This window comes from Chamaea fasciata, unplaced genomic scaffold, assembly GCF_029207755.1.
Source record: "Chamaea fasciata isolate MVZ Bird 193981 ecotype frontalis unplaced genomic scaffold, bChaFas1.0.hap1 SCAF_27, whole genome shotgun sequence".
Lineage (NCBI taxonomy): Eukaryota > Metazoa > Chordata > Aves > Passeriformes > Sylviidae > Chamaea > Chamaea fasciata.
Window position 1 is genome coordinate 3998074 of NW_027094112.1, and position 121772 is coordinate 4119845.

The 121772-nt window shown below is 48.6% G+C and overlaps 10 protein-coding genes and 1 pseudogene across 24 annotated transcripts; 2 read left to right on the forward strand and 9 right to left on the reverse strand.

Annotated features, from left to right (window-relative positions):
- Positions 1 to 518: 518 nt before the first annotated feature.
- LOC136302053 (gasdermin-A3-like) lies at positions 519 to 7073 on the reverse strand. 5 transcript variants are annotated; one of them, XM_066205363.1, is made up of 11 exons: positions 5452 to 6023; positions 5248 to 5346; positions 4102 to 4366; positions 3746 to 3941; positions 3338 to 3503; positions 3172 to 3265; positions 2723 to 2776; positions 2323 to 2477; positions 1982 to 2129; positions 1192 to 1265; positions 519 to 1050 (listed from the first exon to the last, which is right to left on the reverse strand). In XM_066205363.1, the coding sequence occupies exons 3-11, from the start codon at positions 4319 to 4321 to the stop codon at positions 814 to 816; spliced, it is 1344 nt and encodes a 447-aa protein (XP_066061460.1). In that variant the 5' UTR covers positions 4322 to 4366; positions 5248 to 5346; positions 5452 to 6023; the 3' UTR covers positions 519 to 813. The 5 variants fall into 5 exon arrangements, with proteins under 5 accessions (XP_066061460.1, XP_066061459.1, XP_066061461.1 ...); XM_066205362.1 differs by having other exon boundaries at positions 5248 to 5370; XM_066205364.1 differs by lacking the exons at positions 5248 to 5346; positions 5452 to 6023 and adding an exon at positions 6994 to 7073.
- On the reverse strand, positions 6396 to 13786 carry LOC136302054 (gasdermin-A-like). Its single transcript, XM_066205365.1, has 10 exons — positions 12917 to 13786; positions 11369 to 11633; positions 11010 to 11205; positions 9518 to 9683; positions 9352 to 9445; positions 8891 to 8938; positions 8494 to 8642; positions 8151 to 8301; positions 7375 to 7448; positions 6396 to 7233 (listed from the first exon to the last, which is right to left on the reverse strand). The coding sequence occupies exons 2-10, from the start codon at positions 11586 to 11588 to the stop codon at positions 6997 to 6999; spliced, it is 1335 nt and encodes a 444-aa protein (XP_066061462.1). The 5' UTR covers positions 11589 to 11633; positions 12917 to 13786; the 3' UTR covers positions 6396 to 6996.
- A 90-nt stretch (positions 13787 to 13876) lies between these two features.
- LOC136302055 (gasdermin-A3-like) lies at positions 13877 to 20524 on the reverse strand. The gene is made up of 10 exons (XM_066205366.1): positions 20368 to 20524; positions 18824 to 19088; positions 18465 to 18660; positions 16950 to 17115; positions 16784 to 16877; positions 16321 to 16368; positions 15927 to 16075; positions 15583 to 15733; positions 14904 to 14977; positions 13877 to 14769 (listed from the first exon to the last, which is right to left on the reverse strand). Exons 2-10 carry the CDS (start codon positions 19041 to 19043, stop codon positions 14533 to 14535), a joined length of 1335 nt encoding a protein of 444 aa, XP_066061463.1. The 5' UTR covers positions 19044 to 19088; positions 20368 to 20524; the 3' UTR covers positions 13877 to 14532.
- A 527-nt stretch (positions 20525 to 21051) lies between these two features.
- On the reverse strand, positions 21052 to 27830 carry LOC136301818 (gasdermin-A3-like). 2 transcript variants are annotated; one of them, XM_066205037.1, is made up of 10 exons: positions 27760 to 27830; positions 26425 to 26689; positions 26068 to 26263; positions 24503 to 24668; positions 24331 to 24424; positions 23875 to 23922; positions 23478 to 23629; positions 23134 to 23284; positions 22359 to 22432; positions 21052 to 22223 (listed from the first exon to the last, which is right to left on the reverse strand). In XM_066205037.1, exons 2-10 carry the CDS (start codon positions 26642 to 26644, stop codon positions 21987 to 21989), a joined length of 1338 nt encoding a protein of 445 aa, XP_066061134.1. In that variant the 5' UTR covers positions 26645 to 26689; positions 27760 to 27830; the 3' UTR covers positions 21052 to 21986. The 2 variants fall into 2 exon arrangements, with proteins under 2 accessions (XP_066061134.1, XP_066061133.1); XM_066205036.1 differs by having other exon boundaries at positions 23478 to 23632.
- An 839-nt stretch (positions 27831 to 28669) lies between these two features.
- LOC136301817 (gasdermin-A-like) lies at positions 28670 to 36131 on the reverse strand. Of its 3 annotated transcripts, XM_066205034.1 has the most exons (11): positions 35815 to 36131; positions 34264 to 34528; positions 33905 to 34100; positions 32096 to 32261; positions 31918 to 32011; positions 31451 to 31504; positions 31057 to 31205; positions 30714 to 30864; positions 29938 to 30011; positions 29563 to 29802; positions 28670 to 28846 (listed from the first exon to the last, which is right to left on the reverse strand). In XM_066205034.1, the coding sequence occupies exons 2-10, from the start codon at positions 34481 to 34483 to the stop codon at positions 29566 to 29568; spliced, it is 1341 nt and encodes a 446-aa protein (XP_066061131.1). In that variant the 5' UTR covers positions 34484 to 34528; positions 35815 to 36131; the 3' UTR covers positions 28670 to 28846; positions 29563 to 29565. The 3 variants fall into 3 exon arrangements, with proteins under 3 accessions (XP_066061131.1, XP_066061132.1, XP_066061130.1); XM_066205035.1 differs by having other exon boundaries at positions 28670 to 29802; positions 31457 to 31504; positions 35815 to 36128; XM_066205033.1 differs by having other exon boundaries at positions 28670 to 29802; positions 35815 to 36128.
- A 481-nt stretch (positions 36132 to 36612) lies between these two features.
- LOC136301846 (gasdermin-A-like) lies at positions 36613 to 43714 on the reverse strand. 3 transcript variants are annotated; one of them, XM_066205069.1, is made up of 12 exons: positions 43042 to 43714; positions 42695 to 42937; positions 41883 to 42140; positions 41524 to 41719; positions 39993 to 40158; positions 39815 to 39908; positions 39361 to 39405; positions 38954 to 39111; positions 38613 to 38760; positions 37837 to 37910; positions 37457 to 37696; positions 36613 to 36969 (listed from the first exon to the last, which is right to left on the reverse strand). In XM_066205069.1, exons 3-11 carry the CDS (start codon positions 42094 to 42096, stop codon positions 37460 to 37462), a joined length of 1332 nt encoding a protein of 443 aa, XP_066061166.1. In that variant the 5' UTR covers positions 42097 to 42140; positions 42695 to 42937; positions 43042 to 43714; the 3' UTR covers positions 36613 to 36969; positions 37457 to 37459. The 3 variants fall into 3 exon arrangements, with proteins under 3 accessions (XP_066061166.1, XP_066061164.1, XP_066061165.1); XM_066205067.1 differs by having other exon boundaries at positions 36613 to 37696; XM_066205068.1 differs by lacking the exon at positions 42695 to 42937 and having other exon boundaries at positions 36613 to 37696.
- Positions 43715 to 43778: 64 nt separating this feature from the next.
- LOC136301845 (gasdermin-A3-like) lies at positions 43779 to 50228 on the reverse strand (annotated as a pseudogene).
- Positions 50229 to 53876: 3648 nt separating this feature from the next.
- Positions 53877 to 61833, reverse strand: ORMDL3 (ORMDL sphingolipid biosynthesis regulator 3). The gene is made up of 4 exons (XM_066205031.1): positions 61743 to 61833; positions 57601 to 57801; positions 56222 to 56373; positions 53877 to 56093 (listed from the first exon to the last, which is right to left on the reverse strand). The coding sequence occupies exons 2-4, from the start codon at positions 57772 to 57774 to the stop codon at positions 55958 to 55960; spliced, it is 462 nt and encodes a 153-aa protein (XP_066061128.1). The 5' UTR covers positions 57775 to 57801; positions 61743 to 61833; the 3' UTR covers positions 53877 to 55957.
- Positions 61834 to 66969: 5136 nt separating this feature from the next.
- LRRC3C (leucine rich repeat containing 3C) lies at positions 66970 to 69602 on the forward strand. Its single transcript, XM_066204958.1, has one exon. It carries the CDS (start codon positions 67055 to 67057, stop codon positions 67811 to 67813), a length of 759 nt encoding a protein of 252 aa, XP_066061055.1. The 5' UTR covers positions 66970 to 67054; the 3' UTR covers positions 67814 to 69602.
- Positions 69603 to 75208: 5606 nt separating this feature from the next.
- ZPBP2 (zona pellucida binding protein 2) lies at positions 75209 to 80881 on the reverse strand. The gene is given in 10 exon segments (XM_066204800.1): positions 75209 to 75309; positions 75847 to 76024; positions 76617 to 76702; positions 77689 to 77715; positions 77718 to 77906; positions 78676 to 78837; positions 79124 to 79249; positions 79722 to 79799; positions 80730 to 80817; positions 80876 to 80881. Coding segments are annotated over 10 exon segments (1041 nt in total).
- Positions 80882 to 84457: 3576 nt separating this feature from the next.
- IKZF3 (IKAROS family zinc finger 3) lies at positions 84458 to 118746 on the forward strand. 6 transcript variants are annotated; one of them, XM_066205052.1, is made up of 8 exons: positions 84458 to 84531; positions 89151 to 89204; positions 90441 to 90551; positions 103809 to 104069; positions 104716 to 104883; positions 105850 to 105966; positions 112683 to 112799; positions 116181 to 118746. In XM_066205052.1, the coding sequence occupies exons 1-8, from the start codon at positions 84525 to 84527 to the stop codon at positions 116882 to 116884; spliced, it is 1539 nt and encodes a 512-aa protein (XP_066061149.1). In that variant the 5' UTR covers positions 84458 to 84524; the 3' UTR covers positions 116885 to 118746. The 6 variants fall into 6 exon arrangements, with proteins under 6 accessions (XP_066061149.1, XP_066061153.1, XP_066061151.1 ...); XM_066205056.1 differs by lacking the exon at positions 84458 to 84531 and adding an exon at positions 86726 to 86820; XM_066205053.1 differs by lacking the exon at positions 84458 to 84531 and adding an exon at positions 88890 to 88908.
- Positions 118747 to 121772: the final 3026 nt, after the last annotated feature.

Consider the following 121772-nt stretch of genomic DNA (forward strand, 5'->3'; position numbering starts at 1 on the left):
GTGAGTGCCTGGGCTGGGATCGGGGATCTCGTGAAGGGTCCCTTGTGGGCTTGGGAATCCTGTGAGTGCCTGGGCTGGGATCGGGAATCCCGTGAGTGGTCCGGTGAGGAGGCGGGCTGGGGGCTGGGAGGGGGGTCTCATGAGGGGGCAGGTTGAAGCTGGGGGTTCTGTGAGGGGTCTGGTCTGGGACTGGGGCCAAAGGGTCCCATGACGGTTCCAGGTTGGGGCCGGGCTCCCCTTGCAGCTGTTGCAAGGCAGTCTGGCCCCTGGTGCTGGAGGTCCTCTCAGAGCCGTCGGTGCCCACACAGGTGAGCAGTGCTGCCCCGTGCTGCAGGCAGCCCTGGCCTGCAGGGACCCTCCCAGGGCTGCACAGCCTGAGGGAACCCCGACGTCCCCCCAGGGTTAAATGCCTGTATTTTTCGTACGGCATCCCGAACTTGTCAGATGTGCTGTGCGACCAAAAGCATACAGAATTAGGAAAGTGACTTTGAGAACACGCAGTTGCAAAGCAAGAAGGTTGTCTTTATTTATAAAAGGGCAATCAGAGTATGGTTGTTTTAAACTGCTGCCTGTGTCTCTCAATCATCTCAGGGATGATGGAAGTGTTGGGACCAGGGAGGTGTCAGTGAAACAAATCCATTTTGATATCGAACCTTTAATATCCATAATGAGTTTTCCTGCCTTAAATTTGCTTTTGCCAGCCAAAGCACCCTTGAGTATCAACAAGGATGATATTGGGAGAGAAAACTCTCTCATCAGCAGAGATTTCCCAAGATCTTGCGTGGGGCTTCCCTGGGCAGGGCCAGGTACCTCCTACTTGGAGCCACTCAGGAGGTTGAGGGCGTACAGGGCCACAAACAGGGCTGCCACGGCCTCGAAGGGTTGATCCCTAGGGACAGCTGATCCATCTTCCTGGAGCTGCACTCCACTCAGCTCCACCAGGGCGATGGTTAACATCTGTTCCTCCTCGTGTGGGAAGGAGAGCAGCTCAGAATCCACAAGGAAACTCTCCTGCCCCTTATCCAGGCCATGTTTCAGGAGGATTTCAACCTTCACAGCAACAACAACAAAAAAGCAAAATCAAGAATTTCCATCAGTTGTCAACTTGTGACATCACAGTGGAAATGTTGTTATAATTAACATAGCCCCTGCCTCCCCTTGAAAGGAGCCCAGTGTGATGTGTGTTCTCACCAGCTTCAGCTGTTGGGACACAATCTTCCTTTCCAAGGATTCCAGCAGCAGCAGCAGCTGATCCTCCATTAACTCTGCAGAAATAAACTGGGTTTGGATCCAAAGCCTCCCACCAAGGTTAGTGGTGGGATGGGAATGGAGAGCAGGATGGGAAAGAGCGAAGAGGGTGGGAAAAGTGATCATTCCTTGTAGGAAATGTTCCTTTGGTCAAAGGTGTTTTGGATGTTTTAATGGAAATGATTTGTGCAGGCTCAGTGTGAGAGTGATCTGGCTGTTACTCACAGAATGATGGAATAGTGGGTTGGAAGGGATCTACAAGGATAATTGATGTCCAACTGCCATCCCTGCACAGGACAATCTCAGCAATGTGAGCATGTGCTGAGAGCGTTGTCCAAAACTCCCAGAGCTCTGTGAGCCTTGCGGCTGTGACCAATCCCTGGGGAGTGTGTTCAGTGCCTGAGCACCCTCTGGGATAAGAACCTGTCCCTGATATCAACCTAAGTGTCCCAGACACAGCTCCATCCATTTGCTTGGGTCCTGTCGCTGGTCACCAGAGCAGAGATCTGGGCTGCCCCTTGGGAGGAAGCTGTGACCACACTTTGAGGGAGCTGCGAGCCCTGGATGGGTGCAGAGGGAGTTCCCCTCCTCTCCCCTCCATGGGACTCGGATGGGGATTCCACTTGAGGAGGAGGAGGAGGAGGAGGAGGAGGATGAGAAGAAGGCAGGAGGGAATGGCAGGACTGGGAGTCATCCCTGCCTTGATTTCGCTCTTAAAGACCCAAAGGCTCACCATGCAAAGCGTCAAGGACGTAGGTGATTCCCTCTGCCAGCAGGACACGATCTCTTGGAGAATGCTGTAAGGTGCTGAACAGGCCCTGTAAGTCTGGGCTCTCAGTTTTCAGCTCATAACCATCATTTTGCTCAGGAACTTCTTCCATCTGGGGGAACAAGGAACAGAAATGTCAGGATCTGAGGGCAGAGGCTGCTGCTTGTCCAAATCAGAGAGATGTGCTGAGTAGGGAATTTTGGATGGACATTTGTGGCACAGGGCAGGTGACTTGTGGGGCAAGAGGTGTGGTCCTGGATGTGTCTGTATTTCTAAATGGTGGCAGTAAGAAGAGCTTCACTTACTTTCTGGCTGAGCTCTTCAAGGAGGTTCTTGTCTGTCATCACAGCTTTGATGGTGTTTAAGACTATGAGCAGCAGGTCAGAAGACAACTCGAGGAAAATTCGGCAGGAGTAATTAATTTCTGTCACCACTACTCCTAATTTTCCTAGTGAGGGACCTGCAAACCCGAATGAGACCAAATGTGTCACTTGCGTTTTAGGAGTTCACAGGCAGCTCTAAACTCACATTATGAAATACTCGTATGTGTGTTTTTGAAGCAATAAGGCATTTGGGCAGTTGTAATGTGTCAGGGAAGAGACAAATGCAAATCGCTCCTGTTGATTTGTTTTATGCTGGGAGATTCCATCTTACCCAGTGCATCTAGAAGTTGTGCATATGGAAGCAGTAAGATACATTACTTACCATCAGCTACGTAAGCTTGCATTCTCACAGGTTCTGCCGGGAAATAATCTAGATCTGAAAGAGGACAAAAAGGACAGTTTTCTGTACCAGCCTTCCTAGTGGTGGTCACACAGCCAGTTTCCTCCCTGAGTCCTCTCTTCTGACTAGGAAAGGAAAAGAAACACCAAAACTCTGCTCTCTGCCATTTATCAACAGGAGCTCTGCGGCTCCTGAAATGTAGATCAGAGACTTCCTTTTTTCCGTTCTTTACTGATTCCTCCCCAAAGAGCATCTTTGACCTTGCATGGGCTGTGTGGTCTCCCCCAGGTGATTTCTGTCCCTCACACTGCCTCCCTCTTCTTGCAAACAAGTTAGGGTGTGCTGGGGCCAGGTGATTCTTCATGAAATCTTCTTCCTCTTTTGCACTGTTCCTGGAATGCAGGATTTTGTCATTTCTGGAAGTTACTTACCCCATGCTCCATCTCTAATGTGTATCTGGATGGTCCTGAAGGCCAGGGTGCAGCCCTTGGGTATGACTATGCTTTGTTTGTCATCCCTGGTGCTCTGGACAAAGAAAACAACCTGTTAGAACACCTGGGTGCAGGTTTTGGGGAAGGAAGGAAAGAGAAGCCAAACCTGTGCACAGAGTGTGGCATAAAGTTTGGTCTTGAAACCCCTGTCTGCCTTGGTGGATTCCTTGTAGATGGCCTCCTCTGAGGCTTCAAGGATTTCAGTGACCAAGTATAGACTGATGTCTCTTCTCTGTAGTTGTTGGATGAAGGAATGATCCATGTTGATTTCCCTAAAAGAGGAAAAATGTTAGGAAGGGTCTGGAGCACCAGGAGCAGCTGAGGCAGCTGGGGGGGATGAGCCTATTGAAGAGAAGGCTCAGGGGGGACCTTGTCACTCCATTCGCTGTCTCACCTGGCCTAGTTAGAGGGAATTCAGGCCTTAAGGTTTTAAGCTGTTGAAAATCCCTTGTTGATCTGATGTGTGCTGGAGGGGGATGACTGGAGCATGTGTGCTCCCTTTCTCATTCCTTACCTTTCTCTTCTCAATTCCTCCAGTGATTCCAGTGATACACTCTTCTTCTGTGGCGTAATGGAAAACTCTTTGGACAATGAGGCAGCTCCTTTCAGCTCTACGCTTGCAGGGTCAAATGAAATGCTGAGACCTCCATCAGCTTGGTCAGCACAGGTTTTTGTGAGAGTAAATTGGCTGGAATCTTGATGGATGGACTCTGAAATAATTCCATGAGTTATGTTAAGCAGGACTATACAGGCTCAGGGCTGTATTATCATACACAAGAAAGGTGGAACTCTACCGAGTTCAGCCACAAATGGTTCAAAAACATTATCTATGGTATTTGATAAATTCATAGTGATAAATTTTGTCTTTACCTATGCTTTTACCCTCTTTTCCAGGCAGCAGCACATCATGCAGTGTGAACCCTGTCCGCTGGTAGTAGGGAGCTCGGTGAAATATGGTTTTTGGTTTGGTTTTTTTTTTCAGAAGATAGAGAGGCCTGAAGTGCTCATTGCCTGCGATGCTCTCGACAGGGACCAGTTCTTTGCATGGATCCATTTGATTTACGATGAACTTGGTGAGTTTTTTAAACATTCTGCTGTGTTTGAGGTTTTGAAGCAAAGCCAAGGGGATATGTGCCTTGGGAAAGAGGAAACACAAGCTAACCTGAATTACTTGACATAATAAGAGAACATTGAAACAAAGTGTTACTTTAATGATTAAGAAGATTTTAAAATAATGACTCAAAATCCCCCTCATTGTACAAGGACACAAGTTTCACAGGGTTTTTACAGGGAGTGTTTGGAGAGGAAGCAGCATGAGCTGTGGGTTGTTTGGCGCTGTCTGCCTTTGCAGGTGAACCCCAGTGATTGTGCAGAGAGAACAGAGCTGGCAGACACTAAGGGTGCTGATTCTGGGGACAAATGTCCCAGGAAACAGAGAGAAATCAGCCCAGCCAGCTAAGCCTCATTTTGCAGACCCCGTTGATCTGCAGGGGAGAGCTGCTGTTCAAGGAGCAGAAAGAAATCCCGGTTTCTTTTCTGAGACAGCTTTATCAAAAAGTTTCAGTTTCACTTTTCTGGTTTTACGGGATGGAGCTGGGGAGGGGAAATTGAGCAATCCAGAATTGTTTTGGTTGGAAGGGACCTTAGGGCTTATCCCATTCCTCTCCTTGCCATGGTCAGAGACACCTTCCAGTTTCCCATGTTGCTCCAAGCCCCATCAACCCTGGTTATAGACACTTCCAGGAATGGGGCAGGCACAGCTTCTCTGGGCAACCTGTTCTGGGGCCTCAGCACTCTCACAGGGAGGATTTCTTGCCAGTATCCCATCTAAGCATGTCCTCTTTGAGTTTAAACCATTCCAAGACAAATAGCTTTGAGTGCTCAAGGCTAGTAGCCCTTGCAGGACTCATTCCCTTGAAAGTGTCCAAGAAGAAAAGAGAAACTAAACAGGAGCACTTAGAAGAGAACTCCCACCAGTCCTTTCCCCGGTGCAAAGCTCTGGGATAATGCACTTGCCTGTTTGTAGGGTGGTAGGTGTGCAGAGCAGACCGTGGGGCTGCCGAGGTGATGTGGCCTCTGGAGAGCAGCTGGACTGGGGAGAAGTCCTCTGGCTGTCTGCCGGAGGTGTGGAAGCGTTTGCTTAAGTAAAGGAAATGTCACTTGCACAGGAGGCTTGCACTTCCCCAAACCCAGAGCAAAGAGTAAATTGATTTCTCTTACCTTGCTAATGGAGGGCTCAATGAAACAACTCCTGGGAAGGGACAATGTTAGACCCAATATGTGCTGGAGGACCCCTGGCTGTTCCCAGCAGCTTATCAGGAGTTGTTCCCAGCTGTGAGGTCACTTCAGCAATTTTACACCCTCAGCACCAGTGTTCCACTTCCACAAACCATCTCTTGCTTGCGTAACACTTCCTTTTAAGTCATCAAGAAGTGTGTTAAAGGGGCTGTGGGTAACTCAAACTTGTACAGATGCAGGAGATGTAAGTCCATTGCTGGAAGTGTCCCAGACCAGACTGGACAGGAAGATGTCTCTGCCCCTGGCAGCAGGAGGGACTGGATTGGCTTTAAGGTCCCTTCCAGCCAAACCATCCCCTCATTGCATGATTCAACTTTATAGAGCCATGTAACAGTGCTGTTCTTTGCTAGATGGAGAAATGGACTCAGGAGGGGATATTGGCAGGAAATTCTTTTCTGTGAGGGTGGTGGGGCCCTGGCACAGGTTTTCAGAGAAGCTGTGGCTGCCCCATCCCTGGGAGTGTCCAAAGCCTGGTTGGATGTGGCTTAGAGCAACCTGGGCTAGTGGACGGTGTCCCTGCCCATGGCTGGGGCTGGGAACGTCCCTGGAGCCTTAATGTGCCTTCCAACCCAAGCCTTGTTTCCATGATTCCTGGACACATTGCCATGCTTGTTTGACAGCAAAAGCCATCCAGGTGAAGATTCCAGGACTCAAGTGCTGGAATCAAGTTTTTACCTGAATACTTCACTTTTATTAGTCCTCTTGGAATACTGTACAAAGGAGTAATCAAAATATTCATGCTTTACTTTAGAAAGTTCTCTACCTGAGATGGCTGTATTCATAGCAAGGGCCCTTATTTGTGGTACAGCCTCAGTCCTGAGGTTGTCAGATGTGCCATGGGACCAAAAAGAGACAAAAGTAAGAAATTGCCTTTGAGAACACCCAATAGCTTAGCAAGAAGCTGCTCTTTATTTATAAAGTGATAATGAGAGTATTTATAGTGTTTCTCTGAAGTGCTGCTTGTGATTCTTGAGGATCTCGAGGAGATGGGACCAGGGAGGTGTCAGTGAAACCTTTGGGATCCCGTCATGTTCCTACAGCCAGCAGTTAATGGAACTTACTGCTGAACCAGAGGGGGACCAGGGTGAATCACTGCTGATGTTTTCCCTTGGCTTTTGTTTCCTTTTCATTTCATCCCTTTTCCTCTGCATTTCACTTTTGCCTTTCTGTGTCCTTTCCCTTTTTCCTTGCATCTCCCCTTTCCCTCTGCATTTCCTTTCCCTGTGATTATTTGAGCTTGTGGATTTTCCTGATGTCCTTCAGTATTCTTGGGGAGGCAAACTGACATATCCACTTTGATATTCAGACTTTAGCACTCATAATTGACTTTCTAGCCTTAAATATGCTTTTGCCAGCCAAGGAAGCCTTGAGCATCAGTAATAATGATACTGGGAGAGAAAACTCTCTCATCAGCAGAGATTTCCCAAGATCTTGCGTGGGGCTTCCCTGGGCAGGGCCAGGTACCTCCTACTTGGAGCCACTCAGGAGGTTGAGGGCGTACAGGGCCACAAACAGGGCTGCCACGGCCTCGAAGGGTCGATCCCTAGGGACAGCTGATCCATCTTCCTGGAGCTGCACTCCACTCAGCTCCACCAGGGCAATGGTTAACATCTGTTCGTCCTCGTGTGGGAAGGAGAGGAGCTCGGCCTCCACGTGCAATCCCTTCTTCCCCTTATCCAGGCCATGTTCTAAGAGGTATGAAACCTTCACAGCAAAAACAACAAAAAAGCAAAATCAAGAATTTCCATCAGTTGTCAACTTGTGACATCACAGTGGAAATGTTGTTATAATTAACATAGCCCCTGCCTCCCCTTGAAAGGAGCCCAGTGTGATGTGTGTTCTCACCAGCTTCAGCTGTTGGGACACAATCTTCCTTTCCAAGGATTCCAGCAGCAGCAGCAGCTGACCCTCCATTAACTCTGCAGAAAAAAAATGGGTTTGGATCCAAAGCCTCCCACCAAGGTTAGTGGTGGGATGTGAATAGAGAGCAGGATGGGAAAGAGTGAAGAGGATGGGAATATTGATCACTCCATGTAGGAAATGTTCCTTTGGTCAAAGGTGTTTTGGATGTTTTAATGGAAATGATTTGTGCAGGCTCAGTGTGAGAGTGATCTGGCTGTTACTCACAGAATCATGGAATAGTGGGTTGGAAGGGATCTACAAGGATAATTGATGTCCAACTGCCATCCCTGCACAGGACAATCTCAGCAATGTGAGCATGTGCTGAGAGCGTTGTCCAAACCTTCCTGGAGCTCTGTGAGCCTTGGGGCTGTGACCAATCCCTGGGGAGTGTGTTCAGTGCCTGAGCACCCTCTGGGACAAGAACCTGTTCCTGATATCAACCTAACTGTCCCAGACACAGCTCCATCCATTTGCTTGGGTCCTGTCGCTGGTCACCAGAGCAGAGATCTGGGCTGCCCCTTGGGAGGAAGCTGTGACCACACTTTGAGGGAGCTGGGAGCCCTGGATGGGTGCAGAGGGAGTTCCCCTCCTCTCCCCTCCATGGGACTCGGATGGGGATTCCACTTGAGGAGGAGGAGGATGAGAAGAAGGCAGGAGGGAATGGCAGGACTGGGAGTCATCCCTGCCTTGATTTCGCTCTTTAAGACCCAAAGGCTCACCATGCAAAGCGTCAAGGACGTAGGTGATTCCCTCAGCCAGCAGAAGGACACGATCTCTTGGAGAATGCTGTAAGGTGCTGAACAGGCCCTGTAAGTCTGGGCTCTCAGTTTTCAGCTCATAACCATCGTTTTGCTCAGGAACTTCTTCCATCTGGGGGAACAAGGAACAGAAATGTCAGGATCTGAGGGCAGAGGCTGCTGCTTGTCCAAATCAGAGAGATGTGCTGAGTGGGGAATTTTGGATGGACAGTTTTGGCACAGGGCAGGTGACCTGTGGGCAAGAGGTGTGGTCCTGGATGTGTCTGTATTTCTAAATGGTGGCAGTAAGAAGAGCTTCACTTACTTTCTGGCTGAGCTCTTCAAGGAGGTTCTTGTCTGTCATCACAGCTTTGATGGTGTTTAAGACTATGAGCAGCAGGTCAGAAGAGAACTTCAAGAAAATTTGACAGTTCTTTTCAACTTCACTCTCCACTATTTTTTTTCCTGAGAGAGCTGCAAACCAGAATGAAACCAAATGTGTCACTTGTGTTCTAGGATACAGGCATTTCTAAACTCAGAGTTTGAAACACTCATATGACTTTTTTTGAAGCAATAAGGCATTTGGGCAGTTGTGATGTGTCAGGGAAGAGGCAAATGCTAATCACTCCTGTTGATTTGTTTTATGCTGGGAGATTCCATGTTACCCAAAGCAGGTAAAAGCTGTCCAAGTGAAAGCTTTGAAGTACATTACTTATGCTCACCTTGTAAACTTCGGATTACCATTACTTCCATTGGGATATGACCCAGATCTGAAAGAGAAAAAAAGGACGTTTACTGTGTTTGATACCAGCTTTTCCACTGCTGGTCACCCACCCTGTTTTCACCTTGATTCTTTTCTTCTGATTAGAAAATAAACTAATTCAAACTGTGCTCTCTGCCATTTATCAGCAGGAGCTTTGCAGCTCCTGAAAAGTATATCTGAGACTTCCTTCTTTCATTTTCTTACTGACTCCTCCCCAAACAGCATCTTGCTTGTGTTGCTCTTTGAACTTGCATGGGCTGTGTGGCCTCCCCCAGGTGATTTCTGTCCCTCACACTGCCTCCCTCTCCTTGCAAACAAGTTCAGGGTGTATCTGCGGCTAGGTGATTCTTCACAAAATATTCTTCCTCTTCTGCACCTTTTCTAGAATGGAGGAATTGGTCATTTCTGGAAGTTACTTACCCCATGCTCCATCTTTAATGTGTATCTGGATGATCCTGAAGGCCAGGGTGCAGCCCTTGGGTATGACTATGCTTTGGGTGTTCTCTCTGGTGCCCTGGTCAAAGAAAACATCCTGTTAGAACACCTGGGTGCAGGTTTTGGGGAAGGAAGGAGACAGAAGCCAAACCTTTGCAAACAATGTGGCATAAAATTTGGCCCAGAAGCCCCCGTCTGCCTTGGTGGATTCCTTGTACACAGCCTCCTCGGAGGCTTCGAGGATTTCAGTGACCACATAGAGCTCAATATCTGTTCTCTGTAGCTGTCGGATGAATGAATGGTCCATGTTGATTTCCCTGAAAGAGAAGGATGGGGTGGGTCTGGAGCACCAGGAGCAGCTGACACAGCTGGGGGGATGTGTTGGTTTTCCATGGCCTGTTTGTGGTAGCAGGGGTTCACAGAAGTGGCTTCTGTGAGAAGCTGCCAGAAGCTTCCACCATGTCCACCAGAGCCAGTCCCTGATGGCGCTGAAGATGGACATGCTGCTGGCCAAGGCTGGGCCAATGAGAGGGGTTGGTAACACCTCTGTGATAACATACTTGAGGAGAAAATCAGAACAAATTGGGACACAGATTTTTCCTAGCCAGAGAGGAGGAGGAGGTGAGAACATGCGAGGAGAACACCCTGCAGATACCAAGGTCATTGGAGAAGGAGAGGCAGGAGGTGCTGCAGGTGCCAGAGCCATGATTCCTCTGCAGGCTGTGATGAGACCATGGTGAAGCAGCTGTGCCCCTGCAGCACATGGGGATCCACAGGGATGCGGAGATCCACAAACAGCCCATGGGGACACGCTCATGCTGGAGCAGGTGGATGCCTGGAGGAGGCTGTGATCCAGTGTGAGACCCAGAGGAGAGAGGGGGCCCTGCTCCCAGGCTGGAGCAGCCTGTCCCTGGAGGACTGCACCTGTGGAAGAGTGACCCACACCACAGCAGTTCTGAGGACTGTTGCCCATGGGAAGGACGGCACTTGCAGCAGTTTTGGCAGGACTGCTGCTGGTGAGATTTGGAACCATGCTGGAGAAGTTCATGGAAAACTGTCTCCCATGGGAAAGGACCCCACAGTGTAGCAGGGGAAGGACTCCTCTTCCTGAGCAGCAGCAGCAGAAAACCTTGGGTGATGAGCTGACCAAAACCCCCATGGCCTTTCCCTGGCACTGTGAGTGGGAAGGAGGGAGGGGCTGGGGGACAAAAAGGTGTTTTTAAGGTCTTCGTTCATTTGTCATTATCTTCCTCTGATTTTGCTGGCAATAAACTCATTTTGTCCCTCTAAGTTGAACCTGTTTTGCCCTTTGAGTATATTCTCTCGGTCCTCATCTCAACTCATGAAGCATTTGTTTAATATTTTCTCTCTCCTCTGCCCAGCTGTAGCAGGGAAGAGCGAGTGACTTTTGTCAGTGCCTGGCATTTGGCCAGTGTCAAACAACAACAGGGGTATAAGTCTGTAGAAGAGGAGGGTCAGTGGGGACCTTGTCACTCCATTCACTGTCTAACCTGGCCTAGTTAGGGGAAATTCATGCCCTAAGGTCTTATTGTTGCTTTTAGTCTGTTGAAAACATATTTTTGGTCTGATGTGTGCTTGAGGGGAATGAATGGAGCGTGTGTGCTCCCTTTGTCATTCCTTACCTTTCTCTTCTCAATTCCTCCAGTGATTCCTGTGATATGCTTTTCTTCTGTACCGTGATAGAAAACTCATTGGACAAGGAGGCAGCTCCTTTCAGCCCTACACTTGCAGGATCAACTGAAATGCTGAGATCTCCATCAGCTTGGTCAGCTCTGGTTTGTGTGAGAGTAAATTGGCTGGAATCTTGATGGATGGGCTCTGAAATAATTCCATGAGTTATGTTAAGCAAGACTACACAGACTCAGCACAGTAAGTATATCACAAAAAGGAAAGCTGGAACTTGGTAGAGTTCAGCCACAAATGGTTCAAAAACATTATCTATGGTATTTGATAAATTCATAGTGATAAATTTGGGCTTTACCTCTGTGATTACCATCTTCTCCAGGCAGCAGCACATCATGTAGTGTGAACCCTGTCCGCTGGTAGTAGGGATCTGGGTGGAATATGCGTTTTGATTTTCTTTTCTTTATCAGCAGACAGAGGGGCCTGAAGTGCTCATTGTGTGCGATGCTCTCGACAGGGACCAATTCCTCTCTTGGATCTGTTTGATTTACGATGAATTTGGTGACTTTTTTAAACATTCTGCTGTGATTGAGGTTTTGAGGCAAAGCCAAGGAGAATTGTGCCTTGGGAAAGAGGGAACACAAACCAAATTACTTGTAATATTAGCACAGGATCACAGAATGATCTAGGTGAGAAAAGACCTTTGAGATCATCTAGTCCAAGCTATGATGAAACCTTTCCTCATCAACTAAATCACGGTGCTGAGTGCCACGTCCAGTCTTTCTTTAAGCATGCCCGGGATGATTACGGTGTCACCTCTCTGGGCAGACAATTCCAGTGACCATTCACACTTTCAGTGAAGATTTTTCTGATGTCTAAGCTAAACTTCCCCTGGCACAGCTTAAGCAGGACATTGTAACAAGGTCTTAATTTATTTCTTAAGAAGTTTTCAGAAGAATGACTGATATTACCCACGGACACAAGTTTCACAGGGTTGTTACAGGGAGTGTTTGGAGAGGAAGCAGCAGGAGGTGTGGGTTGTTTGGCCTCATCTGCCTTTGCAGGTGAACACCATTGATTGTGCAGAGAGAACAGAGCTGGCAGACTCTGAGGATGCTGATTTTAGGGACAAATGTCCACCAAAAGAGAGAGAAATCAGCCCACTCCAGCTCCTTGGGCAGACCCTGTTGTTCAGCAGGGGAGAGCTGGTGTTTGAGGGGCAGAAAGAAATCCCTGTTTGTTTTCTGAGACAGCTTGTTTTTATCAGAAAGTTTCAGCTTCACTTTTCTGGTGTTTTATGGGATGGAGCTGGAGAGGGGAAATTCAGCAATCCTGAATGGTTTGGCTGGGAAGGCTCATCCTATTCCTCTCCTTGCCATGCTCAGGGACACCTTCCACTATCACAGGTTGCTCCAAGCCCCGTCCAACCTGGCCTTGGACACTGCCAGGGATGTGGGCCAGTTGGTGCCAGTGCCGGACCACCGACACACAGAGGAATTTCTTCCCTGTGTCCCTGTATCTAACCCTCTTTCAGTGTGAACGATGCCAACAACAAATAGCTTTGTGTGCTCAGTGTTAGTAGCGCTTCTGGGCTCTTTCCCTTCGGAGTGTCCAAGAAGAAAACAGAAACTAAACAAGAGCACGTAAAGAGAGAGGTCCCGCCAATCCTCTCCCCTGCCCAAAGCTCTGGGATAATGCACTTCCGTGTTCGTGGGGGCGGGGAGCGCAGAGCTGACCGCGGGGCTGCCGAGGTGATGTGGCCTCTGGAGAGCAGCTGGACTGGGGAGAAGTCCTCTGGCTGTCTGCCGGAGGTGTGGAAGTGTTTGCTAAGTACAGGAACTGTGATTCCTAAAGGAAGCTTGCACTTCCCCAAACCCAGAGCAAAGAGTAAATTGATTTCTCTTACCTTGCTAACGGGGGAGATCCCTGAAGCACCACCTGGGCAGGGGCAGTGTTCGACCCGATCCGTGCTGGAGGACCCCTGGCTGTTCCCAGCAGCTTATCAGGAGTTGTTCCCAGCTGTGAGATCACTTCAGCAATTTCACACCCTCAGCACCAGTGTTCCGTTTTCAGGAATCAGCCCTTGCTTGCGTAACACTTCCTTTTAAGTCATCAAGCAGTCTGTTAAAGGGGCTGTGGGTAACTCAAAAACTTGTACAGATGCAGGAGATGTAAGTCCATTGCTGGAAGTGTCCCAGACCAGACTGGACAGGAAGATGTCTCTGCCCCTGGCAGCAGGAGGGACTGGATTGGCTTTAAGGTCCCTTCCAGCCAAACCATCCCATCATTGCACGATTCAACTTTATAGAGCCATGTAACAGTGCTGTTCTTTGCCAGATGGAGAAATGGACTCAGGAGGGCATATTGGCAAGAAATTTTATTCTGTGAAGTAGGGTAGTGTGGTCCTGGCACAAGTTTTCAGAGAAGCTGTGACTGCCCCATCCCTGGGAGTGTCCAAAGCCAGGTTGGATGTGGCTTGGAGCAACCTGGGCTAGTGGAAGGTGTCCCTGCCCATGGCAGGAGGCAGTAATGGATGAGCCTTCAGGTACCTTCCAACCTGAGCCATTCCATGTTTCCTGTAGTCATTGCCATGCTTGTTTGACAGCAAAAGCCATCCAGGTGAAGATTCCAGGACTCAAGTGCACGTTTTTATATGAATGCTTCACTTCTATTAGTCCTCTTGGAATACTGTACAAAGGAGTAATCAAAATATTCATGCTTTACTTTAGGAAGTTCTCTATCTGAGATGGCTGTATCCATAGCAAGGGCCCTTATTTGTGGTACAGCCTCAGTCCTGAGGTTGTCAGATGTGCCATGGGACTGAAAAGATGCATGAAATTAAAAAACTGCATTTGAGAACACCCAATTGCTTAGCAGGAATCTGCTCTTTATTTATAAATGATAATGAGAGTATTTGCTGTGCTTTTCTGTAGTGCTGCCCATATCTCTTGACCATTCTGGGGAGATGGGACCAGGGAGGTGTCAGTGAAACCTCTGGGATCCCGTCACGTTCCTACAGCTAGCAGTTAATGGAATGTCCTGCTGAACCAGGGGGGGACCAGGGTGAATCACTGCTGATGTTTTCCTTTGGCTTTTGTTTCCTTTTCATTTGCTCCCTTTTCCTCTGCATTTCATTTTTGCCTTTGTGTGTCCTTTCCCTTTTCCCTCTGCATTCCCTTTCCATTCCCTTTTCCCCCTCCCTTTCCCAGTTACTGATTGCAGAAGCAGCAGCAGCATTTTGAGGGAAGCAGGATTACGTGAGGCACTTGTGCCAGGCCTGTGATTATTTGAGCTTGGTGATTTTCCTATTGTCCCTCAGTATTCTTGGGGAGACAGACAGACATATCCACTTTGAAATTCAGCCATTAGCATCCATAATTGACTTTCCTGCCTTAAACATGCTTTTGCCAGCCAAAGCAGCCTTGAGCATCAACATGGATGATATTGGGAGAGAAAACTCTCTTGCAGCAGAGATTTCCCAAGATCTTGTGTGGGGCTTCCCTGGGCAGGGCCAGGTACCTCCTACTTGGAGCCACTCAGGAGGTTGAGGGCGTACAGGGCCACAAACAGGGCTGCCACGGCCTCGAAGGGTTGATCCCTAGGGACGGCTGATCCATCTTCCTGGAGCTGCACTCCACTCAGCTCCACCAGGGCAATGGTTAACCTCTGTTCCTCCTCGTGTGGGAAGGAGAGGAGCCTGGCATCCAAAAAGAAAGGCCACATCCCATTCTTCAGGTCATGTTTCAGTAGATTTTCAACCTTTAAACAATTAAAAAAGGAAAAGAAGGATTTTAAACAGAAGAGAAGTTGTGACATCACTATGGAAATGTTGTTATAATTAACATAGATCCTGCCTCCCCTTGAAAGGAGCCCAGTGTGATGTGTTTTCTCACCAGCTTCAGCTGTTGGGACACAATCTTCCTTTCCAAGGATTCCAGCAGCAGCAGCAGCTGATCCTCCATTAACTCTGCAGAAATAAACTGGGTTTGGATCCAAAGCCTCCCACCAAGGTTAGTGGTGGGATGGGAATTGACAGCAGGATGGGGAAGAGCGAAGAAGGTGGGAAAAGTGATCATTCCTTGTAAGAAATGTTCCTTTGGTCAAACCTGTTTTGGATGTTTTAATGGAAATGATTTGTGCAGGCTCAGTGTGAGAGTGATCTGGCTGTTACTCACAGAATCATGGAATAGTGGGTTGGAAGGGATCTACAAGGATAATTGATGTCCAACTGCCATCCCTGCACAGGACAATCTCAGCAATGTGAGCATGTGCTGAGAGCGTTGTCCAAACCCTCCTGGAGCTCTGTGAGCCTTGCGGCTGTGACCAATCCCTGGGGAGTGTGTTCAGTGCCTGAGCACCCTCTGGGATAAGAACCTGTCCCTGATATCACTTTGAGGCAGCAGGGAGCCCTGGATGGGTTCAGAGGGAGTTTCTTTCCTCTCTTCTCCCCTCCATTGGACTGGGATGGGGATTCCACTTGAGGAGGAGGAGGATGAGAAGAAGGCAGGAGGGAATGGCAGGACTGGGAGTCATCCCTGCCTTGATTTCCCTCTTAAAGACCCAAAGGCTCACCACGCAAAGCGTCAAGGACGTAGGTGATTCCCTCAGCCAGCAGAAGGACACTATCTCTTGGAGAATGCTGTAAGGTGCTGAACAGGCCCTGTAAGTCTGGGCTCTCAGTTTTCAGCTCATAACCATCATTTTGCTCAGGAACTTCTTCCATCTGGGGGAACAAGGAAAAGAAATGTCAGGATTTGAAGGCAGAGGCTGCTGCTTGTCCAGATCAGAGAGATGTGCTGAGTGGGGAATTTTGGATGGACATTTGTGGCACAGGGCAGGTGACTTGTGGGGCAAGAGGTGTGGTCCTGGATGTGTCTGTATTTCTAAATGGTGGCAGTAAGAAGAGCTTCACTTACTTTCTGGCTGAGCTCTTCAAGGAGGTTCTTGTCTCTCATCACAGCTTTGATGGTGTTTAAGATGATGGACAGCAGGTCAGAAGACAACTCGAGGAAAATTCGGCAGGAGTATTTAACTTCTTTCTCTGCTATTTTTTTTCCTGAGAGAGCTGCAAACCAGAATGAAACCAAATGTGTCACTTGAGTTCTAGGAGTTCACAGGCAGCTCTAAACTTATATTATGAAATACTTGTATGTGTGTTTTTATGGAGAAAAGTATTTTAGCAGTTGTGATGTGTCAGGGAAGAGGCAAATGCTAATCACTCCTGCTGATTTGTTTTATGCTGGATGATTCCATTTTACCCGAAGTAAGAAAGTGCAAGTGGAACCTCTGAAATACATTACTTATGCTCACCTTGTAAACTTCGGATTACCATTACTTCCATTGGGATATGACCCAGATCTGGAAGAGAAAAAAAAGGACGTTTACTCTGTTTTGAAGCAGCCTTCCCACTGCTGGTCACCCACCCTGTTTTCACCTTGATTCTTTTCTTCTGATTAGAAAATAAACTAATCCAAACTGTGCTCTCTGCCATTTATCAGCAGGAGCTTTGCAGCTCCTGAAAAGTATATCTGAGACTTCCTTCTTTCATTTTCTTACTGACTCCTCCCCAAACAGCATCTTGGTTGTGTTGCTCTTTGACCTTGCATGGGCTTGTGTGGCCTCCCCCAGGTGATTTCTGTCCCTCACACTGCCTCCCTCTCCTTGCAAACAAGTTCAGGGTGTATCTGCGGCTAGGTGATTCTTCATAAAATATTTTTTCTTTTGTGCATCTTTTCTGGAAGAGAGAAACTGGTCCTTTCTGGAAGTTACTTACACCATGCTCCATCTTTAATGTGTAGTTGGGTAGTCCTGAAGGCCAGGGTGCAGCCCTTGGGTATGACTATGCCTTGGTTGTTCTCTCTGGTGGTCTGGACAAGGAAGACAACCTGTTAGAACACCTGGGTGCAGGTGTTGGGGAAGGAAGGAGACAGAAGCCAAACCTTTGCAAACAATGTGGCATAAAATTTGGCCATGAATCCCCCGCTGGCCTTGGTGGATTCCTTGTACACAGCCTCCTCGGAGGCTTCGAGGGTTTCAGTGACCACGTAAAGATTGGTGTCCGTTCTCCGTAGTTGTAGGATGAAGGAATGGTCCATGTTGACTTGCCTAAAAGAGTACAAGGATGGGATGGGTCTGGAGTACCAGGAGCAGCTGACGCAGTTTGGGGGGATGTGTTGGTTTTCCATGGCCTGGTTTGTGGTAGCAGGGGTTCACAGAAGTGGCTTCTGTGAGAAGCTGCCAGAAGCTTCCACCACGTCCACCAGAGCCAGTCCCTGATGGCGCTGAAGATGGACATGCTGCTGGCCAAGGCTGGGCCAATGAGAGGGGTTGGTAACACCTCTGTGATAAAACATACTTAAGGAGAAAATCAGAACAAATTGGGACACAGATTTTTCCTAGCCAGAGAAGAGGAGGAGGTGAGAACATGTGAGGAGAACACCCTGCAGATACCAAGGTCATTGGAGAAGGAGAGGCAGGAGGTGCTGCAGGTGCCAGAGCCATGATTCCTCTGCAGGCTGTGATGAGACCATGGTGAAGCAGCTGTGCCCCTGCAGCACATGGGGATCCACAGGGATGCAGAGATCCACCTGCAGCCCATGGGGATCCACAGGGATGCAGAGATCCACCCACAGCCCATGGGGATCCACAGGGATGCAGAGATCCACCCACAGCCCATGGGGATCCACAGGGATGCGGAGATCCACCCACAGCCCATGGGGGACACGCTCATGCTGGAGCAGGTGGATGCCTGGAGGAGGCTGTGATCCAGTGGGAGACCCAGTGGAGAGAGGGGGCCCTGCTCCCAGGCTGGAGCAGCCTGTCCCTGGAGGACTGCACCTGTGGAAGAGTGACCCACACCACAGCAGTTCTGAGGACTGTTGCCCATGGGAAGGGACCCCACAGTGTAGCAAGGGAAGGACTCCTCTCCCTGAGCAGCAGAAGAAAACCCTGGGTGATGAGCTGACCAAAATCCCCATGGCCTTTCCCTGGCACTGTCAGTGGGAAGGAGGGAGGGGCTGGGGGACAAAAAGGTGTTGTTAAGGTCTTAGTTCATTTGTCATTATCTTCTTCTGATTTTATTGGTAATAAACTCATTCTGTACCTCTGAGTTGAGCCTGTTTTTCTTTTTGAGTGTTTCCTTACGGTCCTTAACTCATGAGCCCTTCATTTAATTTTTTCTCTCTCCTCTGCCCAGCTGCAGCAGGGAAGAGCGAGTGACTTTTGTCAGTGCCTGGTATTTGTCCAGTGTCAAACAACAACATGGGAATAAGCCTGTAGAAGAGGAGGGTCAGGGGGACCTTGTCACTCCATTCACTGTCTAACCTGGCCTAGTTAGGGGAAATTCATGCCCTAAGGTCTTAATCTTGGTTTTTTGCTGTTGAAAACCCATTGTTGACCTGGTGTGTGCATGAGGGGAGGACTGGAGCGTGTGTGCCCCCTTTGTCATTCCTTACCTTTCTCTTCTCAATTCCTCCAGTGATTGCAGTGATACGCTCTTCTTTTCTGGCTTGATAGAAAACTCGTTGGACAAGGAGGCAGCTCCTTTCAGCCCTACACTTGCAGGATCAACTGAAATTCTGAGATCTCCATCAGCTTGGTCAGCTCTGGTTTGTGTGAGAGTAAATTGGCTGGAATCTTGATGGATGGACTCTGAAATAATTCCATGAGTTATGTTAAGCAAGACTACACAGACTCAGCACTGTAAGTATATCACACAAAGGAAAGGTGGAACTTGGTAGAGTTCAGCCACAAATGGTTCAAAAACATTATCTATGGTATTTGATAAATTCATGTTGATAAATTTTGTGTTTACCTATGCTTTTACCCTCTTTTCCAGGCAGTAGCACATCATGCAGTGTGAACCGAGTATGCTGGTAGTAGGGATCTGGGTGGAATACGCGTTTTGATTTTCTTTTTTTTATCAGCAGACAGAGGGGCCTGAAGTGCTCATTGTGTGCGATGCTCTCGACAGGGACCAGTTCTTTGCTTGGATCCATTTCATTGACGATGAATTTGGTGATTTTTTTAAACATTCTGCTGTGATTGAGGTTTTGAAGCAAAGCTGAGGGGATTTGTGCCTTGGGAAAGTGACAACACAAATTAATCCAAATTACTTGAAATAATAGCACAGAATCACAAAATGAATTAGGTTGGAAAAGACCTTTGAGATCATCTAGGTCCAAACTATGACCAACAGTTCCTCATCCTGGCACTGAGTGCCACGTCCAGTCTTTTTTTAAACACTCACAGGGATGATTACTCTGCCGCCTCTCTGTGCAGACAATTCCAGTGACCATTCACACTTTCAGTGAAGATTTTCCTGATGTCTAAGCTAAACTTCCCCTGGCACAGCTTAAGCAGGACATTGTAACAAGTTCTCAATTTAATTATTAAGAAGTTTTCAGAAGAATGACTGATATTACCCACGGACACAAGTTTCACAGGGTTGTTACAGGGAGTGTTTGGAGAGGAAGCAGCAGGAGGTGTGGGTTGTTTGGCCTCATCTGCCTTTGCAGGTGAACACCAGTGATTGTGCAGAGAGAACAGAGCTGGCAGACTCTGAGGATGCTGATTTTAGGGACAAATGTCCACCAAAAGAGAGAGAAATCAGCCCACTCCAGCTCCTTGGGCAGACCCTGTTGTTCAGCAGGGGAGAGCTGGTGTTTGAGGGGCAGAAAGAAATCCCTGTTTGTTTTCTGAGACAGCTTGCTTTTATCAGAAAGTTTCAGCTTCACTTTTCTGGTGTTTTATGGGATGGAGCTGGAGAGAGAAAAACAGCAATCGTGAATGGTTTGGCTGGGAAGGCTCATCCTATTCCTCTCCTTGCCATGCTCAGGGACACCTTCCACTATCACAGGTTGCTCCAAGCCCCGTCCAACCTGGCCTTGGACACTGCCAGGGATGTGGGCCAGTTGGTGCCAGTGCCGGACCACCGACACACAGAGGAATTTCTTCCCTGTGTCCCTGTATCTAACCCTCTTTCAGTGTGAACGATGCCAACAACAAATAGCTTTGTGTGCTCAGTGTTAGTAGCGCTTCTGGGCTCTTTCCCTTCGGAGTGTCCAAGAAGAAAACAGAAACTAAACAAGAGCACATAAAGAGAGAGGTCCTGCCAATCCTCTCCCCTGCCCAAAGCTCTGGGATAATGCACTTCCGTGTTCGTGGGGGCGGGGAGCGCAGAGCTGACCGCGGGGCTGCCGAGGTGATGTGGCCTCTGGAGAGCAGCTGGACTGGGGAGAAGTCCTCTGGCTGTCTGCCGGAGGTGTGGAAGTGTTTGCTAAGTACAGGAACTGTGATTCCTAAAGGAAGCTTGCACTTCCCCAAACCCAGAGCAAAGAGTAAATTGATTTCTCTTACCTTGCTAACGGGGGAGATCCCTGAAGCACCACCTGGGCAGGGGCAGTGTTCGACCCGATCCGTGCTGGAGGACCCCTGGCTGTTCCCAGCAGCTTATCAGGAGTTGTTCCCAGCTGTGAGATCACTTCAGCAATTTCACACCCTCAGCACTAGTGTTCCGTCCCGACAAAGCAGCTCTTGCTTGCGTAACGCTTCCTTTTAAGTCATCAAGCTGAGTCTCTTAAAGGGGCTGTGGGTAACTCAAACGTGTACAGATGCAGGAGATGTAAGTCCATTGCTGGAAGTGTCCCAGACCAGACTGGACAGGAAGATGTCTCTGCCCCTGGCAGCAGGAGGGACTGGATTGGCTTTAAGGTCCCTTCCAACCAAACCATCCCATCATTGCACGATTCAACTTTATAGAGCCATGTAACAGTGCTGTTCTTTGCCAGATGGAGAAATGGACTCAGGAGGGGATATTGGCAGGAAATTCTTTTCTGTGAGGGTGGTGTGGCCCTGGCACAGGTTTTCAGAGAAGCTGTGGCTGCCCCATCCCTGGGAGTGTCCAAAGCCAGGTTGGATGTGGCTTGGAGCAACCTGGACTAGTGGAAGGTGTCCCTGCCCATGGCAGGGGGTGGGAATGTCCCTGGAGCCTTAAGGTACCTTCCAACCTGAGCCATTCCATGTTTCCTGTAGTCATTGCCATGCTTGTATGACAGCAAAAGCCATCCAGGTGAAGATTCCAGGACTCAAGTGCACATTTTTACATGAATGCTTCACTTTTATTAGTCCCCTTGGAATACTGTACAAAGGAGTAATCAAAATATTCATGCTTTACTTTAGGAAGTTCTCTACCTGAGATGGCTGTATCCATAGCAAGGGCCCTTATTTGTGGTACAGCCTCAGTCCTGAGGTTGTCAGATGTGCCATGGGACTGAAAAGACACATGAAATTAAAAAATTGCATTTGAGAACACCCAATTGCTTAGCAAGAAGCTGCTCTTCATTTATAAAGTGATAATGAGAGTGTTTATAGTGTTTCTTTAAGTGCTGCCGATGTCAATTGAGCATCCTGGGGAGATGGGGCCAAGGAGGTGTCAGTGAAACCTTTGGGATCCCGTCATGTTCCTACAGCCAGCAGTTAATGGAACTTACTGCTGAACCAGAGGGGGACCAGGGTGAATCACTGCTGATGTTTTCCCTTGGCTTTTGTTTCCTTTTCATTTGCTCCCGTTTCCTCTGCATTTCATTTTTGCCTTTGTGTGTCCTTTCCCTTTTCCCTCTGCATTCCCTTCCCTTTCCATTCCCTTTCCCCCTCCCTTTCCCAGTTACTGATTGCAGAAGCAGCAGCAGCATTTTGAGGGAAGCAGGATTACGTGAGGCACTTGTGCCAGGCCTGTGATTATTTGAGCTTGGTGATTTTCCTATTGTCCCTCAGTATTCTTGGGGAGACAGACAGACATATCCCCTTTGAAATTCAGCCATTAGCATCCATAATTGACTTTCCAGCCTTAAATATGCTTTTGCCAGCCAAAGCAGCCTTGAGCATCAACAAGGATGATATTGGGAGAGAAATCTCGCTTGCAGGAGAGATTTCCCAAGATCTTGCGTGGGGCTTCCCTGGGCAGGGCCAGGTACCTCCTACTTGGAGCCACTCAGGAGGTTGAGGGCGTACAGGGCCACAAACAGGGCTGCCACGGCCTCGAAGGGTTGATCCCTAGGGACGGCTGATCCATCTTCCTGGAGCTGCACTCCACTCAGCTCCACCAGGGCAATGGTTAACCTCTGTTCCTCCACATGTGGGAAGGAGAGCAGCTCAGCATCCACGTGGAAAGGCCACATCCTATACTTCAGGTGAGGCGTCAGTAGGTTTTCAACCTTTATACAACAATTTAAAAAACAAAATAAGGATTTTAACCAGTAGAGAAGTTGTGACATCACTATGGAGATGTTGCGAGAATTAAAATAATCTGTGCCCCCTTGAAAGGAGTCCAGTGTGATGTGTGTTCTCACCAGCTTCAGCTGTTGGGACACAATCTTCCTTTCCAAGGATTCCAGCAGCAGCAGCAGCTGATCCTCCATTAACTCTGCAGAAATAAACTGGGTTTGGATCCAAAGCCTCCCACCAAGGTTAGTGGTGGGATGGGAATGGAGAGCAGGATGGGAAAGAGTGAAGAGGATGGGAATATTGATCACTCCTTGTAGGAAATGCTCATTTGGTCAAAGGTGTTTTGGATGTTTTAATGGAAATGATTTGTGCAGGCTCAGTGTGAGAGTGATCTGGCTGTTACTCACAGAATGATGGAATAGTGGGTTGGAAGGGATCTACAAGGATAATTGATGTCCAACTGCCATCCCTGCACAGGACAATCTCAGCAATGTGAGCATGTGCTGAGAGCGTTGTCCAAACCCTCCTGGAGCTCTGTGAGCCTTGGGGCTGTGACCAATCCCTGGGGAGTGTGTTCAGTGCCTGAGCACCCTCTGGGACATAACCTGTTCCTGATATCAACCTAAGTGTCCCAGACACAGCTCCAGCCATTTGCTTGGGTCCTGTCGCTGGTCACCAGAGCAGAGATCTGGGCTGCCCCTTGGGAGGAAGCTGTGACCACACTTTGAGGGAGCTGGGAGCCCTGGATGGGTGCAGAGGGAGTTCCCCTCCTCTCCCCTCCATGGGACTCGGATGGGGATTCCACTTGAGGAGGAGGAGGATGAGAAGAAGGCAGGAGGGAATGGCAGGACTGGGAGTCATCCCTGCCTTGATTTCGCTCTTTAAGACCCAAAGGCTCACCATGCAAAGCGTCAAGGACGTAGGTGATTCCCTCAGCCAGCAGAAGGACACGATCTCTTGGAGAATGCTGTAAGGTGCTGAACAGGCCCTGTAAGTCTGGGCTCTCAGTTTTCAGCTCATAACCATCATTTTTCTCAGGAACTTCTTCCATCTGGGGGAACAAGGAACAGAAATGTCAGGATCTGAGGGCAGAGGCTGCTGCTTGTCCAGAGCAGAGAGATGTGCTGAGTGAGGGAATTTTGGATGGACATTTGTGGCACAGGGCAGGTGACTTGTGGGCAAGAGGTGTGGTCCTGGATGTGTCTGTATTTCTAAATGGTGGCAGTAAGAAGAGCTTCACTTACTTTCTGGCTGAGCTCTTGAAGGAGGTTCTTGTCTCTCATCACAGCTTTGATGGTGTTTAAGATGATCGGCAGCAGGTCAGGAGACAACTCGGAAAAAATTCGGCAGGAGTATTCAACTTCTGTCACGTCTACTCTTAATTCAACTGAGCTACCTGCTAACCAGAAGGAGACCAAATGTGTCACTTGAGTTCTAGGAGTTCACAGGCAGCTCTAAACACAGAGTTTGAAACACTTGTGTGAGTGTTATTGAAGCGAAATGCATTTGGGCAGTTGTGATATCTCAGGGAAGAGACAAATGCAAATCACTCCTGTTAATTTGTTTTATGCTGGGAGATTCCATCTTACCCAAAGCAGGTAAAAGTTGTGCAAGTGGAAGCTCTAAATTACATTTGCTCACCTTGTTGAGTTGGCTTTCCATGGTTTTCCAGTTTGAAATAACCCAGATCTGAAAGAGGATATAATGGGCATTTATGGTATTCTAAACCTGCCTTCCTGCTGTTTTAACCTTGATTCGTTTCACCTTGATTCTTCTGAGTGGAAAATAAATGAACCCAAACTGTGCTCTCTGCCATTTATCAGCAGGAACTTTGCAGCTCCTGAAAAGTAAATCTGAGACTTCCTTCTTTCATTTTCTTACTGACTCCTCCCCGAACAGCATCTTGCTTGTGTTGCTCTTTGACCTTGCATGGGCTGTGTGGCCTCCCCCAGGTGATTTCTGTCCCTCACACTGCCTCCCTCTCCTTGCAAACAAGTTCAGGGTGTATCTGCGGCTAGGTGATTCTTCATAAAATATTCTTCCTCTTCTGCATCTTTACTGGAATGGAGGGATTGCTAATTTCTAGAAGTTACTTACTCCATGCTCCATCTTTAATGTGTATCTGGATGGTCCTGAAGGCCAGGGTGCAGCCCATGGGTATGACTATGCTTTGGGTGTTCTCTCTGGTGCCCTGGTCAAGGAATACAACCTCTTAAAACAGCTGGATGCAAGTGGAAGGAAGGGTAAGGACGGGAAAAGGAAACAACACCTTTGCAAAGACTGTGGCATAACACTTGGCCTTGAAGCCCCCGCCTGCCTTGGTGGATTCCTTGTACACAGCCTCCTCGGAGGCTTCGAGGATTTCAGTGACCACATATAGCTCGATGTCTGTTCTCTGTAGTTGTTGGATGAAGGAATGATCCATGTCGATTTCCCTGAAAGAGAAAAATGGTAGGAAGGGTCTGGAGCACCAGGAGCAGCTGACACAGCTGGGGGGATGTGTTGGTTTTCCATGGCCTGGTTTGTGGTAGCAGGGGTTCACAGAAGTGGCTTCTGTGAGAAGCTGCCAGAAGCTTCCACCATGTCCACCAGAGCCAGTCCCTGATGGCGCTGAAGATGGACATGCTGCTGGCCAAGGCTGGGCCAATGAGAGGGGTTGGTAAAGCCTCTGTGATAACATACTTAAGGAGAAAATCAGAACAAATTGGGACACAGATTTTTCCTAGCCAGAGAGGAGGAGGAGGTGAGAACATGCGAGGAGAACACCCTGCAGATACCAAGGTCATTGGAAAAGGAGAGGCAGGGGGTGCTGCAGGTGCCAGAGCCATGATTCCTCTGCAGGCTGTGATGAGACCATGGTGAAGCAGCTGTGCCCCTGCAGCCCATGGGGATCCACAGGGATGCAGAGATCCACCCAGAGCCCATGGGCATCCACAAGGGATGCAGAGATCCACCCACAGCCCATGGGGATCCACAGGGATGCAGAGATCCACCCACAGCCCATGGGGATCCACAGGGATGCAGAGATCCACCCGCAGCCCATGGGGATCCACAGGGATGCGGAGATCCATAAACAGCCCATGGGGGACACGCTCATGCTGGAGCAGGTGGATGCCTGGAGGAGGCTGTGATCCAGTGGGAGACCCAGTGGAGAGAGGGGGCCCTGCTCCCAGGCTGGAGCAGCCTGTCCCTGGAGGACTGCACCTGTGGAAGAGTGACCCACACCACAGCAGTTCCGAGGTGACTGTTGCCCATGGGAAGGGACCCAACAGTGTAGCAGGGGAAGGACTCCTCTCCCTGAGCAGCAGCAGAAAACCTTGGGTGATGAGCTGACCAAAACCCCCATGGCCTTTCCCTGGCACTGTCAGTGGGAAGGTGGGAGAGGCTGGGGGATAAAAAGGTGTTTTTAAGGTCTTAGTTCATTTGTCATTATCCTCCTCTGATTTTGTTGGTAATAAACTCATTTTGTAGCTCTAAGTTGAGCCTGTTTTGCCCTTTGAGTGTTTTGTTTAGGTCCTTATCTCAACTCATGAGCCCTTCATTTAATTTTTTCTCTCTGCTTCGCCCAGATGCAGCCGGGAGGAGAGAGTGAAGAAAGTTCCTCAGTGCCTGGACTTTGTCCAGTGTCAAACAACAACATGGGAATAAGCCTGTAGAAGAGGAGGCTCAGGGGGGACCTTGTCACTCCATTCCCTGTCTAACCTGGCCTTGTTAGGCGAAATTCATGCCTTAAGGTTTTAATCTTGATTTTTAGCTGTTGAAAATCTATTGTTGACCTGGTGTGTACTGGAGGGAGAAGATAAGAGTGAGTGTGCCGCCTTTGTCATTCCTTACCTTTCTCTGCTCAGTGCCTCCAGTGATCCCAGTGATACGCTCTTCTTCTGTGGTTTGATAGAAAACCCCTTGTAGAAGAAGGCAGCTCCTTGCAGCCCTACAGTTGCAGGGTCAACAGAAATGCTGAGATCTCCATCAACTTTGTCAGCACTGACATTTGAGAGAGTAAATTGGCTGGAATCTGGATGGATGGACTCTGAAATAGTTCCGTGCATTATCATTAGCAGGACTACACAGACTCAGCACAGTAAGTGTATCACACAGGAAAGGTAGAACGTGGTACAGCTTAGCCACAAAAGGTTCAGAAGTATTATCTATGATATTTGATCAATTTATATTGACAAATCTGCGTTTTACCTATGTGTTTACCATCTTCTCCAGGCAGCAGAACATCATCCAGTGTGAACCCTGTTTGCTGATAGTAGGGATCTGGGTGGAATATGCGTTTTGATTTTCTTTTTTTTTTCAGTAGACAGAGGGGCCTGTAGTGCTCATGGTGTGCGATGCTCTCGACAGGATTCAATTCTTTGAATGGATCCATTTGGTTTAGAATGAATTTGGTGATTTTTTTAAACATTCTGCTGTGGCTGAGGTTTTGAAGCAAAGCCAAGGAGATTGGTGCCTTGGGAAAGAGGGAACACAAACCAAATTACTTGTAATATTAGCACCGGATCACAGAATGACCTAGTTTGGAAAAGACCTTTGAGATCATCTAGTCCAAGCTATGACCAAAGACTTCCTCATCATGACACTAAGTGCCACATCCAGTCTTTTTTTAAACACATCCACGGATGATTACTCTGCCGCCTCTCTGGGCAGCTGATTCAAGTGACCATTCAGTCTTTCAGTGAAGAATATTTTCCTGAGGTCTATGCTATATTTCCCCTGGTGCAGCTTAAACAGGACATAGTAACAAGGTCTTAATTTTATAATTAAGAAGTTTTTAAAAGAATGACTGATATTACCCACAGACACAAGTTTCACAGGCTTGTCAGGGAGTGTTTGGAGAGGAGGCAGCAGGAGGTGTGGGTTGTTTGGCCTCATCTGCCTTTGCAGGTGAACACCAGTGATTGTGCAGAGAGAACAGAGCTGGCAGACTCTGAGGATGCTGATTTTAGGGACAAATGTCCACCAAAAGAGAGAGAAATCAGCCCACTCCAGCTCCTTGGGCAGACCCTGTTGTTCAGCAGGGGAGAGCTGGTGTTTGAGGGGCAGAAAGAAATCCCTGTTTGTTTTCTGAGACAGCTTGTTTTTATCAGAAAGTTTCAGTTTCACTTTTCTGGTGTTTTATGGATGGAGCTGGAGAGGGGAAATTCAGCAATCGTGAATGGTTTGGCTGGGAAGGCTCATCCTATTCCTCTCCTTGCCATGCTCAGGGACACCTTCCACTATCACAGGTTGCTCCAAGCCCCGTCCAACCTGGCCTTGGACACTGCCAGGGATGTGGGCCAGTTGGTGCCAGTGCCGGACCACTGTCACACAGAGGAATTTCTTCCCTGTGTCCCTGTATCTAACCCTCTTTTCTTTCAGTTTGCACCATTCCAGAGAGAAGTACCTTTGTGTGCTCAGTGTTACTAGCGCTTCCAGGCTCTTTCCCTTTGGGGTATCCAAGAAGAGAGGAAAACTAAACAAGAGCACGTAAAGAGAGAGCTCCCATCAACCCTGCCCAAAGCTCTGGGACAACACACTTACCTGTTTGTGGGGTGGTGGGTGTGCAGAGCTGACTGCGGGGCTGCCGAGGTGATGTGGCCTCTGGAGAGCAGCTGGACTGGGGAGAAGTCCTCTGGCTGTCTGCTGAAGGTGTGGAAGCGTTTGCTAACTATGGGAGCTGTGAACCTTGCACCTCCACAAACAGAGAGCAAAGAGTAAATTGATTTCCCTTACCTTACTAACAGTAGGCTCCCTAAAGCACCACCTGGGCAGGAGGAGCATAAGATCTGATCTGTGCTGGCAGATACCTGGCTGTTCACACCAGAGTTATTATTGCCCAGAGTTCCTCCCAGCTGGAGCAATTTTATCCTTCTCCCCAGTGTTCCATTTCCTCAAAATGGCCGTAACTCTTACCTAACCCTTCCTTGAGCACTGTGTCTTATAGGGGCAGTGGATAACTTAAATTTCTACAGATGTAGGAGATGTAAACTGATCCCTGGAATTGTCCAACATCAGACTGGACAAGAAGGTGGGTGGCAGTGGGTGGGACTGGACTGGCTTTAAGGTCCCTTCCAGCCAAACCATCCCATCATTGCATGATTCAACTTTATAGAGCCATGTAACACTGCTGTTCTTTGCCAGAGGGAGAAATGGACTCAGGAGGGGATATTGGCAGGAAATTCTTCCCTGTGAAGTAGGGTGGTGTGGCCCTGGCACAGGTTTTCAGAGAAGCTGTGGCTGCCCCATGCCTGGGAGTGTCCAAAGCCTGGTTGGATGTGGCTTGGAGCAACCTGGACTAGTGGAAGGTGTCCCTGCCCATGGCAGGGGGTGGGAATGTCCCTGGAGCCTTAAGGTACCTTCCAACCTGAGCCATTCCATGTTTCCTGTAGTCATTGCCATGCTTGTATGACAGCAAAAGCCATCCAGGTGAAGATTCCATGACTCAAGTGCACGTTTTTACATGAATGCTTCACTTTTATTAGTGTCTGTTGGAATACTGTACAAAGGAGTAATCAAAATATTCATGCTTTACTTTAGGAAGTTCTCTACCTGAGATGGCTGTATCCATAGCAAGGGCCCTTATTTGTGGTACAGCCTCAGTCCTGAGGTTGTCAGATGTGCCATGGGACTGAAAAGACACATGAAATTAAAAAATTGCATTTGAGAACACCCAATTGCTTAGCAAGAAGCTGCTCTTTATTTATAAAGTGATAATGAGAGTGTTTATAGTGTTTCTTTAAGTGCTGTCGATGTCTATTGACCATTCTGGGGAGATGGGGCCAGGGAGGTGTCAGTGAAACCTCTGGGATTCCCCTCACTTCCTCCAGGCAGCAGTTAATGGAACTTATTGCTGAACCAGGGGGGGACAAGGGTGAATCACGGCTGATGTTTTCCCTTGGCTTTTGTTTCCTTTTTATTTCCTCCCTTTTCCTCTGCATTTCATTTTTGCCTTTGTGTGACCTTTCCCTTTTCCCTTGCATTTGCCCTTTCCCTCTGCATTCCCTTTCCATTCCCTTTCCCCCTCCCTTTCCCAGTTACTGATTGCAGAAGCAGCAGCAGCATTTTGAGGGAAGCAGGATTACATGAGGCACCTGTGCCAGGCCTGTGATTATTTGAGCTTGGTGATTTTCCTATTGTCCCTCAGTATTCTTGGGGAGACGGACAGACATATCCACTTTGAAATTCAGCCATTAGCATCCATAATTGACTTTCCAGCCTTAAATATGCTTTTGCCAGCCAAAGCAGCCTTGAGCATCAACATGGATGATATTGGGAGAGAAAACTCTCTTGCAGCAGAGATTTCCCAAGATCTTGCGTGGGGCTTCCCTGGGCAGGGCCAGGTACCTCCTACTTGGAGCCACTCAGGAGGTTGAGGGCGTACAGGGCCACAAACAGGGCTGCCACGGCCTCGAAGGGTTGATCCCTAGGGACAGCTGATCCATCTTCCTGGAGCTGCACTCCACTCAGCTCCACCAGGGCGATGGTTAACATCTGTTCCTCCACATGTGGGAAGGAGAGCAGCTCAGCATCCACGTGGAAAGGCTGCATCCCGTACTTCAGGTGAGGTGTCAGTAGGTTTTCAACCTTTATACAACAATTTAAAAAGCAAAATAAGGATTTTAACCAGTAGAGAAGTTGTGACATTACTATGGAGATGTTGCTAGAATTAAAATAATCTGTGCCCCCTTGAGAGGAGCCCAGTGTGATGTGTGTTCTCACCAGCTTCAGCTGTTGGGACACAATCTTCCTTTCCAAGGATTCCAGCAGCAGCAGCAGCTGATCCTCCATTAACTCTGCAGAAATAAACTGGGTTTGGATCCAAAGCCTCCCACCAAGGTTAGTGGTGGGATGGGAATGGAGAGCAGGATGGGAAAGAGGGAAGAGTGTGGGAAAAGTGATCATTCCTTGTAGGAAATGTTCCTTTGGTCAAAGGTGTTTTGGATGTTTTAATGGAAATGATTTGTGCAGGCTCAGTGTGAGAGTGATCTGGCTGTTACTCACAGAATGATGGAATAGTGGGTTGGAAGGGATCTACAAGGATAATTGATGTCCAACTGCCATCCCTGCACAGGACAATCTCAGCAATGTGAGCATGTGCTGAGAGCGTTGTCCAAACCCTCCTGGAGCTCTGTGAGCCTTGGGGCTGTGACCAATCCCTGGGGAGTGTGTTCAGTGCCTGAGCACCCTGTGGGACAAGAACCTGTTCCTGATATCAACCTAAGTGTCCCAGACACAGCTCCATCCATTTGCTTGGGTCCTGTCGCTGGTCACCAGAACAGAGATCTGGGCTGCCCCTTGGGAGGAAGCTGTGACCACACTTTGAGGGAGCTGGGAGCCCTGGATGGGTGCAGAGGGAGTTCCCCTCCTCTCCCCTCCATGGGACTCGGATGGGGATTCCACTTGAGGAGGAGGAGGATGAGAAGAAGGCAGGAGGGAATGGCAGGACTGGGAGTCATCCCTGCCTTGATTTCGCTCTTTAAGACCCAAAGGCTCACCATGCAAAGCGTCAAGGATGTAGGTGATTCCCTCAGCCAGCAGAAGGACACGATCTCTTGGAGAATGCTGTAAGGTGCTGAACAGGCCCTGTAAGTCTGGGCTCTCAGTTTTCAGCTCATAACCATCATTTTGCTCAGGAACTTCTTCCATCTGGGGGAACAAGGAACAGAAATGTCAGGATTTGAGGGCAGAGGCTGCTGCTTGTCCAGAGCAGAGAGATGTGCTGAGTGGGGAATTTTGGATGGACATTTGTGGCACAGGGCAGGTGACTTGTGGGCAAGAGGTGTGGTCCTGGATGTGTCTGTATTTCTAAATGGTGGCAGTAAGAAGAGCTTCACTTACTTTCTGGCTGAGCTCTTCAAGGAGGTTCTTGTCTGTCATCACAGCTTTGATGGTGTTTAAGACTATGAGCAGCAGGTCAGAAGAGAACTTCAAGAAAATTTGACAGTTCTTTTCAACTTCACTCTCCACTATTCCTTTTCCTGAGAGAGCTGCAAACCAGAATGAAACCAAATCTGTCACTTGAGTTCTAGGAGTTCACAGGCATTTCTAAACTCAGAGTTTGAAACACTCATATGACTTTTTTTGAAGCAATAAGGCATTTGGGCAGTTGTAATATGTCAGGGAAGAGACAAATGCAAATCACTTCTGTTGATTTGTTTTATACTGGGAGATTAAATCTTACCCAAAGCAGGTAGAAGTTGTGCAAGTGGAAGCTCTGAAATACATTACTTACGCTCACCTTGTAAACTTCGGATTACCTTTACTTTCTTTGGGATATGACCCAGACCTGAAAGAGAAAAAAAGGACATTTACCATGTTTTATGCCAGCCTTCCCACTGCTGGTCACCCACCCTGTTTTCACCTTGATTCTTTTATTCTGATTAGAAAATAAACTAACCCAAATTGTGCTCTCTGCCATTTATCAGCAGGAGCTTTGCAGCTCCTGAAAAGTAAATCTGAGACTTCCTTCTTTCATTTTCTTACTGACTCCTCCCCAAACAGCATCTTGCTTGTGTTTCTCTTTGACATTGCATGGGCTGTGTGGCCTCCCCCAGGTGATTTCTGTCCCTCACACTGCCTCCCTCTCCTTGCAAACAAGTTTAGGATGTATCTAGGGCCAGGTGATTCTTCATGAAATGTTATTCCTTTTGTACATCACTTCTGGAATGGAGGAATTGGTAATTTCTAGAAGTTACTTACTCCATGCTCCATCTTTAATGTGTATCTGGATGAGCCTGAAGGCCAGGGTGCAGCCCTTGGGTACGACTATGCTTTGGGTGTTCTCTCTGGTGCCCTGGTCAAAGAAAACAACCTGTTAGAACACCTGGGTGCAGGTGTTGGGTAAGGAAGGAAAGAAGGAAGGAAAGAGAAGTCAAACCTGTGCAGAGGCTCTGGCATAACACTTGGCGTTGAAGCCCCCGCCTGCCTTGGTGGATTCCTTGTACACAGCCTCCTCGGAGGCTTCGAGGATTTCAGTGACCACATAGAGCTCAATATCTGTTCTCTGTAGTTGTTGGATAAAGGAATGATCCATGTCGATTTCCCTGAAAGAGAAAAATGTTAGGAAGGGTCTGGAGCACCAGGAGCAGCTGACACAGCTGGGGGGATGTGTTGGTTTTCCATGGCCTGGTTTGTGGTAGCAGGGGTTCACAGAAGTGGCTTCTGTGAGAAGCTGCCAGAAGCTTCCACCATGTCCACCAGAGCCAGTCCCTGATGGCGCTGAAGATGGACATGCTGCTGGCCAAGGCTGGGCCAATGAGAGGGGTTGGTAACACCTCTGTGATAACATACTTGAGGAGAAAATCAGAACAAATTGGGACACAGATTTTTCCTAGCCAGAGAGGAGGAGGAGGTGACAACATGCGAGGAGAACACCCTGCAGATACCAAGGTCATTGGAGAAGGAGAGGCAGGAGGTGCTGCAGGTGCCAGAGCCATGATTCCTCTGCAGGCTGTGATGAGACCATGGTGAAGCAGCTGTGCCCCTGCAGCCCATGGGGATCCACAGGGATGCAGAGATCCACCCAGAGCCCATGGGCATCCACAAGGGATGCAGAGATCCACCCACAGCCCATGGGGATCCACAGGGATGTGGAGATCCACTCACAGCCCATGGGGATCCACAGGGATGCAGAGATCCATCCATGGCCCATGGGGATCCACAGGGATGCGGAGATCCACCCACAGCCTATGGGGATCCACAGGGATGCGGAGATCCACCCAGAGCCCACGGGGATCCACAGGGGATGCAGAGATCCACCCACAGCCCACGGGGATCCACAGGGATGCGGAGATCCACCCACAGCCCATGGGGATCCACAGGGATGCAGAGATCCACCCACAGCCCACGGGGAGGTGCCCATACAGGAGCAGGTGGATGCCTGGAGGAGGCTGTGATCCAGTGGGAGACCCAGAGGAGAGAGGGGGCCCTGCTCCCAGGCTGGAGCAGCCTGTCCCTGGAGGACTGCACCTGTGGAAGAGTGACCCACACCACAGCAGTTCTGAGGACTGTTGCCCATGGGAAGGACGGCACTTGCAGCAGTTTTGGCGGGACTGCTGCTGGTGAGATTTGGAACCATGCTGGAGAAGTTCATGGAGAACTGTCTCCCATGGGAAAGGACCCCACAGTGTAGCAGGGGAAGGACTCCTCTTCCTGAGCAGCAGCAGCAGAAAACCTTGGGTGATGAGCTGACCAAAACCCCCATGGCCTTTCCCTGGCATTGTCAGTGGGAAGGAGGGAGGGGCTGGGGATCAAAAAGGTGTTTTTAAAGTCTTAGTTCATTTGTCATTATCCTCCTCTGATTTTGCTGGCAATAAATTCATTTTGGACCTCTAAGGTGAGCCTGTTTTGCCCTTTGAGTATATTCTCTCGGTCCTCATCTCAACTCATGAAGCATTTGTTTAATATTTTCTCTCTCCTCTGCCCAGCTATAGCAGGGAAGAGCGAGTGACTTTTCTCAGTGCCTGGCATTTGGCCAGTGTCAAACAACAACAGGGGGATAAGTCTGTAGAAGAGGAGGGTCAGTGGGGACCTTGTTACTCCATTCACTGTCTACCCTGGCCTAGTTAGAGGGAATTCATGCCCTAAAGTCTCAATCTTGGTTTTGGCTGTTGAAAACCCATTGTTCACCTGGTATGGGCTGGAGAGGAATGGATGAAACGCATGTGCTCCCTTTGTCATTCCTTACCTTTCTGTTCTCAGTGCCTCCAGTGATTCCTGTGATATGCTTTTCTTCTGTACCGTGATAGAAAACTCATTGGACAAGGAGGCAGCTCCTTGCAGCCCTGCACTTGCAGGATCAAATGAAATGCTGAGACCTCCACCAGCTTGGTCCACACTGGTTTGTGTGAGAGTAAACTGGCTGGAAACTTGATAGATGGGCTCTGAAATAATTCCATGTGTTAGATGAAGCATGACTAGAGAGACTCAGCACTGTAAGTATATCGTACACAAGAAAGCTGGAACTTGGTAAAGTTGAGCCACAAATGATTAAAAAATATTATCTATGGTATTTGATAAATTCATAGTGATAAATTTGGGCTTTACCTCTGTGATTACCATCTTCTCCAGGCAGCAGCACATCATCCAGTGTGAACCGTGTATGCTGGTAGTAGGGATCTGGGTGGAATATGCGTTTTGATTTTCTTTTCTTTATCAGTAGATAGAGAGGCCTGAAGTGCTCATTGTGTGCGATGCTCTCGACAGGGACCAATTCATCTCTGGGATCCATTTGTTTTAGAATCAATTTGGTGAGTTTTTTAAACATTCTGCTGTGATTGAGGTTTTGAAGCAAAGCCAAGGAGATTTGTGCCTTGGGAAAGAGGGAACACAAACCAAATTACTTGAAATATTAGCACAGGATCACAGAATGAACTAGTTTGGAAAAGACCTTTGAGATCCTCTAGTCCAAGCTATGACCAAAGACTTCCTCATCAACTAAATCACGGTGCTGAGTGCCACGTCCAGACTTTCTTTAAGCATGTCCAGGGATAATTACTGTGCCATCTCTCTGGGCAGACAGTTCCAGTGGCCGTTCACTCTTTCAGTGAAGAAGATTTTCCAGAGGTCTAAGCTACATTTCCCCTGGCACAGCTTAAGCAGGACATTGTAACAAGCTCTTAATTTAATTTTTATGTAGTTTTCAAAAGAATGACTGGTATTACCCAGGAGCACAATTTTCACTTGGTTTTCACATGCAGTGTTTGGAGAGGAGGCAGCAGGAGGTGTGGGTTGTTTGGCCTCATCTGCCTTTGCAGGTGAACACCAGTGATTGTGCAGAGAGAACAGAGCTGGCAGACTCTGAGGATGCTGATTTTAGGGACAAATGTCCACCAAAAGAGAGAGAAATCAGCCCACTCCAGCTCCTTGGGCAGACCCTGTTGTTCAGCAGGGGAGAGCTGGTGTTTGAGGGGCAGAAAGAAATCCCTGTTTGTTTTCTGAGACAGCTTGTTTTTATCAGAAAGTTTCAGCTTCACTTTTCTGGTGTTTTACGGGATGGAGCTGGAGAGAGAAAAACAGCAATCCTGAATGGTTTGGCTGGGAAGGCTCATCCTATTCCTCTCCTTGCCATGCTCAGGGACACCTTCCACTATCACAGGTTGCTCCAAGCCCCGTCCAGCCTGGCCTTGGACACTGCCAGGGATGTGGGCCAGTTGGTGCCAGTGCCGGACCACTGTCACACAGAGGAATTTCTTCCCTGTGTCCCTGTATCTAACCCTCTTTCAGTGTGAACGATGCCAACAACAAATAGCTTTGTGTGCTCAGTGTTAGTAGCGCTTCTGGGCTCTTTCCCTTCGGAGTCTCCAAGAAGAAAACAGAAACTAAACAAGAGCACGTAAAGAGAGAGGTCCTGCCAATCCTCTCCCCTGCCCAAAGCTCTGGGATAATGCACTTCCGTGTTCGTGGGGGCGGGGAGCGCAGAGCTGACCGCGGGGCTGCCGAGGTGATGTGGCCTCTGGAGAGCAGCTGGACTGGGGAGAAGTCCTCTGGCTGTCTGCCGGAGGTGTGGAAGTGTTTGCTAAGTACAGGAACTGTGATTCCTAAAGGAAGCTTGCACTTCCCCAAACCCAGAGCAAAGAGTAAATTGATTTCTCTTACCTTGCTAACGGGGAAGATCCCTGATGCACCACCTGGGCAGGGGCAGTGTTCGACCCGATCCGTGCTGGAGGACCCCTGGCTGTTCCCAGCAGCTTATCAGGAGTTGTTCCCAGCTGTGAGATCACTTCAGCAATTTCACACCCTCAGCACCAGTGTTCCGTCCCGACAAAGCAGCTCTTGCTTGCGTAACACTTCCTTTTAAGTCATCAAGCTGAGTCTGTGAAAGGGGCTGTGGGTAACTCAAACGTGTACAGATGCAGGAGATGTAAGTCCATTGCTGGAAGTGTCCCAGACCAGACTGGACAGGAAGATGTCTCTGCCCCTGGCAGCAGGAGGGACTGGATTGGCTTTAAGGTCCCTTCCAGCCAAACCATCCCATCATTGCATGATTCAACTTTACAGAGCCATGTAACAGTGCTGTTCTTTGCCAGTTGGAGAAATGGACTCAGGAGGGCATATTGGCAAGAAATTTTATTCTGTGAAGTAGGGTAGTGTGGTCCTGGCACAGGTTTTCAGAGAAGCTATGGCTGCCCCATCTCTGGGAGTGTCCAAAGCCAGGTTGGATGTGGCTTGGAGCAACCTGGGCTAGTGGAAGGTGTCCCTGCCCACAGCAGGAGGCAGTAATGGATGAGCCTTCAGGTGCCTTCCAACCTGAGCCATTCCATGTTTCCTGTAGTCACTGCCATGCTTGTATGACAGCAAAAGCCATCAAGGTGAAGATTCCATGACTCAAGTGCACGTTTTTACATGAATACTTCACCTCTGTTTGTCTCTTAGAATACTATAAAAAAGGATTAATCAAAATATTCATGGTTTATTTTATACATTTCTCTACATGAAACTCCTGTATCCACAGCAAGTAAATAAAATTAGATTCAGCAAGGGCCCTTATCTCTGGTACAGCCTCAGTCCTGAGGTTGTCAGATTTGTAATGGGACCAAAAAGACACAAAATAAAGAAAATGCCTTTGAGAACACCCAATAGCTTAGCAAGAAGCTGCTCTTTATTTATAAAGTGATAATGAGAGTGTTTATAGTGTTTCTCTGAAGTGCTGCATGTCATTCTTGAGGATCTCGGGGAGATGGGACCAGGGAGGTGTCAGTGAAATCTTTGGAATCCCACCACGTTCCTACAGCCAGACGTCAATGGACCGTCCTGCTGAACCAGAGGGGGACCAGGGTGAATCACTGCTGATGGTTTCCCTTGGCTTTTGTTTCCTTTTCATATCCTCCCTTTTCCTCTGCATTTCACTTTTGCCTTTCTGTGTCCTTTCCCTTTTCCCTCTGCATTCCCTTTTCCCCTTCCCATTCCCTTTTCCCCTCCCTTTCCCAGTTACTGATTGCAGAAGCAGCAGCAGCATTTTGAGGAAAGCAGGATTACATGAGGCACCTGTGCCAGGCCTGTGATTATTTGAGCTTGGTGATTTTCCTATTGTCCCTCAGTATTCTTGGGGAGACGGACAGACATATCCACTTTGAAATTCAGCCATTAGCATCCATAATTGACTTTCCAGCCTTAAATATGCTTTTGCCAGCCAAAGCAGCCTTGAGCATCAACATGGATGATATTGGGAGAGAAAACTCTCTTGCAGCAGAGATTTCCCAAGATCTTGCGTGGGGCTTCCCTGGGCAGGGCCAGGTACCTCCTACTTGGAGCCACTCAGGAGGTTGAGGGTGTACAGGGCCACAAACAGGGCTGCCATGGCCTCGAAGGGTTGATCCCTAGGGACAGCTGATCCATCTTCCTGGAGCTGCACTCCACTCAGCTCCACCAGGGCAATGGTTAACCTCTGTTCGTCCTTGTGAGAGAAGGAGAGCAGCTCAGCCTCCACGTGCAATCCCTTCTTCCCCTTATCCAGGCCATGTTCTAAGAGGTATGAAACCTTCACAGCAACAACAACAAAAAAGCAAAATCAGAATTTCCATCAGTTGTTAACTTGTGACATCACAGTGGAAATGTTGTTATAATTAACATAGCCCCTGCCTCCCCTTGAAAGGAGCCCAGTGTGATGTGTGTTCTCACCAGCTTCAGCTGTTGGGACACAATCTTCCTTTCCAAGGATTCCAGCAGCAGCAGCAGCTGATCCTCCATTAACTCTGCAGAAATAAACTGGGTTTGGATCCAAAGCCTCCCACCAAGGTTAGTGGTGGGATGGGAATGGAGAGCAGGATGGGAAAGAGCGAAGAGGGTGGGAAAAGTGATCATTCCTTGTAGGAAATGTTCCTTTGGTCAAAGGTGTTTTGGATGTTTTAATGGAAATGATTTGTGCAGGCTCAGTGTGAGAGTGATCTGGCTGTTACTCACAGAATCATGGAATAGTGGGTTGGAAGGGATCTACAAGGATAATTGATGTCCAACTGCCATCCCTGCACAGGACAATCTCAGCAATGTGAGCATGTGCTAAGAGCGTTGTCCAAACCCTCCTGGAGCTCTGTGAGCCTTGGGGCTGTGACCATTCCCTGGGGAGTGTGTTCAGTGCCTGAGCACCCTCTGGGACAAGAACCTGTTCCTGATATCAACCTAAGTGTCCCAGACACAGCTCCAGCCATTTGCTTGGGTTCTGTCGCTGGTCACCAGAGCAGAGATCTGGGCTGCCCCTTGGGAGGAAGCTGTGACCACACTTTGAGGGAGCTGGGAGCCCTGGATGGGTGCAGAGGGAGTTCCCCTCCTCTCCCCTCCATGGGACTCGGATGGAGATTCCACTTGAGGAGGAGGAGGATGAGAAGAAGGCAGGAGGGAATGGCAGGACTGGGAGTCATCCCTGCCTTGATTTTGCTCTTAAAGACCCAAAGGCTCACCATGCAAAGCGTCAAGGACGTAGGTGATTCCCTCTGCCAGCAGGACACGATCTCTTGGAGAATGCTGTAAGGTGCTGAACAGGCCCTGTAAGTCTGGGCTCTCAGTTTTCAGCTCATAACCATCATTTTGCTCAGGAACTTCTTCCATCTGGGGGAACAAGGAAAAGAAATGTCAGGATTTGAAGGCAGAGGCTGCTGCTTGTCCAGATCAGAGAGATGTGCTGAGTGGGGAATTTTGGATGGACAGTTGTGGCACAGGGCAGGTGACTTGTGGGGCAAGAGGTGTGGTCCTGGATGTGTCTGTATTTCTAAATGGTGGCAGTAAGAAGAGCTTCACTTACTTTCTGGCTGAGCTCTTCAAGGAGGTTCATGTCTCTCATCACAGCTTTGATGGTGTTTAAGATGATGGGCAGCAAGTCAGTAGACAACTCAGAGAAAATTTTGCAGTGGTTTTCAAATTCTTCCTTAACATTTTCCACTATTCCTTTTCCTGAGAGAGCTGCAAACCAGAATGAAACCAAATCTGTCATGAGTTCTAGGAGTTTACGGGCATTTCTAAACCCAGAGCTTGAAATATTCATATTAGTGTTTTTGAAGGAGTAAAGAATTTGGGCAGTTGTGATATCACAGGCAAGAGGCAAATGCAAATCACTCCTGTTGATTTGTTTTATGCTGGGAGATTCCATGTTATCCAAAGCAGGTAAAAGTTGTGCAAGTGAAAGCTCTGAAATACATTACGTTTGCTCACATTGTATATATGCGATTACATTTTCCTCTGAGGTAGAACCCAGTTCTGAAAGAGAAAAAAAGGACATTTACCATGTTTTATACCAGCCTTCCCACTGCTGGTCACCCACCCTGTTTTCACCCTGATACTTTCCTTCTGACTAGAAAATACACCCAAACTGTGCTCTCTGCCATTTATCAGCAGGAGCTTTGCAGCTCCTGAAAAGTAAATCTGAGACTTCCTTCTTTCATTTTCTTACTGACTCCTCCCCAAACAGCATCTTGCTTGTGTTGCTCTTTGACCTTGCATGGGCTGTGTGGTCTCCCCCAGGTGATTTCTGTCCCTCACACTGCCTCCCTCTCCTTGCAAACAAGTTCAGGGTGTATCTGGGGCCAGGTGATTCTTCATAAAATATTCTTCCTCTTCTGCACCTTATCTGGAATGGAGGAATTGGTCATTTCTGGAAGTTACTTACCCCATGCTCCATCTTTAATGTGTATCTGGATGGTCCCAAAGGCCACGGTACAGCCCTTGGGTATGACTATGCTTTGGGTGTTCTCTCTGGTGCCCTGGTCAAAGAAAACAACCTGTTAGAACACCTGGGTGCAGGTGTAGGGGAAGGAAGGAAAGAAGGAAGGAAAGAGAAGCCAAACCTTTGCAAACAATGTGGCATAAAATTTGACCATGAAGCCCCCATCTGCCTTGGTAGATTTCTTGTACACAGCCTCCTCGGAGGCTTCGAGGATTTCAGTGACCACATATAGCATACTTTGTGTTTTCCCTAGTTGTTTGATCAAGGAGTGAGTCATGTCGATTTCCCTAGAAGAGAAAAATGTTAGGAAGGGCTTGGAGTGCCAGGAACACCTGACACAGCTGGGGGGATGTGTTGGTTTTTCATGGCCTGGTTTGTGGTAGCAGGGGTTCACAGAAGTGGCTTCTGTGAGAAGCTGCCAGAAGCTTCCACCACGTCCACCAGAGCCAGTCCCTGATGGCACTGAAGATGGACATGCTGCTGGCCAAGGCTGGGCCAATGAGAGGGGTTGGTAACACCTCTGTGATAACATACTTGAGGAGAAAATCAAAACAAATTGGGACACAGATTTTTCCTAGCCAGAGAGGAGGAGGAGGTGAGAACATGTGAGGAGAACACCCTGCAGATACCAAGGTCATTGGAGAAGGAGAGGCAGGAGGTGCTGCAGGTGCCAGAGCCATGATTCCTCTGCAGGCTGTGATGAGACCATGGTGAAGCAGCTGTGCCCCTGCAGCCCATGGGAATCCACAGGGATGCAGAGATCCACCTGCAGCCCATGGGGATCCACAGGGATGCAGAGATCCACCCACAGCCCATGGGGAGGTGCCCATACGGGAGCAGGTGGATGCCTGGAGGAGGCTGTGATCCAGTGGGAGATCCAGAGGAGAGAGGGGGCCCTGCTCCCAGGCTGGAGCAGCCTGTCCCTGGAGGACTGCACCTGTGGAAGAGTGACCCACACCACAGCAGTTCTGAGGACTGTTGCCCATGGGAAGGACGGCACTTGCAGCAGTTTTGGCAGGACTGCTGCTGGTGAGATTTAGAACCATGCTGGAGAAGTTCATGGAGAACTGTCTCCCATGGGAAAGGACCCCACAGTGTAGCAGGGGAAGGACTCCTCTCCCTGAGCAGCAGCAGCAGAAAACCTTGGGTGATGAGCTGACCAAAACCCCCATGGCCTTTCCCTGGCACTGTGAGTGGGAAGGAGGGAGGGGCTGGGGGACAAAAAGGTGTTTTTAAGGTCTTAGTTCATTTGTCATTATCTTCCTCTGATTTTGCTGGCAATAAATTCATTTTGGACCTCTAAGTTGAGCCTGTTTCGAATGTTTTCTCAAGGTCCTCATCTCAACTCATGAAGCATTTGTTTCAGTTTTTGTCTCCTCCACCCAGCTGTAGCAGGGGAGAGAGAGTGAGTGACTTTTGTCAGTGCCTGGCATTTGGCCAGTGTCAAACAACAACAGGGGGATAAGTCTGTAGAAGAGGAGGGTCAGTGGGGACCTTGTCACTTCATTCCCTGTCTAACCTGGCCTAGTTAGGGGAAATTCATGCCTTAAGGTCTTAATCTTGGTTTTAGGCTGTTGAAAACCCATTGTTGACCTGGTGTGTGCATGAGTGGGAGGACTGGAGCATGTGTGCCCCCTTTTGTCATTCCTTACCTTTCTCTGCTCAGTGCCTCCAGTGATCCCTGTGTTACACTCTTCTTCTGTACCGTGATAGAAAACTCATTGGACATGTAGGCAGCTCCTTTCAGCTCTACACTCGCAGGGTCAAACGGAACGCTGACACCCCCATCAGCTTTGTTCTTGCTGGTGTTTGTGACAGTATATTTCGGGTGAACTTTATGGATGGGCTCTGAAATATTTCCATGTGTTATATTAAGCAGGACTACAGCAACTCAGCACTGTAAGTATATCACACAAAGGAAAGCTGGAACTTGGTAGAGTTCAGCCACAAATGGTTCAAAAACATTATCTATGGTATTTGATAAATTCATAGTGAAAAATTTGGGATTTACCTATTTTTTTACCATCTTTTCCAGGCTTCAGCACATCATCCAGTGTGAACCGTGTATGCCGGTAGTAGGGATCTGGGCGGAACATGCGTTTTGATTTTCTTATCAGTAGAGAGAGGGGCCTGAAGTGCTCATTGTGTGCAATGCTCTCAACAGGGACCAGTTCTTTGCTGGAATCCGACTGATTTACGATGAATTTGGTGGCTTTTTTAAACATTCTGCTGTGATTGAGGTTTTGAAGCAAAGCCAAGGAGATTTGTGCTTTGGGAAAGAGGGAACACAAGCCAAATTACTTGAAATATTAGCACCGGATCACAGAATGAACTAGTTTGGAAAAGACCTTTGGGATCCTCTAGTCCAAGCTATGACCAAACACTTTCCTCACCATGGCACTGAGTGCCATGTCCCATTTTTTTTTAAACACATCCAGGGATGATTACTCTGCTGCCTCTCAGGGCAGAGGATTCCAGTGACCATTCAGTTTTTCAGTGAAGAATATTTTCCTGAGGTCTAAGCTACATTTCCCCAGGTGCAGCTTAAGCAAGACATTGTAACAACATAATAATTAATTTTTAAGAAGTTTTCAGAAGAATGACTGATATTACCCACGGACACAAGTTTCACAGGGTTGTTACAGGGAGTGTTTGGAGAAGAGGCAGCAGGAGGTGTGGGTTGTTTGGCCTCGTCTGCCTCTGCAGGTGAACACCAGTGATTGTGCAGAGAGAACAGAGCTGGCAGACTCTGACGATGCTGATTTTAGGGACAAATGTCTAACCCTACTTTATTTCATTTACAACCATTCCAAAGAGAAGTACCTTTGTGTGCTCAGTGTTAGTAGCGCTTCTGGGCTCTTTCCCTTCGGAGTCTCCACGAAGAAAACAGAAACTAAACAAGAGCACGTAAAGAGAGAGGTCCTGCCAATCCTCTCCCCTGCCCAAAGCTCTGGGATAATGCACTTCCGTGTTCGTGGGGGCGGGGAGCGCAGAGCTGACCGCGGGGCTGCCGAGGTGATGTGGCCTCTGGAGAGCAGCTGGACTGGGGAGAAGTCCTCTGGCTGTCTGCCGGAGGTGTGGAAGTGTTTGCTAAGTACAGGAACTGTGATTCCTAAAGGAAGCTTGCACTTCCCCAAACCCAGAGCAAAGAGTAAATTGATTTCTCTTACCTTGCTAACGGGGGAGATCCCTGAAGCACCACCTGGGCAGGGGCAGTGTTCGACCCGATCCGTGCTGGAGGACCCCTGGCTGTTCCCAGCAGCTTATCAGGAGTTGTTCCCAGCTGTGAGATCACTTCAGCAATTTCACACCCTCAGCACCAGTGTTCCGTCCCGACAAAGCAGCTCTTGCTTGCGTAACATTTCCTTTTAAGTCATCAAGCTGAGTCTGTGAAAGGGGCTGTGGGTAACTCAAACGTGTACAGATGCAGGAGATGTAAGTCCATTGCTGGAAGTGTCCCAGACCAGACTGGACAGGAAGATGTCTCTGCCCCTGGCAGCAGGAGGGACTGGATTGGCTTTAAGGTCCCTTCCAGCCAAACCATACCCTCATTGCATGATTCAACTTTACAGAGCCATGTAACAGTGCTGTTCTTTGCCAGATGGAGAAATGGACTCAGGAAGGGATATTGGCAGGAAATTCTTTTCTGTGAGGGTGGTGTGGCCCTGGCACAGGTTTTCAGAGAAGCTGTGGCTGTCCCATCCCTGGGAGTGTCCAAAGCCCGGTTGGATGTGGCTTGGAGCAACCTGGGCTAGTGAACGGTGTCCCTGCCTATGGCAGGGGGTGGGAATGTCCCTGGAGCCTTCAGGTGCCTTCCAACCTGAGCCATTCCATGTTTCCTGTAGTCATTGCCATGCTTGTTTGACAGCAAAAGCCATCCAGGTGAAGATTCCAGGACTCAAGTGCACGTTTTTACATGAATGCTTCACTTTTATTAGTGTCTGTTGGAATACTGTACAAAGGAGTAATCAAAATATTCATGCTTTACTTTAGGAAGTTCTCTACCTGAGATGGCTGTATCCATAGCAAGGGCCCTTATTTGTGGTACAGCCTCCGTCCTGAGGTTGTCAGATGTGCCATGGGACCGAAAAGACACATAACTTAAGAAATTGCATTTGAGAACACCCAGTTGCTTATCAGGAATCTGCTCTTTATTTATTAATGATAATGAGAGTATTTGCTGTGCTTTTCTTTAGTGCTGCACATATCTCTTGACCATTCTGGGGAGATGGGACCAGGGAGGTGTCAGTGAAAACTTTGGGATCCCGTCATGCTCCTCCAGCCAGCATTTAATGGAACTTATTGCTGGACCAGGGGGGGAGCAGGATGAATCACTGCTGATGTTTTCCTTTGGCTTTTGTTTCCTTTTCATTTCATCCCTTTTCCTCTGCATTTCATTTTTCATTTGTGTGTCCCTTCCCTTTCCCCTTGAATCTCCCTTTTCCCTCTGCATTCCCTTCCCATTTCCATTCCCTTTTCCTCTCCCTTTCCCAGTTACTGATTGCAGAAGCAGCAGCAGCATTTTGAGGAAAGCAGGATTACATGAGGCACCTGTGCCAGGCCTGTGATTATTTGAGCTTGGTGATTTTCCTATTGTCCCTCAGTATTCTTGGGGAGACGGACAGACATATCCCCTTTGAAATTCAGCCATTAGCATCCATAATTGATATTTTTCAGCCTTAAATATGCTTTTGCCAGCCAAAGCAGCCTTGAGCATCAACATGGATGATATTGGGAGAGAAAACTCTCTTGTCAGCAGAGATTTCCCAAGATCTTGCGTGGGGCTTCCCTCGGCAGGGCCAGGTACCTCCTACTTGGAGCCACTCAGGAGGTTGAGGGCGTACAGGGCCACAAACAGGGCTGCCATGGCCTCGAAGGGTTGATCCCTAGGGACAGCTGATCCATCTTCCTGGAGCTGCACTCCACTCAGCTCCACCAGGTCAATGGTTAACCTCTGTTCGTCCTCGTGTGGGAAGGAGAGGAGCTCGGCATCTACGTGCAATCCCTTCTTCCACTTATCCAGGCCATGTTCTAGGAGGTATGAAACCTTCACAGCAACAAAAACAAAAAAGCAAAATCAGAATTTCTATCAGTTGTCAACTTGTGACATCACAGTGGAAATGTTGTTATAATTAACATAGCCCCTGCCTCCCCTTGAAAGGAGCCCAGTGTGATGTGTGTTCTCACCAGCTTCAGCTGTTGGGACACAATCTTCCTTTCCAAGGATTTCAGCAGCAGCAGCAGCTGATCCTCCATTAACTCTGCAGAAATAAACTGGGTTTGGATCCAAAGCCTCCCACCAAGGTTAGTGGTGGGATGGGAATGGAGAGCAGGATGGGAAAGAGCGAAGAGGGTGGGAAAAGTGATCATTCCTTGTAGGAAATGTTCCTTTGGTCAAAGGTGTTTTGGATGTTTTAATGGAAATGATTTGTGCAGGCTCAGTGTGAGAGTGATCTGGCTGTTACTCACAGAATCATGGAATAGTGGGTTGGAAGGGATCTACAAGGATAATCGATGTCCAACTGCCATCCCTGCACAGGACAATCTCAGCAATGTGAGCATGTGCTAAGAGCGTTGTCCAAACCCTCCTGGAGCTCTGTGAGCCTTGGGGCTGTGACCATTCCCTGGGGAGTGTGTTCAGTGCCTGAGCACCCTCTGGGACAAGAACCTGTTCCTGATATCAACCTAAGTGTCCCAGACACAGCTCCAGCCATTTGCTTGGGTCCTGTCGCTGGTCACCAGAGCAGAGATCTGGGCTGCCCCTTGGGAGGAAGCTGTGACCACACTTTGAGGGAGCTGGGAGCCCTGGATGGGTGCAGAGGGAGTTCCCCTCCTCTCCCCTCCATGGGACTTGGATGGGGATTCCACTTGAGGAGGAGGAGGATGAGAAGAAGGCAGGAGGGAATGGCAGGACTGGGAGTCATCCCTGCCTTGATTTCGCTCTTAAAGACCCAAAGGCTCACCATGGAAAGCGTCAAGGACGTAGGTGATTCCCTCAGCCAGCAGAAGGACACGATCTCTTGGAGAATGCTGTAAGATGCTGAACAGGTCCTGTAAGTCTGGGCTCTCAGTTTTCAGCTCATAACCATCATTTTGCTCAGGAACTTCTTCCATCTGGGGGAACAAGGAACAGAAATGTCAGGATCTGAGGGCAGAGGCTGCTGCTTGTCCAGATCAGAGAGATGTGCTGAGTGGGGAATTTTGGATGGACAGTTGTGGCACAGGGCAGGTGACTTGTGGGCAAGAGGTGTGGTCCTGGATGTGTCTGTATTTCTAAATGGTGGCAGTAAGAAGAGCTTCACTTACTTTCTGGCTGAGCTCTTCAAGGAGGTTCTTGTCTGTCATCACAGCTTTGATGGTGTTTAAGATGGTGGGCAGCAAGTCAGAAGAGAGCTTGTAGAAAATTTTGCAGTGGTTTTCAAATTGTTCCTCAACATTTTCCACTATTCCTTTTCCTGAGAAAACTGCAAACCAGATAAGATTATACAGCAGTTTTCCACTTTTGTCATGTCTACTGCTAATTTTCCTTTTGAGGTATCTGCCAACCAGAATGAGACCAAAAGTGTCACTTCAGTTCTAGGTGTCCCAGGCAGCTCTAAACCCAGAGTTTGAAATAGTCATATGTAGAGGTTTAAGGCAGATTTGAGAGGAAACCTCCTAAGGGGGCCCTCCCTTCCCCTCCCCTCCCCTCCCCCAACCGGTTTCGGGAAAGAAAAAAATCCTCCTCCGAGAGAAGTGGAAAGAACCCTGTTTATTAAACAGGCAAAGCACTCCCCAGCACAATAAATTCGATAATACCAGATGATAAGAACTTTGTGCCGCTCTGGAGAGATGACTGATTTAGAAAAGAAGTCCTTCCTGGAGGTGGTTGCTCTGTCTCAGTCTTTCTGGTGCTGGGAAACGTTGATGCGCAGGATGGATCTTGGTGGGTTCCAGGTGCGAGCCCGCATGGCGCTCCCCCGAGTCCTCAGTGCAGAGAGATTTTAACAGTTCCAAGGGAAGGCAAAAAAAAAACCACAAAAAAAACAAACAAACAAACAAACAAAAAAACAGAGAGAAAAGAAAAAAAAAAAACAGGAAAGAAAAAAGGGAAAAAAAACCCCAGGAGTAGTGGGAGAAAAGTGAAGCTTCTCCTCCTCTGCTATCTACTCACTAACTAGCTAACTAACTACTGAAGAAAAAAAATCTCTCCATCCCTCACCGTGTGTTGCTGAATCCGACTCTCAAGGCCAGCCAGGGGAGGAAAGTTTCTGAAAATAAACTGCGCGCCTCTCCCTTCCCCCTGCTCCCAGACCCAACAGCAAGAGCACACAGGGCAATATCCAACAGAGACCCAACAGACAATTGGGGATACAAACTCCACAACGTCACCCCAGGACATCATATGAGTGTTTTTCAAGCAACAAGGAATTTGGGCAGTTGTGATGTCTCATGGAAGAGGCAAATGCATCTCTCCTGGTGATTTGTTTTGTGCTGGGAGATTCCATCTTACTCAAAGTAGGTAAAAGTTTTGCAAGTGAAAGTTCTGAAATACATTACTTATCCTCGCCTGCATAAGATCCCTTTATAAAGTTTTCTCTTGGTAAATAACCCAGATGTGAAAGAAGATAAAAAGGACATATACAGTGTTCTACATCCGCCTTCACACTGATGATCACCCACCCTGTTTTCACCTTGATTCTTTTCTTCTGAGTAGAAAATAAACAAACCTAAACTCTACTCTCTGTGCCATTTATCAGCTCCTGAAAAGTAGATCTGAGGCTTCCTTCTTTCCCTTTTTTCATGACCCCTCCCCAAATAGCATCTTCCTTGTGTAGCTCATGGGCTGTGTGGCCTCCCCCAGGTGATTTCTGTCCCTCACACTGCCTCCCTCTCCTTGCAAACAAGTTCAGGGTTTATCTGGGGTGCAGTGATTCTTCTTAAAATGTTCTTCCTCTTTTTCACATTTTCTGTGAGACACTGCTCATTTCGGCAAGTTACTTACCCCATGCTCCATTTCTAATGTGTAGCTGGGTGGTCCTGAAGGCCAGGATGCAGCCCTTGGGTATGACTATGGCTTGCGTTTTCTCTCTGATGCCCTGGCAAGGAAAACAACCTGTTAGAACACCTGGGTGAAGGTGTTGGGGAAGAAAAGAGGAGGAACCCAAACCTTTGCTGTGGATTTGGCATGAAACTTGGCCTTGAAGCGCCCGCCTGCCTTGGTGGATTCCTTGTACACAGCCTCCTCTGAGGCTTCAAGGCTTTCAGTGACCACATATAGCTCGATGTCTGTTCTCTGTAGTTGTTGGATGAAGGAATGATCCATGTCGATTTCCCTGAAAGAGAAAAATGGTAGGAAGGGTCTGGAGCGCCAGGAGCAGCTGATGCAGTTTGGGGGGATGTGTTGGTTTTCCATGGCCTGGTTTGTGGTAGCAGGGGTTCACAGAAGTGGCTTCTGTGAGAAGCTGCCAGAAGCTTCCACCACGTCCACCAGAGCCAGTCCCTGATGGCGCTGAAGATGGACATGCTGCTGGCCAAGGCTGGGCCAATGAGAGGGGTTGGTAACACCTCTGTGATAACATACTTAAGGAGAAAATCAGAACAAATTGGGACACAGATTTTTCCTAGCCAGAGAGGAGGAGGAGGTGACAACATGTGAGGGAAAGAACATGGAGACACCAAGGTTATTGGAGAAGGAGAGGCAGGAGGTGCTGCAGGTGCCAGAGCCATGATTCCTCTGCAGGCTGTGATGAGACCATGGTGAAGCAGCTGTGCCCCTGCAGCCCATGGGGATCCACAGGGATGCAGAGATCCACCCAGAGCCCATGGGGATCCACAGGGATGCAGAGATCCACCCACAGCCCACGGGGATCCACAGGGATGCAGAGATCCACCCACAGCCCACGGGGATCCACAGGGATGCAGAGATCCACCCACAGCCCACGGGGAGGTGCCCATACGGGAGCAGGTGGATGCCTGGAGGAGGCTGTGATCCAGTGGGAGACCCAGAGGAGAGAGGGGGCCCTGCTCCCAGGCTGGAGCAGCCTGTCCCTGGAGGACTGCACCTGTGGAAGAGTGACCCACACCACAGCAGTTCTGAGGACTGTTGCCCATGGGAAGGACGGCACTTGCAGCAGTTTTGGCAGGACTGCTGCTGGTGAGATTTGGAACCATGCTGGAGAAGTTCATGGAGAACTGTCTCCCATGGGAAAGGACCCCACAGTGTAGCAGGGGAAGGACTCCTCTCCCTGAGCAGCAGCAGCAGAAAACCTTGGGTGATGAGCTGACCAAAACCCCCATGGCCTTTCCCTGGCATTGTCAGTGGGAAGGAGGGAGGGGCTGGGGGACAAAAAGGTGTTTTTAAGGTCTTAGTTCATTTGTCATTATCTTCCTCTGATTTTGCTGGCAATAAATTCATTTTGGACCTCTAAGTTGAGCCTGTTTCGAATGTTTTCTCAAGGTCCTCATCTCAACTCATGAAGCATTTGTTTCAGTTTTTGTCTCCTCCACCCAGCTGTAGCAGGGGAGAGAGAGTGAGTGACTTTTGTCAGTGCCTGGCATTTGGCCAGTGTCAAACAACAACAGGGGGATAAGTCTGTAGAAGAGGAGGGTCAGGGGTGACCTTGTCACTCCATTCCCTGTCTAACCTGGCCTAGTTAGAGGGAATTCATGCCTTAAGGTCTTAATCTTGGTTTTAGGCTGTTGAAAACCCATTGTTGACCTGGTGTGTGCATGAGTGGGAGGACTGGAGCATGTGTGCCCCCTTTGTCATTCCTTACGTTTCTCTGCTCAGTGCCTCCAGTGATCCCAGTGTTACACTCTTCTTCTGTACCGTGATAGAAAACCCCTTGGAGAAGCCGGCAGCTCCTTTCACCCCTACAGTTGCAGGGTCAATTGAAATGTGGAGATTTCCATCAGCTTCCTCTGCTCTAGTTTTTCTGAGAGTAAATTGACTGGAATCTTGATGGATGGACTCTGAAATAATTCCAAGAGTTTTGTTAAGCAGGCCTAGAGAGACTCAGCACTGTAAGTATATCACACACAGGAAAGCTGGAACTTGGTAAAGTTCAGCCAGAAATGGTTCAAAAACATTATCTATGGTATTTGATAAATTCATGTTGATAAATTTTGTCTTTACCTATGTGATTACCATCTTCCCCAGGCAGCAGCACATCAACCAGTGTGAACCCTGTTCGCTCATAGTAGGGAACTCGGTGAAATATGGTTTTTCATTTGGTTTTTTTTTTCAGAAGATAGAGAGTCCTGAAGTGCTCATTGCCTGAGATGCTCTCGACAGGGACCAATTCTTTGCTGGCATCCATTTGATTTAGGATGAATTTGATGAGTTTTTTAATCATTCTGCTGTGGCTGAGGTTTTGAAGGAAAGCTGAGTGGACTTGTGCCTTGGAAAAGAGGCAATACAAATTAAGACAAATTACTTGAAATAATAGCCGAACATTGTAACAATGCATTCCTTTAATCATTAAGAGGTTTTCAAAAGAATGACCCACATTATCCAAGGACACAGTTTTCACAGGATTGTCACCAGGCATCTTTGGAGAAGGAGCAGCAGGAGCCAGGGGTTCTTTGGACTTGTCCTGGTTTACTGGTGAACCCCAGTGATTGCGCAGAGAGAACGCAGTTGGCAGACTCAGGGTGCTGATTTTGGGGACTAACGTGCCCCAAAACAGAGAAAAAATCAGCCCTTCCCAGCCCAGCCTCGTTGGGCAGGCCCTGGTGATCTGCAGGGAAGAGCCGGTGTTGACAGCCAGAAAGAAATCTGTTTGTTGTCTGAGACAGCTTGTTTTTATCGGAAAGTTTCAGTTTCACTTTTCAGGTGTTTTACAGGATGGACCTGGGGAGGGGAAGTTGGGTAATCCAGAGGGGTTTTGGTTGGAGGGGACATTTAACGTTCATCCCATTCCTCTCCCTGCCATGGTCAGGGACACTGTCCCAGGTTGTCCCAAGCCCCATCCTACCTGGCTTTGGACGCTTCCATGGATGGGGCAGCCACGGCTTCTCTGGGCAACCTATGCCAGGGCCTGATCAGCCTCACAGGGAGGAATTTTTTCCCAATATCCCATCCAATTGCTATCCTGTTTCAGTATAAACCACTCCAAAGACAAACAGCCTTGTGTGCTCCATGTTAGTAGCATTTCCTTGACACATTGTTTTTGAAGTCCCCAAGAAAAGAGGAAAACTAAACAAGAGCACTTAAAAGAAAGCTCTCACAACCCCTCCCCCCTACCCAAAGCCCTGGGATAATGCACTTGCCTGTTTGTGGGGTGGATGCCTCTGGCTGGGGGGTGTCTGGAGCAGACAGCAGAACTGTTGTGTTCTCTGGTGATGCTGAAATCATCCAGAATAAACTTGCTAACACAATCTGAAGTGTTAGAAAGCAGGCATTCTTCATCTGCACAGGACACACATCTCTCCTTAAACTGTGTGTGCGCTGAGACTGTAAAACCAGGTATTTACCTGCCACAGTTATACATATTCATTACGATGAGCTGCTTATCTAAGACATAAACATCACTTTCCGAAGAACTAATTTGCCTTCATCCGCCTCTTACTGGAAATCCTTTTATGGTCTTGGAGTTTCAACAAAAGGGTTCTCTGGTATTCATGTTCACTCAATGTTTGATATTAAAGGTGACCTTTTCTTGAGCTTTCTCTTACCTGATTAACGGGGGGCTCCCCAAAGCAACTCCTGGGCAGGGCCAGTGTTTGACCTGATCCATGCTGGAGGATCCCTGGCTGTTCACAGCAGCTTATCCTGAGTCAGTTAGAGGGGTTGTGGAGAACTCAAACTTCTACAGATGCAGGAGATATAAGTTCATCTCTGGCAGTGTCCCAGACCAACCTGGAGAGAAACATGTTCCTGCCCCTGGCAGCAGGTGGTACTGGATTGGCTTTAAGTCTCTTCAACTCAAATAATTCCATCACTGCATGATTCAAATTTATCGAGACAGATAACGTTGCTCCTCTTTTACAGATGGAAAAATGGACTTGGGTGGATATTGACAAGAAATCCCTCTCTGTGAGGGTGATCAGACCCTGGCATTGGTTTCCCAGAGAAGCTGTGGCTGCCCCATCCCTGGGAGTGTCCAAAGCCAGGTTGGACGGGGCTTGGAGCAACCCGGGCTAGTGGAAGGTGTCCCTGCCCACGGCAGGAATGGATGAGCCTTAAGGTACCTTCCAACCCGGGCCATTCCATGTTTCCCGTAGTCACTGCCATGCTTGTATGACAGCAAAAGTCATCCAGGTGAAGATTCCAGGACTCAAGTGCACGTTTTTACCTGAATACTTCACTTTTATTAGTCTCTCTTAGAATACTGTACAAAGGAGTAATAAAAATATTCACACTTTATTTTAGAAAGTTCTCTACATGAGACTCCTGTATCCACAGCAAAAAGAAGGCTATGGGGGAAAAAACCCTAAAACTTTGTACAGAACATTCCTTTAAAAAAACCCTCCCAACTAATTCAGCTGATTTAACTGATCCAAGGAGGGTATGGACACACCAACACTCGCATGCTTAAAAGATATTTTCTAGGCAATGATAAAGGAACATAAGTCACAAGGAAGAATATTAATGTGTTAACCCATTGCTGTCCCCTCCATGAGGGCCAGTACCGAGCTTCTAAAAACAACCCAAAATTGAACAGTGATTCAAACATAAAAGTACTTGAGAATAAGTAGCCCTCCATTTAGTTTAGAGGCTTTTTCCTGCAAAGGTTTGGACTGTTTGCCAGCCTGGTAGCTCTGTGTAATGACTCCCAGTTCAGGATCCCTGATTCAGAAACGTCAGGCTGGGAGGACTTGCTGGTTTTCTGTCCTGGAGCAGGGGCTGTGGAAACGTGCGTGGTGCTGACAGTGGCTGAGGAGGCTTTGCCAAGTACAAGACGGGACAGGCTGCTGCCAGTTCCTGAGAAGGCTTCCAGCCTTTCAAAAGCTTTTCTCTTACATTCCAGAGCAAAACAGAAAAGCTTAAAATACCTTCTTATCAGGAATTGTTTCTCCATCACAGGAGATGTGATCTCTCCAGGTAGGGACTTGCCCTGATCATGATACAGGACAAGTGTGAGAGAAAATCTGTCCAGTGTGATGTGATCAGAATCCCATTTAAAATCAGTAACAAATAGTTATCTCCTCCATGCAGGCACCTGGGAAAAACTCCACTCTCAGAGGAGTTCTGCTCACGTTTGTTTCTCCTCCCATAATGTGGCTTCACCCCTCATCTGTCCCCTGCCAGGACACGTCTGACCACCCCTCAGCCTGCTCATGCTGCCCTTTCACTTCAGACTGTCCAAGGTACACCCAAGAATGGTGGTTTAATTACAATTAACTTCCTGCTTTTTATTTTTGATTGATCCTAATACCTACCCTTAAGCTGGAATCTTAAGGAAGATGCAACCCAATATGTAATTGTTCGAATACTTATTAATCATATATAGATACTTCACTCACCACAACAGAACATGAAATATTTCTTCAACTTGCTTCTTTCCATATTTATTCTGTTTCCCTTTATGTTTCTCTTGACTGGATTAATTGAGTGCAGGTTGGGTATTCCCGTGGTTATTCCATGGGAAAATGCCACACCTGTATTGTAGTGTCATGTGACTCTGGTATCTGCTGTTTTGATCATTTGTGGGAAGGAGAGAAATCAAAAAATATTTACTTTTGTTGCTAGGCAGAGTCTTAATTAAAAGTCTGGGGCTTTAGGCTTTAAAACCTGCTTGTTTGAGAAGTTTATAATCCCGTTCTGCATCCCAGTTGATCTTTAATTTAATGAAACAGGGTCAGATGTCCATAGTGTCAGTGAGCACACAAGTGTTCAAACTCACAGCTGTGTTGATGCCTTCAAGGAATTGCTGTATCTCATTTAAAAAAAGCCCATCCTTTCAATTGATAATTATTCTAAATTTACAAATCTGTGATGTCCATATGCATAGAAATACCCAGCATATGTCTGTTTGTGAGAAGTCATGTTTGAAAGCATCTAGAGGCTGTTTCTGTGGCAAAAAAAAAAAAAAAAAAAGTTTTTTCCCATGTTTTCTATGACAATAATTGGTTTTCTTTCATTTCCCCTGGAGACAGAAGTGGTGTCTGGGCAGACACTCAGGATTTCAGGCCCAGCCTCAGCCACCCTGCCAGGACCTGCCCCTCCTTGGACCGGCCCCTCCCACAGGAATACTGCTCATGTCTGTGTCATTTCTCAGCTGATTATGAAATACCTCTATTTTGCTCACAATTATCATTGTCTAGTAGCTTAAAGAGCTGATTAGGGTATAGAGTACCTCAGCTAAAGCAGCAGCTCTCCTATCCTAGGTTTGAAGGTTTAAACTGCCCATCAAGGAAATTGCGTATCTGTCAATACCCTGGCGTCCCCAGCCAGACTCTCTTCTCCTTCTACCTGCTTCAACCTGAAACTTCCTTTTCACTTGGATTTCCACTTTTTAAACACATTAGGAAATGATTCTCCCTGCATTCCAGCAGCCCTTTGAGGTACACTCCATATTCTCCCTTCCCTGTAGCAGTCCCACAGGAAGTCAGAGAGAGAGTAGTGAAGCAACTTGCCTAAAATTATGCATGGAGTAGTAACAAATCTGAAATTCCCCCTTCCATGTCCTACGCTCAGACCATCCAAAACCTCAACACTCTCCACCACGGCCTCTAAAGCTGGATTTGCTACTGCAGGGACAAAAAAAGAGCAGATTTAAAAGATTTATACCATTGTCAAAAAAGGTGAGCCAATATAAGCACTAAGACAACAAAAATACAGGTTTTTGTGGGGTTACAGGGGAAGAGTGAGGGAAAATCCATTCCATCTGGGACACAACCCAAAGGAAAATCAGGTAATTCTGATTTTCAGGAAAACAGTAAAAGCTGTTTTAGCCAGAAAAGCTAAGTCTGCTTTATTTCGGTGGTAATTTTGGAGGAAAAAGGCTTGATTTTGTTCCTCTATGAAAGGATCTATTATCAGTGACCAACTGACTCCTTCTGCTGGTCAATTCATCTGCTGCTGGTGCTGCTGCTCACACAGCCCCTGGGCATGGAGCTGAGGGACAGATTTCCAGGTAAGCCAGAAATCCAACCCTTGAGTCCATGGAGAACTGGCAAATCCCAGTCACGTGCATTTAAGCAACCAAGGAGCTGAAGGGAAAAGAAAAATTCCGAGTCAAGGATGGCTGCATGCTTGATTAGAGCAATCAGCCCTCCTCCTGTACCTGCCCATGGGCAGCCTCTCCCACACCTCTCCATGTTCCAAGGAGCTCCATGGCATTTGTTGTCAGTCATTAAATCACCTGCCCCCAGCCCTTGATCCAAATGCCCACTGAGCCCCTGTGCACTTAAAAACAGCAGTTTGGGGTGGGGAGAGGAGTTACCTGGGCAGATTTGGGTACAAACTGAAAATAATAAGCATGATTTAGGATCTAGCCACCTTTTCCCTCGACCACACGGATGGTGCTGTAGGAAACCAAAAGCTTTGTCAAACTGCAGGTCATTCCTTCCTGTGCTGTTTTTAGGAAAAGAATTTCCCTTCTCAGTGGTGTCAACGATTGCAAAATAAAAATCTGTCATTCACTTTCCCCTCCCACTTCCCACCTAGAACTGGAAATCAGACCCCAAAACAATCCAGTCCTGGGAAAGTCTGCCTGTATCCCTTTGGATTTCCCTCACGTTCTGCTCAAAGCACCCAGCTTCAGGAAGGGAAATGTATTTTAAAGTGCATTTACCACAGCAATAGTACCAGCACTAAAAGCTTTTCCCCTCATCCCTACCCTCGTCATTCCATGTCTGGAATAGATGAGACTCTTCCCAGAATTCATCCTTGCTGTACCTCAAAGTCTCAGTGGTTTTGCATGACCCTGGGATAAGAGAAATCCGGTGTTGCACATCCTGCTCCGCACTAAACTCTACTCTGGAGCTGGTTTGGATTAATTGGGCACGAGGATCCAGCATGCGGAATGTGTCTGTTGGGATCTGCGCTTAAACAGCCACTGTGAAGCCACACCCCAGTCTGCGTGGGAAGAGACGGGGCTGGAGAGGAGGAATTCCCCCTTCACCCCACTCCTCCGCCATCCGCTCCGGCCACGCCGCTCAGTACTTGTTGATCCCAAAGATCCGGACTCCGTGGAACTGAGGCAGTTTGGGGATCAGGACGCTCATGAGGGAGATGGTGTTGATGATGAAGTGTATCCGGTCGTACTTGGTGTAAAAGCTGGTTAGAAAATACCTGGAAAGGGAGGGTGGGAACAGAGGGAGAGGCAAACTGAGCTGCGGCATTCCGTGTGTTTGTCTCCCAGGACAGAATATTGATGGGTACTGGGACACGAGGCAGCTCAGCCGCCCCAGAATACTCACAGGACGATGGGCATGATGGTGAGGAACTTGCGGGAAGCCGTGAACTGGACTCCATAATCCATCTGCTCCCAGTGCGTGAGCAGCCGGGCCTTGCCCTGGTCCGGGGTCTCGAAGGGGGTTCCCTTCACGGTGTGCAGGAAGATGTACATGCTCTGCGGGACACACAGCGTGAGGCACGCGGGGCCCTGCATCCCGAAAACCCCCGAGCCGGGGCAGCGGATCGGCCAGCTTGCACCCCCGCGCCGTTCCACTAGAGGGATGTGGCGCTGCTGGAAAACCCGGAGCGCCCCGGGAAGCAGGGAAAAAGGAGAGTTGGGAAAGGCCGGGGCAGCTCGGCTGCTCCACGTCAGGCCTCTCGCTCGGCTCCTGGGTGTGAGCCAAGGAGGCGGTGGCAAGATTACAGCCCTGGGATCTCTGCGATCGGGAGATTAGCGCCTGCCCGCTGCAGCACGGGGGAAGGCTCCCCGAAAACGTGCCGGGAGAACGTCTGTCACCCCCTGATTACCAGGGGAACACAAGTCACGGACAAACATTCCAGCTACACAACAGCTCCAAAGTACAGCTACTCCTGGCATTTAAATTCCTTTTTGTCCCCGGAACCTAAAACTGCCTGGGGAGATGGATGAGAAGCCAGCAGCTCGTGTGCTGAGCGCTGAGCAGCTCCAGTTTAGGGGTTTGTGGTTGTTTTTATCTCCTGAGCAGCTCCAGTTTGAGGGTTTGTGGAGGTTTTTATCTCCTGAGCAGCTCTGGTTTGGGCGTTTGTGGAGGTTTTTATCTCTCACTAGTAATAATTTATCATGAGGGTCTTCAATCCCTGTCATTTTTGTCTCTGGAATATTCCCAGGCTGAGATATTATTTAAAATAAAAGATACACAATCAGTTGCTCCATCCCTGAAGTTTTTTGTCCCCTGTGCCCAAGGGGACCTATGTGGGGACTTGATCTTCAGAGGGAGGAATCAGTTCCTGGACTAATCTTTTATTTTAAGCAGAACAAAATCTGGGGGTTAATCTTGTTTTTTCTTAACTCTTACAAGGCCAATTCAGGTTTTACCAACCCCGGTGATGTCTTTCCAGTGTCTCGGGCCTGCCACAGACCCCTTTGGGAAGGGGACACAACAAAGGACTTGCCCTACAGGAAATGAATCCACGTGCCCTCTGAGCAGCCTCACCAGGTGTTTCTGCCTCACCTATACCTGGGCTGGATTTAAATCCATGACCCAGAGGCACCAGTACAGGCTGAGGGCTGGAGCTTGAGCAACACACCCGGCATCTTTGGAAACACAAACAAATTGTTTCAACAGGGATCTCAGCAGACTGCTCAGAGGAACAGCTGTGCCAAGGTTCCCTGTACATGCCCTGGGACACGCCGCTCCCTTACCAGGTTGTGGATGATGTTGGTGAGAGTCCAGACCACGGGGACGCTGAAGAAGGGGATGCTCAGCAGCACGACGTGCAGCAGCCCGATGCCCAGCACGTAGGACAGCCAGATGCCGCGGCTGTTCATCACCCGGGTGTTGGGGTTCACCTCGCTGTGTGCCGTCCCCACGTTCATCCTGCCTCTCGTGGCTGCAGGGAGCCCCTGGAACAGAAACACCGAGGTCAGAGCGCAGATCCAAACTGCTCAGCGGGGCTGAGCACCAGCTAGTTGTCCAAGCAAACCCAAAATTTGCTGTTTGCTATAAAAATCCCGAGTCAGTTCCCTCCTCTGCCCCTCGTTATTGCCATTCTTAGAGCTGACGTCGCTAACTCCGGGAGTGGTTGAGATTTGGGAATTATGTGTGGGAAGCTTGTCTGTGACAGAAGCTTCTTGTGATTTGAGATGTTTTCCTGGAGCCGAGGTGTCGAGGTTCAATCCCACGATTTGCCTGACAAAACTCAAACCGATACTTTTAAGCACTTTTAAATCCTCATCACAGTGTTAATCATGGAAACACACAGCACAGGAAGCTTCCTGCATGTTTATGGAGTCAGCATGCCTTAAACTTGGGAAGGGAACAGAGTATTTGCAGAGGAAAGGCTCTGTATCAACAGATCGCCTAATTAATTTAATTAAATTACCAGAGTTCTGCACAGCTTGGGAGGTTTGCTGGTCTCCTACTCTGCCTCACATGTTTTGCCTTCAGATTTAAGACTTACAGATGGAAAAAAAGAGGAACAAAAAAAAATTGCCCCCCAGGGAAGGAATGAGATTCCTCTTCAGGAACGTAAAAAGGGAGAGATAACAGCACAAAGTGCCTCGGGGATGTTTCAGAAGGAAGAGCTGTGGAGGAGGTAGCCCTTCCCCTACCTGGAAAGAACAACTGCCACGTAGGAGGAGCACAAAGATGGTTTTCTGGACAATGCCAGGAAGGAGAGGAAGCAAGAGAGTGTCACCCTCTCAGAGCAAGTCCTTGGAGTGGTGCCCCTGAGCCAGTGAAGGTATCAAGTGGCTTTCTGGACTGACACAGCGCCAGTGGCAGCAGGAGAGCTCTGGCTCACTGCTATCCAGGGATTACAGAAAACAGCACAAACTAAACCCACTGTAAAGCTGAACGTCTTCACACCAAGATCGGGGAAATTCTTACGTAAAATCATCTTTGTGTGTCACAGAAGAGGAGCTTGATGAGATGATCCTGTTCATCCTCCTTGGCTACAGCACCCCACAGTGAAGGCTGTTTCCTGATGTCTGGCCTCATGGCTTTGCTGCAGCTTCCCACAGCTGGAAGCCGTGTTGCTGTTCCCTCCAGCTCTCCGGAGGCGAGCCCGAGCCAGATCCAACATCACACTCTCCTCACTGCCAGCTGTTCCCAGCTCCCTCGTGGAGTGCTGGGCCTGCCTTGTCTCAGGAGCTGGCACGGTCCCCACTCCTGCCCAGGGCTGGGATTCACAGCCAGCCTCCACTCCACAGCTCTTGGAATGCTCCAAGTAACTCCCAAACCTCTTCCATGCACACAGACAGCTGTTGGTGCAGATCCTCACCTCACTCTATCAGGGGGCTCATACTTGGAGAAGGATTTTGCTTCCAGGAAATGGGCTGTAGGTCTGCGGGGTGCTCAGTCCCTTGTTGTCCACCTCCCAGCTCACCAGCTTATGGATGTTCCAGAGAAAAGCCCAGAGTTTGATTTCGAAACAGGACTCAGAGCCAGAGTTCAGCACTTCACCCCTGGCAGTGGGAGCAGCTCTGTGCTAAACCTGCTGCAATTCCCAAGAGTTCTCAGAAGGAAAACTGGGGGTTGGGGTGAAGCTTAAATGAGTCAAAAACAGTCAGATTGCTACAACAACAAAAAGCAAAACACCCTATGGAATGTGTAAACAGGAATGCTGAGTGCCAGACATGGGAAACAGTTCTCCTGGATGTTGGGTGAACACTGTCCAGTCCTGGGAGGAGCTGGAGAAAATGAGCAGAGGTGTAGGAAAAACATGACCTGCAAGGACAGCTGGAAGGAAACAGGCTTGTTTAGTCTGGAGGATGCTGGAGACAGGCGTGAGGAACAGTCGGATGCTCCACAGAGAGCTGTGTCTGTGGGATTCCAGCTGTGCAGCAGGAGGAACCACACGGCTGGGTCTTGGAACGATGCAGGGGTGCAGGAGAAGGGATGTGGGAAGGGACTGCCCACAGAAAGGGATCCGTGCTCTCACTGGAGGCCTTCAAATCTAGTTTCATCAACAGTTAACAACCTTCTCTCCAGGAGGCTTCCCTGAGTCTTTCCTGATACCGTTATCCAAGGGCTGCGGAAGCTCCCTGCAGCCAGAGGTGCACAAGGCTGGTGCTGTGGAATTTCCAACCATGAGTGTAACTTCCAAAAACTAAGGAACAGCTTGGACTTGTTCTCCTCTGCAAGGGAGGGCAGTTGCAGACCCACAGCTGGATGGGAAAGGGCCCAACTTGGAAGCTGTGCGTGAAGCAATTCTCCTTCCTGTGCCTCAGTTTCCCTTCCTTGTAAAATTAAGGATTTAGAGGGGTGGGATGCTGGAACATATGAGAGGTTAATTCATTCTTGCAGGAGATACTGACACATCAAGCACTCAGTGCTACAATGAGGGTGATTCCATGTCTCCAACTCTGTCCTTCCCCACCTGAAATATTTCACCAGCTCTGCCCTGAGCTCTGCAGCCCTTGGCCCAGCTCTCCCAAATTTCAGATTGCACAAGCCTGGCTGAGGGCACACGAGCTCCCAGAGCTCTGTCCCTACCCCCACATCCAATGTTTGCTTTCTAAATCCACACCAGGATTTGTTCACTTGCAGCACAACGAGGCACAGCCCACCACGGGAAGGATTCCCAGAGCAGCTGCTGCCAGGCTTTGCTTTCCCACTCTTTTTTGGGACAGAAAAGCCTGAATGTTGCACCAGGCTCACGGTGAAGGTCAGGGCTGTGCTGACATTGGACAGTGGCCATCCAAGGAGGGGAAAAGTCAGAGCTGTGGCCAGTGACAAAGGGCACAACGTGATGGTGGAGCTAAGCCCTCCCGCTGCCTCATGCTGTCTGTCCTGCTCCCTATCCAGGGGCAGCTCCTTCCTCACCTTTGTCCCCAGAGGAGTGCGACCACCATCTGTTCCTGTTCCCTTGCTTAATGCATGGACTTGATGATCTTAAAGGCCTTTTCCATCCTAAATAAATGATCCTATGACTTGCCAGTGCTGTCACCCTTCCCCAGGGATTTCGGGATCATGCTCTGATCCTGGCACCCTGCTGCAGGATCTTCACTGGGCTGGTGAGGGAAGGAGGGCTCAGGTGCTTATCTTGATCTTCAGTGTTTCCAGACTGCAAGGTGATGATGATCCCACGGGTCACGGATCCCAATCGCTAGCAGCAACAGCTGCCAACTCCCAAACAAATCCTTTAAACCCTTCTTTGCCGCCGGGAACGGATGAACGGGAGCAGGGAGGACATAGGGGACGCTGGCGAACTGGGCTGTGCTGGGAGGCGGGTGCTGGGTGAGAGGTGAGACTGGGAACACAACGCTCCGTGTCCCTCCAGCCCGGGGCCGTGTTGGACTTGTCTGAGCCCCAGCGCTGCCCGGCTCCTCCTCGGGGGGCCCGGGGCTGCCGGAGCCCCGCAGGGGACACGGCGACCACGGGGACGAGGACACGTGTGAACCGCCCCGGCTGAGGGCGGGGATCCTGCCTCCTCGGCCTTTCCTAGTGGACTTAACGGGAGAACTCGGGCACGAAGAGCAGGCCGAGGCTGGGCTCCTCCGGGCTCACGTGGGGTCCCGGAGCCCACTTTCCTCCCCGTTTCCCCGGGACGGGACGGTGCCACGGCAGGCCGGGGCAGGACCCGCTCCCGGCCGGGCTCTGCACGGCGCGACCCCACCGTGGGGACCCGCACTGCCCACCTGAGACCCCCCCCCGCCCCATTCCCACCCCGCCGCTTCCCAGCTCCATCCCAGCACCCGCTTCTCTCTTCTGGAGTGTTTTCCTTTGGGGCCGGGCCCACGCGAGGCACCTTCCCCCGGCCCCGCCGCGGGGCTGGGCCGCCGCCGCCCCCGGGGAGGGCTGAGCCCCCCGGTCCCTCCCCGCGCCCCCGGCCCGCACTCACCGCTCCCGCCCGCTCCGGCCCGGCTCGGCTCGGCGGGGCCGGCGCTCGCTCCGCCGCGCTCCCGGTGCTCTCCCGGTGCGCTCCCGGCGGCCCCTCGGCCCGCCCCGCCGCGGCACGCCGGGAGCTGTAGTCCGGCAGCGCCGGGAGAGGCGGAGCCGCCATGGGAACCGGCGGGAGCGGCTCCTGGGAGCGGATCGGGGGCTGCACCGACCTCCCTCCGCTCACAGCGGGTCCCAGACACGGCTGGCTGCGTCCAACCTGCCCGGGGAGGGTGGGCTGCCCCGGCCGCTACCCTTCCCACGGGAAATCCCAGGTTGCGGGATCACTGGGGCGGTTTCCCGAAGGAGCTCTGCCTGACCCATTCCTAGAAGTCTTCGAGGCCAGGTTGAGCGGGGTTTGGAGCGACCTGGGATATTGGAATGTGGTTTTTAAAGTCCCTTCCCACCCAAACCACTCCGATTCCATGATACCATGAAAATCCCAGCGGCAGCATTGAGCAGACAGCCCGGGCAGGCTGTCAGCGCTGCAAGACACCCGGCCAAGGTCGGGGCTGGGAGCGAGCGCAGGATTCCAGCGCTGGAGCGCGGGGGAGACCATCTGGCTCCGCTTTTGTTTGCACAACCATCAAAGCTCATCGCGTGGGGCTGGCACGGCCCACGGGTGCCGCAGCCATCTGTGCAGGGCTCTGTGTGTGCCTGCTGCCGGTTCTTCCAGCAGCGGAGGGGCAGCGCCGGAGCCGCTCTGGGCTGCAAACCCCCTGCCCGGAGCCGAGCGGAGCCCCTGTAGGTGTGCGGAGCCCGAGCGAGGCGCTCCCGGCTGCCCGCGGCGCGTATGTGGCTCTGCCGGTGCCACTCCGCAGCCCCCGGAGCTGGCACAGACAATTCCCTCGGCACAGCCCACCGGGGGTTTTGGTGTTGGCCCAGGCGGAGTCACAGCGATGTCGAGGTTCCCTGAGTGCCCCTGTGCCTCCTGAGCTGTGTGTCCCGACCGTGTCTGCATCCATCCGGCCTCGGCTCCAGCCGCACGTCCTCACAGGGCACGGCGAGAGCACGGAGAGACCCCGCGGGCTGCCAGGCCCGGGGCTGTCTGGGTGTCACACGCCGGCACCGTGCTGCTGGCAGGGCACGGGGTCACTTGCCGGAGCCAGAGCTCAGCAATGTCTGCCTCCAGACGGCTTTGGGCGCGGAGAGACGCACGTGTGGGATAAAGCAGATAAGAGGCCACTGATTGCCACCCGGCAGAACCGCGGTGTCCCTGCCCGGCTCCTCTGCGGTGCCTTCTTGGCAGGGCGCGATGCGGGGATGCCGGCGTGCGGAGGCGGGGGATCCCACGGGATCCGGTCCTGCTTTGCAGGAGATCCACGCACGCACAGCAGGCTCTATTTTTATCCTGCTCCTGCCTGACTGAGCAGCTCTCTGCGCGGTGACATCTAATTTAGCAGCTTCCCCGCACCCCGCTGGCTCCGCACGTGAGGGGGAAGCACAATGCAGCAGCTATTTTTAAACGCCCATAAATATTCATCGCTCTCTGTGATGCAGCAGCCGCCGCTGCCGGTGGAGCGCGGGGGGGGGGGGACCCGACCCGCTCCCTGGGCTCCCCACACCGCGTTCACCCGCCCAGGGAACCCCTGCACTGGGGGCGGGAAGTTCCCTGGGGGGGATCCGGCGCCATCCGCTCACCGGCAGCTGCACCCGCGTTCCCCCCGTGCTCAGGGAGGCTGTTCCCGTGTGGATTCCTAGGCCTCGTTCGCTCCCAGCCGCTGCCGGTGCCGGGCCGTGCTCGGCTCCCGCTCTGCCGGCTGCCGGTCCCTCTGCCCGGTCGATGCCGGTTATATTTAGCTCCGTGGTGGCAGAGAGAAGCCGGTGGCAGCTATTTTTAGCCATCCTGCGGTGGGAAGGGTCCTCGTGGGTCGTGCTGCACTGCAGGTTTTGTGCTGGTGGCTGCCGTGCCCTCCACGTGGGACCCCCGTAGGGTGCAGCCCTGGGGATCACCCGTCGCCTCTCGGGGTCTCAGCTCAGTCCCCCCCATGCACCTGCCGGTCACCTTGGCCCCTCGGCCCCGTCCCGCGGCGGGTGGCTGTGTCACCGGAGCTGTCACATCCCAACATGCCCATCCCTGCTCCCGGCGGCACTGCGAATGGTGATGGGCAGCACGGGGCTACTCCGCTCCCCGGCTGAATGGGGAGATGCCAGAGAAGTGCTCAAGAGCACCAACTGTGGCTGTCGGCTGCTGCCTGCCGGGCTCCCGGCAGCGTCCCGGGACAACCGTGCCCGGTGAGCCCGGCAGCGGTCCGGCGTCGGGTTTGGCTACGGGCATAGAAACATCAGAAACCTCCAAGATCATCGACTCCAACCAATAACAAAACACTGTCACCTTCACCACTAAACCACATCCCCAAGTACCACATCCACACGTTTTTTGAACACTTCCAGAGTGCCCGACCCAGCAATGGCCTGGCGCCGGCGGAGCGCGAGGGGCTCAGGGCAGTGCGGGGTCTCTGGGGAAGTTCTGTCCGCCGCCGTGTCTCCCTGCCGTCAGGTTCCCTCCTCCTAATTGAGGCGAGATCCAGACCAGACACCTTTTAAACGGTTTATCCTCCCGCAACAGCGGGAGAAAGTCAGTGCCCGGGGCCGGGCTGTCCCGCCGCGGAGATCCGGGACCGGGGCAGCGAGAGCCGCGTCCCTCCCGGCGGCCCCGGGGCCCGGTAACGGCGGCCGCTCTCCATGGTCCTGAGCCAGCCTCGCCGGTGCCCCGGGGCGGCGGGACCCGAGCCGCAGCCCAGCCCGGCGGTCCCTGGCCCGGAAAGCTGGAGGCTGGGCTGGGGACCCACTCCGGTTCCCCTGGATCTCACCCGCCCGGTGCCGCCGCCGCGGGTCGGGTTTCCCCGGGTAAGCGATGCCGGTGCAGGGCGGGGAGGGCACCGTCACCCCGCCAGAGCGGGAGTAGGGACGTCCTGTTCCCCCCGAAGAGCCGGGGAGGGGATGAGAGGATTCCTGGGGGGTTGCGGGGACAGCACCGGGGGGCGCCGAGGTCCCGGCAGGCCGGGCGGATCCAGGCGGGCTCGCACTGGAGCTCGGCGAGGACGCGGCGGGGCGGAGGCCATGGAGTGCCCCGGGACGCGCCGGCACCAGCTGCCCCTGTTTCAGGGGTCTCGGCAGCTCCTCACTGGGTCTCTCCGGTGTCTTCCCGAGCCTCCCTGTCTGAGGACCCGGGGCAGCGCTTCTCCCGTGGGGCGAGGAGCTGGGAAGGCTTCGGGCGCGAGGCTTCGGGTGCTCAGCGCTGCACGGCCCCCCCGGCGGGGCGGGCCGGGGGCGGGGAGCCCCGGGGAGGCCCGGGCGGAGGATCCCGCCCACCGGCCCCGCCGCCGCCGCCGGCTCCGGGGCCGCCGCGCTGCGCGGGGCGCGGCCGCTCCGGCCCGGGGCGCGGGGCCGCTCCGCCGCCGGGGGCTGCACAGGCAGGTGAGTCCGCAACGGGACCTCCGGCGGGGCGGGAGGCGGGGAGGGGAGGGCCGGCAGCGCCGCGCAGAGCGCAGCTCCCCCCGGGGAAGCACCAGGGCTTCCCTCGCCTGCGACGCCCCCGGTGCCGAGCGGGTCCGGAGGGATTCCCGGGCATCCCCGGGCTCACGGAGAATCCTGGAGTCCGCACTGCCCCCGGCTCCTCAACTGCATTTCCTGGGGCTGACGGCGACTCCCGGGGTTGGGTTGGGGATTCCCGCGCCCTGCTGCGGGCTGGGAAACCCGAGGTGGGGCAAGGGCTGCCTGGCTGTGGTCGCTGCCGTGCCCGGTCCGCATCCCACCCGCTGGGGTGTCCCGGTTCCGTGGACGAAGCCGCCCCCTCCCGAGACGCTGGATCCCGGCTCATTCCGGTGGTTTCCCGGGCAGTGGGAAGAGGGTGCCGAGGGGCTGTGTTTGTCCCAGGTTACCTCTGGAAGACTTAGGGGGCTGGTGCAGTGTGGAGCCCCGGGATCCCAGTGCCCTTGGTGTGCCCTGAGCTCTGGTTCCCTCTCAGGACCCTCCTGGATCCCGGGGCTCCGACAGTGCAGGGGTCAGCTCTGCACAGGTGTGACCTTGGGGTGTGTCGGCGTGGCAGGGCTGTGACAGTGCCCAGCACTCGGGGCGCTCACCTGCCTGTGCTGTGGGGACCACCCTTGGGTGGCCACCTCTGCACCACACCGAGGAGCCCCGGTCAGCACCCCGAGGCGGGCTTGCCGGTGTTGGGGTGCCCCGGGGAGCAGTGGGACCAGTGGGCAGCTGTGCTGGTGGCATAGCTCGGGGCTCCCTCAGCACTGAGCTCTGCCTGACACAGGCGCCTGTTAGCGCCAGTGGCTGTGATTGTGGGATGGTGGGAGAGCACCTGGATCCTGCCTCCAGAGCTCCGCTGCCACGGCGGGCACAGGGACAGGCTGGGACCCCCGGACGTGGTGTGACCCAGGGCTGGGGGACCGGGTAGCGCTCGGAGTGCTCAGACACTGCCCTTATCTGCTGCCACCACCCTGGGAACTCGTAGCACGCTCAGCTCCAGTGAATTTCCTTTTTCTGTTTTTGTTTCTTTCCTGCTGACGCTTTTCCCCTCCGGAATCAAGGGCTGGATGGGGCCCATGGTTACGGGGTGGTGTGAGCAGCCCGACCCCACGGTGGGGTGGTAGTGGGCAGAGCACAGCAGCACCCAGCACCCACCTGTACCGGTCCCCTCGGAAGGAGAAAACCCGCTGCGTGTCCGCGTGTGCCCCGGGCGCTCCCGGAGAGTGGAGCCGGGAGCAGGAACCTGCTGAGCTTCTCTGCCTGTACATATTTTCCGTGGCACTCCCCGGGGGCCGCCTGCAGCGGCCGCTCGCCCGGAGCCGGGGCTCGCTCTGGTGCGTCCTCCGGCCGCCGCAGGATGCATCGGCCTCCTGCGAGCAGCGATCGCGGCGCCGTGACCTTGGCAGGGCGGGAGCTCACCCCGCCTCTGGCTCAGCCCGAGCGTCTCCGGTTGTTACAACCCAGCTGCCGGCGCAGGAGACGTGCCCAGCCCCTGGGGCCTGATCCTGCCACGCAGGAGCCTAGAGCGAGGTGATGGCCGGGCACGGGGGAAAGCGTGAGCCATGACGGCTGTCCTGGTCCCCATCCTTGTCCCCGCTTCGTGGCTAGGGTCGGATGTGGTGCTCACAGCCAGTGCAGAGACAGTTCTGCCCCTGTCTCCCCTAGCCTGACACTGTCCCCTTGTTGTCCCTGTCTCAGATGTGCCAAGTCCAGCTGAAGCCACTGTGGGTGTGAGGAAGGCAGTGCAGCACCCTGTCTGCGGCACGGGAGGTTCTCCTCTGCCCCATCACCATGGGACTGCTCCTGCAGAGCCTCTTCTTCCTCCTCCTCCTCCTCCTGGGCTCTTGCCTTCACCCAGCCGCTGCCTTCCCCAAGGGCTGTTACCCCTCAGAAGAGGAGGGGCTGAAGACCTTTCGCTGCAGCAATGCTCAGCTGACTGAGGTCCCCAGAGACATCCCCAATGACACCAACAAGCTGTACCTGGACTCCAACCAAATCCCCTTCCTGCCTCGCGATGCCTTCCGGGACCTGCCGCTCCTACTGGAGCTGGATCTGTCGCACAATGCCATCGCCAGAATCGAAAGCGGAGCTTTCCAGGGCCTGGCAGAGCACCTGCACTCTCTGGACTTGTCTTCCAACAGGCTGGTGTCAGTCAGCAAAGACACCTTTAGCAACCTGAAGGCCAAGGTGAACCTGTCCAACAACCCGTGGCTGTGTGACTGTCGTCTGCAGGAGCTGATCCGAGCAGTGGAGCTGGCAGCCGACTCCTCGGGGGGCATCGTGTGCGAGTCCTCCGTGCAGGAGGAGCACATTGGCAAAGCTTTCCTGCAGGTCATTGCCGACACGGACTTGTGCAACGTGTACAAGAAGACCACAGACATCGCCATGCTGGTCACCATGTTCGGCTGGTTCGCCATGGTCATTTCCTACCTGGTCTACTACGTGCGGCAGAACCAGGAGGACGCCCGGCGGCACCTGGAGTATCTCAAGTCACTGCCCAGCAAACAGCGGCGATCGGAGGAGTCGTCCACCATCAGCACCGTGGTGTGAGAACCAGGATCCTGCAGGACATGGGGACGTGTGGAGCTGGGGACCGGCCACTCCAGGGACTCGCCACGGTTGCAGAAGCTGTCACCAGCCACTGGCATTGCACAGAGATACCCATGGATTTGTTCCGTCCTCCCCCTGGCAGCAGCAGCCACAGCTGATGAGTTCCTGGCTCTGGTGGCTGAGGTCGGGGATGGATATCAGCCATGAGCATGGAGGATCTGCAGCATCCTCCCAAGTTATGGAGGACTGGAGCAACCCAGCAATGGCATGCGGCCATTGCTCTGACTGGCCTGGACATTTGGACATCATCTAAAACATTTTATATTTCCTTTGCAGAGATCCCTCGGGGCATTAATGGAATTGGTGTTTTCATCTCTCCCCGGCTCCGCCTTGGCTGCCCAAGGGATGGTCCAGCAGCCCAGGGCAGCCGGGGCCTGGCTGCCTGCTGGGAGGGCAGTGGGGAGGAGCAGCACAGGTGCAGGGTCAGTGCCCTGCCAGGTCACTGACCCTGGAGCGTCACGGCTGCGACCGCAGCCAGCGGGACCAAGAGGTGGGGCAGGGGGTGGGGACACACCGGTTGGATGCCCCATCTCCCGTTTCATCTCCCTGCCCCCTTCCCAGCACTCTCAGGCCAGGAGGGGCAAGGGGTATGGGGGTCCCCACTCAGACATGGGGTAGCTGATGGGCAAACCCAGGGCCTTTTCTCTCGGACTGTGGGGAACGACAACCAAACAGGGAATGAACTCCTTGGGGTAGAGTCCTTTGGGGCTGCCAAGGGATGGGGGTGCTGATGGAGGGGCAGCTAGGCGTCCTGGCAGTGGGTCCAGCCCCTGCCGGGGTGCTGGGGGAGCGGTTTTTCCCTCGGTGCTCTCGGGGACCATGTGGGAGGGTGTTTGCAGCACCTTTGGCCATCTGCTCGTGTCACTGCCGGAGGGGAGCTCCCACCTCACAAGCTGCTGACCGGTCACTGTGATGGGAAGCAGGATGGAGGGAGCTGCCACAGCTCCTCCGTCCTCTCCCCACTCCCACACAGCTGTCAGGAGTCTGAATCTCCCCTAAAATATCCCAAAGTCCCTTCTTGACACTTCCAGTACTGGGCTGCAGGTTCCTGGTGGCAGTGGTGGAGGTGATGCTGAGCGTGGGGCTGGCACAGGCAGGGGTCAGTGCCCACTTTTGGGCATGCCAGGTCCTAGTGGCAACTCAGAGCAAAGCCAGAGCGGGCCCAGACTCTTCCACGTGCCTGTCTGGCCTCTGGGACATGTGGTTTTCCTGGTTTTGGCCTTTTTTAAAACCAACCAGTGCTAAATTGCCTTAATTCACCAAGAGCACCAACCAAAGCTGCTGGAGCCTCCTCTGTACCGGGCCAGACCTGCCTTGTTGCCAGGCCCCGCCTCAGCCCCTGGTGTGGGCAGCGTATTTTGGCGCAGGCAGGGCTCCTCGTGCCCCGGTGCCGGTGGGAGCCGTGGGACTGAGCCAGCAGGAGCAGGGCCCGCGCCCTTCCACAAGTGCCTAATTCCAGCGCAGAGCAGGAGCTCCGCAACGCACAAACACCTCGGCCCCAGCTCCCATCCGGGCGTCCCCGCAGCCCCACGGCAGCTCCTTCCCGTTCTACAACCGGCTGAGGAGAAAAGGGGCTGGGGGGGCACCCGACTGAGCCCTCCCCAGGCTGCTCCCCCCAGGCCACCTCTTGTGCCCGCAGCATGGGGGATGCCGGGACCACCCGGCCCATCCGTGTTTGGGTTAAGGCACATTTTAGTTCTTACTTTATACGACAATAAATTTGGCTTTTACTTTGGAGCCGGTGGCTAGTGTGTGCCGGTGTGTGTGTCTGTGGGTCACGGGGCCCTGGTGACGTTGTGGCTGCAAAGGAAGGACGGAGGTGCCCGCGACAGCCGATGTCTTTGTGGGCAGGCGCCTGCAGAAACAGGATACCCGTCCCTCCGGTAACCCTGCCCCAGCCTTCGGTAATGAACACCCGCGGCTCGGCTCAGCTCGCTGGCACGGTGCCGGTCCCCGCGACACCCAGGACCCCGCCGAGTGGCTTCCCAGGGCTCTGCTCCACTCCCTGCGCTCCCGTCCCCACCGGAGCAGCCCCTGGCACGGCGTGGCACACGGGCAGGATCATGACGGCCGGGAGGGACGAGCCCTTCCAACGCCACGGTCCCACCGGTCCCCACAGGAGGCCTCTCCGGTCACAGCCCCGTCCCGGTTTGCCGGCGCCTCTCCCCGCGTGATCCGCGCAGGAGTCTTGTGCCATGGAAGGTGAAACCCGGGCCCTAACGCAGAGTGACAGTTCCCGCTCGTGGGACATTAACCTTGTTTGTCACTCGGCTGTCTCCAGACGCAGACCCCGGGCTCTGGAGCAGATGGCTGCCGTCCCCCGCTCTGGTCACTCCCTGGGGATCCTCCTCCCGCGGCTGCCGGAGCAGCTGGGGAGGGCTGGGGGACACGCAGGACACGTGGCCCCAGCTGCCACCCTGTCCGTGGGGCCGTGGCTCCCTGGAGTCCTGCCGGTGTCCCCTGTCATGGGGCTGGATGATGCTGAGTCCCCCGGGGTCAGCCCTGCTCTGGATCTTGTCTACGGAATTACTTGGATGGAAACCATCAGGCTCATTACAGCCCACACTGATGAGCACGGGGGAAAGGAAATGGATTCCAGGGTTTTGTCTGGATGTGGAACAGCCACTGGCCTGTGTGGGTGTACAGGGGGATAAAAAACATAAGAAGTCAAACAAAAATCTGCAGTAAGATTTGGGAAGGTAACTTGGTGTGGGATGGATGGGATTGTGCTGGGCTTAGGCTGTCAGTACTGTCAGATATTCAATAAGGTGTGACAGGGAATTAAGAAGAACAGAAAAATGGGTTTGTGGGGATATTTCCTGGGGTTGCTATGGCCAGCCTAGAGTCTTGGGAGGAGGGGGACACAGCCTGCAGGTGGCTTAAATCTCAAGGAGGGATTTTTCTCATCCTGCTCTTTCCAGTTGCGAGGTGCTATGGGTCAGATCCTGCTGAGAGCAGGAGCAGGTGCTCAACATGGTGGGTACGAGGGGCTCAGTGTTAAAGGCAACACTTCTCCAGCAAGGAATTAAAATCATCCCTTTCAATAACCCTCTATGGGTAATTCGTTTCCTGATGTAGATTTATCTGTAGGGATCAGCAGCGGGAGAATTAACAGCGTGACCTCCTTCTGTGTGTTCCAGCACGCCGGTAAATCTCTGTTATTAACTTCCAAGGAGCTCTGCCCGCCTGGTCATTAACCAGTCTCTTCTCCTCTCCAGGATGGAGGAAAACTTATCACTGGGGCAAGATCTATGGACTGAATCCTCTTGGCAGGGACGGCTCTTTGCCTGCTTGGCCCTGAAATCCCTTGGGAGCACAGGGGTGGAGGAGAGCTCCTGGGAAACCGCAGGATATCCAATGCCAGGGGACACCCTGCCCATGGGTCCATGCTCCCAGCAGCAGGGCTGCTGGCAGGGAGGGCTTTGGGGGCATTTTGGGAGAAAGTTTTGGGGGAAAGTTTTGGTAGAAAGTTTTGGGGGAAGGCCTGCTTTCCCTAGCTCACAAGTGCAGCGTGTTCCGCAGTGGCAGCCCCAGACTGCATCCTGAACTTTGAACTGATTAGATTTCCAAGAGGGAAGGAAGGATGTCTAATTGTTTAATTTCCACAATTAGAAAAATATTTATCAATAATTAGGAGTGATGGCAGCAATTACACTGGGATTAAAGCCAGGCTACACTTCATCACCCGCCTTTCACTCAGGGACCTTATTTATTTCTTTTCACCCCCCAAAAATTCCATGTACAGCTGCGTTGCTGCCAATAATGAATCATCCCTGTTCACTGCCTGCACAGGACTCATCTGATGATGCCAGTGGTTCTACGAAGGCTGCTGGGCACATTGTGTGGTCACTTGGGCAGGAGAAAATTTCATTTCAGTGGGTAGGAAAGTGAAGCAGATCTAAAAATCACAATAGCACTTCCTGTGTCTGTGGTAGAGAGCTCAGCAGTTCAGCTGGTCACGCACTCCTCTCCAGATTCCCTGGTGATTTTCCCTCTCATCACTCGTCCAAGGCAGGCATGGCTGAGTCCAGGGATCAGCTGCGCAACAGCTGTTCTTTTCAGATGAAGTTGTACCAATTGATAAAATTGCGTGACCCTCAAAGTTTTCCCTCTCAGAGGGAAATGTCATAGTGTCAGGTATTTTTCCTGTCTCAGGAGACCCAGGGCCATCAGCCTCCATGGTCTGGGGCTCAGGTTCATCCTCCTGTGGAAGCACCTGGGGCCTGTGGCTGTGACACCTTCAGTGTCACCTGGGCACTCTTGGAACACCCTTGACTCTTGGTCAAGCTTTGTTTTCAAGCAACTTTCCACGAAAACAGCTCCTGGATGTGTCCTTGGAGGAATTGCTGGGGGCTGGATTAGCCAGGGCTGCACTACAACCATCCTAGGTGTGATGAGTACCTGGGATGTGCCAATCCTAGGACACCTGCTCTGCCTGCTTCCCACAGCCTGTCCTTATCACCTGTGAGCAAGGGCCATGAGTTTTGTCCTGGACAGGCCTGTGGCTCCTTCAACTCCTCTTGGCTTAAATTTAGGGGGAAATCTCAGTTGTGGGTTAATGAAGCTGCTGCTGGGAGTTACAAGACAACTTTCCCACCAGAGCAGAAGTGTCACTGTCCCCCGATGGATGAGTCCCGTCACCACTTCCAGCTCTGCAGTGAATGTTTGAACACGTGTTCTTTAAGTGTTTCTCAAGTGGGTTGTTCCAAACAGCTCTGATGGGAAAACAATGGGATGCAGCTTCCAGCTGGCAGATTATTCCTGTGATTTTTGCCATTTGTGGATGTTTCAAAGCTCTCGTGTGCTGTCAGTACGTGCTGAGATCCAGGAGGTCTGTGTGGAGGATAGGAAGTTTGAAGTTCTACATTTATTATTTGTGAGGACTCCTCAGTGTTCCCAAGGTGTTGTGTTGTTTCTTGGCACAGAGTGAGGTCGGAGCTGTGGGACCAGGGCAGGTTAAAGTGGGGGTTCAAAGGGCTCATGGAGTGATGGAATTTTCCCACCTCACCAAGAGCATCGGGCACAGCCCAGGTTTCCATGATTCCTCCTGTAAAGCCAGAGCCAAGCAGAAGAGGAGAATTTGTGGAGGTTTAAAGCAGTGAGGAGGGATCTCACAGTTCCTCATGAACTGTTGCAGCTGTGGGGGGTAGAGGGGGACGGGAAGAGTTGAGGTGAGAGGTGATCACAGGGATTTGTGTAACCCGAGGTGTGACAGGGAAGAGAGAGGTGTGAGGGAAGGTGTCAGTAATGAAAGGCTCAGCTGCTGCCCCAGGCGCCCAGCTCAGGCCGGATGCAGAGGACTTTCACACAGGAAAGGTCAGAGAGAAGTCACTTCCTGTCAGGTTTTTATGAGTCTCCACAGAATTTCTGACACAAACTCCTTTGCAATGTGATACTTAAATATTTGAGCTATTTTTCTGCTTTTAGAGTCATAGAATTCCAGGGTGGTTTGGGTTGGAAGGGACATTAAAACTCATCAGCTGCACCCCCTGTCAGAGCAGGGACACCTTCCGCTATCCCAGGTTGCTCCAAGCTCCACCCAACCCGGCCTTGGACACTTCCAGGGATTCAGGGGCAGCCAGAGCTTCTCTGGGCAACCTCTGCCAGGGCCTCCCCACCTCACAAGGAAGGATTTCCTCTGTGTATCCAACTTAAATTTTCCCAGTTTGAGGCCCACTGAAGAAATGGAGGTGCTCTAAGAGCTTTCAGGAGGGAGTACAGTTCATTTGTGACTCTCCACAGCGCTCAGTACGTACTTGCAGCTTTTTCCCCCTCATAATTGATGCATGTGGCATTTCCTCCTGCTGAAATAGGCCAAGAGAACCAGGCAGCACCGCCGAGCCCGGCTGCTTCATCTGTCTCAGCCTGAGCCGTGCGCGGTGTCCAGTTGGCAGCAAGGGTAATCAGCCCAAGGGCAGTGGAAATGCTCATTACAGCACACTTTATTCCTCAGTATTTAATAAGTAATGACTCTGAAAAGCTCGGAGCGGGGTCTGTGCCCGTGCCATCTCCTGCTGTGTTCCTGTCACTATGGATAAGTTAAACTGGGTTGAATCGGGTCGATTTTTGGATGAATACCCACGAAGGAATTTCGAGATGTTGTAAGAAGTTGGGTACGTTGAGTGGGAGATGCTTCTTTTGCTTGACTTAGTTTTCCTTTGTGAAAAAAAGGAGGAAAGCTGGGCACTGCTTTCCACAGCTCAGTGTGTGCACAGAAATGGAGTCCTCTGATGCCTCAGCAAAGTGAGTCTGGACTCCCACAGGGAACAGCTTAGAAAGAAGCTCTGAAAGCCCATGTTCCAGGAGCAGTGCCATGGGAGGCTCAGCTGGGCCTGGGGAATAGTTGGAGTTACACACAAAGTTCTTGGTAGTGGTCAAATAATCTTTACTCATTCTGCGAGCAGGGTGATGGATCACTGCAGATCCAGCAGCTAACCTTCCAAAGCGGCTTGGGGTGAGGTTTCTCTGGGAAGAAAACGTTCCCATTAGCTCAGTGCTTTGGCAATTTGTGTCATCCGGTGAACTCGTCAGGAATTCACAGCTGGTGTAAGAGGATCGTCTGTTCCTACAGCACCTGGGGCCAGCCGGGCCCTGCACGAGGGTTTGGTGCAGCTGAAGGGGAAGATGCAGCAGGAGGAGGTGGAAGAGGTTCTGCAGATTCTCTGCTTCCCTCTGGAATGTTCCCTCTTTATTGTGGGGACAAGGAGAGAACCATAACCTGGGTCCTTAATCCTCCTGAATGCTGGGCTGTGTAATTTGTTACTCGCCCTCTCTTTTGTCTTGGAGACCTGATTTTCCTTTCTCCTCATGTCCAGGCTGGAACATTTCAGAAACAGTGAAAGAAATGTGGGAAAAAAAAATAAAGAAGAAGAGGGGAATGTAATGCTTTTAAATCTCAAAGATCAAATACTTCTGTTAATATCTGCTAGAAATTCCTCACAGAGATTTTGGCATATGCCAGTCTGGCACATAACTCCACCACAGCCACCTGCCGTCCTGCCTGGAATTGTTTGTAGCTCCTTTGTGTTCTCTGAGCAGCACAAAGCTGTGGCGTGTCTGGTGTCACCACCAAGAAACAGACTCTGCACTAAGCCACGTGACAAACTTCCTTTTTTTCCCATTTAATTACTTTTCCTTGCACGAACACTGTGTTTTAAGCAGTGCTTTTTCCAGTCTAAGGGATCCCTGAACACGAGAAAACCTAGGGGTGTATGAATGAGGATGTTTTGTTCCAAAGGGAACGGAGGATTCCAGGATTGGCAGCTAAAATGAAAAGAACACCATGGCACCAAGAATTCTTTCACAGCTGCTCTTTGGTTTTCCAGTCTCTGCCAGTTAATAGCAGGATTTTGCTCTGTATATTCTGGCTCCAGGACAGGTACAGGTCTGACACGTCACCTCATTGTTGGGACTGTAAGTTCCAGGACCACAAACTACTGTGAAGAGAACAGAGTTGGGGTTCCAGCCAGTTTCCCTCATCACAGGGGAGGCCATCAGACATCCCCATGAGCCTTCCCAGGGCCCTGTGGGAGCTTCTGCCCTTCCAGAGCTCCCTGAGCCTCTGGCTAAATCCCCCCCCAACTCCACAACCTGCAGCAGGTGCTGCAAAAGAATTTGAAAAATCAGCAGAGAATTTTCTAGCAGGACTTCCATGAAGGGAATTGCTTCTTGTGGGCTCTGGACCCTGAGGATTGTCACTCACCAGTGACCTGGAAGGAAAAAAACCCCACTGCGCTGCTTCTACTTCGCTTGGAAATGCAGCTACACCTGTGAGTGCACTGACACGCTCCACTGCCTCATTTCCTATCATTACTTCAAATCTCCAATGCGAATGTCTTCCCAAAGGATGAACAGAAATATCCCTGCTTTTGACCCCAATATTTCCCTAATCCTCCCCAGAGCTCTGTGCCTGGTGCTAATCAGCTATATTTAAATCAATGAGCTATATTTAAATGAATGGATTTTATATTTACCGCAGCAGCTGGCGCAGTTCTGGTGGGTGTGGTGGTTTTTCCCAAAACCTGGCCGGCAGCTGTCGATAGGAGTCATGGAGAAACTGTTTTCCATGTACTGTATTGTAGGAACAGCGTGAAACTCATTTTTCAAAACGTACCTCAGCTGATGGAAAAACTTTCCAATGCACTCTGCTGCCTAAAATTCAGAAGTATTGGGAAAATAAAAACATAATCAGTTGATTTTTGTTGATTTAAAAATGTCAGGAAATGTTTTCTAATCCTGATTCCAACACACCATCTTGTCACCTTAACTGGGAGTCTTCCTTGGCTTCAAGGGGCCTGGAATCAGACCTAGGATGTGAGCTGATCCCAGGATTTAATATTTAGAAGGCAGAGAGAACAGATTTTAGAAATTGGCTACAGTAGACTTACTTCAAATTGCATTCCATTGACCAAATCATAAATTAAAAATTTCATTTCTAGGACTGGAAGTTCAATATAAATAATAATGTTTATCTTTCTTTATTATTAGAAGCAAGTACAAAGCAAGTAATGAGCCTGATTTTTTACTGTTCATTTTAAAGCTATTTGTATTAATTTGACTTCTAAACCCATTTTTCTTCCTGAATGGAATTATTTTAAATCCATGAATCATCATTTACAGCATTAATCCCACAAAATCTGGGTAAAGATGGATTACTACCAGTCATATCTGCAGGAGCTAAGGCAGAGGCGGGTGCTAGAGAGGTAGGAAAGACACGAGCAAGAGGCAGAGACTGACACAGAACCTGTCAGACTCTCCTGTTTGTCACGTCTTCACAGTCGTAAGGAATCCTGTGGCAAACTTCTTCCCATCCTGGTCCAAATGGATTGACTGTGGATAGGGGAAGAAAGATCCAGGAAAAGGGGGGGAAAAGATGGATTAGGTCCTTGTGGTTTCTATCCAGTTGCTTCCTTTGTTTAGTAGGAGTCAGATGTCAACCAATATAAAATTGGGGGGAGAGGGGGAAATATGCTAAGCTGAGAGAATGGAACTTCTCTCTCACATAGCACCCTCAGGGTCCTAAAAGGTCTGAAGTTTTATCTAAAATTAAAAATCTTTGGGTCATGAAAATTTCTTGTTTTTACTGCGGGGAAAATATCCACAAAACTGTTCCATAACCTGTTGGATGGTCCCTCTTGGTGTGTGGTGAGAACAGATACAGGACCAAATGTGGTCAGGTAATTAAAGAATATCTTCCTTCCCACAGTGATAAACCATCTCTAGCTCAAGGCAGCATCAGGGCTAATTTAACTTGTGTGTGAGGTTAAACCCCCTCAGCATTGCATTAGAGAGCTGTGAGGCTCCTGCCTTAGCTCTCTGCAGTTTCCTAGAATCAAGCAAAAAAATCAGGGCTGGGTTGGACGGGACTTTCCACTTGATCTAGTGGAAGGTGTCCTTGCCTATGGCAGAGGGGGAACTGAAAGAGCTTTAAGGTTCTTTCCTACCCAAACCATTCTATGATTCTAAAACCAGAGTGGTCCCAGACTTACTAAAAATCAAATACTGAAAACCTAAATATGACAGTGATAGCAGGGCATATTATGGGCTGTCTCCTTCCGACATTCCTCTCTAACCTTGGTAATAACTGCTCTCGCTAGGATTGTAAAAAGTTGAACACTAAATTTAACATAAAAACTGCGTTTTAGCTCCATCTGTGGGCAACAAAAAAAACCACAGGGACTCAAATAAAAAAAAAAACCCGGAACAACTTTCGGAGGTGCTCTTGACTCTGCCGTTCTTCAGACGCTGTTTACAGCACTCACAAATTGTTTATAGCAATAAACAATCCCTCCCAAACAAGCACTGAAGTCGGTTACCTAGAAAATTAATGAACAGCTCATACGGAGGCCGTTCTTTGTTGTCCTGATAGAGTAGCACTTGTAGGACGAATCGGTGATGTGGCAGGTCAGGTGGGAGATGGTGCTGTTGAGGATTTTGTTCAGTTTCTCGACGAACAAGCCGCTGGTTTTCAGCCTGCAGCGTGTTGTGGTAAAGCGAACAGACACCTGATAGGCATGGTCGGCTTCTCTGTAGGCTGGGAGGAAATAGCTTGGGTGTGAGTCTAGGGCGTAATCACAGATCGAATCTTAGACAGGTTATCAGTTCTTTGAATCTGAAATATGGGCTTTGATTCAAAAGTAAGTAAATAAATAAAGCACAGTCATTAATTATGTCACAACACATTCGTCCTTGACAGAGCTGACTCAATATTAAGAGACATTTTGCTTTGAAGTATGCAGGAATTTAGGTATTTACTGGAGAATCTGTTCCCAAATAATAAAAGCAAAAAAGGTGGCAAACAGTAAAATGGCACAGAACCAGCATGTCTGCAAAGCTGTGTGTCTGAAATGGATTGGTGCCAATTCTGTACAATTATGGTGTAGGATTAATTTTCTTATTTTAGAAGTTATTTTAAAAATTTAAAAAGTTATTTAAAAGTGATTCTCAAGCATCTTTGTGCTGTTATGTTGTGGGTGGGAAATGATGTTGGTGAAGAGTGGTTGGAAGAGGTGGAAGGAGCTGGAATGCAGATATTGGATAACTCTGGTATTCTTGAAGTTAATTCTTTGCCAAAGGGTAGAGATTATTTTATTGCCACATATTTTTGAGAACAGTAATATTAAACATTTTCCCAAAATCATGAGGGGGTGCATGTGAGTGTATAAGTTAAAAAAAATATTCTGGGATAACATTTTAACAAATTATTTTTGTGCTTTTTTAATCAAGCCTTGCAATAAACATAGAGTTCAAGAAACTACCAATCTGCAAAGGCCATGTGCTTACTCCTAACTTAGCAATCTTACCATAAACCATGAATTTATAGGCCTCAACCATTTCTGTTTCTTCCTGTGTTGAAGTTTCAATGACTTTGTGTGAGAGAGTACAAAGGTAGGCATCAGACATTGACACCCTGAAACCCATCACCATCAGCTTCCCTGTCTCTGTCAGATTCACGGATCCTTGCCCTAAAACAGAAATATTGCATTATCAGAAATGTCCACTTTCTGATTCATTTAGAACATTTGAAGATGAAATCTTGCTCCTGTGCATAATGTCACTGATCTAAAATTTATGACTTTTAGGATTTACTACGAATTTTGTTTTAGCTCAAGTGTTTGGAATTTTTAGAGGGAGAAGAGAAATGGAGTTTAATGTCAGAACTTGTGGAAATATCAGGCAAAGGGCTAAGGAACCACTGGGGGGTGTGAACAGAAACAAGGGAAATATGTGATATTTTTAATCTGAACTAACCTTGTAAATCTCTTCCATCTGGACCAATCCACAAATAGTTGGGATCTATTATTCTTTCTTGAGAAAGAGCCAAATCCATACAGACCAGGAACGGGCTGTTTGTGAACACCTTAATGTACACATTCACTGCAATTCAGAATCAGGTGAATTATGTAAAATGCTGGTATTAAATGAAATCACAAAAAAAAAAAAAATTAAAAATTGAAAATTGCGTTTAAAGTGTTATTTTTCAGTTTTGAACTTGCAAAGTGTAATATTAAAGATTAATCTCCATTTGTTCTTAATTAATGTCCTGGAACTGTCCACAGTGTGGCTGGTGCTGACTGTTAGAGGGAGACATTTGTGTCCCACACACAAACTGTGGTGCAGGCATAAAAAAACTACCCAATTTTTCACTGAAATCCTCATTTAGTTGTTAAACTTTCATCAGTGCGTCCAGCAGCAGTATGGGACAAATATATGTCCATCCTCACCCCCCTTTCTCTTGTTCCTGTGCATACAGGGTTCCATATGCACTGGTGCTACATAATGTTCCCTAGGCTTAAAACCCCAAATTCCAGTAAAAACTAGGTAAAGACAGAAAAAAGAACAAATTTACCTTCATGCCTGGTGTCACCATAAACTTCATTCTTTCCAATTGAATCAATAGATTGCTCTTCCTTCAGTTCTGCTCTCACTGTAGGGAAAAGTGATTGGAATATCAGAGATGAGCCTAAATGTGTGACTGTTAGTCCTTTATTTCTCCCTGGGTTTTGCCTCGTTTTGTTTTTGTCTTACTTTTCCTTTTTCCTCTATGTTTTTTTTAGCAACAAGCAGAGGTCCATGTTTTTGACCTGTCACTTTTTAATTGTTTTAATTCCCCTGTTGCAAACCTGTCTGGATCTACCATGTTCCAGACCAGATGAACCTTCCTCTTTACAGAAAGCCACTAAAATAGTTATAAAATTTGACTATAAGGTAAAGGCTCCATAGTATGACCCTGAGATGACACAAGGTAGGGGTCTCAGCCCTTTCCCTTCCGGAAAACAGCAGACTGGTGTCAGGCACAAAGGTTTCTGTGACAAGAATCCCCAGGAGAGGTGGAAATTATTGGAAATAGGGTTTTTTTTCAGGTCATGGGCACACTGGGGTGGTCCTGCCTGACTGTCGTGATCCAGATTGAGTCTGGGGAACAGTGGGGTGTCACTGTAAGCTATGACAACCCCTCTTAAGGGGCTTCATCATCCACTCTGAGGGAAGGTTCTATGGGGACATCTGTCCCCTACGCTGGAGCGGTTCCCACCAATGGGGTGTCAATGGAGCCCACCTGACCCCTCTTGAGGGGCTTCATCTCCCACTCTGAAGGAAGGATTTTTGGGGACATTTGTCCCGCACAGTGGAGCGGTACCCACCAATGGGTTGTCGCTGCAGCTCCTCACCCTGTCCCCTCTAACAGGGCTTCAATCTGCCCCCCTGAGGGAAGGTTCTGTGGGTATCGCCCCCTCCCCACCCCACTCTGCAGAGCGGGACCCGCTGACGAGCTCCGATCCCCTCTACCACCCTCTGGCTGTACCGGCCTGACACCCACACGGCCCCGCAGCTCCTTCCCACCCCTAGCCGCGCTCACCCCATCCCGCCGCCACCACCACGGCCGCCACGGCCAGGAGAGCGCCCGGGGGGCAGCGGGGCCGCCCGCCGCCATCCTCCCGCCGCCCCTCACAACGGCCGCCGCGGGCGCGAGGGGGCGCTAACGGCCCCCTCCCCTCCCCCCGCCTCCATCCCCGCGCGCGCACGGCGCTTCCCGCCCTTTTTCATCCCCTCAGGGCTGAGGGTGGGAAGGGTGAGGTGTCCCCGCCGGGGTCCCTCGCTCCTTCTCCGCACCCTCGCCCACACCCGATACTTTTTATAGTGTTTTTGAAAACGTTCTGCTTCCTCTCCAGCGCTCCACTGAGCTTTTTAAACAGTGTTTTGTTGTGGGGAGGTGGTTTTTTTTGGGTTTTTTTTTTGTTTGTTTTCTCGCTTCCAGGCCCCTGAGGCGCTCGGCAGCCAAGGACGGCCCCGGTCACCCCCTCCGCGCCCGTTGTCACACTTCAGCCCCACATCGCTCCTCCACAGTGCGCAGTGAGCTGTGTTTTTTTGACTCTAAAGTGGTTTTTCCTGCTGTGGGACCACGAGGGGGAAGTACAGTGGGACAAGGGGGGAAGAGGCTCCATCATGACTTTGTCAGTGCTGAACCTCCCCTGGGCTATGGAAGGTGCCTCTCCCCTGTTCCTTCCCAGGGGAGGAACTGGTTGGGCTCTAAAGGTCCCTTTCAACCCGAACCATTCTGTGATTCTGTGTTTCTGTCACTTGCTGTGAGAAAGACTGAAAGTAAGAGCTGGGCACATCCTGTGGCTTTTCCTCCTGAGGGGCTGCGAGTGCTGGGTGTTCCTCAGCTGCAGGTTTCTTGAGAAAGTCATTACAGGACACATATTTTTCCAAGTAAAAGCAAAAAATATTCCTTTCAGTACCTAAAACAGTTGCAAAAGAGCTGGAAAGGGATTTTGGACAAGGGTCTGGAGTGATAAGACAAAGGGAATGGCTTCAACTAAGAACAGAAGTTTGGGAAAAAAATCTGCTCTGTGAGGGTGGTGAGCCCCTGGAATGGATTTACCAGGGAAGTTACCCCTGGAAGTGTCCAGGACAGGGTTGGATGGGGCTTGGAGCAACCTGGGATAGCGGCAGGTGTCCCTGCTATGGCAGGGGTGGAACTGGATGGTTTTTAAAGTCTCTTCCAACCCAAACTCCTCCGGGATTTCATGATTCTGCAGCTTGCTGGGACTGAAACTAAGTGCGGGGTGAATAGTGTTGGCCCAAAAATGAAGCCAAATGCCACAGTATCACTGGGAGTGACTTTCAAGTCAGTTACATGTTTTGGAAAACTTGCTATGCCTTTGAAACTTTTAAACATGTAACTATTTTGTTTCTAGAGCAGGTGTTACAAAACCACTCCTGGAGCTGCTGGCAGGGAAGGAAGGATCCTTGCATTTGACCACAGGGCACGCTCTGAGACACTCAAGACCAGAACGGTGGCCAAGCCTCTGGAAATTAGCAAAATAGTATTTATCCTACCTACCTAGATCATATTTATCACTCCAGACCATGCTAGTGTCCAAAAATGATGTCACAGTATTTGCATAACAAATATGGAACCAACCAACACAGGCATAAGAGTTATTTTTATAGAGAGCTGTGAAAGTTTGAACTCAACGCTTCCATGAAAAAGAGCACTTCAGTTATGAGTTTCCTTTAATAAAGAAAATTAAAAATTGGTAAAAATACAAAAATAAAAGTGTGAAAAACGGGGTATCACGTTATTGATGGAAAATAGTTTTACTCAAGCTTTCTCCTTCCTTAAACCAACACATTAACTCAAATGGTCGATTAAGGTATAAGAACTGTGTCAGGGTTTTCATTTTTAATGTCCCTGAGCTGCTGAGCAGGTCAGAACCGGGACCACCTCAGATGATCCCACGTTCCCATGTGCTGAATGTTTTCAGTTTTACTCAAAGTGAACATTTCATGCTGACACTGTGCAGGCAAAATGATTCAGTTTGTAACGTGTCTGCTATAAACGAGTCATATTTCAGCCCGAGCAGCCTCAGTTCCTAGGGATGTTTATAGCTCCTTTCAGATCCTGCACAGCCCATCAGTCCCCAGGTTGCTAATTATTATGAAATAGTATCTCCACTATAAAGCTTTGGCTGCAGTTTTGGTTCTTTATAAACTCTTAGTGTCTTTAGCCAAATGACTCATTTATTTTCAATGCTATAATATTTCCAAGTCCCAGACTGGTAAATTGTCATTATAGATTTGTAAGCTTGGGAAGGGAGGAAGGAGAGGGGGAATGGGTTATTTTTAAGAACAGGCAGCTTTGTGGGGAGGATTTAATAGGACAAAATGTGAATTTGGGTATTTGTATTTAAAACCTGGATCTCTGGAGTTTGTTCAGCTTTTTTGGGGGGATTTTTTTTTTTCACTTAACAGAGTATCAGTAGGAAACGGTAGAAGAAGGCAAAAATCTGCAGTTGTAAACTTGATCATGGAGTGAGTAGATATTAAAAAGATAAATATTTTATCCTAGGAAATACGTAGAGAGATTTCCAGGAGTGCAGAGTCAGGCGAAGGACCTGTTGCAGGGATCTGGAGAGGCTACAGATCACACGTTCTGTCTCTGATTTTTCAGGTGAGTGATCCAAAGGTGGGATCACACAAAGCAGAGGCACAATTAGCACAGGGGTATTTTCATAGGCTGGGAAAACCAGGCTTGTTTGACTTGTGCCCTTAGAATAAAAACAGAGTGAAGATACATTTGTTTCTCTAAGGGTAAACCTGAGGGAAAGTAGAGATTTAAATCAGAGAACAAATCTGGCAGTAAGAGAAAATGGCTGTGGATAATCCTCGGGTGGAAACCGGAGTTTTCTGATTGCTGCACAGAAACCCCAGTGCTTCCCTAAAATTCGTAGAACCAGGAAACCTGCCTAATTATTAAATGATTCTGGAAGGGGTTTACAGAGATTGTCTTGAATAGCCAAGAATTGCTTGATTATCCCATTTTTTAAAAAAAAATTTTATTTCTAGAATCTTTTTCCAAGCAATGGAAAAGCAACAGCATAAGAAGCAGCCGTTGGCACCACACAGGAAGTGAGTAGGAGAATCATGTTTCCATGTTGTTATCCTGCTCCTGATCTATGGTAATTCGTGCTTACTGCCTTTGGGTTTAGATCCAAGTGATGAGCTCAGATCCCAATTTCACTTCTCACTTCATTAACTCGTTTTGGGCCTGAACTGACCTCTGAATGTCACCTGCTGCTCCCCTTGCCTCAGCAGGGGTATTCTGCACCTGGTCAGGTCTCTCAAAGCCCTGTTCAGGCCTGGTGTGGAATGAGCCTCTCTTCGGAGTCTGTACTAGAGGACTTTGAAATTCATATTTGTTTTATTTTATTGAAGAACTTTGTACTTTGATTTTCTGCTAAGTAGCAACACTGTTTTCTTAAGAAAACCATCTCAACCTAAGTTCTGTTTACCATTATCTCAGCCATTTAACTTTAACACACAGTCCGAGGTGTGCTCGTTCTGGGGACGAAAGTGGCTGGGGGTTCTCCCAAAACAGGCGCTGTGCCCTCAGCCCCCCTGCCCCACCGCTGCCCCTCCCGAGGGGCGGGAGTCCCCTGCGAGCGGCACCAGCAGCGGCTCCGAGGCAGGCGAGCCCGGACCCGGCACCGGGACGGGGTCGGCTCCTCTCCCCGCCACCCGGCGCCGCTCTCCGCCCGCCGAGCGCCGAGCCGGATGTCACGGTGACGGGCGGGAGGCGAGGCCGGTGCGCTCCGCTGGCAGTCCAGAGCCCGAGCGGGCAGGTAGAGCTGGGACCCGCGAACGGAGCATGGAAGGTGAGAAACGACCCCGCTCTTGCCCGGGACCCCCTGCCCCGCCGGGGCCCGCAGCGGCTCCATCGCCCGGGGGCTTTCAGCCTCTTCTTCAGCCGCTTGCTGCAAACAGATCGCAGGCTCTGGAAAAGAAATCGAATCTCGTGTAGCAATTAAACGGGAAACGAACGGGGCTTTTTGCCTCCTCTCTGTTTTATTTCAGAGATATCACAAAGTGCGTGATAAAGCTGGGGTTTAGAGCGTGCTTTATCTGCTGTTCGTGTTCTGGGGTTTAACGAATTCAAGGATGTCTCCTGTCTTTTCACCTGTAAAACGTGCCCATAATGTTCAGAGCCAGCAAAAACCAACCTGGGAGTTAATATTGGGTTCTGGAATAATTACTTGTCATAGAAAAGCAATATTTCTGGTGTTTTTAACAATCTGGGCAAAGAAGCTTTGCAAGGCATCACTTGGTTTCTTATTTCAAACTCAGATTCTTACTTCAACTCAGTGCTTTAAGGCTCCAGCTTAGATTCTACTCTGTCTCAATGACTTGAGGCTTTTGGTTTTTTTAACTTAGCTGCAGATGTCTATTTAAAAATGTGTTTTCCTTTGCTGAAGGCTTTTTAACTGTTTATACATAAATAATCAGTCATTGAATCTGACCAAATCGAGAATGTTGTTGTTTGAGAGAAGTAACTAATTTGAAAGAATGAGTTTGAGGGTACTTCGGCACTTAAAAATGCAGCTTCGTTTTCTTGATCGAGTTGGGATCGCTGTCTTTTTGGGAGAAGAAAGTTTGTGAGGTGTGTTGGAATAGTCTGCAATTAGAAAATAACAGGGTTCACTACAACTGAGGTCACCTAAGAAGTCCTTTCTTTGGTGTTCTTATTTCTTGTGCGCTCAAAGTGAACATGGATATGATCCCTCAGATTTTGGGTCTGCACTTGAGGACGATGAGAATCCGTTAACGTGCCTGCAGTTGTTGCATTGGGGATGAAGTTAGTGCAACAGTGTTGTAATGTGTTATCCCTGGATATGGTAATTTCCAGGAGTGTTTCCGTGGGTCTTGGAAAAGTCTCTGTGCCTTGAGGGGTAACATGGCTGACCTGGATTATCCATGCCTAGTGTGGGGAGGTTTGGTAGGGACACAGAGCAACAGACAGGCCCTGTCAAGAGTGGGTGTTGGAACAAAAAATTGTCATTAATTTAATTGTATCTCTTCATGACTGGTTTGGTTTCGTGACTATTGAAAGAACTGTCCAGCTGGAGCTGTTAGCTCCAGGTTCTGGGCTGGGATCAACAGGTCGGATCAGGACCTGGACTTTAATGATCCTAGTGTGTCTCTTTTGACTCAGGATATTCTATGATTCAGGATATCCTATATTGAGCCACTGAATTATTCTTCTGGGTTTAGAAGGTTGTATGTACCAATACGAAAAAAATCTCCTCAGTTATACACTGCTGATCAGGACTTCTTCCCAAAATGACACGTGCACTTAAAATACCAGTGATGTTTCACACGTTGCATGGTGCTTAAGAGCAGCAAAGTATCAGAGACCCCATAAAGAGTTTACTTAGCCCAGGTGGCTTCTTCAGAAAGCCATGGAGGCTGTGGATGCTGGAGAAGTATATTCAGTAGAGACATCAGCTAGAATTTCTCTCCTTAATGTCCCAGTGTAAGTTGAAGGTAAAAAACTTGTTGGGGTGGAAGAGATTGAGTGTTGTAGGTAGTGAAGGCACTGGCTTCAGACAAGGAAACTGGCTATTTCTACTCCATATACTCTGATGGAAGGACTAAGAGCAGATGGGGTTTTCAACAGTGTCCCCTTCCCTGTGCTGCTGGGCTGAAAAGTGCAGCTGGCAGGAAAAAGGCAGCATCCTGGTTTCATTATGGGGAGAAACAGGTGAAATTATAATAATTCAAGATATACCTCCCAATTCAAGATATACCTCCCATTCTGTATTAAGGACAGAAAGGAATCAGGGTCACCAGTGATTTGAAAAATATCCCTTTTAGAGGGGTTAAATTTCTGGTTGGCTGTTCTGATCAAATACCAGGATAAATTGTGAATAGTGTTGCACACTAAAATACCACAGCACTTTTTTAGCAAGATATTTGAATATTTTGGCTCCCTTTGGCTACTGACGTAGAACATGGGATGGCCAAGGATTGGTTTCGAAAGCACATGAATTTTACTTCTGCTTTGTAAATGCGCATCGTGCCTCGGCTGCAGCACAGAGACGGCCGTTCTCTTCCCATGCACCCCAGCCAGTGGAACTCTTTGAAGCTTGGGGAGACAAACGTGTTCTGTAAGTGATTTCCTGCCTTGTGTTTTTCTGAACATTTGGTAGAAAAATGGCCTTATTGGTTATAGAATCAGGGGTGGAATCTACTCTCATGTTCTCCAGTCGCCATGAAGGATCTGGCTTAGGATCGTCAGGAAAGAGACCTGAGGTTAAATATTAAGAGACTACTAAGGCTCTAAGAAGCTGCTGGAAACTGATGCTGTAAAGAAACCAGGTGCTGGTGAGGGGAGGTTGGAGGCTTGAAAGTGAGACAAAGACCAGGACGTTTCTCAAGCAAGAAGAGAAACATTCTATGGTGTGTCATTGTTCTTATCTCTTCCGAAGGGTTGTCCTGCCCAGCAGCCACCATGGGCACGAAAGAGTTGTGTTCAATAAAATATGAATAAATTCATAGACTCCATCTCAGCAGGGAAGAGATGAGGGTCTGAGGAGGCTGAGCAGGTCCTGCTCGGCTCTCGTGAGGTTTGGGCAGTGCAGTTCTCCAGAAAATTGTCCTGCAGCTGCCAGGGAAACCTGAGGAATTCAATGGTTTCTAAAAATATATAGTTATCCAGGAATATATGTAAACTTTCTGGAATTCAAGCAGTCATGTAGGGGTTCCAGTTCTTTCTTCTATGACCTCCTGGGAGCTCAGGGGAATGTAGAATTGCTGCCAAGGTTTCAACAGCAACTTGGGGCTTCAGGGTGGGGCTTTGAGCCCCACCACACAAATGGAGCAACTGTGCAGGGATTCTGAATGCAGTTAACACCAAAATCAAGTGTTACAGACTAAGGGAGATTTCATTTAATTATGTGTAGAATTACAGGGGTTTGTGTAATTTAAGTGTCTGTATTAATGGAATCACAGAACGTTTTGGGATGGAAGAGCATTAAAGCTCATCCAGTTCCATCCCCTGCCATGGAAAGGGACACCTTCCACTATCCCAGTTTGCTTCAAGCCCCATCCAGACTGGCCTTGAACACTCCCAGGGATGGGGCAGCTACAGCTTCTCTGGGCAACTTATTGTGGTGTAAAGTTAAAATCAATATTAGAGAAATTTATTTTAATTTACCCAGAGCTAACTGATGTTTTCTCATCGTTATTTGCTGTATAAATTTGTCCATTTGCTTCTTTTACCTCTATTTTCCTGGCATGAAAAAATTAAAATGAGAAATTAAGGGCCATAACTAGGCAGTTCTGTGATCTTTCTTATTTATTTCAAAATATTGATTCAGTAAATATCTGAACATTTTGTCATTTAATTCTGTGACTATCTTTATGATGCAAGGCCTTTATTTTGTTGCACAAAATATCCCCCCCTCTATTCATGCAGTTTTTTTGGAGTACCTCTTCTGATACCATGCTGCCTCGCTGGAGAGTTACCAGAGCTTTATATTTTAACGTTGCAGAGACCACAAAAAAGTTCCATATGCAGAGGAGGTAAAGACAGATAATTATGGGGTAAATGTCACCCGTGGTTAACACCTCATGCCTGCTGCCTAGGTGTTTCTGTTATGTAACTGCCAGGAAGAAATTTTCCCAGTCCAGAAAGTATTATTTTTTAGGTTCAAAGCTGATAAAAAATGTTATGGCATGTAAAAAATAAAGAGGGGGGAAAAAGCTACAGGAAAGAAAGGAGGAAGGAAGCAGGTAGCTCTGTCTGTGTTAAGAATTCAGCTTCCTAACAATGAAATCTCAGGGCAGGGAGGCTTTGAGTAAAGACATAAAGGGACAGCTCAGGTCTGTGCCTCCAGTTCAACTCAACAGCTGAACTTTGTGCACTGGAGTGGGCAATGGGAATACCTGCAGCTTGTGTTGGCTTCAGAGCTCTGCTGAGCCCCCAGCACACTGGGAAACCAGGCTGCATGGGTAGTCCTCTGAAAAATTTTTAAAATTCCTAGCATTTGATCCCTTTTGGAATTTCTCAGTGGGAATTAGACTTGCATTCCCATGAAAACCAAGTTGATCTCCTGAAGATAATGGGGGTTTCCTTCTGTATTGGCAAAGGAATGTAAAAATATCTTTGTGCTTTAGAGAAATTAACTTCCTACAGAGTTACTATGGCTGCACTGTGCTCACAGAGTACTCGATGAGTAAATTGCAAGCATAAGGTACTCTGTTCTATAATTTTTGAAGTTAGAAAATCATACTTAATCTCTTTTCTGGGCACAGGCCAGTGCTCAGGATATAAAGAAGTGAAGCAAGATAGTAATTTGCTTTTTATTTCTTTGAAACATTTTCCTTTTCAATTTTACTTTCAGCCAAGAAAACAGGAATTTATAAGATTGTAACATCTGTGTTGAGAACTGCTCAAAATATTAGACACCTCAGGCTGCTTTTCTGTCTTTTGCAGATTCACAGCCCGGGATGGACCTCAGTAACCCTCAGGAACAGCCCATAGCTGCAGGTACTGTGCTGTTCAATTCTGCTTTTCCACCTTCTCTTGACAATTTTACATTTGAATGGAGAAAAAGACATAAATTGCAGGTGGTTTAAGGTCCTGGGACACTGAATAACAGAGTCAAAAGTACAAAGAGAGGCATTAAAGGCAAAAAAAAAAGATAAATTTTAGAGATTAAATAAATCTGGGAGGTTCAATATAACATCGGAAAATTAGAGTGAAGTGGGGAAAAAAGACTGTATAGAAGGAAAGGAAATATTTTCAGGAGAAAGCTGGAAGTTTTGATTAGGGAAGCAAGAATAATACAATTCTCTTGGTTGACTGCATTTCTGAAAATATGAAAACAAACCTCCTGAGTTGGTTTGACAAGTGTTTCACTTTCTTGTTAATCAAAAAGTCCAGCCTCTTTTCAGCTCCAACGTAATATTTAGCTTGAGAAGGATTGGGTGTGTTGCCATCCAGCTGTCAGTAGGTTAAAGGATTTACTAGGAATTTCACAGTATTACTGTGAATTTTAAAAATTCTCACAGTATTTGAAAGAAAATACTGTCTTTTTTAAAGGAAATATTGATCTGAAATTTATAGACATACTCATCATGTAGAGCTAGTTTGCATCATGGGGTTAACGGAAGAGGGTCTGTTTGAAATACTTCACCAGAATAAATTTCACTGCAGTTAAAAATGTGTCTTTATTTCCAAGGAGAGAGGTTGCGATCTCCAGGATGCTGGTCTGCGTGATAATGTTGATATTTAAAAATACACACATGGAATAAGCAGAGAAGTGCAAGTGGGTTCAAAGAGGCCTTGATTACATGTGCTTGAGCAGTTTTCTGGCCTGGGGCCAGAATGATTAATATTTTGCCCAAAAGAACAAACTGGAGCTGTGATTCCTTTGCCTTGTTCCAAGGAGCTCCATCCCTGCTCGCAGCAGTTGTCAGAGCACCTATGATAGAGTTAGATATACTGGATTTTATTCTTGCTGTCATTTAGAGCAGCCTGCAGAATATTTAGATCTGAGCAAAAGCTGAAATTGGGTTCCAGGTGTGTGTGAGGGTTTGTGTAGGATTTTGGGAAGTAAAATCATTCCCCGAAGTACAACCAGTTCATCTGTAGAAATAACATTGTGGGTACTGTCAGCAGTGCTGAGAGTGTGCAGATGCTTTCTTTGAGGGAATCACCTGGAAATCTTCTTGGAGAATAAATAGTTAATTATTTATTGCCTTTTTTTTTTTTTTTTTCCAGAAGAACATGAGGATTTGACAGACTGTAATCTGAACAAATCCCAGGAAATGGAAAGCACGGATAATGTGGAAGATATGAAGGAACACAATCAGTCTAATGAAGAAGCAGGAGGTAAAGTAGAGTTGGATAATAGTTGTATTTTGTCTTTTTATTCATCTGATTATGCTATGAGAGCATGTCTTTAAAAGGAAAAGCAATACAATTAATTTGGAGCATTTCAACACACTAAAGAGGAGCAACACTCTTCCATCAGGGAACTTCACGTGCATTTTACCAAGGTCAGTTTTACAAGATCTATGAAATATGGATGGGAAGATAAAAGAGCAAGTGCATCTGGTGAGCCTCCAATGTGTGTGGTAACAAATTCCTAAGAGCAGTTTGCATTGGCAAATCTTGTGTTAGGACTGCAATTTTTATTAATGCTGCTAAGTACTTTCATACCTAAAACATAACTTGATAATTTTTTTTTTGAAAGAAAGAACAAGTTACCTCAAACTCACAGGACCACTCAGACCTGTAAAATTTAAAACTGTAGTAGCAATGCTGTGCTTTAAACTGTGAGTGAAGGGGAGGTTGGTCAGTTTTCCATGTTTATTATTGAAGAAAATACTTTTTCTACAAGTCTGAGAGAAAACATATCGATTAATTACAATAGTAAACTAATCTGCACTGTCTTTAAAAACCAGCAAGCTGTCTTCATTTATAGATAGAAGGCAACAGCAGCAGCTCCTGAACATGGCAATCTTACAGCCCTCAGACCTCAGGGGTTTACATGTGTCTATGACATAGATGTTGAGTTTTTTCCTTGCTATAGATGCTCCTAAACTGAAATCTCAGCATTAACAACAGTTCCTGCCCATGATCTGAGAGAGTTCATCTGTGCCAGGGCCTCAGCCACAGCCAGTGAGCTGCGTGCCTGGTGGAGGATGTGGGACACGTGGTCCTGGGGACAGTACACATGGTGTTACTGGTTTCACCGGGCCTTTCTGTGCCACTGGTCCATGGCAGAGCAGCAGCACCAAGGGAAATTATGGCTGTGGCTTTGGGTTGGAGTTTGAGGTAGAGTTTGTATCATGTGGATCAAGTAAATCACTAAAGAGTTACGTGTTTTGGCTGTGCAAGTAGCTTTGGTTGTTCCCTCTAACCTTAATGTGATTATTTTGCAGAAGTTATATTTTGCATTATTCAAGACCAAATGTTTTTATTGGTTAACAAATTGCAAGCAAACATGAAACACTCAAGGGAGTGGTAAAATGAATCTCACTCAGGGATCTACAGTGCCAGTATCTGGAACTCTGCAGGTGTCTGGCCTCTCTGGACAATTTACAGAGAGACATCACACAGGTTTTCTGACCAAATTTGGTTGTCTGGATTAGGATGAAAAACCTCGTGTCCCCAGAGCAGCTGCTGCTTAGCAGGATTCTGCAGTCGAGATTAGCTCATTATAAATATCTGCAGTATAGAGCCTGCCTTGGGCAGGTGAGTTCTGCTCTGCTTACCCTAAATACAGAAGTTTAATAGAAGAGACAGAATATGGAGGACTTGAGCATTTTCTACATCCAAGGCAGCTGATCTCTCAGATCCCACAGGACATAAAATATTCACAGCCATGCTCCAGCTGTTTGGCCACCCCTTGCACCAATTCCACTCTCACTAGCTCGCTTCTCCCTGTGCTTTCCCAGTGTCCCAGCCCTTCACTCCTCCTGCTCACTGAGCTGTGGGTGCAGGAAGCCAGGGCAGGGTTTCTTTCACAAACCCCTCGGTACTGACCACCTGAGAGGAGTTGCTGTAGCTTCTTCCCATCTTCCCATTTCAGAAGCCATGTCCACACTGCTCATATACAGTGTCCAGGCATGAAGCAAGTCCTTTTCCTGTTCTCTGGCTGCCCTGTGCCTGCAGTAGCATTTCCCACCCTCTTTTCCATACATATAAGTCAGGAACAACTTGGACACGTGAGAGACTGTGTCAGTGCTGCTCTTACCATCCATTTTTTATGTTGCTGCTGATCTCTGAAAGTCTCTTTACCATTTGTTCTGGAATGCAAACACTGAAAATTTACATCTCAAAGACAATGCTATAAATATCAATAAAACATCATTCCCCTCCAGCAGCCTCCCTTACCATTACAGCTCATTCATTATAAAGTGAGTATGAACCTTCAGAACCACAGTGCCCCATTCCTTGCTGCTCACTGTAGGAATAAAGCCACGACTGCAAGGAGAAAGCTGCTTCAAATGTACAAAAAAGATACCTCCAGCATCTCCATGTAAAATGGCACAAAATAAAATATACATTGTGTTTGCTTCAGTGCTTTACACACTGTTCTCTGCAGTCATTCTGATACCGGAAGCACAATAAATCTTAAATATTTAAGCATGCTGTGCTAGTACTCCAGGCTGTGCAACGATCAGTAGGTGCACTTAAATTTCCTCCCAACAACACCAGTTCAGTTGTTGTTGGAGACTGAAATTCACAAATAATCTCAGCTTTCATGTCATGCCCTCTATAAAATAGCAGCAGCTCTGTTAGTCCCTGAGCAGACCTCGTGGGTCAGTAACTACTGTCTGACTTCTATAAAGGAAACCACATTTTGACAGTGCTGTCCTGGTGGGAGGATTATCTTTTGGGGATCACTAACCCTGGTAAAAATGAATATACAATATTCTCCAGGATCACAGAATAGAAATATCATCAGTATTGGTGATGGCTTTTGGGAAAAGGCTTTTTTGTCCTGCCTGCACCTGAAAAACCTATTGGTTAAATAAAAAAATTAAAAGCTCTATTTCTTTATTTGACACATTGATACATTCACTAATCCCCTCATTTCATATCAAATTTAAATAGAAATAATGAAAAATGTTTATGTGGTTCTCATGAATGTTAATCATGTTTGTGAGTGAGCAATTCCACTCCAGCACCTTCCCAATTCATGGCTGATGACAGCCTGCGACACAGAAACCTCTCCTTTTTCTCTCCTGAACCCCCACACGATCCGTGCCCCTGGGCTTTGTTCCATCTGCTGAAGGCCATCATGGGAACATGTGGCCACTGACTCATGGAGACAGATCAGGCCTTCGATAACCTGCTTTCCACTGCCTTAGTATGTCTGTAACATGTTTTTCTACAGCACATTTATGTCTGGTTTTTCCATGTCTTGTCAGCCATCCGTAGTGAGTAGGAATCTTTCAGTTTCTTGGACTACATGTTTTTGTGACTCTTGCATTATTCATGGGTGACACTGTGAGTATGTTGTGGGGAATTATTCTGAGACTTTGAGCAGAAGCTGGACCTGCTTAAATCTAGATGTTGTCTGACTTGATTTGGTGGAGCCTTTTATGCTAAAAGTGCTGCTGGGATCCTTTTAAAAGCTGACATAAGAGTTCATAAAAGCACTAAAATAATATATAAGGCTGAAACAGCATCACTGGGGTTCATTTGGTATTAAAAAATTCCACTTTTCCAGCAAACAGTTCCATATTTGTACTTCTCTGAGCCTGTGCAAACACACCAGCTTATGGTGTTTTTACATGTGCCCTGACACAGGTGAGATGCCATTCCATGGAAACAACTCAACTTGTCCTATTCCACCCCCCTGTTAAACAGGCTTCCGTGATGATCAGCGCTAAGTATCGGGCAAACAATTAGGCAGCAGGCTATAGTAAAATGGTAATTAAAAGCTTGATGGGGAAGAAGGAAAAAAAAAGAAACAAAACCCCCTTTTCTTGCCTCAAGGGACTGGAAGCTGCACGCTGCGGTGCACATGGTGTATGCTCGCCTGCAACCATAAAAATACACCGTTCCCATGGTGCTTCCTGTGTCTAGTCTGAAAAGAGACAAGCAATGAGAGCGGGGGGAAGCGCTTGATTTCCCCTGTTTCTTTATGTGCCCCCAACACTGTTACCTTTGGTGGCCAAAGTTGACACATCTTTAATTTAAAAATTAAATTAAAAAAGCCGCGTTCTTTCCTCTGGGAGTCGCAGTCAAGCACGAATGTTTAATTATGTCTTAATTCTCTCGGCTGTTGAGGCAGACAACTTTTGGGGTGTTATGAATGTCAGCGAGCTTTCATGGTTGTGAGCTAAAAAGAGATAAAAGCCACATTTGTGGTTTATGGATGTTAATTGCTGCTGCACTGAGGTGTGTGAGGGGGGCGGTTGAAAGGCTGGAGTGAGGCAGGAGAGGTGACAGAGCCTCACTGGGGCGCTCAGCGAGGTTCCAGCGGTGCTGCAAGAACACGCACTTATCTGCCTGGAAAGGAAGTACCGTTTTTTATCAGAATATTATATCTCCCAAGCCCAGCTCGAGCCCCGGCGCTCATGGGACTCGAGGTTATCTCGCAACATCAGCAGAAGTTCACTGCAAGGGGATTTCTGTAGTGTTCAACACAACAAGGAGCCTGCGCTGAACGGGTCAGGCTTCTCTGGAGGCTCCACGGGACTGAAAGCCGCGTTTTCCTTATCAACAAACGATCCTCTTGACTTTGTTTGAACTCTTCAGACTGTGCCGTCAGCGGCAGGAATGCTGCCAGGCACGCTCGGTGACATCAACGGGGCGGTGGTGTTACCCAGCCTGTAAATGATTGACATCAGCTGGACTATCCTGAGCACTCAGCACTGACACACACTCGGATACTCTGATTGCCTGGAGATAATCAGAAAGTGCAGCTATTTCTCATTCTAATTAACCCATTATAGTGATTAGAAAATAGAATTTACTTTTGAGATATCCTGACTCCCAGTGGAAGCTCTCAGACAGAACAAGGGCTGGATGCAGTCATTCAATAGATGATGGGCTTCATTCCATAACTTTTAAATCTCGTGGTTTGGTTGTTTGTTTTTTTGGGTTTTTTGGGGGTTTTTTGGGGTTTTTTTTCCTTTTTATTTTTTTTTTGTTGTTGTTGTTCTACAATGTGTATCTTGGATCCATACAAAATAATTCCCTGAAATTACAGGTGAGAGAAATATTTATTCCTTTGGCATCGAAATTAAATCTAGTCCCAGACAGATGAGTTGTGATCCCTCCTCACTCCCCCCAGCAGAAAACAAGTGATGCAGAAAATGGCCCTGGGAACTCAAATCACATGTTGTTGTAGGAAATAATCCGTTTTTTGAAATACAGATTGATGAAAAGGAAATCAGTTAATGGGGATGAGTCACATTTTGCCCCCGAACCAGGTTGTTCATTTGGCACAAAATGGAAGTTGAAGGGACAGGTTGACTGTTTGTGCTGCAGGAAAAGTACCGAGAAAGGGAAACAGATCCACAGAAGTCAAAATTTTGCTAAAATATATACAAATAGTTCTCTGAGCATTGGATTGACGGTTCTCGTGTCTCGTTTGCTGACTGACTTTTAACTGAACTATGCAGAGTTTTCACCGGATGCTCGGTGCCTCTTTCACCTGGGGCTCCCCGGGCCGGCGTTGCCGTGTCCTCAGCGCCGTCTCCCATCACGCTGCATTCACTCCAGTTCTTGTTCCGGCTTTAGTTCCTTCTCCTGCTCTGCAGGGAGCGTCAGGAACTTTGCAAATTAGGAGCTCGACTCGCTGTACTCCCGTGGAGCAGCGTGTGGCTGCGCTCACCTGCCGTGAGTGCCAACCGCGCTCGTCTCCTGCCTCTCCCGGTGCAGGAGCTCCACCTCCAGGAGCGACTCTGGGAGCTGCAGGTGCTCCCGGACCGGCGCTTTGAGTAATCCCGGTCTTCCAGGGAGGGTTGGATTTGCTGTGCAGGTCTGAATCGCAGAGTCCTGGGAACGTTTAGGCTGGGAGAGAGCTGTGAGATCTGTGTTACTAAGGGAACACACAGCGGATGCACTCGCTCCTCTAGAAGACCATGCTAAAAGTAAACTACAAATATTTGATTAAAGAACCTCAAATGGGAGACAACACAGGTGTAATCCAAAATTCAAGTCCAGATTATTTACTGCTGGAATTTTTTTATGGTTCAGTCAAATCAGTGCACTGTTCAAGGTGTTCATCTGAACCAAGCTCCTGCCTTCAGCCCATATACGTTAAAATCTCTCAGGTATTTTCCTGTTCTTTGTATTGTTTTACCTTATTTTCTCTCAGTATTCAATTTTTCTTACAAGAATACATTGCATTGTCAGGAAGAGTCCTGGGAGATGAATTTACAAAGATTAAACGAAATTACACTTTGGATTTCTCAGGTTTGAAGTTCATTTGAAGCACAGTTGACCAGAGTCAACTGTGCCTGAGTGGTCACATTAGTGATTGGTCCCTTGATATAAGTAATGCCAGTGATTATCTGAATTTAACATGTGGCCTTTCTCAGTCTGACTGTTGGGTCCAGATGTTCTCTGATTAACTGTCTCATTGAAGTCTGATTTAACGGTTGTGATTGTATCTGCCTTGCTGGACTTCAGGAATTGTAATTTTAGAAATGTTTTCTCTGGGTGATGGTATCTTAACGGCAAAGGAAGGGAAGAGCTCGTGCAGTTTCATCTTTTTTCTGTGTTTCTTTGTAAGAGGGAGACTTAAAAGATATTCAGATCTGAAAGGATAACATTAACAGGTGTCAAAATTAAAACAAATTTCATTTGGCACAGGTGTTGGAAAACCTGGGCCCTGCAGGCCTAAGGATGGGGGGTGGCATTCCCCCTGTGTTCCCCTCCAGCACTGGGGGTGTAGAAATTTGGGTAAAAATGGCAAATTATTGCCACTTTTTAAAATTAAACAACCGAAATAAAATGCCACGGTAGTTTCAGCATACACTAGCCATAGTTTCTCAGCCTGTAGTCCAATCTGTCCCAGGGAAGGTCATTCTGCTTCCCCAAATTCTGTTTGTAGTTTCAGTTAAGAGCATTTGAATGCAGTTAAATGAAGTTAAATTCCATTTCCTTCTCTAAACCCAGCACTGCACAGTGTTGCGGGGCAGTTTGTTCTGTTTTACTCCAGCTTTGGGAACGCTCAGTTTTGGGAAACATTTCTCCTCTACCTCTATTTCTGTTAGTGATTTTCCAAATCACTTCAACATGATTTGGAAACCTTTTGAATGAAAATCCCAGAAAAACACTAGAGTATGATTAGACAGAAAATTATAACAGAGGGGAAACACTGTGTGTGAAATCATAGATTCCCACAGGAATATTAATCTTTATAAGAAAAATCACTGTTTTAAGTAAGATGCTTGAAGAACCAGTTACATAATTCAGGTTTCCTGACTCGCATGAGCTTGGAAATGACGTGTGTTGTTTGGTTGGTGTTATTTTGCAATTAATTGTACAACTAGATAAATTACACTATGCTTTAATGATAGAGAGGCGCTGGTATTAATGAAGTAGAAAATACACATCTGAGCACTTGGAAAATGATGCCTGGCTGATTTTTTTTTTATTTTCCTTCCAATTCTCAGTGCTGCATTTCAATTTGATTTGTTTCTATTTTTGTTTCAAGTCACAATAAAACCAAGGAGACTCATTACCATTGAGCCTGCACTCCACAAAGGGGAATGATGAAAGTTTCTCTCCTATATTTAGAAATGAAATTTCCACCAGGTGCATTCTGCACTGGGTCATTTAGGAATTACCACTCACGTCTGCTTTATAAAGTATCTAATCAAAACAAGTACTAGGTTTTTGGTATAAAAATGACTATTGAACAACAGTACTAAGAAAATACTAAAAGGCACAAAGATAAAATAAACCCAAAGCCAATATGCCCAAGTAATATTTGGGACTTTTTGTGCAGAAGTCTCCACTTTGGCCTGTAGTGACACAAAAAGGGACCCAAGGAAAGGGACAGGCCCAGTGTCTGCACCCTGCAAGGGCATTTCTTGTCTCCTTGTCCTGGTTGGGGTGGTTGTCTCTGCTGTCTGGCTGGAAGTTAATTCTGCTGCGAGGTGAATGCTCTTTCCTTGTTGGCAAACAATGATCTCATAAAAACTGTTGGGAAAAAGGGACCCCAGGCTGGAGTCAGCAGGAAAACAAACCAGGGTGGGCCAAAAAGGCTTGAAATCCTTTCCCTACCCTAGATTGATATCTGCAGTGGAGTAGAAGAAAAAAATGGAGAAAAGTTGTCTTAATTCTGATGGTGTTGCTTATCAAAACAACAACAACAATAACAACAACAACAAAAAAAAAAAAAACCAAAAACCCCCTCATGTTGTTGTTTGTCACTTTACATTTTATAATTCCCTGTTAGTTACAGTCTCCAAATTCTCAGCATATACATGTAATTGTTTTCTTGTAGTTTGAGGAAAAAAAACCTAGGCAGAGCATTGTTTATTTTCATTATTTTCCCCTGGTTTATAATTTTTATGGGATGTACTTCTCTCTTTATTCACTAAGGAATATGGAAATTTTTTAGTGATGACTTATCTTTGCCCCCAGTGTGTCGATTCCATTGCTGAGGTGTTTCTCACAAACATGCAGGATTCTGCTTTGAATTTGGAAACTCCGCTGACTTTTTCAGCTTCACCACGCTCTGTCTGAGGCTGGGTTAGGTACAGGAGTCTCGTTCTGGGAGGGGAGCAGCTCTGGCATGTGTCTGTAGGGTTTTGTGGGGATAACGGTGATGAATCATCAGTTAATACCTGTCAGACCCAGGTAGTCACAAGAACCCTTCAATATGCCCCATATCGACTCCCTTCTTGTTCCTCAGCATCTGAATCCCATTAACAGCTGTCAAAACCTGGTAAACTATTTATATGCTTTCACAATTTGTTTAATTGGATAGTTAGGAAATGGCATACAAGAAAAGCTTTCCTTTTCCCTTTTTTTTTTTTTTCCTTTAGTCTGGCTGAACATCTGTAGCATTAGGGGCTCATTATCTCTGAATTGGCACAGCAAATCAGCAGCATCATTAAAATGCCACATTAAGATGATTAAGTTTCTTTGTTACCCAGTTGACTTTTTGCATGTGCTGAGGATTTCACGATTATGACCCCACTCCTTGTAAAACACTTGAGCTACATCACCCTTTCCTGCCGTTGTCTTTAATGGCTGCTGGGTTTTATTCCTTGTGCCTTTCCGATCGCTCCTGGTAAACTTTGCTTAACAACAGGACAAAACTTATGTTCTCTCCACTGTATTTGATGCCAGAGTCTCAGATTAAATGGAAAATCTGGGGGGTTTTCCTTCTGAAACTTCCTCCTAGAGAAAACAGCTAACATTCAGAAACCTTCCAACTTGCCCTAAGTATTTGGCTCTCCGGACTTCTTTATTTCTGCATTTCCAGCCTGGAGAAGAGAGATTGTGTGGAGATGTCAGAGCAGCCATCTGAAGGGACCTAAAAGAAAGCAGAGAGGGGCTCTGCTTCAGGAACAGGAGTGACAGGACAAGAGGGAATGATTTTAAACTGAAAAAGGGGAAATTCTTGTTGGACATGTGGGAGAAATCCCTCCCTGTGAGGCTGAGGAGGCCCTGGCACAGAGAAGCTGTGGCTGCCCCATCCCTGGGAGTGTCCAAGACCAGGCTGGACGGGGCTTAGACCAGCCTGGGAGAGTGGAAGGTGTCCCTGCCCAGGGCAGGGGGTGGGACTGGATGAGCTTTAATGTCCTTCCAACACAAACCCTTTGTGATTCTATCATTTTATAGAGCACACACAAGCACTGTTTGGGTGGTGACTCAGTCTGAAGTTGCCACCGCAGCTTTATTTTGGATTTTTTCCAGAACCCATTGTTTTTACAGTGTTTCAGGTGAAACAAAAATATTACTCTGGAGTATGTCTTTCATCTTGTAATCATCTCCCCAGGAAATGAAACCATGTGTATCAGCCTTAACGCATCACACCACCACTTTGTTCTGTAAAAGCTGCAGCTTTTTTTTTCTCAGTATATATTAACTCCATGAACTGCCTCAAGAAAAATAGTTCCCTGGCTTGGACTCCATGAATGCTTTTTTTTCTCTTACAACCTCTTTACTTGCCTAATAAAAGAGATGATAGCACTTATTTTTTCCACTGTGGGAACTTTGTTAGTGTTTTTAGGGATAATTGTGTTTTTCTTTAGTTAAATTTCCCTATTCTACATGAAGACACAGCTTCCTTCCTCTTGATTACGGCAGACCAGCCTGGAAACTCCCTGATCTAATAAAATATGTTGATATGATTTTTAAGTGACAGATACAAACCTTCCACACAGCTGCCAATCTCGTGATCACATGGTATTCCCTGTGCATGTCAGTACAGAGAAAAGTCTGGGTTGAAAAAGTAATCTGGTGGCTCCAGGCTCTGCAATCACTTGGTTATTTTCAGTCCATTTTTTCCTCAGACTGCTCTGCACCAAAGCTGCCTTCTGTCTGGCTGTCAGGAGGTGAAGCAGACTCTAAACCCTAATAGGTGAAAAAATCCTGATGCTTATAATTTATATTTGGGCTAAAAAAGGCCTCTTCCCTTGTGGCTTCTCCTGGTCTCAGTGATCAGAAGGTGAATTTTTCTGTGAAAGTCCTTCAAATACCTACAGGAAAACACTTGAACTTTGGATGCCATGGACAGCTGAAACAGCCCCTGGTTTTTGCAGAGGCAGTGATGGAACAGCCTTGATCAAAACTCAGGTGAATCTTCCTCTGTTATTACAAGGAAACACAAGCCTCACTTGCAGTAGGGAAACTGCAGAGGTGCTTGTTTTCCATGGTGGAATCATAAGATGATTTGTCCAGTTTGCACCAGTCCCCAAGGATGTGCCATAGAGGGCTCAAGCCGGTGCCCACGCTGTGTCACATAGACCCTGGCACAGCTCTGGAGCTGTGAGCCAAGAACTGTGGTGAGAAAGAGCAGCAAATGGCACAGAAGCCTCCGTCGGAGGTCACAGCTTGGCCTCCACTGCTGAACAACGGCGTGTGATGCAGACGAAAGGTGAGACGTTAAGTAGAAAGTAGGAATTGAAATTGTTTCTGAAAGCACCAACAAGGTGCAGCTGCACTGGGTACTTCCTTTTACCATGCTGGGCAGGATGTAGCAAATTATTTTGGAACGGCCTTCCTTTTGAGAGGGAAAAAAAACAACCAACCAAAAAAGCTTTTTTTTTTCCTGGGAAAGTAGTGGGTGTTGAAATCTGCTTTCAGCAACTGGCAATCATTTTTCCTTGGAATGATGGAAATGGTTGTATAAACTAATTTTGAAGGAATCTTGATAGCAAGATCACCCTCATACCCTTAGACATGTAGTTGGCAGCAGAAGGCACCTACAGAGGAAGCCCTGTTACTGCAGAAGCTGGAATCATGGGATGCGAAGCAGAGCTGGTACTGAAGGAACCACAAAGGAAAACAGCCCAATTTGGGGTGAATCTGGAGCTCCCTGTGACCCTCTGAGCAAACACCTAAACCCACTTGAGCTCATCCAGGACTGGAGCAGCAAGTCCCAATGGCAAAATCTAAATATTTTCCAGGAGAGGCGATAAAAACACGCAGTATGGAAGAAAACTCCATTCTTCCATCAATATCCCCATCCAAGAGGAGCACAAGAGGGATCTCAGAGTTTTCCACACTACTGTGGAGTCTTGTGTAGGACAAAAACACCATCACCCATCTATTTCCCCCAGCTCAGCCCAAAGTCAGACAGACTGGCAGGGCTTAATAAAATCTGTTAGGACAGAGGAGTGATTTCCTCCCTAAAATGTAGCCGAAATTTTTGATTTCATGAAAGTTTAGGTTGCCAGATCTTTCTTTTTCAACGTTGCTTTTATGTTGCCACCTCATTTTCACTACCACCCATTGTTTGTTCTCGGCATTTGATGTGGTTTATTACTCAGAACCAGAGCTAATACATATTCAGCAGTTCGTGTTCTGTACTTTGGAGAAAGGACAAGTGATTCAGTGCCAGATTGAACTGTCTAACCCTCAGCTGGAGGGAGGAGCAGGTGGCCAGAGAACAAGACTTTCAAACAGGAAGCCTTGTGGTGCATCTCGTGGTGCTCGTCTTCACTTGGTAGCTTGAGGCACAACTTGAATTTCAGTCTTAGTCTGTCTCTTGTTAGAGAACCATGGAATGGTTTGGGTTGGAAGGACATTAAAGTCCATCCAGTCCCACCCCCCGCCCTGGGCAGGGACACCTTCCACTATCCCAGGTTGGTCCAAGCTCCATCCAACCTGGCCTTGGACACTTCCAGGGATCCAGGGGCAGCCACAGCTCCTCTGGGCACCCTGTGCCAGAGCCCTCCCGCCCTCACAGGGAGGAATTCCTTCCATATACCCAACCTCAATTTTCCCTCTTTTCCCTTAAAGCCATTCCCTCTTGTCCTGTCACTCCAGCTCATGTTGAATTGTCCCTTTCTGCCTCCCTTGTGACCCCTTCAGACACTGGAAGGTGCTGTGAGGTCTCCACACAACTTCCTCTTCTCCAGGCTGAACATTAAAACTTTCTCAGACAGCTTTAATCAGAAAGAAGCTATTCTGGCAATTATTAAGGATTTTAATGGAAGTGCTGGTAGTGTTGGAGTTAATTGTGGAAAGGAAATTCAGCATCCTAACTTGGGAATCATCAGCTGTTTATACAGTGTGCTTGCATTTTTACTCTGTTAGTAAATCATTAGCTGCCTGTTACATCCACCTTTGTCATGGAGCTGCATTCATTTAGGCAACGCCTTTGGATTCCTCTGGACTGGCTACAGGTCCAGGAGCCTGTTTGAAGGCCATGGATGCTGATCTTCAGGAGGGGTCAGATTCTTTGCCACATCCTCACAAAATTACTTCAGGCAATTTTTTTGGCACTTCTGGGATACATTTATTTATCAGGAAACCCTTACCCTGCCAATGCTAGTTTTACTTACGGAGTAAATCAAGATTATCAGCTCCTCACACGTGTGCTCCTCACACGTCTGAGAGCTATGGATAAAAACTGTGATTTGCAAGTGAAAATTAGAATTATTGATTAGCCTTAACTAGTGAGAATCAATCCCATGGGAGAACTGGGAGTCCTACACTGATCAGACATATTTCCTAGGCTTGTTCCAAGCACCAGAAGTTCCACAAGAAGGTATAAGTTATAAGATACAATTACTCTTTTTAATTTGTGTCTTTCTGTATTTCCAATTCACAGAAGCAACCTGAAATGCTGATTTCTATAAAAATAATACTTGTGAGCGGTGTGAAAAAGAAGTGTTTTCTTTTGAATCCTGGCTAATAATTTCAGGAGAAGTTTGTACTGTGTTATACTTTCAAAATCTGTAAAAGGAAATTCTCCATCAGAGATAATTACCAATTAATTGCATTCAAGGGTTATCTCACTGTGAGTATCATTAAGTGTCCATGACCAGTGAAGTTTCACATCTCAACTCCATTTCCTCATCTGCATATTTCAGTAAAACTTTTAGGAAGATGGATACTGTCATTTTTATATAATTTTCATTTTTTTCCTAAGGTATTTCACTGTGCATAAGATTAGTCTTTTTTCACTCCTGTGCTTTGTTTTACCTGCAGATGATGTGATTAAAGTGAAAGGTGAATACAGTGAAAGAGAGGAGAGTGCTTTAAATTCCGAGCCTATGGAAAACCTGGAAGAATCCGAACTGCCTTACACATATCCCAGAGAATATAACGAATATGAGAGCATTAAACTGGAAAGACACTCGGGTTCATATGACAACGTCAGGCCAGCTAGTGGAAAGATGAATTGTGATATCTGTGGATTAGCCTGCATTAGCCTCAATGTCTTGATGGTTCATAAGCGTAGCCACACTGGTAAATATCCCTCTGTTGTTCTTGTAAGAGCTGGAGTACTGAAAAGATGATAATTTTTAATCTAGACTAGTTATCTCATAAAAAGATACCAAAATCAGGGTTTCCTTGTTCGATCCTTGACGCTACATGTGATCTTTATCAAGTTACTCGCTGTTCTGTGCCTCACTTTACCCACCTTTCTTCTTATCAGGATTGAATATTATTAAAAGCAAGTTGATGAGGCATTTTAAGAATTTTGGATGAAAGGCACTATGTAATGCAGTATTTCTGGCACAAAGCAGAAGTTAATTTGGTTTTGTACTGCCATTTTCAGTCTGTGTATAAATTTCTCTCTGTGCCATACTTTGGCAAAAAACCAAAGAGCGTCAGACTTTTTTTCCTTCTAAAAATTGCTGGCTTGTTGGAATCAGCCTCCTCCGGAGCGCTTCTTTCCATGGAAGAACTGTGCAGTGTTTTCCATAGTCCTACATATGCTACGAGCAGCTCTGACACCAGAGCTGCACCTCCCTCCCACTGAAGTCACACTCTGTGTGTTTCTATAGAAAGAAATCAATCCAATATCTCATTCTTTCCTCTTCCAAAAAGGCAGAGGACAGCATGATACCCACGTAACCATTAAATGTCCTTTTCTGTATGTCATTTTAAGGTGAACGGCCATTCCAGTGTAATCAGTGCGGAGCTTCCTTTACTCAGAAGGGAAACCTCCTCCGCCACATTAAACTACACACAGGGGAAAAACCTTTTAAGTGTCACCTGTGCAGTTATGCCTGCCAAAGGAGGGATGCGCTTACGGGTCACTTAAGGACACATTCTGGTAAGTGACTTCACAGGCACTCCATGTGTTTTGGATGTGTGTCACTGGGACACTCGGTGTGGAAAAGACAGTCAGCGAGGTTTGCTCAGCCTGTGAAAGGCTCAACACAGAGCAGTGACCACTCACTGGTGCTCCTGGAACCAACTCAGGGCTGGCTCTGCTCTTGGAGCAGAGAGAGGGGCCAGGGGAATCCGTGTCACAGCCCACAAACCTGCTTGCACAAATAAGTCCATGGTATTTTCACAGAATCACAGAATCATTTTGGTTGGAAAAGACCTCCAAGATCATCAGGTCCAATCTTTGACCCATCACCACCTTGTCAGCTCATTTTCATACGAGTGGAGCTGGCTGTGCCAGCAAGCTCTGAACTTGAGGAGAGTGTGAGACATGCTTTGCTGGGACTTCCTCCCATCCCATTCTGAGCTGTGAGGAAAATCCCAGGAGCATAATCGCAGGCAGATGACTATTGCCACCTCACTGTGGTGTAGTGCCTTTCATCTGAATCTCTTAAAATGCTCAACAGATGTGTCTTCTCAAATCTGGTAGGGTATTCTGTCCATTTTACAGTTGGGGAAATGGAGGCACAGAGCTGAGGTGACTTGGATAACAAGTCAGGTAGAACTCGATCTTAGCTGCCCCAGTTCTGCAGGATCTAGGTTGTGCTTGCCCTTGAATTTGTCTGTATCCTGTGTTCTACATGGGGCTCAGAGAGAAAACCTTGATTCTAAATGATAGATGTTATCTCTGCACTGCACTGTACAGAAAAGAAGTTGAACCTCACAAAGAATCAAAGTCAAAAATGAGCTTATCTGCCAAGGATAAATGAGATTCTGATTTAATCAAGACCAGTAGTGTGGTGCTGTCCCCTACCAGTGCAATGCTATAACCATCACTCTTCAAGCAAGACAGTGTTTTGGTGGTCTCTTGTGGTGGTTATTTTAATTATTTTATTGTTTCTTTTTCTAGTGGAGAAGCCATACAAATGTGAGTTTTGTGGAAGGAGCTACAAGCAGAGGAGCTCGCTAGAGGAGCACAAGGAGCGGTGCCGGACTTACCTGCAGAACGCTGGCATGTGTGAGGCTGGTGAGTTTATCACATTACAGTGGTTTTGGGGTTTCAGTACATTACAGGGCTTATAAAAGGGCATCTGGTGAGCTGTTAACCCACAGCCTGAGAACAGCTTTTCCTACACTCCTTTTCAGTAACCTGAGGGGCTGTAATGTTCTTAAGGGGCTGGTTCATCGTAGCCCTCAGGCAGGTAGTTAGAGAGTGTTTTTGTTTTAATCACTTTTTTCTTCAACAGTTAGTGTAAAACATTTAAAATACCTTGTACCCAGCATTTCTGGAGGTGATGCTCAGCGAGTTAAATTATTCCTACATTAATGCTTTTACGTGGCTCATTTTACAGGATGAGTTGTCGACAACAGTTGTTGTCTCAGTGTGTTTGATGTTTCCTTTTCTTTAGAATAAGAACAGATAGAATTTGCAGCAGTTTGAGTGGCCTGGATCCAGGGCATGAAAAGGGAGTGGTATCCCAAAAATCACCGATAGATTGGCTTAGGAGGGAGTGAGAGGTAAAGGGCTGCTTTGAGAATAGAGCTGCCTTTGCAAAAGATTTAAAGTATGAAAACATGTTTTTTTCTTTTTTTCCATTTTGCAGTCTCAGTTGCTGCAGTTCCAAAATATTTTGGTGAAAAGTAATCACCATAATCTTTGTCCCCGCTTCACCTGAACTGTTCAAATCCTAAAATGAACTGTGTGATTTGAGCCTCACAATGCACCAGTAAGTCAGGAAAAATTGCTCTTCCCATTCAGAGTCAGGGAGTGGCTGTGACCTCCCAAACAATTCTACGACTGATCTAAGCAGAGCTGAGGCTGCAATTTCAGAATTCAGGCTCTCATCTTTTGCTGTGCAAACTTGAAAAAAAACACCAAATTAATAGAAACGTGGAATCACAGAGGGTTTGTGTTGAAAAGGACCTTGAAGATCATCCAGTGCCCCCCCCGCCATGGGTAGGGACACCTTTCACTATCCCAGGTTACTCCAAGCCTTGTCCAACCTTGTTTTGGACACTTCCAGGGATGGGGCAGCCACAGCTCCTCTGGGAAACCCATTCCAGCCCCTCCCCACCCTCACAGGGAGGAATTTCCTTGTAACAACAGGACAAGATTCTGCAGGAATCATCAGAAGTCAGGCCTGAATATCAGTGTGAAGAGCCATAGGTATGTGGTGAAAACCTTGCACACAGGAATCCTTACGCTGTGCAGAGTGATTAGATTGGTGTTTCAGGCTTTGTGACACATGCAGAAAGCCTCCCAGAGAACCATATTTAACTAAGTGCTTCATAGGGGCTTTTAATAGTTTTGAGGGGCTCTCTTCTGGTCAGCAAGTGACACATTTCTTAGAGCATTAGTAAAAGTTACTGGTTATCAGCTCAAGTTTTGGGTTTAGTGAGAACCCTTACACATTGTAACTGTGGTTTATGTTACAGCACACACTCACATCATGACAATCACCTGACATGTCCACCCGTGAAAATGGAAAACAAGAGACCTGCTGCAGGTTTCTGCTTTGAAACTACTCTCATGGTTTAGATCCATTTCAGAATTGCAACATTTCCCCCCTTATCCCGAGCGTGGGGTGCAGTCCTTGCTGCAGCACTGCAGGGAACCTTAACTGGTCACAGGGAATGCAAATTCCCAGTGTGCCAAGAGGAGGCTGCTCCCCTGCCTTGGAGACCTTCACACCCTTACACATATCGCAGTGTTGTTAGGAGAGTAGGAAATTTTATGAAAAATGGGAAATCCTGGCACATTTCCATCCAATTCCCTCATATCAACAGGATGTTGGGTGACAGAACCAGGGAGAGGGAAAGCTGGAAAGACTCTCAGGAGGTCATTTACTATGTTCTCTTTCTTTTTTTTTTTTCCCTAAGTGTAGCACTTTGCATTTGTGTTTAGTAAACATCCTCTTTCCATTACTGACCCTTTCCCTACTTCTCTGCATCACATTGAATTTTGGTGTTTTTCTGAATTCCTCTCAAGCTTCTCAACCAGGTCTGGTGGAAGGTGTCCCTGTCCATGGCAGGAGGGTGGAACAAGATGATGTTTAAGGTCCCTTCCAACTCAAACCACTCCACAATTCTAAGATTTTCGCATGGACCCATCTTCAGACACAAAAGTGCTCTACATGTCATCATTCCTAACTGATTAAAATGTTTAAAAGCATCAGGACAGTAGTGCTATGCTTGCATGTTCCAAATGTGGAAATATTTCTAAAAGAGAAGTTTCATGTAACAATACTGTTGGAGCATTGTCCCTGATAACCATCTCTCTCACATTGTTCTCATTGCACAATCACCCAGTTCTGTTCCACTCTCCCTTCTTGAGTGACCACACGGAGATGCTACAGGAAGCAATGCCTCTAATTTCAGCTTTGTACTTGAGGCCTTTGCTAGCAGTATCTGCACATTCTAAAAATTCTACTCACATTGGTTGGTGTGGCAGAAACCACACTATGGGAACAGCTCAGTAAAGGGCGAGTGCTGCTGTGTGCTTGGGGCTGGGGCAGCAGCCGCTCTCTCTTCAGCTACAGGGTGACATGGTGGCCCAGAGATGGATGTCCCATCCCTGGAAGTGTTCAAGGCCAGGTTGGACAGGGCTTGGAATAAGCTGGGCTAGAGGAAAGTGTCCCTGCCCATGGCAGGGGGGTGGTACAAAGTGGTCCTTCAGGCCCCTCCCAACCCAAAGCACTCAGTGAACCCATGATAGCCAGGGGACACCACTGTTTGGAGAGGTGGCTCCTCACCCAGCACTCACAAGACAACATAAAGAGTCTTTCATGATGGATAATTCACAGCGGCAGGAAGATGTTCCTCTGGAAGTGTTTTATCCAGGAAAGATTGCACCTGAAATGCACACTGAGACAGGCAGCAGCACTGGGAGCAGCACGCAGACCTCTCAGGGGGGTCAGGGAAGACCATCCTCAGCCCTGCTGCTGGCTGAGCAGGAAAGGGGCACCCAGCTTTAAAAGTGGTGAGATCGACCCTATCTTTTTACATATAAAATTCCATGCTCAGGAGCCCAAATTCCCACGTAATTCCAGAGTCACTGATCAGATCTGACCAAGAGGGACAAGGGGATTTATTTGAACTGCAGATTTTCTTTCAGCATCCTCAGACGTTTTTTTTTGCTTTCTGGCCCTGCTGTTGAGCCATCAGAGCTCTGAGCTTTCAGGATAACCCAAGATCCCAGGCTGCTGTGCATTCAAGTGCTTTGGAAGTCTGGATTTTCTGGTTTTTGTTGGTTTTTATCTCAGTATAATTTTGAGCAAAGAATTTGACCATTTCTGTTAGTCCAGACTGAATTTTATTTTTAGATCCATGTTATAGTGAGATAATTAATTATTTTAATCACCATGTGCAGTGGAATCATCCAGAGGGAGGATAATTGAAAAGGGACAGAGGGTGTGATTACTTCTCTATATTTAAGAAGACTTTAGAGAATTTGGAGTGATTTAAAAACTGTTTCCTAAATGCTAAATATTATTCTTGGATTGTTTAATATGTGATCCAGAAGAAAAAGTTGGATGAGATAATTTTCAGTTAGTTTCTGGGTACTGAGAGCAGTGTTGTGGGTGAGAACCTGTATAATCACCTCTGTCTCACTGGGAGCAGACACTGTTTCCCTAAGGCTGGGTTGTGAAAATGTTGTCAAAGACCTTTTGTGGCCTGTAAATAGAGATTATTTTGTCTTTACGAAAAAATAGCCAGTAGCAACGAGTCAAAAATCTTAATGTGAAAGCAGAAACCATCAGCATTAAAATAAAAGGACAGAGAACCACGAAGCCACAAGATTGATTCTACAGAAGTCCCAGAACACGTTATGTAGGTCAATAGTTACTGTCTCTGCAGATCTCCTCTGAGGAAAGGCTCTGCTTTCCCTGCAGGAAGCCCTCGCCTGCCCTCCTGACATTAATTTAACAATTAAAATTCCCTCGGTGGCACATAAATAATGTTGACAAGTCATCCCTGATGCACTACGTGCAGCTTCCAGTGTGCTCCTGGAGCTGGGAGAGCCGACAGCAGCTCTGCACTCAGTCCTGCCAGGATAGAGGAAAAGACTCTGAAAATGAGGAATTAAATCTTTACTAGAGCAACCCATGGTCCTCAGAGTGCAACTCCTGGAGGTAAAGACTGAGAAAAAGAGGAAATAGAACAGCAAAATCATAAAAACAAAGAACTGGCAGGGACCAGGGAGCTGCTTTTATGATAAGGGTGAATTGTGTTTTCTTTCTTTTTTCTTTACAAAGAAAAAAGTTCATTTTTGAGTACACAGCACCGTTTGTATTGTTTTTTTCAGAGTTGTTGGGGTTTTTAAAATTTCGATTACTGTTTTTAATGACTTGTGCAATAATCCAGCCAAGATTATGAGGCTTTGGGTTTGGGGATGGTTCAAACCTTGGACTACAGTCATCTATAGTTAATACAAAGACGCATATTCCAGACTTTGGAGCATAAGAATTAAATTGAAATCTTGAAATTAAAAACCCTATAATTTTCCAGACCAAACTAGAGCTTCTGGCCCAAGCCCAAGCAGGTGATTACACTCTACCTCCCTCCCTTCCCTCAGAGTGCCACCTTAACTTGGTGTTTTGTCTCACTTAGAGCAGCTCTTACACTGTGTCTGGGTATTTCATGCTGGAAGCAGGGATGAATATATTTATGGAAGCCTCCAAACACACTGGAGTAATTTGGAATAAAACTGAGACTAAAAGAGCAGCGTGTTATTACCTTCAAGGCACTTCATGCCCTGCACAGGACTGGCTGTCACGTACATCCCCAGGTTCCAGGACTGTGACCAAGTGGAGCCAGGCCCTGTTATCCCATCCTCCCTGACTCATATTTGTAGCTGGTGTTTGTGGCACCAAGTACCTCTGAAACGCTTTACATTTTCAAACTGCTGAACAAACATGAACAAATAGTTCTGGCTGAGGTTTGGTGAGTCATGGTTTGTGCTGACTGAAACTCGTGTTATCAGGAGCACCACTGACAAACAGGTACAGAGAACGGACTGAAATGCTCAGGGAAAGGCTGCAGAGCTGGGAAGGATGAAGCTGCACTTTCAGCACTTGCTGTGCTGGGCAAACAGAAATTTAAGTCTGATACTCATGAAATCTGCCTTTAGCAAGAGTGAAGTGATACCAAAGTGTTCCTATTGATTTCCGCTGGCACTGCTTGTCTCTTAGGTTAGGATTCATATATTCAGGGAGACCTCATTTTGGTCTACCAGTGCCTTAAGGGGTTTATAAAAAGGAGGCAGAAGGATTTTTTATACATGCAGAGAATGACAGGAGAAGGGACAATGGTTTTAGACTGCTAGAGGGCAGAGTTGGATGGGATGTTAGGAAGAAATTCTGCCCTGGGAGGATGGTGAGGCCCTGGCACATGTTGTCCAGAGAGGCTGTGACTCTCTCATCCCTGGACATGTCCAAGGCCAGGTTGGACAGGGGCTTGGAGCAAATTGGGATAGTGGAAGGTGTCCCTGCCCATGGCAGGGGGTGGCACTGGATGATCTTCAAGGTCCTTTCCAACTCAAATCATTCCATGTTTTCATGATTCTATATTTAGATTAGTTGGTGTATGTACAATAACACAGCAACCAGGACTCTTTCACAGTGAGATCCAACCTTTTATACCACCTTGGGAAAGTAAATCACTCCTCACTGTCCTCAGCTTGTAGACCCCAGCTCCTGCAGACTCGAGCAGTCCATGAAGCTGTGTCCAGTTCTCAGCACAGTGATCCCTGCCACTGGTATTCTTAGCAATGAGTTTGCTCTTCAATTTTTGGCACAAAAGTACGAGTCCAGACGGCTGTTGTTGAGGTGTGAGCAGGGTTTGGGGGAAGCCACAGCAGTTACGATCAGTATTACTGTGGTAGTAGTGATATGAGGTGGCAGCTCTCCAGCTCAAGGCCTCTGCAGCCTCCAGGAGCTGAGAGCAAGCACAGCTTCTGTGCAGTGCTGGGCACTGCTTAGCACTGCTGAGGAGAGCTCTGGAAAATGGGAAGAGCCTTAATTGGCCCAATCCCAAGGGAGTCATCACAGGGCACAGGTATTTTTCCAAAAATTAGAAATTTGGGAGGTTGTGGCAAGCTTTAAAACACAGAGGAAACACAGAGGAAATTCATAGTTTTAGCTGTAGCATTTGGGAAAAATATTAAGTGACAGTAACATCTTCAGGAAAAAAAGAGTTTGAAATTTTGAATTTTGAAAGGTTTTATTGCTTTTATTTTACTGGAACACTGATATATATCATACAAGTTTCTTAGTGATTCATTAAGACATCTATGACTGATATCTGAAAAGTTAAGCAAGAACACTTAAGTGTCTCCTACTGCAGCTCGAAACACTGAGTGTGCAGGTGTCACCCAGCCTTATTCAGAATAAAAAAAAAAAAAGGCCAGCAGAGCTTCTCTCTCAATCTGCAATTTAACCAACCTTTCAGCCAGTTCATTTACTTCCTCTGGCTGGCAACAGCTCTGGTTTGTGCTCCCCCCTGAGTGAGCTCAGGGCTGTGCTGACACTGACCACAACGGGTACTCAGAGAGCAGGAATGACAGAAAAAGCAAAACCAACTTTGCATTATATCTCCAAACTGTTTCCTCCAGTTATGTGGCCAATTGGAGATTAAAACAGTCAGCTCTTCCTTTTTTTAATCTTTCTTTTTTTTTCCCCTTTTCACCTACGTGTTGTGTTTTTTTTCTCTTTTTTTCCTTCCTTTTCACATTTTCCAACCTAGCCAGCGTGGAGGCAAGGCACATCAAGGCAGAGATGGGGACTGAAAGAGCCCTTGTGCTGGACAGGCTAGCGAGCAACGTGGCAAAGAGAAAAAGCTCAATGCCTCAGAAATTTATTGGTAAGAACAAAACCCCTTTTCATCTGCAACAGTTAAATACGTGTGGGTCGGTAACAAACAGTACAATGCCTCTGCTTCTTTTAAATATCCTGCTCGAGCTTAGCATCTAATACAAAAGAATAAAGTAACACTGATTTTTGTGATGGGTTTTAGTGATTTGTTGTAAGGGGTTGATTAAAATAAAAAGAATTTATTCTGTCAGCTGCTTAAACTGGGTGGAAGCCACTGTTGTGCCTTGTGTCTTTATGTAGGTGATTTATAAACATATTTTATGAGTTTCTACAAGCCATTTCTGTGCCTATGTATTTGAAATGTTCTCTGCTAGGATCTAGAACAGGCGAAGAACAGGAAGGTTAATGTTTTCTCAGCAGGAGTTGAAGATTCCTGCAGGATTCATGCATGGAATAAGGCCTAAAGGCAGAAAAGTATTGGACTTCTCTTAGTCATCCTCCTAAATTTGTCTTTGATTAAAAAATATTGAATCCTTTCTTGTGGTAATTTAAGTAAGAAGATGTTTCCATAGTATTTTCTTTGCATTTAATTGTACATGATCAGAGTTTTGCATTTTGGGGATCTTAAATACTAGTTGGGCAGGTTCTGGATTTCAGCAAACACCTGACCCATTTGGCCAGTCTTATTTCATCAACCTACCTTTAGAAAAAATAAAGTACAACCTTGTTTCCTAGGGAAAACCCTTATTCAGCAGTTATATATTATTTGTGCTGATGAAGCTTTATTTGTGCTCTTTGTAGGGTTATATAAGGTAACAAGTGCTTTTTTTTTTTGCTTTTTTTTTTTTTATGGCTCAATATAAAGTTCACCCTCTGAGTGGGGCCCATGTGGGAGGGAGAGATGTGAGCTGGGAGGGCAGGCAGGGCTCCCACAGCTGTTGCAGCCAAACCCCTGGCACGGGGTGCACCAGGTCCAGAGCCAGGTAAAAATGAGCAGCTGGATCCATCCAGGTAAATGTGTGCAGCTGGATCCATCCAGGTAAAGGTGAGTAGCTGGATCCATCCACACTGGAAATCAACTCACTTTTTGAAGGTAATAGAGCTCTTAGGGGGTTTGGTAGGTAGCACTGGGCTTTCATCTATGAAAACTGGTCTCATTTTTTTATCTATTTTACATTAGTGTGGCTTTCTAAAGGTCACCTTGCTGCACAGCCACACCAGCACGCTCCACCTGAGTGCCTTTGGTGCTCAGGATTGAAACTGGGCCTGTGGGGCTCGGTCAGCCCTTACATCTCTTGCTGTGGTTCAAAAAGCTCCACTGCAAATGGGTTTGTAATCCTTTAGCTTCCTCTATTTTAGCTTTTTTTTTTTAACTCTCTCATTGTGCAATCACCACCAGTTTGACCTTTAGATATTTTATTAAACACGTCTGCAGCAGGATGCACCCCCTCAGCATAAGCCTAACGTGAAGAACAAGTGGGTTTGGGGTTTCCTTTGACAGCCAATGAGTTCCTGTGTGGCCCAGATCCTCTGGGATTTGTGCTAGCGCTGGATGGCACGAACTGGCAGCGCACACACAGGTGTTTGTGTGGAGAAGCTGGAGAACCCATCACAGATCACCTAAAGGCACAAAATAACCAACTGAAACTTGCTGTTTTTCTAGGATTTCTGTGATTTTTCTTGTAAAATTACATGTGAAAACATTCCCACCTCAGTCCTCTGTATCCCTGGGAAGGATGTTTTCAGGTCCAGGCTGCCCGACCTTGGTCTGACTCCTGTGCCTTTCTGACCTGTCCCTGTCAGAGCTCAGATCTGCCAGGCCAGTGTGGGGATTCCTTGGGAAATCTGGGAATGAGTGCTGATGTCTCATTTAGTCAGGAAGCAGGGACAGGGATATACACTAACAAGGCATCTTTGTTTGGCTCTTTTCTCTGAATGAAGTCTATTGATGGGAAGAAAAACCCCTTTATTCAAATTGGAGGGCTCTGCAGAGATTCGGACCAGCACCAGGAGTCTCACCCACTTTATTTTTCACATTTCCATCCCCAGTAGCTGCCTCGTGTGCACCAGTACAAGTCCCACAGCAGGGCAGGGACCCCCAGATCCTGCATTTGACTCTTCAACTCTGCACCAGGCCCCTCTACAGACCCTTTTCCTGGGGGACCTTAGAATCCACCAGGACAGTGGAATCACAAAGCACTATGAGACCCTCAGTGATCAGTCAGGAGTTGGACTCAATGGTCCTGGTTGGTCCCTTCCAACTCTGGATATTCCACAATCCGACGATCATACATCGTGGGTTTTTTTCTTACTTTACAACAGTGAATCTTAACACCAAAATTTTAAGGAGTCCCATCTATTTTTGGTTTTGTTGCCTTTTTTTTTTTTCCCCTCTTTTTAAATTTCCAATTTATTCACTTCTTTCACTTGCCTGGAGCTGGTTTTATGAGTCACCCAAAAGTCCTGAGGCATTTTGTTTCCTTCCACGTGAAGCTGGATGGCGAGTGGTGCTGCGGGCTGGAAGCAGTTATACTCTTGTGGTTCGTTAACCTTTTGGAGTGTTTTAGAAGAGAAACGTGAGCTCCTGGTTTTCTGCCTCTGCAGTGAAACCCCACGAGTTTCATACACATTGAGTCACGGTGTTGACAGGTGACTGATAAACATCTGCACCAGTCTAGTTACCGTAACTAAGAGATTCGTGGATCTAATGTTTGCAAGTCACTTGCACGTGAAACCTTTCATCTGGTCTTTTTTTGTATTTTTTTAAGCTATGAACAAGTTTATGGTTTTAGTAACCACAGAATTCAGTTACTTATTTCTAGACATTCACCTCCAAAATGCCTTTAGTGCTTTTGGGGTGCAGTTTATTTTCACCTTGCAGCTGGCACAGAGAACAGGACTTGCACTGTGCTGCCCAGAGAGGTGTGAGCAGAATTTCAGGTGCACTCTCCTCCACTTCTGTGCAGTCCAGAGCTTTCCAAGCCCCAGCACACCCAGAGGAAAACATTTTTTTTCACTAACCCTGATCAAGTGACCTCAGCTGTGGGGTGTTTATATCTATGTTTATATCTGCCAGTATTAGATTACCTGAATACCTGTATAGAGGTCCAAGAAGCCAGGTGCAGAGGAAGCTGTAGTTGTCAAAGGACAGTGGGGAAAACTGACTTCAGTGTTCAAGGACTCGTCCAAGATGAATCTCTCAGAAAGTACCCTCACCACCTCCTCTATTAGACTGGTTTGCTTCTAAGCCTGAGGTTTAAAACAATATGAAAAAACAAAAACACCCACTACTTGTGTCTAAGAACAGCCTCTTTCAGCAGAGAACATATCATGCCCCATTCCCAGAGATTTCTGCCCTTTAGAAAAGTTATCGCAGCGTTTAAAGTGTTCTTTACCCACCCAGGTAATTATCACCTCTTGTCTCTTGCAGGTGAGAAACGACCCAGCTTCGATGTCAATTACAACTCCAGTTTCCTGTACGAAAAGGAGAGCGAGATGATGCACGGGCGCATGATGGACCAGGCCATCAACAACGCCATCACCTACCTCGGGGCCGAGGCCCTGCGCCCGCTGGTGCAGACCCCGCCGGCCCCCACGGCCGAGATGGTGCCGGTCATCAGCAGCCTGTACCCGCTGCCGCTGCCCCGCGCCGACGTCCCCAACGGCACCGTGCTGGAGGCCGACAAGAGCCACGGCCACCTCAGGGACAAGAGCCTGTCATCCGACAGGGGCCTTTCCCCAAACAACAGCGGCCACGACTCCACAGACACTGACAGCAACCACGAGGAGAGGCCCAACCCCACCTTCCACCAGAGCCAGGTGATCCCAGCTCCGACCCGCAACGGCCTCCAGGCCCTGAAGGATTTCCCGAGGCCGTACGACATCATCAAGCCACCCGCCATCTGCCCACGCGACGCCTTCAAGGTCATCAACAAGGAAGGGGAGGCCATCGGGGTGTACCGGTGCGACCACTGCCGCGTGCTCTTCCTGGATTACGTGATGTTCACCATCCACATGGGCTGCCACGGCTTCCGTGACCCCTTCGAGTGCAACGTCTGCGGCTACCGCAGCCACGACCGCTACGAGTTCTCCTCACACATAGCTCGGGGAGAGCACAGAGTCGTGCTCAAGTGAAAGGACCGGTTCTCCAAGTCCGGAGACAGTTCTCTGGCTGTGTTTTCCATTGGAGGGGAGGTTTTGGTTGGTTGAGGTTTTAATGAGTATAATGAAATTTCTTGAGTATTTTTCTAGGCCAGTTTTAAGTGTGTCACGAGGAGGTGACACCTTTTTAAATTTGTCTTTTCCCAATAATTCAGTGTTCTGTAGCATCTCTGCCTGGCTGCTGTGGTGAGTGGGACTGTGGGAAACACCAGGAGCAGAGACTGGGTTTGATATGAACTTTATTTTTGTGTAATTTCAGAGCCATTTATGATGTTTTCAATTTTTAAACTTGTGTTTGTTTTTATAGAGTTTGCTTTAAGTCAGCAGAAAAGGTTTTCATGCCAATTCCCCTGCTCATTCAGATGTATAGTCGGTGGTGTGTTAGAGGAGCTTTTCCTAGCTATAATCCCAATGGCCTCCCAGTGGCTCATCACCAAAACAAGGAAAACGAGGGCAGGAAAAGGGAGGGATTATTAATTCCTCCTTAAAGCTTTTCCTCTAAGCCCTAATGAGAGTGTGGCACACTTTCATTTTCCTTACCCCACTGCTGACTTTCTTTAAAGTTACTCAGTAAGAGGAAAACAAGAAATGAGACCTATTTGGGGTTGGGATTTTTTAACAGTACATATTTTTGGGATCCCCGGTGCGTTCACTGGTTGGCGCATCCATGTGGCCTAGGGGAAATCCCGATTTTCATTGCTGGAAACTCCTCCTTTCTGATGGGTGCCGAGAACGAGGATGAAGCTGTGCTGTTTGTTGTGCCTCTGCCTTGCTCCCGCAGCAGGACATGTGGCCATGCCATCTGTGTCCCCACAGTGTGGCCCTGACTGGCTGTGGACAGGTGAGACCCCAGGCAGGTGTGTGAGAGCCACACCTGTAGTAGGACAGCCCTCGGGAGGTGCTGCTCCACACCCTGAGCAGCTGCTATCCCTTTGAAGCTGGTTTTTACAACAGTTCTCTGAATCTCCCCCTGGCCCCACAGCTGTGTCGGGGTCCCTGTGCTGGAGAGGGGTTTGGTAACGGTTTTGCTGAGTGCAGGTTTAGTCTTTGCAAAGCATTTTTGTATCCCATAGTTAGGAGTGTTCTGATGGACTTTCTACATCCCTTGTGTGGTTTGAGAGCTGTGTTGCTTTCGTGTTGTCTCTGGTGATCCAATCACTTCCCTGAGGGAAGGCTGGAGAACTGAGGGTCAAGAAATACTGGAATTCATCCCTCCCTCTGAATTCTTTTGGCTCAATTATTTCCTCCCTGAATTTTAAGGTACAAACTAAGAAATTTATATTCATTTTTCCCACTGAGGGTGGGTCTGCAGAGGGATAAATCAGCCTGCAGTGTGCCTGAGTATCCAGAGCACTGTGGAAGTACTAATTCAGGATCCTGCTATCCCTGGGGTTGAGAACTCTTTTGCTGTTGTGTGTGGGGCTCCAAAGCAGGTTTAGGATGTTTCCCAGAGCCCCATCATGAGAAAGGTGCATGTTTGCTCTCCCCCAGTGAACACCTGCATCACAATGTGACCAATGCTCCTCCTGTGCGGGAGGCTGCAGTTCCACCAAGGATCAGCCCCAAGGGCCAAGCTTTTGGGTCCACAAGAGAGAGGGAAAGGGAGGGGAAGGGAGCGAGAGAATTCCCAGAGAACAAAGAGAAGGCTCCACTGCTGCCCTGACATTTTTAAGTCCGACATTTTTAGGACATTTGTGGTTGTCTTTATCAATTTCCAATTTTGTGACAAGCTTGCTTTTCAACGGCTTAGTTTTCAAGACCAAAGAATTGTCAATAAATGAATAAAATATTTAAATAATGACGATGTCCTGACTTGAGGGCAGGCAAAGGCAGGTTCTTAAAGGAATCCACAGAGAGATACTTCCTGCAGCCATCCAAAAACCTTATTTTCCAGAAGCGGATTGGGTAATGGATTCATCTCAGAATACACCTGAATTGTCCCTTCACACCCCATCATTCTCCCGTGTCCCAGTGCTGCCCTGGAGCTGCTGCCTTGGGTGACGGGAATCCCACTGGGCTGTGTCTGGATGTTGAGGGGCTGTGTCAGTCCAGGGCAGGTCTCTGAGCTGGAGAAGCTCTGGAAACCACCTTGTCTGGGAAAACAGATGGGAAAAGCACCGGTACTGGTTGGAAGCCTGATTTATTCTGCTCCTGGCTCGGTTATTTTTGTCTGGAACAGGTTTGGAGCATCCTCCAGTGCCTTGGTGTGTCTGTCTCATTTGGTTCTTCATTTACTGATGAATTACACCCCAAGAGTAGGCAGGGGAGGCTCAGTGAAGGAGCTTTTTGCACCAAGAAATGAGCCTCTGGTGCTTAAACGTTTATTGAAGTTTTAAAAATGTCAGTTATTAAGTGTCCACTCTGTCAGCCATGAAAACAGAGCTGGGAGTGAGCAGCAGAGCTGGCTGAGGGTGGGAATGAGCTCTGGGGCTGGAGCTGTCAGTACCCATCACCTCTGGGACCTGTAAATCCCACAGGTGTGATGGAACCTGTGAGCAGCACACCTGTGGCCGTGGTGTGTCCCCATGGGGTGCCGAGCCATGGTGGAGGCTGTGCTCAGCAGAACCAGTTACTCAGCGGAGTAACTGATACAGCCAGAGGTGTAAAATAACATCTTCTGCTCCTCTGACTGCTGGAAAATGGTGTTGGACACAGTTTTGGTTCAGAGAGGAACGATTTAACCCGAGAGCTGTGGGGTGGAGGCAGCTCAGCCCCACGCTTGGGCTGTGGGGTGGGCTCGTGGTTCCCAGGGGTGCCGGGGCTGTGACAGCCAGATGGAAACATCCCGGCAGCGGAGGGTGGAGGCTCACACCAACCCCCCGGCCCTTTTAGCACCTGCTTTACCAGGCTGACGTTGTTCGCGCTTGTTTCATTCCCCCCTGACACCTTCTGCCGCAAGAGCTGGACACGCTTGAGAAACAGAAACGGAAAAAACCGAGAAGAAAGTCAGAGGATCCTTTTTTTTCTTTTCCCTTCACTTCCTTCCCAGCCCGGGTGCGACACAAGCACTGGGTCTCTTTCCCCCTTCTGCTCCCGGGAGACTCCGAGGGTTGGGTGAGACAGAGGGGGCTTGGGACAGCGAGTCCCACGGCGTCTTCCCATCCTCATTTGTCCCTTAAAAAGAATTGGTTTGATCCAAAACCCCTCGGCCTTCTCCTGCCTGCAGCCAAACCCCTTTAAAGGCTTACAGAAACCTTCAGTTAGTGTTATGACAGAGAGATCCTTATCTGCTGATAGCTGTAATCGTGATAGAGCACAGAGGAACTCGTTTCTCCTGTCGTCGTGTTGAAACTCGCTGCCTAACGCACAAAAAACTCCCGTAAAACTTCCGGGTGCCGGTCTGCATCCTTGGAGCATCCCGGCCGGCTCCTGCTCCCGCGGGGAGCGGTCCGGCACCCAAAACCCGACGGTGCCGGGAGGGGACAGGGAGGACTGAGTCACTGCCACCACCTCCTCCGTGTCCCAATTCCCCAGCCGTGCACTGAGTCACGCTCCCCGCGCCGGCCCGGCGAGGACCCGGCGGCGTTTTCCCACCCTCCGCGTGGGTCGGGTTCCCAAATCCGGGGGGCAGGGGGTGAGCAGAGCCACCTCTGCGCTGAGCGACAGCGGGAAGGGGCGTTGGAAATGCCCCCAGCTCTGGCATTGCCATGGGGGAGCTCTGCAGCCCCGGGGCCCTCACCGGGACACGCGGGTGAAGCACAAGCCGGGACAGGGCCGTGACCGTCACCGGGGCACCAGGACGGGGGCAGCAGGTTTGTGTCACGCCTGATGCCCCCCTCGCTGCCCCGGGAGGGAAGTGAAGCCCCCGGGGAGCCGCCGAACCGGCCCCTCCAGCCCCTCCAGCCGGGTTATATCTGGCGCCACATTTGCATGGCAGCGAGTCGGCACCTGGCAGCGAAATCCTCGGGGGATCGAGGACACGGGGAGCGGCTGGCGATTGTCACACGCCGGCGACAGGAAAGTCCCAGCAGACGATTGTTTTTAGAAGAATCTACTTCCAACCCGCACGGCTCTGGCCCCTCCGGCAGGGCCTCCAGCCCGGCACCCGCGGGGCTGCGGCGATGGTGGGCTGGGCTGGGGGTGATAGTCCTGGGCTCGAAGTGGTGCTCCACGGCCACGGAGGATGCTCCAGGTGGGAGGTGACGCTCCTCAGCCTCAAACATCACCCAGGTGCTCCCCAGTCCTTGGGGATCCCCTCACCCACAGGAGCACCCTGTTCCCTTCTCTCTCTCTGCCCAGGCCGGCCGTGAGCAAGGCTGGGAGCGGGGCTGGGGCTGTCACTGCTCCCCCCAGACCCCACTGCCCCCACCCGCACTGAGCGCTGGGGCTCATCCTGCTCTCCCCAGTTCCCCCAGTAGCAGCCCTATTGCAGCTCCCCTGGGCACTGGGGGACACCGTGGGGCTGGGGGTGTATGGGGGGGTCTTGTCCTCTCTCAGCCCCGTTTCCCACACCTGTGGCTTTGTGCTGGGGGCCCCCCCTTGTTGCTCCCTGGCGCCAGGCAGAGTCACCCCCCCCACCACCACCCCCATCCTGCCCCCCAAGCGGAGAAAGTTAGTCAAATCTGCAGAAACCGCAGCAGGGGGGGAGGCAGAGACACTGTCACCGCTTTGATGTCACCCCTGCACGTCCCACAGGTGCTGCCATCACCCCGGGGCCACGGTCCCACCGCCGCTTTGCCATTAACTCGTGCGAGAAGGGGAGGATAATGCAAAAATATTTCCTTCCCCACCTCCATCCTGTCCCCACGGTCCCTGCAGCCGGCGGGGCTCGGAGAGGCCACGTGCGAGGCACACGGAGCTGCAGCCGCTTCCATCCAGCCCTGTCACCAGGGGCTGGGGGTCCCTCCAGGGCTCCGGGGGC

Bases quoted from the DNA above. Each gene is read 5' to 3' on its own strand.
- LOC136302053 (XM_066205360.1), bottom strand. From the start codon at position 4,486: ATGAGGGGGATTTTGAGTCATTATTTTAAAATCTTCTTAATCATTAAA. The intron at 3,266-3,337 runs GTTTGGCTTCTC...TTCTTTGTCCAG, and splicing joins ATGCCACACTCTGTGCACAG to AGCACCAGGGATGACAAACA. The intron at 2,130-2,322 runs GTAAGTGAAGCT...TTGTTCCCCCAG, and splicing joins TTGAAGAGCTCAGCCAGAAA to ATGGAAGAAGTTCCTGAGCA.
- LOC136302054 (XM_066205365.1), bottom strand. From the start codon at position 11,588: ATGTTTAAAAAAGTCACCAAATTCATCGTAAATCAAACAGATCCAAGA. The intron at 8,643-8,890 runs GTGAGCATAAGT...TCTGGTTTGCAG, and splicing joins GGTAATCCGAAGTTTACAAG to CTCTCTCAGGAAAAAAAATA. The intron at 7,449-8,150 runs GTGAGCCTTTGG...TTTTTTCTGCAG, and splicing joins CGTCCTTGACGCTTTGCATG to AGTTAATGGAGGGTCAGCTG.
- LOC136302055 (XM_066205366.1), bottom strand. From the start codon at position 19,043: ATGTTTAAAAAAATCACCAAATTCATCGTCAATGAAATGGATCCAAGC. The intron at 16,369-16,783 runs GTAAGTAACTTC...TTTCTCTTCCAG, and splicing joins CATTAAAGATGGAGCATGGT to ATCTGGGTCATATCCCAATG. The intron at 14,770-14,903 runs GTGAGAAAACAC...AATTGTTTAAAG, and splicing joins TGTCCCAACAGCTGAAGCTG to GTTGAAAATCTACTGAAACA.
- LOC136301818 (XM_066205036.1), bottom strand. From the start codon at position 26,644: ATGTTTAAAAAAATCACCAAATTCATTCTAAACCAAATGGATCCATTC. The intron at 26,264-26,424 runs GTAAAACGCAGA...GAACTATTTCAG, and splicing joins AGAAGATGGTAAACACATAG to AGTCCATCCATCCAGATTCC. The intron at 23,285-23,477 runs GTAAGTGAAGCT...TTGTTCCCCCAG, and splicing joins TTCAAGAGCTCAGCCAGAAA to ATGGAAGAAGTTCCTGAGAA.
- LOC136301817 (XM_066205034.1), bottom strand. From the start codon at position 34,483: ATGTTTAAAAAACTCACCAAATTGATTCTAAAACAAATGGATCCCAGA. The intron at 31,505-31,917 runs GTAAGTAACTTC...TTTCTCTTTCAG, and splicing joins CATTAAAGATGGAGCATGGA to GTCTGGGTCATATCCCAAAG. The intron at 30,012-30,713 runs GTGAGCCTTTGG...TTATTTCTGCAG, and splicing joins CATCCTTGACGCTTTGCATG to AGTTAATGGAGGATCAGCTG.
- LOC136301846 (XM_066205068.1), bottom strand. From the start codon at position 42,096: ATGTTTAAAAAAGCCACCAAATTCATCGTAAATCAGTCGGATTCCAGC. The intron at 40,159-41,523 runs GTAAGGAATGAC...TTTCTCTTCTAG, and splicing joins GAGGCACTGAGCAGAGAAAG to GGAAATCGACATGACTCACT. The intron at 39,406-39,814 runs GTAAGTAACTTC...TTTCTCTTTCAG, and splicing joins CATTAAAGATGGAGCATGGG to AACTGGGTTCTACCTCAGAG.
- ORMDL3 (XM_066205031.1), bottom strand. From the start codon at position 57,774: ATGAACGTGGGGACGGCACACAGCGAGGTGAACCCCAACACCCGGGTG. The intron at 56,374-57,600 runs GTAAGGGAGCGG...TGTGTCCCGCAG, and splicing joins CCAACATCATCCACAACCTG to AGCATGTACATCTTCCTGCA. The intron at 56,094-56,221 runs GTGAGTATTCTG...CTCCCTTTCCAG, and splicing joins ACCATCATGCCCATCGTCCT to GTATTTTCTAACCAGCTTTT.
- LRRC3C (XM_066204958.1), top strand. From the start codon at position 67,055: ATGGGACTGCTCCTGCAGAGCCTCTTCTTCCTCCTCCTCCTCCTCCTG.
- IKZF3 (XM_066205056.1), top strand. From the start codon at position 86,769: ATGCACCCCAGCCAGTGGAACTCTTTGAAGCTTGGGGAGACAAACGTG. The intron at 89,205-90,440 runs GTACTGTGCTGT...TTTTTTTTCCAG, and splicing joins GGAACAGCCCATAGCTGCAG to AAGAACATGAGGATTTGACA. The intron at 90,552-103,808 runs GTAAAGTAGAGT...TTTTACCTGCAG, and splicing joins GTCTAATGAAGAAGCAGGAG to ATGATGTGATTAAAGTGAAA.